This window comes from Punica granatum, chromosome 1, assembly GCF_007655135.1.
Source record: "Punica granatum isolate Tunisia-2019 chromosome 1, ASM765513v2, whole genome shotgun sequence".
Classification (NCBI taxonomy): Eukaryota; Viridiplantae; Streptophyta; class Magnoliopsida; order Myrtales; family Lythraceae; genus Punica; species Punica granatum.
The window spans coordinates 13,575,533-13,715,887 of NC_045127.1; the positions used below are offsets into that span (position 1 = coordinate 13,575,533).

General features: G+C 38.1%; 15 protein-coding genes, 1 long non-coding RNA gene, 1 other non-coding gene and 1 pseudogene across 22 annotated transcripts; 11 read left to right on the forward strand and 7 right to left on the reverse strand.

Annotated features, from left to right (window-relative positions):
* The first annotated feature begins 15,840 nt into the window (after positions 1-15,840).
* Positions 15,841-17,384, forward strand: LOC116192763 (enoyl-CoA delta isomerase 2, peroxisomal-like). The gene is made up of 2 exons (XM_031521398.1): positions 15,841-16,260; positions 16,595-17,384. Exons 1-2 carry the CDS (start codon positions 15,946-15,948, stop codon positions 16,994-16,996), a joined length of 717 nt encoding a protein of 238 aa, XP_031377258.1. The 5' UTR covers positions 15,841-15,945; the 3' UTR covers positions 16,997-17,384.
* Positions 17,385-21,822: 4,438 nt separating this feature from the next.
* On the reverse strand, positions 21,823-21,950 carry LOC116193335. Its single transcript, XR_004154247.1, has one exon. It is a non-coding gene; the product is annotated as a U11 spliceosomal RNA (small nuclear RNA).
* Positions 21,951-22,637: 687 nt separating this feature from the next.
* Positions 22,638-25,160, reverse strand: LOC116192803 (annotated as a pseudogene).
* Positions 25,161-27,577: 2,417 nt separating this feature from the next.
* Positions 27,578-29,900, reverse strand: LOC116194984. Its single transcript, XM_031523931.1, has 5 exons — positions 29,710-29,900; positions 28,468-28,582; positions 28,231-28,320; positions 28,044-28,142; positions 27,578-27,937 (listed from the first exon to the last, which is right to left on the reverse strand). Exons 1-5 carry the CDS (start codon positions 29,775-29,777, stop codon positions 27,836-27,838), a joined length of 474 nt encoding a protein of 157 aa, XP_031379791.1. The 5' UTR covers positions 29,778-29,900; the 3' UTR covers positions 27,578-27,835.
* A 6,859-nt stretch (positions 29,901-36,759) lies between these two features.
* LOC116192945 (1-aminocyclopropane-1-carboxylate oxidase homolog 1-like) lies at positions 36,760-39,017 on the forward strand. 3 transcript variants are annotated; one of them, XM_031521656.1, is made up of 3 exons: positions 36,760-37,405; positions 37,649-38,008; positions 38,520-39,017. In XM_031521656.1, exons 1-3 carry the CDS (start codon positions 36,867-36,869, stop codon positions 38,737-38,739), a joined length of 1,119 nt encoding a protein of 372 aa, XP_031377516.1. In that variant the 5' UTR covers positions 36,760-36,866; the 3' UTR covers positions 38,740-39,017. The 3 variants fall into 3 exon arrangements, with proteins under 3 accessions (XP_031377516.1, XP_031377517.1, XP_031377515.1); XM_031521657.1 differs by having other exon boundaries at positions 36,763-37,405; positions 38,201-38,579; XM_031521655.1 differs by having other exon boundaries at positions 36,764-37,405; positions 37,649-37,970; positions 38,482-39,017.
* Positions 39,018-54,488: 15,471 nt separating this feature from the next.
* Positions 54,489-57,043, forward strand: LOC116195323 (1-aminocyclopropane-1-carboxylate oxidase homolog 1-like). Its single transcript, XM_031524439.1, has 3 exons — positions 54,489-55,221; positions 55,814-56,135; positions 56,507-57,043. The coding sequence occupies exons 1-3, from the start codon at positions 54,692-54,694 to the stop codon at positions 56,762-56,764; spliced, it is 1,110 nt and encodes a 369-aa protein (XP_031380299.1). The 5' UTR covers positions 54,489-54,691; the 3' UTR covers positions 56,765-57,043.
* LOC116195340 lies at positions 56,776-58,334 on the reverse strand. The gene is made up of 3 exons (XR_004154627.1): positions 58,153-58,334; positions 57,144-57,316; positions 56,776-56,897 (listed from the first exon to the last, which is right to left on the reverse strand). It is a non-coding gene; the product is annotated as an uncharacterized LOC116195340 (long non-coding RNA).
* LOC116195331 (1-aminocyclopropane-1-carboxylate oxidase homolog) lies at positions 58,334-66,256 on the forward strand. Its single transcript, XM_031524452.1, has 2 exons — positions 58,334-58,759; positions 66,073-66,256. Exons 1-2 carry the CDS (start codon positions 58,341-58,343, stop codon positions 66,194-66,196), a joined length of 543 nt encoding a protein of 180 aa, XP_031380312.1. The 5' UTR covers positions 58,334-58,340; the 3' UTR covers positions 66,197-66,256.
* A 9,361-nt stretch (positions 66,257-75,617) lies between these two features.
* On the forward strand, positions 75,618-76,885 carry LOC116203521 (deacetoxyvindoline 4-hydroxylase-like). Its single transcript, XM_031535274.1, has 2 exons — positions 75,618-75,968; positions 76,303-76,885. Exons 1-2 carry the CDS (start codon positions 75,618-75,620, stop codon positions 76,594-76,596), a joined length of 645 nt encoding a protein of 214 aa, XP_031391134.1. The 3' UTR covers positions 76,597-76,885.
* Positions 76,886-78,001: 1,116 nt separating this feature from the next.
* Positions 78,002-78,719, forward strand: LOC116203528 (1-aminocyclopropane-1-carboxylate oxidase homolog 1-like). Its single transcript, XM_031535288.1, has 2 exons — positions 78,002-78,484; positions 78,657-78,719. Exons 1-2 carry the CDS (start codon positions 78,002-78,004, stop codon positions 78,717-78,719), a joined length of 546 nt encoding a protein of 181 aa, XP_031391148.1.
* Positions 78,720-79,347: 628 nt separating this feature from the next.
* Positions 79,348-82,035, forward strand: LOC116188126 (1-aminocyclopropane-1-carboxylate oxidase homolog 1-like). Of its 2 annotated transcripts, none has more exons than XM_031517289.1 (3): positions 79,348-80,213; positions 80,806-81,127; positions 81,499-82,035. In XM_031517289.1, exons 1-3 carry the CDS (start codon positions 79,684-79,686, stop codon positions 81,754-81,756), a joined length of 1,110 nt encoding a protein of 369 aa, XP_031373149.1. In that variant the 5' UTR covers positions 79,348-79,683; the 3' UTR covers positions 81,757-82,035. The 2 variants fall into 2 exon arrangements, with proteins under 2 accessions (XP_031373149.1, XP_031373157.1); XM_031517297.1 differs by having other exon boundaries at positions 79,353-80,213; positions 80,806-81,168; positions 81,499-81,750.
* A 1,128-nt stretch (positions 82,036-83,163) lies between these two features.
* LOC116188140 (1-aminocyclopropane-1-carboxylate oxidase homolog 1-like) lies at positions 83,164-86,444 on the forward strand. Of its 2 annotated transcripts, XM_031517305.1 has the most exons (3): positions 83,164-83,882; positions 85,897-86,049; positions 86,184-86,444. In XM_031517305.1, exons 1-3 carry the CDS (start codon positions 83,344-83,346, stop codon positions 86,341-86,343), a joined length of 852 nt encoding a protein of 283 aa, XP_031373165.1. In that variant the 5' UTR covers positions 83,164-83,343; the 3' UTR covers positions 86,344-86,444. The 2 variants fall into 2 exon arrangements, with proteins under 2 accessions (XP_031373165.1, XP_031373170.1); XM_031517310.1 differs by lacking the exon at positions 85,897-86,049 and having other exon boundaries at positions 83,169-83,882.
* Positions 86,445-93,085: 6,641 nt separating this feature from the next.
* On the forward strand, positions 93,086-94,333 carry LOC116203537 (deacetoxyvindoline 4-hydroxylase-like). Its single transcript, XM_031535298.1, has 2 exons — positions 93,086-93,436; positions 93,807-94,333. The coding sequence occupies exons 1-2, from the start codon at positions 93,086-93,088 to the stop codon at positions 94,062-94,064; spliced, it is 609 nt and encodes a 202-aa protein (XP_031391158.1). The 3' UTR covers positions 94,065-94,333.
* Positions 94,334-95,396: 1,063 nt separating this feature from the next.
* LOC116188112 (1-aminocyclopropane-1-carboxylate oxidase homolog 1-like) lies at positions 95,397-97,198 on the forward strand. Of its 2 annotated transcripts, none has more exons than XM_031517269.1 (3): positions 95,397-96,028; positions 96,149-96,473; positions 96,752-97,198. In XM_031517269.1, exons 1-3 carry the CDS (start codon positions 95,472-95,474, stop codon positions 97,007-97,009), a joined length of 1,140 nt encoding a protein of 379 aa, XP_031373129.1. In that variant the 5' UTR covers positions 95,397-95,471; the 3' UTR covers positions 97,010-97,198. The 2 variants fall into 2 exon arrangements, with proteins under 2 accessions (XP_031373129.1, XP_031373137.1); XM_031517277.1 differs by having other exon boundaries at positions 95,400-96,025.
* A 537-nt stretch (positions 97,199-97,735) lies between these two features.
* LOC116192745 (1-aminocyclopropane-1-carboxylate oxidase homolog 11-like) lies at positions 97,736-99,745 on the forward strand. Its single transcript, XM_031521378.1, has 2 exons — positions 97,736-98,977; positions 99,330-99,745. The coding sequence occupies exons 1-2, from the start codon at positions 98,759-98,761 to the stop codon at positions 99,438-99,440; spliced, it is 330 nt and encodes a 109-aa protein (XP_031377238.1). The 5' UTR covers positions 97,736-98,758; the 3' UTR covers positions 99,441-99,745.
* Positions 99,746-99,798: 53 nt separating this feature from the next.
* Positions 99,799-102,720, reverse strand: LOC116192744 (transcription factor bHLH104-like). The gene is made up of 5 exons (XM_031521377.1): positions 102,417-102,720; positions 102,136-102,219; positions 101,542-101,619; positions 101,051-101,213; positions 99,799-100,335 (listed from the first exon to the last, which is right to left on the reverse strand). The coding sequence occupies exons 1-5, from the start codon at positions 102,524-102,526 to the stop codon at positions 100,084-100,086; spliced, it is 687 nt and encodes a 228-aa protein (XP_031377237.1). The 5' UTR covers positions 102,527-102,720; the 3' UTR covers positions 99,799-100,083.
* A 2,223-nt stretch (positions 102,721-104,943) lies between these two features.
* LOC116200208 (electron transfer flavoprotein subunit beta, mitochondrial) lies at positions 104,944-107,214 on the reverse strand. The gene is made up of 5 exons (XM_031531032.1): positions 107,022-107,214; positions 106,559-106,843; positions 105,805-105,885; positions 105,600-105,694; positions 104,944-105,355 (listed from the first exon to the last, which is right to left on the reverse strand). The coding sequence occupies exons 1-5, from the start codon at positions 107,088-107,090 to the stop codon at positions 105,130-105,132; spliced, it is 756 nt and encodes a 251-aa protein (XP_031386892.1). The 5' UTR covers positions 107,091-107,214; the 3' UTR covers positions 104,944-105,129.
* Positions 107,215-118,713: 11,499 nt separating this feature from the next.
* On the reverse strand, positions 118,714-119,895 carry LOC116203545 (proline-rich extensin-like protein EPR1). The gene has a single exon (XM_031535310.1). It carries the CDS (start codon positions 119,893-119,895, stop codon positions 118,714-118,716), a length of 1,182 nt encoding a protein of 393 aa, XP_031391170.1.
* Between the last annotated feature and the right edge of the window lie 20,460 nt (positions 119,896-140,355).

The window sequence follows — 140,355 nt, forward strand, 5'->3', positions numbered from 1 at the left end:
GCAAAATTTGCTCGATTTTTTGTTCTAATTTGTTCCTTGAATTGCAATTTGGCCTTAAAAGCTAAGTTGCAAGCTTCAGATAAAGTCGAAATCACCTTGTACCCCATTCTTTCTCGTATGTCGGGATTTAGGCCTTTAAGATAGCGATTGATTTTGATATCTTCACTTTCCACTAGTAAAATACATTCAGCCAAGTGAAAGAATTCCATGGTATACTCTTCAACCGTCCGACTTCGTTGAGAACATTGCTGGTATAATTGAAACAAGTACTCTTCATACTCCAAGGATAGAAATCTCGCTTTTAGAAATCTCTTCATACGTCTCCATGTAAAAACTGGATCTTTGCCATCTCGAACGAGATCTTGTTGCAATCTTTCCCACCAAGTAGAAGCTTTACCTCTTAAGCGATAAACCACCTGATCTACTCGGCTTCCGTTATCAGGGATATCATAGTAATCAAAGAAACAATCCACATCGGAAATCCACTCTAAAAAATCCTCGTCACTTACTCTTCCATCAAAAATAGGAATTCTTTTGGGATGGTTATCTCCAGGATCCCATTGAAATCTTCCGTTGTCGCAATAATTCACAACTTGATCGTATCCTCCATCTTGATATGGTCCAGCATCGACTTGGAGTGTACGATTGGTCGAAACGTGTCAAACAACAAGCTCTTCACGAGGAACAACTCGATATGCCCGACGTCCGTCTTTCGCGTTTTGACCAGCACGCAAGCCTAGAGCACCAAGCATGACACGTAGCTCCTCAAACCTCTGGTCTAGCCTCCGCTCCAACCTCTGTTCGAGTGTCTGTTCCATCCTTTCAATCCTCTGCTCTCGTGCTTGAATCGCTTCCACCTCCTGCTCTTCGGCATTAGGGTGGTTGTGAATCGCCTCGTCCGCCATTATCAGATTTAGGCAACTCCTACTCTGATACCAACTGACGCAGCGCAAATCATGATTTCTCGCGCCTAAATCTGAATTTAGACTCGAAGGGAATAGAATACAGTTAAACCCTAACAATATGCTGAAAACAAAGAGTTATGACAAACTCAAAGTATCATTCATCAATAGGTGTTTTTTTAAGGTATGTAGTTCTCTTACAATGAGGTGAATAACATATATATAGAGGGAATACACCTCCATTGACTCTAGAATATGAAACTGACATTTATACTCATCTAGATTACCGTCTTACAATGGAACAAAGAAATAATCTGAAATAGGAAATTTCAGACTCCTGACTAAAACTAAAATTGCAAGTAATATCTAATTCTAAATATATTTTTATCTAAATTAAATATACTACCTAATTAAGATAATAAAATTCCCAATCTATGGATCAAGACATATCATCTTCCCCTTCCACATCACGAGAATATTTCCTTGATATATCCAAGATATGCTTCTTTGGGCTTGGGCTTATTGATACAGATATGGGCTGAAAATCTTTCGCGTCACATAATAACTAATAAAAGTATTATGAAAGGATCACCAAACATGTATGCAACGAGTTGTCCTCCTCGATCGTGTATGATCAAAGTAGGATCTAAAAGCAAATAATAAGGAGATCGAGAGATGCCAAGACTTACAATGTGGAAACCTCAGCGTGGAGAAAAAATCACGGAACCAACTCCTAATTTGTCGAGAATCATCACCACAAACTCCTCCACATAATCTTTATTATTGACTGTACATGTACCTTCTATATTACCCATTTATTACTTTCATTTTTCTTTCTTTTCTACCAATGTATATACCGACCCCTGTACACATGACATGGTGAGAATGAGAATACAGATTCAGCCTCCAAAGTTGACTACCAGCAATATCAACCCTTGAGAAGCTTTCGTAGAAGTTGTTGTGCGAGAGGTTGAGGACCTCGAGGTTCTGGCAAGACAAGGAAGAAGAGAGGTATTCCCCGTTGAACTTGTTACCGAATAGTTGAGGAAGTTCAGGTTTTGGCATGCCGTGAGATTTGGATCGGATATTTGATTTCAAAAGAGGTCGAGTAGGAGTAGAGTGGATCTTCTGCTTCTTTGATTTGCAGAAGATTTTTTTTTTTTAAGGCCTGAGACTGAAATAGTTAGGGAAGAGGGCGGTGGGACTAGCTGGTGCCCAACACTACTTCAGCGCTGGAGCCGTGGTATCGGTAGGTCACTACCCCTCTATGATCTATCTTATTGCCGGTTTGCTTGCCATTGCTTTGATTTTTTTTAAAACAATTGTTTATTAGAAACTATTAGTTTTGGATGGAAAAGGTAAACGGTAGGACCAAAGGGAAGAAAAACCATAACGTTGGGACAAAATCGAACGAAAAAAAAAGGTCTAGGACTAAAATGAAAAAGTAACCAAAGGTTGAGGATCAAAAATAGCATTTTCCCTTGTTAAAATAGTTAGGAAAAAAGTAGACGTGAAAAATTATAATTAAATAAGAGAAAAAGGTTAAAAAAAGTATATATATATATATATGAATGTAAAAGCATATGAAAAATTTATTATTAAAAAATTAATTGCAATAGTAATTAAAAAAAAGTATGAGCGAAAGTTTTTATTCAATGGGAGGAAAAGATAAAAAAGCAATTATTATATTATTAAATTGAGAGAAAGTAGAGTGGAGCTGAGTGGAGTCGAATGTTGATTTCAAAACCAAACGCTACGATAAGTGTTTGGCAAATTCTACAATGGAAGGCCAAATTATGTTCCTTGGTGGAATGATAGTTTTTCTAGTCCCTTTTAATATTAAAGATAACATTTTGACCCATAGATCTTTTAATAGCATCATAAATTCATCCGGCCACATGTAAATAAAAATTAGATGGTCGCTTATATGTCGATGACGTGTCCATAAATTAAACCCGCTTACATGTTGACGACGTGTTGCTAACATGTCCGGCTTGTATTAGACCGATTTTCTTTAAAAATTGATTTTTATAGTCTGGTTCGGTGACATGACGATGATGGATGACTTGGCGGAATGTGATTGGTACATGTGGTAGAAAGATTCCAGGCAATCTGATAGTATTGTAGGAAAAAATTGTGAAATGAAAATATGAAGGACTAGAAATACTAAGGCAAAATATGTAAATAATGGACATAATAGATTAAAAGTTTGTGGAATCTAATTGCTGAAATTAATGTTCCATCATAGAGCTCAAATTGAAATTTCATTGTAGAATCTACCATTTCTCAACATTTTTTTAATGGTTAAAGGTCCATTAATGGGTAAAAAATGGTTCCCAAAAATCTGTTAATTTATCGGGAAAGATTCGAGAATTTTTGTCGAATTAACAGGTTTGGAAAGGTTTGAATGACCTTTCCAATAAAATCTGGATTTAAGAAGGGTCCAATTATATATTCCAAACTTGTCCTATCGTCATTCCTAGAGGGGGCCACTGTATGTTATCAAAAACTCGATTCTAACCTTTAAATCTTATGATTTTGCGGCTTTACTTTCTCTAATGAGCCAACTCGTGATAAAAATTTAATTTTGATAATTCCTATAGGAATGCGATCTTATTCGATAAAAAAAAATAGAAACTCGATTCCGCTAGTCAAGAATTCAACTAATGCGTAACTATTTTGTAATCTAATCTTGGAGTAACACACTTGTTCTTAAGATCGATTCAAAATTATAGGGCGCAAAATTTAATAAAGTATGTAAATCAATTTATAATTTTCTCAACCTTTGTTTTTTAATGCAAAACTGCCGCATAAACTATATGAAAAGAAGAAAACATTTATTTTACTATTATCTTATATAAATAGTAGGGTAAATAACGCTACATGTCATTATTATTATTATTATTATTATTACTTTTCACCCCACGTCACAAAATCAAATATTTTCACTAGATGTTATAGAAATTTCTTTCACAACGCATCATATCCGATCAACATTTTGTAAAAAATTAGACAGAATATTGACGTGACTTTATTTTTGAGTCAACTGAGACGCATGTGTTACTCTAGCGGGCCTAGTCCTTTCTCCCTCCTCCGATGTCCTTCCCTCCCTCCTCTGATGTGAAGTCGATGGAGATGGATGGCAATGACAGTGGGTGGTGGTACTAGTAGGTAATAAAGATGAAGGCAATGAGGATGGATGGTAATGGGATGGTGATGGAAAGGAAATTGAAGAGGAGATGGTTGTGATGAGGTGTTGTTGCTTTGGCCGAGAGAGAGATCAAGGCTGGGCCCACTATCAGAGGGAGGTTGTCGGAACTTCGAACAAGCTAAGAAAGAAACACAGTCATGACAGAGAATGATCGAGATTTAGGGGTAGAGATGTAGAGACCTAAAGACCGAGATGAGGGGGAAAGCAAGTGTACTTATCTGTTGGGTAGTCGAGCCTCCTCTATTGGATGTCGATGCTACTCCCATTCAGTGGGTGGCCGCCCTAGAAGCTAAGAACATCGGAGCAACGCGATGGCAAGAGCTGAGAGCCGAAGCCTCATTTGAAATTGTGAAGGTATGGTCGAGCATGGGTCGGTCCCAGAATGGGTTCTCTGCTAGGAGCCAAGGAATTCTGTTCTTTATCTCCTTCACCATCCGTAACTCTCTCCATCACTCTCTCAGCTGATCTTTCTTTCTCTATGTCATCAATTACACCATCACCAGCTCCACCATCTCTCTCTTTTCTCTTCCTCACCAGTTTCCATCATCCTCTCTCTTCTCATCCGCCTCTTCCTTGGACCATCACCATCACCACAGCTCATCCATGACCAGCAACTGCATCATCTCATTTTCCCTTTCTATTATCCTTTTTCTATCGACTGTATGCGGACCTAAATTTCGTCTCGTCGGGACCCTCATGCGTGCGACCGATTGCGTGGTTTGGGAGAGTCCACATTCCCGGGAGACACGTGATGGACACGCATAAGAAGGAGTCGCCACTACATGTTCACGACCCTAGGGTCGAAGACCGATGAGTTGTCTAGGTCTGGAGGTATGGAATACGTGTAGTTTGCTAAGGCATCAGTCTTGCAGAACTAGGAAGTCCGAATTCGAGGGTTCTGTTACGTATGTGCCTATATCCCGCACGCCCTATTAGTACTCTAGTTTGTCTAAGGTTTACTATTTTAATTCATTTACCGCTTGATTAGGTTTTGCTCATCTTACTCGTTTTGACACCGTAAATTCATAGAGGCGATCGATTCGGTTTAAGAGGCCGAAAGAAAAGCAAATCCTCAGGTCAGGAGATTGATCCACTGTCTTTGCAGCCCGACTAACCAGTCTGTGATGGCCGATTTACCATGTGGACTGGACCCATGATCCATGTGGTCTCGCTCATCTTGAGGACCCGTAAACCGACGAGATTGATTTTCACTCTCAAAGTCCACGCTTGCCGACTTGGATCGTTACATAAATAAAGTGTACAAATAAATATGTCACAATGTACTCTCGAATAAATAAATACAAATTACAACATATGGATCCCATTTGACTCACGTTCAGCCAATATTCCGCTGATGTTCACCGTATGATTTGAACGACAGAAACCGAAACTAAAGCGACAAGAGCTCGTGAGAGACGGAGATCGGGTCCGACCGACCTGACAGATTTCAAGAGGACAAAGTGGTCCTCGAGATACCCGTGGGATCGGTTGATCTCTTGAGTGATTGTCTAACCTCGTTTCACGTGTTCTAACCTGAGTCATCCTCCGCATGGATACTAAACGGGTCGAGACAGTGACCTAAGGCAAGACCCTATATCGCACTCGAGTCGCGTGCGCTCAGTGTATGGGAGCGTTGGACCCCATGTGCATCGTATCCTATGGGCATGGGCTCGAACCGCATGAAAACAAACAAAACAGATGAAAATGCAAATCAAGACAGAAGAAAACAAACAAATTGTGTATTATCACCGGATTTACGTGATTAACAAATTATGAACCAGAGTTACTTGGTAGACAAGTTCTCACCCTAAATAGACAAACAGGATGATGTATTCAATATGAAGCGGTCATGGACCACCCTGGGGGTATGTCTCATTCGGCAATATTTAAAGGGATATGACAGCCTTGGCACCTGTAGTCAAATCTCAAAAGTGTGGGTTGCTTTTAAATTGTTATTTATTACGACAATGCAGCTTTCATAGATTATGACAGATGTATGTTTTCACCTGAAACCCGAAACCTAAGCCTTTGCTTGAGTATTGCCTGTGTTTGATTAAGTCGAGTTTAAGATTAATCTGTCTTTTTGCACTTTGACCCGTTTGAAGCACAAACTTTGGGAAACGGGGGCATGAAATACCATAAGGGTGCCAAGATCTCTGCACATGTCAATTGAGGGATTGGACAACCTTTCACGGGTCGTCCCCGTTTGTGCTTCTAATCCAATTCCCTAAGTGCCTGAATCTATGCTAGGGTGACAAAAACATACATACAGGAAAGAGAGGGTAAACGAGTGATAATCGCATATTCGCAGGTGCCCGCCCCTTCCTTATTTAGTATATTTAGGTCATCCTAACACCTAGAGTATCGGCAGGACAAGAACTTGTGGTCATGCCCTTAGATCGAAAAAATGCGAAATTATGTAGGCAAATCGAGATTACGCGACACGAACTATCGAAAGTCAGTAGCCGATGTCGACCGATCCCTTGGACCCACCAGGGTCGTGAGGATCCCAACAGAGCCAAGAAACCGAGATGGTGATGGAGAGGAAATTGAAGAGGAGATGGTTGTGATGAGGTGTTATTGCTTTGGCCGAGAGAGAGATCAAGGCTGGGCCACTATGAGAGGGAGGTTGTCGGAACTCCGAACAAGCTAAGAAAGAAACACAATCATGACAGAGAATGATCGAGATTTAAGGGTAGAGATGTAGAGACCCAAAGACCGAGATGAGGGGGAAAGCAAGTGTACTTATCTGTTGGGTAGTTGAGCCTCCTCTATTGGATGTCGATGCTATTTCCATTCAGTGGGTGGCCGCCCTAGAAGCTAAGAACATCGGAGCAACGCAATGGCAAGTGCTGAGAGCCGAAGCCTCATTTGAAATTGTGAAGGTATGGTCGAGCATGGGTCGGTCCCGGAATGGGTTCTCTGCTAGGAGCCAAGGAATTATGTTCTTTATCTCCTTCACCATCCGCAACTCTCTCCATCACTCTCTCAGCTGATCTTTCTTTCTCTATGTCATCAATTACGCCATCACCAGCTCCACCATCTCTCTCTTTCCTCCTCCTCACCAGTTTCCATCATTCCCTCTCTTCTCCTCCGCCTCTTCCTTGGACCATCACCATCACCACAGCTCATCCATGACCAGCAACTGCATCATCTCATTTTCCCCTTCTATTATCCTTTCTCTCTCGACTGTATGCAGACCTAAATTTCGTCTCGTCGAGACCCTCATGCGTGCGACCGATCATTCGCAATTAGAGTGTTTGTTTTTTTAAAAAATTTCACCTCAACTCAGTTCAACTCCACTTATCTTCAATTCAATAACACAATCATTACTTATTTTTATTTTAAATTTTTTTTAGTAATTCAATTTAATTTTTAATATTAAATTCTCTCAACTATTCATTACTTTTTCACAATTCAACAACACAATCATTACTTAATCATTACTTTTTCTCAACTATTCATTACTTTTTTTTATAATTCAACAATACAATTATTACAAACCAATTAAAATCAAAACTCAACTCAACTCTAAATCCAAACGCACTCTAAGATTTTAACTCTAACTTTAACTTTACTCACTGCACAACAAAAATCAACTCTTCAAAGTCAAAAAGGTGGGCCCCATACATAAACCCACATACAACTCCATTATACTTAATTCAATTTTTAATACTAAATTCTCTAAATTATTCATTACTTTTTCACACTTTTTCTCATAATTCAATAATATAATCATTATAACCTAACTAATGTTTGTAACTATTAACCAGATTGCGACATGTGTAATGTTTGACATCTTCAGCTTTTGCCATGTTCCCATGTGAATTCCACCGACCGCATGTTGCCATGTGTTCATGGGCCTCCTTAATTACTGTATTAACAATTATTTAATCAAATCTATATATAAGATTAAACGGGAAAATTTATTTTATTAAAATATAATTTCAACCAAATTTAACTTTCGATTGAAATTATTGCAGTAATTTTAATACGAAAAAATACACGTGACAAAATTATATAAGATTAAGCGAAAAAAATTATTTCAAGAAAAAATATTTTCAATCAAATCTAACATTCGAATCAATAGATAATATATAATGTATGAAACAGTTAACTAGGTTGTGACATGTGTAATGTTTGGCCACTCCAGCTTTCACCATGTGTCACCATGTGAGCATGTTCCCATGTGGGCTCCGCCAACCGCATATTGTCATGTGTTCATGGGTTTCATCAATCCACGTTGATGAAAGCCTTTTCAATTTATCACCAATTTAGGTAGTCTCTTTTTATTTATGACGTTATAAATGTCCTTATTTTTTCGGGGAGATGCAAGACTAGTTCTTCCTTGGGTATGATTTTTGATGTAACGACGAGATGCTTTTATCGAATATCGAACCCTAATATAAGTAAAGTTCATACACTTAAAATTGGGCAACTTTAGGCCTACTATGTTATGGCTATAGTTTTCAAATTAAAATTATTTAAAATTCAAATTAAAATTAGCAGGGAGAAATGTTAGTTTTTATACCATATGAAATATTAATTAGCACATTGAAAATTTTGGATCATTACTAGCAATTGATAATTGATAATTTTTACATATAGGTGATTTTGTCATTAATTTCATATACTCTATATTGGTTATTACATAAACTATTATGATACATTAAAAATTTGATTGAAATTTTTTTGACCTGAGGGAGCGTACAACATGGACACGCTATTTAAGCTCAATTAGCAAAGTCTTATGAGTGTCTTTATTAAAGGAAATTGGGCATGTTTTTCAGTTGGATCAAGTTCAATGAATCGTCTATGATTAGTCCAATATCGGTACATATTAATTTGTTATTAAGATATTTTAGAAAAAGAAATGAAGTTACTCCATCATCGTAAAAGGTATCCCAACAGATGAACTTCTTTAATATAATTCAATTGTCTAACACTGAAAATCCTATTCAGATAATTATCATTCAAAAAAGCTGAAACAAATATTTCTTTTATATATGCTATTTGATGGAATATGATTTATTATCTTAAAATTAATTTATATTTAATTAAATTATTTTTTACTTTATATATGTTAAATTAAATACAAAGCTATAATTGCGTTGCACAGGATTTTAATATGAGTTGCCATTTAAAATGGAAAAGATCATTTTTAAATTTTGCATATTTAGATTGTATATTCATTTGTACTTATAAAAAAACTATTTTTACAATTATTTTAATAACTCAACATGCTTATTCATTCTTTCATTATTGCATAATTTTATACTTTAAGTATGAAATGAAACATATACTTTTTTTTCATATTTAATAAAAATATATCGATATATTTGAAATTCTTTAATATGACCGGCAAAACATGTGTATTCAAACCGGTAGTATATGGTGCTTAGTTACTTATATTTGAAAGTCAAGTTAATGATTCGCATAAAATATTAATAGTTCATATTTGATTAGGTTCTCTTTTTGATAACTTTTGCTCACGTTCTCTCTATTTCTTTCACCTTTTACATTATGTCCAAGTTAATATTTAACGATTTACTTAACAGTTGATGAAATATAACATGAATGAAAATATTGGGTTTTTATATTCAGATTTAAGTGATTTAGGTATTTGAATTTTTATGTTGCGTTTATTTGTAAGTAACATTTTAAAATCAGATTTTGATTTTGAAAAAGAATGGTATAAATGGTTATGTATGGGGCCTACTCTTTTACTTTGCATGAGTTATGTGATTTTGATTTTGAAAAAGAGTGGTATAAATGGGGCTCACCCTTTGACTTTGTATGAGTTATTTTGTTTTGTTGTGGTTAGAATTTTTTTTGTTGTTGGTAGAATTAAGTTAAAGTAAAATTTTAAAATTCAACTCTGAATCCAAACGGAGCATTAGTTATTTGGGCAACTATATTTTACTTTTTAATTAATTAATTAAATGATAAAAAATTGTACCTTCGAGTAATCGAATTTAAATTTTTTTCATTTATTAAGTGTAAACGTTCAAATTCTTCATCAAATATATACATATATATATATATTACATGTATTTTATTATTTTTATTTAGGTAACAGTAAACTATAAACTAATTAATACTTAATTTAATATACCAATTCTCCTTTGTTATATTTATCATAGATTATAGAATATAGATTAAATAGAATACAAAATTAATCTTATTAGAGTAACTTTTTATTGTGTTATTTTTTGGATAAATAATAGTAGCTTGATAATTATGAATCTTTCAAAAAGTTATTTGTAAAAGAAATTCTCTTGAATGATTCACTTTCTAATAAATTGCGACAATATATTTATGTATTCTATTTCATCTTTTAACAAAAAAATTTACATATTAAAAATAATATTGTAAATATATCTAGATAATAAATAATATGATTTTTAATCATATTAAAAGATTAAACTTTTATATTCAGGTTCGAGTCATTTGGGTATTTTGATTTTCAGTTATCTAAGCAATCACATTTTACTTTCTTATTAATTAAATGATCAAAATTGTACCTTTGATAATTGTGCTTTAAAATTTTAATTTTTATAATTTATCGAGTGTAATCATTAAAAATTCTCAATGAAATACAGATGCAGCATGCATTTTTATTTTTATTTATGCATGATAATAAATTGAAAATTAATTAAGGTACCAATTCTCATTTACTATATGTATAATTAGATTTATATTATTAATTTAAGTATTATATTTTATTGAGTTGATATATTTCCTTTAAAGTTAAACAACTCAATTGTAATTTTAAGAGGTAAACATAATATATTATTTATGTAGTGTTAATCTTATCAAATATTCTTACAATGATTGGACTTTATATTCACGCCAAATTTCATGTGCAAGCACGGGTTATCGCCTAATTACCTTAAATTGCCACCAATGATCCCGTCAAGGTCGCTTCTGAAAAAAAATTATAGAGCGCCTGTAACATATCTATCATATGCATTCTTTCTTTTCTATCGGTAGGCATGCATATTGTCCTGAAGATTTCGGACGACAGATTCCACCTCAATTTTTCCGGGGACAAATTGCGAAACTAATTACATGCCATATGAAATTCTGATTTCAATTATCTGAAGAGAGCATATTAAACTAGGCAAGAAATGTATAAACTTTGGAACTGCCTTTTTATCAGTTTCTTCAGAATCTCCACCAGATTTCCTTTTCTTTTTCTTTTGGGTAATTATGATTTTCTTAGACACTATAAATAAATTGGCCATGGCTTAAGTTAATCTCCACGGCCTTAACCATTCCCCAGCTTTGAGAATTTCAGCATAATATTCAGAATCTGACATTGAAGATATGGCAAAGCCTGGCTCTTTCGTTGCTTGTTTCTTCTTCGCCCTCATTGTCTCAGCTAGTTTAATTTAATTTTCAGTAGGAAATCATTTTTTATATGTAAATGTTGTATCTTTGAATTAAGTGCAAGTGATTTTTCTTTTCCCTTTATTTTGTGGTGTGCAGCGGCGACATTGACGCCGCAGGTGGAAGCGAGGAGAAAGTGCACGGAAATGTTGGAAGGCACGAGCTGCCAAGTAAGGCCGTGCAAGCAGAAGTGCCACGGGGCGCATGGACCCGAGGCCGTCGGCTCCTGTGTCCATGATGAAGGCGGACCCGGGGTCAGCTGCCAATGCGTCTGGTTCTGCTAATATATATATAATTAGATTAAATTATGCAATAAAACAGTAGAGACGCATGTTATAATTAGGGAAATTTAGTTAAATAAAGTGCTTGATTAAGTGGGGAATTCCTCCTCACCCTATAGAGAGTCGAAATGAATTCGTTGTTATGGATGCGATATCATCATCACTACTACTACTACTAATTACATTGCCTGCGTTCTCTTATTATCCTTTTTATAATTTCAGAAATATATTTACATAAATATTTATTATAGCAATCAACCGATGCATATTCAAATTGATTATACGTACATACATTACCATCAAAATTGACTTGGAAGATCTAATCAGAAAAAGCTTTGAAAGACTCACCATGCGTTTTGAAAGACAGAAAATCAAAATTAAAGCGACGCAGGCTCATGAAAGTTGGAGGTCGGGTGTGACCAAACCGAAGGGTTCTAGGAGGACCGAATAGTCCTCAAGACGTCTGCGAGATCGGTCGAGCTCCCAGGTGATTGTCTAGCCTCATTTCACGTATCCCGACCCGAGTCATCATCCGCTTGAATACTACTCGAGTCAAAAGGGTGACTCGAGGTTAGGCCTTATTCCACACTCAAGTCGCGCGCACTCCGGTGTGTGGGATCGTTGAGCCCTGTGATCGATGGTTAGGGGCGTTGGACTCTATGTGAATCATATCCTACGGGCTCGGGCTTGAACCGTTGTAAAACAGACAAAGATAGATAAAAACATATAAACACGGACAAGAACAGATGAAAACGGATAAAAGCATATGAACACCGACAAGTTGTGTGTGGATTGCCATATTTACGTGATTATCAAATTATGAACCGAGATTGAGTGACAAATAAGTTTCTACCCTAAACAGAAAAAACAAGGCTCGTGTGTACGATGTGAATCGGCCTTTGGGCCTCCCTAGGAGGGTATGTAGCATTCAGCAATGCCTAAGAAGAACTCGACAGACATGAGCTTTGTAGTCAAGCCTTGAATGCGTGGGTTCGTTTTAAGTTATTATGTATTATGACACTGCGGCTTTAACAGATTATGACAAAAGTATGTTTTTTTGCTTGAAACCTAATTTCTAAGGTTCTACCTAACTGTTTCCTAATGTTCAATTATGTCGGGTGCGTGATTAGTTAGGTACTGTGTTTTATGACAGACATACCTAGCCTAATTACCCAAACTATGCTAGAATGATAGAAACACCCGAATCGGGTAAAGAAGGCTATGCAAATAAGACATTTTGCCCCATCTTTACTCGTAACTCAGAGTGTTTCGACAACTCTAATCCTAGGGTTGTCGGTAAGTCATAAACAAATAACCTTACCCTTGAAATGTAAAAATTTGTTTTACGGAAAGCGAAACTGCGCTATGCGGGCCACCTCGGCCTTTAGCCGGTGTCAACCAATTCTCTGGATTCTCTAGGGTTGTATGAAAAATCCTGAGGAAGCAAGAGGACCGGTCAATTTGCCCGAAAATGATCTAAGAAGAACTCCCGTGTTCGTCTTGGGTCACTTGAAATCAGACAAAACCCCAAGTCAAGACATGTGAATCCTTCCTCGACGTCCATGCTACATCGAACCGTGTGTCTCAATGATTTGTAAAAGAATTTGAGTCTTGAAAAGGACACGATTACCGTTTCATGACCTATTGACTCGATTACTAGTTATTATCCAATTTATGCAAGTTATTAAAAGGCCAAGTAGATTAATTAGCCAAGTGAGACGTCTTGATTACCTCGTGTGTGGAATTTTTTTAATTTGAGTGAATTCGCAGAATGCTTTTGTTTGTGGGTTTCGGAGCCGTTGAGCCGGCCATTCGTGGATTGTCCAATAAGAATTCTAATTCTCGACCGTGTTGGTATTAAATCCGATTTTTAACCAACTTTACATGATTAATCCGGTTTGTGTGGGGTTTTAATTAAAAAAATGCGTTCAAACATTCAACCACATGAGCATGGGCACAACGATCACAACAAGATTTAATTTATCGGTTTTATATCCAAGAGATCAATCTAACCGATTTTGATGTATTAAATTAATTTTATCCCTTAAAACCGAGTGTACACGGAGTCTGGTTCGTGTGGGATTCATTCTTGTTTTGTGCAACCAATTTTAATCTCAACTTTCATTAAATCAATTTCATGCTCAAATTGATTTTTATCGTATGATTTGATTTTAAGAAAAAGTCCGAGTTTAATCATGTGACCGGTTCATGCTTTTTTTATTAAGACATGCATCTCATATTTGTCATCCATGCGATCATCAAATCGACCGAAGATGGAGTCCTAACATGCCACTAAGTGCGGATATTATACCTTTCCCACACTAGGTAAAGAAGAACTCTAGAAAACTTTGGAACTTCTTCAACCCCAGGCCGAAACGGACTGTCTTGGATCACCACAATGGCGAGGAGAGGGATGACGGGCAGCGCAACGAGTCGGGAGCTACCGGAAACCCAAGAGGCAGCTGCTGAACCGACAGATAACCTGCAAGAAAGAAGGAAAAAACCAACGAGGTAGAACAGGATTTCAGCTCGAGCTTGAAAAGAGGCAGCAGTCAACTGGGGGGGGGGGGAACGGGCAGCAACTTCAATCAGCAAATGACGTCGAGGGGCAGTGACAACAGCAAGCTGAGCTCGGGAGCTTGGAGGAGGACTCGAGGGAAGGATACCAGCCACAACACAACTGGACTGAACGCAAGTGAGGGAGTTGAATAGGGATGACCCTAGCTAGGGGCTGTTCAGCAGAGGGAGAAAAGGGAGCAAAAGCTTCTCATCATGTGTCCAACGAGAGAGACACAGCGGGAGTGAGGAAGAGAGAGGCTGGTAATGATGTTGGCTGAGGAGTATTTTGTCCCCTAAAAAAGATATTTATGTCCTATTTATATCAAATAATATTTTTGCCCCTCCCAGATGAAAATCCTGGTTCTGCTCCTGATTTAATGGATTAAACTTATGTTTAATTTTACATGTAGCGAGGGTCACGCTTTTTTATATATATTAAAGAATGGTTAAAACGTTAATCAAATCTCAAGGGTAATTGAACAGTTTCTACCATTGGATACACTAAGTCTCGCATGGATCGGACGGGTCAACACTATTGTTTTCCCTTGATATTTTCCCCCCCTTAAATATATGTATAAGCTTTCAAATGGGACCCTGGACGGACAAACCCATCACCCTATCATCCGTTTTGTTTGACAAACAAGACGGCACACACTTCAAGGCAGCATCTCCACTCGGCCCCGACCATCATGTGTAAGTTTATCTGTTTTTTAAAATTTAAAATCCTTGTAAATGATAGGATAAAAATCCTCCTAATTTAAATTTTTATTCACATCTATTGATAGTTTTTGGATATTGTGTAAACCATAGTTCATGTCTTTGTAAGTTAGATTTTGAATTGAGAGAATTTTTAAGTTGATTATTAGGATGATACATTAATACTTATCATTTTAATTCTCCTCCAATTAAAAATAATAATAATAAATGTGTTCTAAGGGCATTTTAGGAACATAAAAGTGAGACGAGAAACATCAATCCGTAACGAGGGGATAGGACTGACAAACTCACCGGCACGCACATCAAGGCTTCCTCCCTATGCGAACGGCTGGCAATCGTGTGTAAGTTTACGTTTTTAACCCTTATGTAGTAGTTATAACGGATATTTTAAGAATATAAAAATGAGACGAAAATGATGCTCTCTTTATATATTAACATAAATAGATATATATAAATTTTGTGGATATCTATTTTGTGGTAAAACTCCCTCCATAACCAAGTAGAATTTCATCGTGAATTTTGGATTATTTCCCTCATTTTAATTTTTTTTTGGAGTCCATCATGAAATGCAGCTAGAAGATCATAATTGAATCTAACGACTTCAAGATGACAAATGAAAATTGTATTTGTTTTTTATAAAATGATTATTTCACTTATTTTTCGCCATTTATTTCCATTCTTATAATATCTAATTGAGCATTTTCCCCCTTATATTCGCTTTTACAATGGATGAAATCTATTTTACCTTTTTAGATAGCTATATAACCTTTCAAATGGGACGTTAGACGGACGGATAGATCACTCAGTAATAAGGGAATAGGACTCTGGCAAAACTCACCGGCACGCAACCGACGCTTCTTCCCCGCTAGGTCGGCTCGCCACCATGTGTACGCTTGAGAAGCGCGGCGACCTCTTCTTCCTCACCCTGACAGGCGACGGTGAGCACCGCCTTGGCCCCGCCGTCATCGACTCCATCCTCTCCGCCCTCTCCGAGGCCGCCGCCCAGTCAACCCCCGGCTCCGTCCTCATCACCACCTCCCAAGGCAAGTTCTTCTCCAACGGCTTCGATCTCGCTTGGGCCCAGACCGCCGGATCCCCCGCCGAGGCCCGGGAGCGCCTCCACGGCATGGTCGCATCCTTCCGCCCCGTCGTCGCTGCCCTCCTCTCCCTCCCCATGCCCACCATCGCCGCCGTCCAGGTGACGTATTTAGCTCACCATATTCCACCAGAAATCCTCCGATCACTCATATTGATTCGATTCGATTCGATTCGATTCGATTCTTATTCCCCAATTCAGTCTGCACCCTGTTTGGCTTTTCTTCCTATTTTGCACCCTGAAGTTTGGGCAAAGCCCTAAGATTGATTTGACTTTTACAAGCCTCAAGTAAACATCCTTATCGATTCTTCTAAGAGTCGACAATGGTCGGATGATGGATCTCCATTAATCAAGCCGACGCGCGGGATATCCTTATCCGCGTATGCGGTTCCTCGGCTATGTTGTGATAGTGTTTAATTTTCCTTATGTTCACTAGGGCCACGCTGCGGCGTCCGGGTTGCTGCTTGCGCTGAGCCACGACTACATACTTCTCCGGTCCGACCGAGGTCTACTCTACATGCCCGAGTTGGACATCGGGCTTCCCATGCCTGATTACTTCTCGGCAATGGGCCGGGCCAAGATCGCGTCGTCCTCAGCCATGAGGGATATCTTCCTGCAGAGCGCGAAGCTCAAAGGCGAGGAGGCCGTCAGGATGGGAGTGGCATACTCGGCGCATGATGGCGAGGAGGCCCTGTCGGAGGCCAGCATCCGCCTCGGGGAGCAGCTGGCGAAGAGGAAGTGGCAGGGCAAGGTTTATGCGGAGATCCGAAAGAGCCTCTACCCTGACGTCTGCTCTATGCTGGGACTGCCTCACAAGGTTGCAACTCCGAAGCTATAGATTTTTCCGTGGTATCATGGTTTGGAGCCACTCTATCCATTGTTCGGGTTACGATCATATTCGCAAATGCTGGAAATTTCGGGGACAAATTTCTATGTTATATCACTTGTGAAATGCCATGTTAAGTGTATGTCATTGACACTCTCCGTGTAGTTTTGGAAGCAAAAATAAAATAAGGAAGCAGCCTTCCTGTAGTGACACAAAATGCCAACTTAGGACTAAGGAGATGTGGGTTCAATCCTTTCCGGGAGAAGTTATGTCCTCCTTTATTCGTAGTAGCTTTTATTTTTGTAATAGGTTTGTGGACCTCCTTAAGATCAAAAATAAAATAAAACAAATAAAATAAGGAGGGTGGTTAATTATAAAGTTCGAATTTTGCAAGTTAAAATTCGAACTTTCCATCTTATAATTCGAACTTTCCATCTTATAATACATGCTTATTTGTGAAGTTAATTATCATTAAAGTTAAATGCAATTTGTTTCTCAAACTGTGAGGTGAGTTAGTCCTCTGAACTTAGATTTTCGTAAAATATCCATGACTTTATCGGAAAATAAGTAAGGCGACTCCTCAATTAAATTCAGAACAAAATTCGGGCTAAAAAAGGCACATGTCACTCATATGCTATATTGAAAAGGGCAATAGTATAACTCCATGAATTTATACATAAAAGCAAAAAAAAAAAACAAACATTGAATTTGGAAAATTCAATACTTGAAATATATAACACAGCTAAATATATAAACCGGCCCAAAACATTCAATTTTCTACCGAAGAAATTCCAGACACCAGCCAGCTTCTTCTTACCGTTGGGCCATCCGATCCAACTTGTTTCCACGTTATAATTATTAGCTATCCGGAGATGAGCTTCCAGTGGGAGCCTGAATTTTTCATATGGCAAATCCAACCAATCGAGCAACAATAATTCAAGCCTTTTGACACAAAACATTAATTTCTTTCAACCAACTCACGTTCGAGCAATTGTAGACCCTCTCATCATGTTTGTTAAGACAACCAACGCGGCTGCAGGTGCAACCATTCTCCATGAACCCTTCCTGCATCCTTCTCTTCGACCAAAGAAGCCCACCGCTGCCACCTTCTCGTCGACGATCAAACAACCCTACCGCCGCAACCTTCTTGCCGGTCACCAAACGACCCCATCGATGCAACTAGAATTCAGTCATAATTTTACTAAAATTCAATGTTTGTTCTTATTAAGATCTCAGTTTTCGGACGTTGATCACGGGCAAGTCATGATCGAGCTTGCACAAATGACCTACAATAAAGGGAAAAAAAGAGAGGGAATCCTGATTTTCCTTTCTGATACTTAAATGAGAGTGTGCTTGGAAAGTAAAAAGAATTGAAGCTAGGGTTTAGGGGTATTTATATAGATTGTAGAAAATCTCTATTAAGATATCTTAATTTGTATAAGATATGACAAGCATATGCACTTGCCAAGTATATCGTTAGAGATTGAACAATATCTCAAAAGATAATGCCAGAATATTCAGAGATATTAGCAGATATAGATAGAGAAATATCCTCAGTAGGATTTAGTTACCCAAATTGGAGTATCAATGTGGGTCCAGGACGGTAAGCTAGGCTGAATAAGTTGGGTCAATTTTCTAGTACCTAACATAAGCCCCCTACTCCCATGAACTCGAGCTTCGAGAGGTCGTAGGAGTCAATCATGGTCCTAAGACATGTAATAAAGAAACCTGCAAAAAGAATAAACCTTCGCAAGGGTGCTCCTATAGGCAAGGAGGCTAAAAAGATAGACTTTCGTTGTCAAATAAGCGGAGGGTGCTCTTATAGATAGGAAGGCTCAATAGACTGACCTCCGCGAAGGGTGCTGCTATAGACAAGGAGGCTTATAGATCGATATGCACTGTTCAATAAGCAAAGAGTACTCCTATAGGCAATGAGGCTTAACAGATAGACCTTCGCTATTAAATAAGTAGATGGTGCTCATGTTAAACAAGGAGGCTTGAAGAACTGATGTGATAAGGAATAATCGACAAATGACAAGTTCAAATGTAATTCACGATAAGCATAGAGTTCATTATTCCCAAACTGGAACCCCAATGAAAAGTAACCCACTGCAAATAAACAAGCATTCATGTTAGCGAATTACTCCTTGCGAGGTATCCTCGTGACCATTGCCTATACCACCACTTTGGTGAGGTGTAACACTTCTTTCTTGGTTGTTGTGGTGACCGCATTGAATCAGCTTCTCTATATCCTTTTTCAAGATTCGACAGTGCTCGGTGTCCTGTCCCTAAACTTTATGGTATTTGCAGTATTGATTAGAGCATTTCCTTGCATCCCCTGCTTTATTCGCTCGCAGAGGCTTCACTAGGCCAAGCCTCTCGACTCCTAGAGGACAATAGATCTTAGCACAATGAGGGGCCTGAACTTCTTATACTGTGGAGCTGGACGTCACTCCACCTTTTTGTTACTTCCAGGATGGTCCTTTCACTTCTCACCCACATGTTCAGTCTGGCTTGAGAGAGACTCTTCTAATTTTATGAACATTTCGAGCACAAGCTACGAGGTCAGCAAAGCCCTGAGGAGGTGTAATGATGAGACTCGTCTTGAGTCCTTTTTCATTAGGCCTTTCTGTAAGGCAGACATCACTTCGCGAGGGGTCAAGCTCTCTATCTCAGTGGCAACCTTGAAGAAATGCTCATATCATTTTCGAAGCTTCTCTCCCTCGTTTTGCTCCATGGTGAATAGTCATTGAGATCATGTTTCACTAGCCGGGTTGCTGCAAATTTCTAGATGAACAACTCCTGTAATTGCTTGAAACTGGTAATAGAGCTAGGAGCTAGCGAGTGAAACCAGTCGAAGGCAATCCCAATGAGGGTCACAGGAAATAGCAAGCATTGAAAGTTCTCGAAAGCGCCTCTTCCAAGAAGCGATGTGATGTCAGCGCACATGGTTGATTGGATCTATTTTTCCATCAAAAGGGATTGTTTTAAGAAAAATAAATTTATGAGATACCTTGGTATTGAGGATATCCAGCAATAGAGGGGATTCAAGGTTCTCGTTAGGAGATGGAAGACTTAACTGCTTCCACTCAGTAGCCTGAATGGCTTTTGCAGCCTTCTCCTCAGTGAGGCGTTGAACTTCTTCTAGAGAAAGAGTCGCAACTGATCCAGGAGGGATTTTAATCAGCATGGGCATGTTGCTGGGTAGGTTCTCAAATGTCCCTTCATGACAGGATTTGGGTCGATGCTTGGAGGAGGCAACATCATCTTCTACTTGGTTCTGCCTTTGGTTCGACGTTGCACGTCATTCCGGGTTAACTTGAGGGTCTTGAGAGGCTATGATGACTGCCTACACCGCTGCTCGAATATCAAGGTCTAGTTGATCCAGTCGAACCACTTTCAAGCCATGCTGTGGCCGTGATGGATCTTGACGGGCCGACTACATCGGATTGTTTCTTGTAGCTTGCTGCAAAGGGTTTGGGACCTCTTGAGACCTGTCGTACTCGGTTTGAGAATTGAACTGGCTTTTGGTGAGAACCATTCTTTCTTCTTGGTGTGGTGGAAAACAACCAATGTGGATGGCTTTTCGTGTCATTTCCCAAAGACGGTGTCAATGTTAGGATCTCGATTTTCGGAAATTGACCATGTAAGTCACAAGCCTTGAACTTCTATAAATGACCTGGAAAAAAAAATGACGAAATCCCGATTTTCCTTTTCGATGCTTAAATGAGCGTGTACTCAAAAAGTAAAAAGAATTGAACTTAGGGTTTATATGTACTTGGAGAGGTATTTTTATAGATTGTGGTAATATGTTTAAGATATGACAAGCAAATACTCTTACCAAATATATTGTTAGGGATAAAATAATATCTCAAAAGATATTGATAGAATATTCAGAGATATTATGAGATATAGTAGAGAAATATCTTCAATAGGATTTAATTATCCAACTTGGAGTATCAATGTGGATCCAAGACAATAAGCTGGGCCGAACGGATCAGACCAATTTTCTGGTTTTGCTTATGTAGGTATAAATTTATGGAATGACACTATTACCCTTTACTTTATGGCATGTGAGTTGCATGTGCTATCTTTTGGTTGGAATCTTAGTCGGAATTTGATTAAGAGGTCACTTTGTTTATTTTTGGGTAAAGTGGAGGTACTCTACAAAAATATAAAAGTTAGCGGCAAACTCAAACTCGAGGATTAAACTGCTATTAACTCTTATTATTTAATCAAACTTTCGAATCAAAGCGTTAGGATTATGATTCGTAAAGACTTTCCATCTATCACGAATTAACTTTACGATTATGATCAATAAAGATATATATATATATATATATCTAATACGTAAAATTTTCATATTTTTGAAATTTATATCTTATCTTATCTCTACAAAAAAATATTATATATTATTACATTTCCAATGACTCAGATTAAATTTGAATTAATTAAGTTTCGGGATAAATTTAAATTATTTTATAAGTAATCGCAATCCGAATAATCTTATAATTAACCAAAACTCCCATAAAAAGGTAAATTTCGACGAATAAATAATTTGTTGTTTTGGTTTTGGAAGGATCGGCCAAGACGGGCCAACCCTATGGGGTTCCACAAATTATGTCCGCCACATGTTTTATCTCATCTTATCTCTACAAAAAATAAATATTATATATTATTACATTTCCAATGATTTAGATTAAATTTAAATTAATTAAGCTTCGGAATAAACTTAAATTATTTTTGTAAGTAATCGCAATCCAAATAATCTTATAATTAACCAAAACTCCCATAAAAAAGGTAAAGTATCGACAATTAAATAGTTGTGTTTTGGTTTTGGAAGGGTCGGCCAAGGCGGGCCAACCCTATAGGGTCCCACAAATTATGTCGGCCATATGTCTGGATAGCCATACAGCACCCACCATCAGAGGGCGGGCGTGGCATATTTAGCCAACCGACCCTTTTAAATTGTAACCTAACAGCCCATCCCATACTTATAGTCACGTCTCCCCCTTCCCTTTGAGCTGCTCCTTCGGTGTGGGACAAACACAATCGTGGTTGAGCTTCGGCAGCAGCACAGCCCTCACTCTATTTCTTTCTACCCAAAAGATGTTGCATCGTATTCTCATTCTTTCGTATCAAACGTTATCCCTCGTTTCGCATCAAACACGTTCTCACGTTTCGTATCAAACACATTCTCTCACTGCTTAGTTACCGAACTATCATCATCATCTGCTCGTCTGACGGAAGGATTATTTTGATACATCACCGAACTCGTAGGACTTATCCTTCCGTGAGAATAACCAAATCGGCATCCTTTGTGCCAAAGGCTGAAACTGAACACATACTTGTTGGCCTCCGTCAACCTCCCCCGCGCAGGAAGTGTTCGGGAGGGAGCATAACAAAACTCTGGGGCCTTTTCTTTTTATTTCTTTATTTTTAGTATTTTAATTGATTATCGCTAAATTAACGACGGGTGGATACAAGGACTAAATTGATAGACAAAGTATAACATCTAGAGCATGCTTGATGACAATGAAAGGTTGAGGATGAAATCAATGGCCACTTCAAACATCAATGACCAGATTGAAAGTTTACCCTATAAATTTTCTTTCACGAATTCCCTGTGAGCATCTAACTGAAAATAGGGAAAAAAAATGCAATAGAACAAATTAGAAAGTTGGAAACGAAAATTCCCGATCTCTCCTACTTAATTTAAAAAATGAAGTTCAAAACAACAAAGTGCCACCCAACAAAATGAAAAAAAAGTATCACCAACGCCACAATTCCTAAGAGGGAAACCTACTGAATACGGTGTCAAAATAAGTTTCCTCGAAGAATGTTTACCGAAAACGTGATATCCGGTGGTGCTACAACCAAACGATTTTTCAAGTTCCTCGAATTGACACCTGAAACATCAACAAAACGCCTTCTCAAACAATCTACCTCGTATGATCATATCTAGGTTGTCTTGGTCTTCGGGGCCTTCTTCTTGAGGTGCCTTCTCGGCATTGAATTCTTCATCCCAATGAAGAAGAGCAGAGCGCCGAAAAATGCCATGCTCTGTGAATTGGGGAAAGGAAAAGGAAAACAGATTAGATGTCCAGTGAAACTAGAGGAAGACAAGAATCAACATCCCCAGAGAATCTGCACTTACCTGTGCAAAGTCGTTCAGGAGAATCTCGAACTTGGGCTTGGCAGGGTCATAGTTGTAGAAGTCGTAGAGGATCGGAGTTGTTATTGCCAATTGGAGAAGCTAAAACACACAACAAAAATCAGTCAGTTTTAATGTACCTCTCATAAATAACCTGTGAATAAGAAAGCTAAGAGGCTCACCAAGAGATAAGCTCCAAAAGAGCTACCAAATACGAACAAGAGACCCCCAAGACTTTCAGTGCGGTGATAGTCGCAATCACATGCCTAATCTGCATCCCGCAATTTACCCAAATCAGAAAATTAACAAGGCCATCTAATCATATAAGGCAAGAACAAAGAGCTGTAAAGAATTAAGAAGATTCAATAATCTTACATCAAGATCAGGGATCTCTATCCCGAGCTTGGAAGAAAGATGCAGCAGAGCGACTTTCAACTTAGGCTGCAGCTCCTTCGCGGCTGGACCACCATCAACACCAAATTCATTGTACCTGAGAGGATAATGTAAATGCTAAAGACTGAGAAGCTGTTTGATAATATCACCACTATGACCGGATTTCATAATCCATAAGGTTTCATTTGAAGAATCAAGAGCAATGTAAAGGATAATTTTCTTTCTGGGATAAGTGAAGGACCAGTTAAAAAGAGAAGTAGAGAACAAAGATGAGCAAAAGTTACAGAGGCAGGGCACAACATTAAGCAGCAAAGCTATCACCACGAAATGGGAAAGCAGTAAGAACTAACAGATGAGATATAAATTTCCCAAAGCTAAAAACCGAAGATGGTCCCTCTAAGTGACAAGATCATTCAAAACAATGGAAAAGACACGAAAGATTATCTCAATCAAGTATTAACTGTCTTTCCCTCGCATTAATTTTATTCTACATGAACAGTCACACATGTTTAAACGAACACAGATAGAAAACTTTTCCCAAAAAAATCTTCCAAAATTAGAGGGCGTCCGGGCAGTTCATCCTGAAATTAGGCCCACCGAAGTCACTTCGAACAATCCAGATTTTAAATCATAAAAGCTCCCCAAGTTGCCCTTTTCAAATACTCAATAATATCAACTTCCAATGCACTTGCCAATGCATTCACAATCTGGATATGAATCATCAACCACAAAAACATTGTCCGTATCAGGAGTTTCATCTACAAGCAGTACCAGTGGTATCGATCGATCTACAGATGAAGTGTTCCCAAAAGATCGCCATTGATGATTAACCAATCATTTCTCACATCATGCTCACATGGGCAGAAGAGATCTGGTAATAATTTGTCTCTTTTACATTCTTTTTTCTTTCCGAGATATGCAATAAAAGAAGCTCCATTAATGACTGAACTAGGAACAGGATCCGGAGCACAATGAACAAGAACAATTAACTGCAGCCATGACAAACGATCTAAAATGTAACGCATTTTCTTCCACAAACAGATCAATCTGACTAAACAGTAAACCTAAGTAGCATCACATTACAAGCTCCGAAACAAAACAGACGCCAACCCAAGAATTCCAAATCAGGCCCATCGAACAACATTAGATCTAGAGCTGACAACTCAGGTCATACTGGGGACATGAACAAAAACCACCTCAAGTTCAAACTGGGCAACCCTAGCTAGATCTGCTAAATTCAAGCGGCCATAGAAGAAGCTACGAGCAAGGCTTATTGAGCTAACATCGAGCAGAAAAAAATGGAAGAGAGAAGTTAAAAGGGTCGGATCTACGCGAAGAGGGAGAGAGAGAATTACGTCTGCCAAGCGGAGAGGAGGAAGAAAGAGGCGAAGAGAACCCTCCCGAGGAACGAGAAGAAGCCCATCTCTGTCTCCCTCGTCTTCACCGGTTTCTCGCAGAACAGACGACCAGACAGAGAGCGAGCGAGCGAGCGAGAGACTTGCAGAGGATCTCGAGACTTGCAGAGGATCTCGGTCTCCAGTCGTCTCTCTTCGGTCGTCTTCTTCAAGCGAACTGGAGAGAGAGAGAGAGAGAGAGAGAGAGAGAAAGAGACAGAGAGGGTTTCTTTGTTCAATGACTGTTCAAATATATATTATTTATTTTAAAAAAGAAAAGGTAAAAGAAAATAAATAAATCCATGGAGTGAAAGTACAGAATAAAATTTAAAATTTGTACCATAAGAGACCCCATGCCAAATTTGAACATTTTAGGTCTAACGAGGATCACAACAATGGTAGGTGCCATTGTTGCCTACATTTCATCTCTGCGTGCAACTAGGATCTAAAAATTTCGGGTCTCGGTGGATCCGATGCAGAAGTTCCGGTAAGTTTTAGTACAACTTATATTACCTTTAAAGCATGAGCATGTGTTCTAGCACAAGATCTTGATATTTCGTAATCGTATTTCAATATGCGCCTCAGGTGACATGTGTTTTACACATAACATCTGCACTGTGCTACCGATTAGATCGATTTGATAGAGTCTGTCTCAATTAACTTTCACAAGGTTACTATTATGGAGCGAGAAAATCTTACAATGTTAGGTACAAGGGGATCTGATTTTAAATTCTTTGAACCCATCAAATTATCATGTTGTCTAAAATAGAACATTTTATCAAAAAAGATTACTGATAATTTGAATGTCCAAATAATTCATTTTTTTACTGAACTCGTAATATACTTTCTAAGTGGGAGGTGACTATCTAAATTACCAACAAAATTACCAATAACATAACATTATCGGTCCATACCAAATATGATAATGTACATTACAATAATTTTAAATATGAGAATTCATTTTAATGGAATCTAAATTATCAGTAATTTCAAATGATAAAATAATGCACCAAACGTCACCTAAAGTGCCTTACTCTATAATGATTTGGCAATAAAAAAACTAATGAAATTACTATGAAAGATAATATTTATGAAAATTGATCATGTGATTAGCACCCATTTACTTATTTATTTTAATCTAGTTAGTGTTTTTTCACATCAAGTCACGTGAAAACTATATAAGATTGTCAAAAAATCTCTATTTATAGAGGGAGTTAGAAAAATTTAGATGTGATTATTGAGAGAAGGATCATTAAAAAGGATTTGGATGGACATCATCTAATCATCTAACTTGGAATAATAATGGCCGTTCGACAGAAAAGCTTTCATCAAGAAAAAGAAAAAGACAGAAAAGCTAATTTACAGGGGGCTCAGGTGGTGGTTTTGGACTTCAAAATCACATTAATAAGATATTATAATGAGTTGATTCAAGCGTTTTGAAACTTATTTTTCTTTTAAATAAGATTTTGGATTCGAGTTTTGTGAATAAAAAAAATTATTGATTTGAGTTTTACTCTTTAGTGGGCAAATTCTCCTTGATTGGATTACTTAGCTTCCGTTGGACTTTCGGATTACTAAGGTTGACACCATAAAAAATATTAAGAATTTTGACAATCAGTAAAATAATGACCATCCCCAATAAACATACCATAAAAGTATTTCAATTTTCATCTATACCAATTATATATAACAATCAATTAATTCGCATGTTTAAGCAACATCGGCCACATAATCTGAATTACAAATAATTCTTTTCCTTACCTGCGGATATATATAAATAAAAAATAGTAGTGGCAAATATAATTTTGCTAAAAAAAGAAAAGGGAAATAGAATTAAAAAAATAGTATATAATACGAAAATTAATACGAAGTAATTCAATTCCTAACGATTTAGGCACTTTATTATTAGGTGATTTTGTTGAGGCAATCATGCCCCATTTATTTGTTCTTTAATTTCTTGGGTGTTAGCCCCGTTTCTTTACCAAAAAGTTATAACTAAGTAAAACGATTTCCTCCTTAACAACAACGGATGCAGACGAGTATTTTTAAAGTAAAGATTGTTGATTGTCGAGATCTGCTACCAAACAATTTGAATAATTAAGTGGAGAATAAACTTCAAACCTGGGGGCTTTACATCTTTTCTTCAATTTTATATTGCTCTTATTTTTTTAATTATTAAAAATTGAGGAAAAAATAAGGGAAAATGTGGGGAAAAAAGACTCATAATGTTCCGTTTTGCCAGCCATGGTTGAATAACGAGGTTTCAAATGGGAACATGCACTCACTGCCAAACTATTGCTACCTTTTTCCTTCTTCTTTTTCTTTTTAAATATTCAATTGACTTGAATTTTGAAAACTGTGAGTACAAGTAAATCCTTAAAAAAAAATGATTTCGTAAATACTTAAAAAGAAAAACAACTTTTCTTTAATATGCACTACCTGACATTCGAAAATTTAATATGCCCTCATTAACTTGAAATTGAGCTGAGCGACTTATTAAGAGATAAATTTCCCCCGGATGAATTTTCTTTATTCATGAGATTCGTATCGAAGGGCTTATTTTAAAGGGAACAAGCAAATGACAACTTTTTAACCATGGAAGAACTTGTCAACATTTTATGAAAAAAATTGAGGTGGGAAGAAAGTGAAATGTGAAACGGAGTAGAATCCAAACAAATGGCAATTAATTCCAAGAACAAAAAGTCATCCATGACATGACAAAATCGAAACCTATGAAAATTATACCCTCTAATCCTACCGAAAGATGAATATGACAGAGAATTCTTGAATCATTAGCTCTCGACAATGTTCACGGTATAATTTGATCGATGGGCCTGACAATTCCAAGAAAAAGCCGAATCAATAATCCAAATTTCTCAACAGGCTTCCATCGGTATTATTCTGCAGTATCTAAACTGTTTTCGATTTGGGGGCCTTCTTCTTGACTTGCCTCTTTGGAAGTGCACCCTTCATTCCGATGAAGAAGAGCAGTGCACCGAAAAGTGCCATGTTCTGCGGCAAAGGAATGCTTGTTATTGCTGATTAACGCAACAACGCAACGGAATGGGGCTGAAGTAACATGAAGGAATCAAGGGTGAGAACCGGTGTTCGAGCAAACCTGGGCAAACTCATTCAGGAGAATCTCGAATTTGGGCCTGCTGGGATCGTAGTTGTAGAAGTCGTAGAGGATCGGGGTTGTGAATGCCAATTGGAGAAGCTAAAACACAGACCAAACAGATTAGTCTTGCTGTCAAACTTCTTATAAGGCAACAACAGAACAGAAAGAATTTTGAGGAAAGCCTCACCAGGAGATAAGCCCCAAATGAGCTACCGAGGATGAATAGAAAGCCTCCAATTCCTTTCATGAAAGTGATCCCAGTAACGACTTGCTTAACCTGTGACAAATGACCGAGTCACGAGCCAGATTATATATACCTACTCTGCAATCAAACGTGAAACAATATGGAAAAATAAAAGGAGAAAACAACCGTAAGTGCAGCAGTTTCAAAAACAGAAACAAACTGAAAGGCTAAAGAGATTACATCAACATCAGGGATCTTTTTGCCAAGAAGATCAGACAGGTGTTTCGAGACAACGACCAACTTAGGACGTAACTCCTTAGCCGCGTGACCCCCATCAGCTGAAAGTTCATTGAACCTAATAACCGAGATTACCAATAAAGCAATGATCACTCAAATTGGCCATGCGAGACATAAATATAAAGGTTAACAAAGGGTGAAAAGGCAAAGAAAGCAAGGGTTGGTATCTTACTATAACTAATAGGAAAGTCGTTTCTGGGCAATGAATAAATGATTCTAGTGAAACGATATCTGATGACCGATCTACATAAGGAGATCTATCATGATCATGCAACATGAGACATGCAATTGGCTTGAAATGAGCTTTCTCACCATGCCCCATCACAAATATTGAAAAATGAAAAGGAATCTGTTATTAATAAATTCTAAACCATATTCCATCATCTAACAAGCTTAAACAAGCTGAGCTTTCCTGTAACACAACTCAGTATGCCAGAACTCCGGGACAATTAATTGTCCTCCATTGACAATGGTGAGTACCGAATCGCCAATGCCACCTCATATTTTGTTATTTTATCGATCTAAACAGACAATCCATTCAATTGGGTTATAATGGCAATGAAATGGTCGATTAAATGTCTTGTATAAGCAGAAGACTAAATTCGTTAAGATCAGTCTCTCCTGCATTCCCTCTTTCAAACTTGAAAATCAGGATCCCAAAGCAATGAGCAATCTCATGTCATATTAGGAACTCGGAAACACTTGACAACCCTCAAAAGATACGTATCTACACTTCTCCATTATAACGCTGAATGAGATAACCTTAATGAAACACAAGAATTTCTAAACTCTGTCAACAAGAACACTAACAAAGACTCCCCAGGCACCAAATGCCAATGATAATTCGAACATTAAGGAGCGTAATATTCCAAACCGTTGTTGCATAACGGTATGATAAATTCTTCAACCTAAGATACTAAAAAAGTCCAAGTCTTTGGCTTTGCCCATAGCTATAAACTACCAGAGAACTGAGGAAAGCTGTAAATTATATCTCGAAAACGAGAAGCCAATGAGAACCCGTGAGAGCATAGTCGAGAAAGATTCGATTTTTATCGTGCCCACGATGTCAAGACATCCAAACATGAGCAAAAATATGGATCACTGATCCAAGGAAGCCACTTTGAAGAAGCCCAGAATCAAGTGACGTGGGATCTGGGGAGAGAGAGCGAGAGAGAGAGAACTTACATCTGCCAGGCGGAGAGGATGAAGAAGGAGGCTAAGAGGAGTCTTCCAAAGAAGGAAAAGAAACCCATAATTCTTGTTTCCCCGCTTTCTCCGAGAGAGAGAGAGAGAGAGAGAAGCAGCGAAGGTAGAGAGGAGGAGAGGAGAAAGGGAAGAGAAGGGGAGAGAGCAGAACAGAGGAGACCGTCTGGTCTGTTTCCATTTACTAATAAAGTCAGCGGTGTAGTATTTGTCAACTACAGGTGGAACTTTTTTATTTTGTTTCAATTTTTTGCTTATTTGACCATATAATAGCCATTAAAAAGGCTTTTGGCATGAGATAATCTGCGCTGATTTTAAAAAATCTCTAATCCCATTACATTACTATATTTAGCTGAAGCAAATTATTGGTAATTCCACTCAGCTAATTATATCCAATAGAGGTGACTACTTAGATTACCAGCACAGTTACCATAATTTAACACAATATCAATCCATACCAAACATGATAATAGATACTTTTGTTTTGGGTGGGGTTTGGAGGAATATGAAAAAGGGCGGTGAAAAGACTCGAGCCCATTTGGGTCAACTCGGGCCAGATTAGATCCGACTCTAGAGTCTAGGACCTGTGCTCGACTTGGCTCGCTTCAAGCCCGATGGTTGTCGTGGCGAGTCAAGTCAGGCAGTTGGACACTCATGGACAATACAACCACACAAGCTCCGGTTCCCACAGGATGAATGTATGGTGTATTAAATAGTTCAACCTTTCACCTGCTTGGATTAGCTGATCTGTAACTAATTATCTTTGTGTTTTTATACTTCGGATCTTATGAACTTGGAAATTTCGTAAATTGGCGAGATATTAGAACTCACAAACTCCTCTTTTGCCCCTACAAATCGGATCAAACATTTAAAGATGGGGCTGGCGGAGTCAAGTTTTTACGTCTTCCGTGTTTTCTATCTAATAAGAAGAATACAACATTGCTCAACGAATCTCACCATATTCAGTAATTGTTGGTCTATATTAGTTTTCACAATTTTTTTGGTCTATATTAGTTATCACAATTTGTTCACTCTAGGTTGCTATTGCCATATCATAATTTCCTAGTTAAGGAATGTAAATCTTGGTTTGGAAAGTAGTCACCTCACCTAATGTTGGTAGCGCCATTGGCAATTTGCAACGGTGAAATTGACAGCACGAGGTATAGAACATATATTATTATAAACCGAAAAATTGGTGGGTCAGATGTTTTCAATTTCAACCCATTTTATTTGTTTATTTAAATAACAACAGCAGCAACAACAACAATAATAACAACAACAATAATAATAGTAAATCTACCAAATTAAGCCTATGAAAGGACAATATATTATTGGATTGCCACATTATTGGATGCTATCTCGGGGGGAGATTAATTTGGCTCATGACGTATGTCTAAAGGTAAAGTATGTTAAAACTCATAAATAGTAAATTCGAAAAAGTTAACCTATGTACAATTCTCGCAAAAATAAAAATAAAAAAGTTTCTGATCCCGAATAAATACAGGTTAAAAGCAATCTTAAAAATAAGAAAAAAAAATATCCACATTGAAAATGGCGCAACAAACCAAATCAGGGACGAGAAGTCATGGTCGAAGTACAAGAAAAAAATTGGTTCGGGAAATGATACTCTTAAAGAATAGATTATGTGATCTACCACAATGGTTTGGAAAAAGCACATAGTGAGACATTAGCGAAAACTTTTCTTAATAGTGCACAACACAATTTACCACTGCTAACTGTAATAGATGGCAAAATGAGACTGTGATATAGTTCAGTATACTAGTATCTATAATACGAAATTTATCCAGTCCCGGATTGGACGGGTCCGGGACTGGATTTCCATCATTAAGACGAGCGGAGCTCATCTTGGCTCATTTGAGCAGTCAATTAAGGCAGCCGGTGTAACCAGTTGCCTACCTTTTTTATTATTGAAAAGCGAAAATCACAAAAAAAAAAAAGACGATGAACAGTGAACTTGAGAGGGGAGGTGGGAGCCCGATGCCGTCACCGGCATCCACCCCCAAGGCGAGATCACTAGTGACCTCAGACGTCGCCGACAGAGAGAGAGTGGGGGGAGATCCCGAGCTCTCTCGGCCCGGCGCCGGCCGCGCCTCGCATACGTCGTTGGTGACCTCGCTTGGGAGGTGTGGCCAGCGTCGGATCGAAAGAGCTCGGGATCTCCCCCCACTCTCTCTTTGTCGGCGATGTTTGAGGTCACCAGTGATCTCGCCTTGGGGGTGGATGTCGGCAATGGCGTCGGGCTCCTGGGATGGGAGAACCCTGTCTCCTCCCCTTCGCATTTTTAGATATCTCGATCTGTTCTTTTTATTTTTGATTTTTTATATTTTATCAATAATATAAAATAGAGATGGCAAAAAGTTAATATAAAATATATAATTAATACACAATTAAAATATTTATTAAAATAATTACAAGTTACTTAATAAATAATTATTTAAAACTATTCAACACATAAATAAGTGATTTTTAAAGAACATATTTATTTAATTATTTGGGTGAATAATATAGAATAAATAGGATATTAATATTATAACTAAAATATTTTAAAAATAATTTTATAAAATACTAATACTAATATTTCAATATTAAATAAAAATAAATAAATAAATAAATATTATTATTCTATTTTTAAATTGATTTGAAAATAATTTAATTTGTGTTTTAACAATTACAAAAAATAAATAACAAAATAATATGACTAGTTGAACTTAATCATCATTATTTGTAATATTTTTACTTATTTCATAATAACTAATTATTATATGTAGTGATAACTTTAGATTATCTTGTGGTAACTGTTCAAATTATAACTAGATATACTGAAATTACCACAAATTATACTTAAGTTGTCACACGTAGTGATAAGTTGCAACTCAGTATGATAACTTTAATATAATTAGTTGTAACCCCACTATATTTAGTGATAATTTAAGATGTTATAGCGAATTCTCCATTAGTTATCATAATTTGTGAAAATTTCTATAAATTTTGTGATAGCCTCCAAGTTATCACTAAATATACTGAGGTTATCACAAATTACAATGAGATTATCACACGTAGTGATGAGTTACAACTGGGTATGATAATCTCAATATAACTTGTGATAACCTCAATTTATTTTTAAAGATGACTTGTGAAGTTATCATAAATTTTTCCTTAGTTATCATAAATTTTGATAAGCTCAATACATTTTATGATAACTTTTAAGTTATCACTAAATATACTAAGGTCATCACAAATTATACTGATGTTATCACATGCGGTGATAAGTTATCCCTCCACGTGATAACCTCAGTATAATTTATGATGATCTCTGTATACTTAGTGATAACATGTGAAGTTACCACAAATTCTTCTTCGTATATCATAAATTGTGATAACCTTAATACATTTTATGATAACCCCTAAGTTATCACTATATATACTGAGGTTATCAGATATTATACTGAAGTTGTCATAAGTAATGATAACTTGCCACTACGTGTGACAACTTTCAGTACAATTTGTGATAACCTTAGTATATTTAGTGATATCTTGTGAAGTTATCACAAATTCTTCCATAGTTATCATAAATATTGAAAACCCTGATTTATTTTATGATATCTTCCAAGTTACCACTAAATAGACTGAGATTATCATAAATTATATTGAGGTTATCACACGGAATAATAAGTTATCACTTCATGTGATAAACTTAATATAATTTGTGATAACCAATGTATATTTAGTGATAACTTGTAATGTATCGAAAATTGACCATCAGTTATCATAAATTGTGATAATCTTGATACATTTTGTGATAACTTGATGATAATATTGGAATATTTACATATTTTAATAATGAACCCCTCTTTTATAATTTTTGTAATTTTATTTATTGAATATATGAACATATTTTTTCTAATATGTCCATATATTTTTTTTACAATTTATTATTAATATAAGAAAGAAAAAGGTCAAAAAGAAGAAGAAGAAGAAAATGGGGGATTTTATCTGTTGGAATTGGCAAAACTGGCCCCCCTAATTCTCTCTCCTCCCAGGACCTGTCCAAGGACTGGACAGAATAAGCTCCCTTATAATACATAATATAAGTAGTAGAATTGGTATATTAAATGTGAATTGAGTATATTAATATAAATTATTAGTTTTATTTTTATGAAGTTAACCAATTCTTTTTTTTTTCTCCAGGAAAAGTTTCATCATTGAAAAATCTTGATTTTTTTATAAACGAGTAAATATAATTATTGTTATAGTAGTTCGCACTCTAAAACATTTTAAGGAGATCTACCAAAACAAAATATTTTATAGAGATGTTTTGTATTGGTTTTTTGCCCTTCTTAATATTATGACAGTTTAATTATATATATAGTTTTTAAATCGATAATGTAATAATGAATAAGTTTGTATGGATTATAATTTATTTGATTTCATAGTTTATTGCTGAAAATTTAAAATATTAATAATTTTTTCTTATCTAATTTACATATGAAAAATTATTTGAACATCCACTAAAATTTTCATTATAATATCTATCTATCTATCTATCTATCTATCTATCTATATATTTATCATGGTACTTATTTGAAATTAAGATTTGAGATTATGAGCCAGTATCAGAGGAATTTTGATAATGCAGACAAATCAAGGAATTTCTCTGTGTTTGCGACTTCTTGAGTATAGTCACCAACATTGAAAGCACTAGTCGGGTCATCAATAAGGGCATGATCCATTGAAGTTGATAATATCAATGGTATTTCCTCATTGAGAACATCATTCACCATGGATTAATCTTTGTGGTACGACAATCACTACGACTGCAAGCACTTGGAACGAATTCTCTCAGATGTTCCAGGAAATTCATATCACATATCAGGAAAATTGCTAGAAGTTGGTTCGAAAAGTTGCCAATTTACTTCATACTAAGGAGAAATAAAAAAATTCCAATCACAAATTCCAAAGGCGGTCCATATCTTCTGTGGGCAGATTGTCAATTTCATAATTCATTGCTTGATTTCGTGTTTTGTACTTTAGGCAGGGAATCCGATGTTCCAGTCGCCACCCTGTCCTCCCCACCAGAAGGAGAAAAGGAAAGAAAATTGATACTTAGAAAATTTACATACGATTTTTCATGAATTACTTGGGTTGCAAACTCATTCATCTCAACCTATGAAACTTACTTCTATTCACCCTTCTAATCATACATTCCCCTCGATCCAAGTTCTCAATCCATCCTTACAAGTTACGTTACGGGGAATTTTACATGAGTATCACAAAAAAACGCAGCCGACACAATTCTATGAAACTCCGAATAAATACCAGCCACATGGAAAGTGAGCCATAGGCAGAACTGCTCTTCATGGACCGGTTCCGCCCCGGGATTGGATAAATTTCCTTCATGGAGATGGGATCACTTTTTCCGTTGCTTTCTCAGTCTCCTCTCATAAATCCCCACCTTCATAGTTCAAGAAAAGAAATATTTGTGTAGCTGTAATTAATATATGGTTGATAACATTTTAGATTATCATAACAAAGTAATCTCATTAGTATAATGGGGGAAACGGAAAAATGGATTGGTATAGACTTTTCCGCAGTAATTAAGGACCTCTCACTAGTTCATATTCAGATATTTATGTTTTGAATATTCAAGATGGTAACAAAATAAAAGTTCATGGTGACCTCATCTGTATCTTAGTTTTTACCTACTATTATATACATAATATTTAAAAACTAACACCCTAATTTTATCTCTAAAACTCTTTCCTCCTAAATCCTAAATAACTCCTCTTCCATCCCGTCCTCCAAATTAAATCCCAACTTATATGATATAGTTGTTGAACATGGAAATCATTTCATTTTACTCTTTTTATTACTTTTAATAATGTGAAACTTGAATATCACGATCTGTTGATGTTCTTGGACTTGAATGGCGTTTAAATTATGTTGGTGAACTCGTTAATGAACAGAATATTTACAATACATGATCTAGTTTGCGATAAGTTCTACCTATCTTTTTTGCATTTGGAGATTGGTCATTTCAAAAACGGGGACCAAAAAACATCCGAAAAACCGTAACCATTAATAGATAGTTTTCTCTTACCCTAGATAGTTTCTTGGTGGTTTTTAAGCTAGAAAAAAGTCACCTAAAAAAAGTTTTATCTCAAAAATTCGATCCACCCACCCATTTATACCCCTAACCGGGTGGGGGAAAGATAGAGGAGAGAGAATGAACAATAATATAGACAATTTTATCATTATAATTTCTACACTTTTATTTAACTTTATTTGTGAGGTAAAAGTCGGGCAAATTAGACTTTTTACCAACATTATAACTGCAAATGGATCAAATCCTCTCTCTAGATACTATAGATATTAAAATATAATTTTATACAAGCTGCAATTCAACCATTATTCTTTCTTATCAAAATTTTATCAAATACTAGTATACGTTTCCAACTAATCTACTACCCGTGCGATGCATGGGCTTTTGGTCTATTTATACAATTCAAATTTATATTAAAATCACTTTAAAAGTTGAATATTATAATTGAAATGTTTGTTTTTTTATAAGTTCATACTCCAATTGAAAAATATGTGTAACAACTGAAGATCATGAAATTAACATATAGAAAATATGATGATGGAAAAATTACTTTTATTCCTTTATGAAGTGATTTTCTTATAAACACATAGTATTTTCAAGTGAAGATCATATAAGTTGTATAATTAAATCATTTATTATATAAATCATCGAGAGAGAAGATTTGAGATGAGATTTGTTCAGTGTCGTTTTGCCTGTCCCACCATTCATTGTCCCTCACATAGTCCATGGGCCACACTTAACAATAAGTATCCTAATGACCATAGAACAACAAACAAACAAAATGGTAACAGCATGTATACATGAAAGGTTACTTTCTGCCTCGAAAAATAAGGGACATCCTTCTGCACTGGGGGATAAGAACGAGGCAGTTTGGCTCATTTCCAAGTATTTCGACACGTATCACATGTCCAAACATGTGGCCGATCCACCAGTATGCTATCCTAAATGAAATCGCTCTATGAAATGCGGCCTTTGAACTCTGAAGAGAGAGAGAGAGTTGATAAGGAGAAATCAGAAAATGGTAGAGAATGAGAAGAAAGCTGAAGAGACCGAGAAGGGATATGACCGGAAAAGAGAGTTGACAACCTTTGATGAGTCGAAAGCCGGTGTGAAGGGACTAGTAGATGCCGGGGTAGAGAAAATCCCACACATCTTCAACTGTGAAAAATTCAGTTTCAACAAGAACCCGGGAACCGGCCAATCTCGGTTCTGCATTCCGGTGATAGACTTCGAGGGTGTCCACTCAAGGCCCACCCAGCGATCCGAGATTGTTCAGGCAATCCTTGATGCATCCAAGAGATGGGGTTTCTTTCAGGTTATCAATCACGGGATCCCGACAAGTCTGTTGGATGGGATGATCCAGGGGATTCGCAGCTTCCATGAGCAAGACTCAGAGGTGAAGAGAGACTTTTACACGCGGGATATCAATCAGAGAAAGGTCATTTATCTTTCCAACTTCGACCTGTACCAGGCACCAGTAACTAATTGGAGAGACACTTTGGGTTTCGCGATGGAGCCTGATCCACCCAGTCGGGAAGAACTGCCCAATGTTTGCAGGTGACTAAACAGATTCCTTGTTTGTTGTTCAATTATTGCCCCCAGGCTAATAAATGGAACTAAAAGATTTATGTCGATTCTACAGTAGAATAAGATGCTTTGCTTTGCTTTCTCTATTACATGTGAGTCGTCGCATACTAAGTAATGTTTCTTCATTTAGCCAATCTGTCATTTCGGAGCTATTCCTAAGTCTGCCTATGTCAGGATGCTAAAATGCTAAAACCAATACGGGCCCATTTTCAGGGATGTGCTAATAGAATACTCGAAGCAAGTGAAGCAACTTGGGATCACCATTTTCGAGTTGATAGCGGAGGCTTTAGGATTAAAACCAAACTACTTCAAGGAAATGGATTATGCAAAGCACCTGCTGATCTTGGGACACTACTACCCTACCTGCCCCGAACCGGAATTGGCAATTGGCACAACAAGCCACTCAGATAATGACTTCTTGACCATACTCTTGCAAGATAACATCGGAGGACTGCAGGTCCTCCATGAAAATCAGTGGGTTGATGTTATTCCATTGCATGGAGCTCTCATCGTCAACATAGGAGAACTTCTTCAGGTGCCCCCTCTTTTTCTTATCTGCAGAAATTCCCCCAGGTTTGTCATAATTATTGCAATTTTTTTCCGGATCTTCTCGGTAGCTTACGATAATGTTCTCACCGGATTTTTATCTTGGGATATCCGATGAAGTAAACTACTCTGTTATACAATTCGCCAACTGTGACATAAGTAATTCTATTAGATTTGTGTCATTAAGGAGGGAAGCTGTTCAATTTTTTCTTTTCTCAGAGTGAACCATGATACCCAGAAACCCAGTTGAATCCCAACTAATCCAGTCGAGTCGGGTCAGCCCATTTAAGGGGTAAAACTCTCTCAGCATGAATTTTCTGCGTTCACAAGGATTCGAATCTGAGACCTTGCTTAAGCGGAACAAGCGCTGAGTCGCTTGAACCAATCCACGTTGGTGGGAAGTTGTTCATTTTTAAGAAACAAATTCCAAGCATACATAAAGCTGTTGGGGATTTGTGAAATTTTTTAATGCTCTAAATGGTCATCTTCGATTGTTATAGCTAGTATCAAACGACGCGCTTATCAGCGTAAACCATAGGGTACTATCCAAAAAGGAAGGCCCGAGGATTTCGGTGGCATGTTTCTTCAGGGCACAGGATGTGATGGGCAATGCATCAAGAACTTACGGGCCCATCCTTGAGCTGATATCGGAGGAAAATCCCCCGGTCTACAGGAACATCAATCTCAAAGACTACATGGAATATTTCTATAGTAAAGGGCTCGACACAACCTCTGCTTTGACGCCTTTCAAGCTTTGATGTCCCTTCTCCATCCAGACCTTATTACGAATCTTAGAGGGAGAGAGAAAGAGAAGATACTGTTGGAGTTTGGATCGGTACTGCATGATGATTTGTATAAGACTGTGTGTTTGTTTCTATTTGTTAAAGTTAATGTTTTATAGGGTAGGCGTGTGTTTGTATTCTTAGGTAGTTTGCAGGTTTTGTAATGGCAGTTACATGCTACCTTTCTGTTTTGTGTTCTCAGTGCAAGTGTAAGACAGTTACTTATGTTGTTGAATGAAGAAGTTTTTGCAATTTTTCTCTCTTCACTTTCCCTCTCTGCTTCTTACTCGATAATACTGAATTCAAATTTGCACTTAACAGTGGTATCTGAGCCTCTGTTGATCTTGAGGGATTTGTGAGTGTGAAAAATTCCTGTGTGTTTTGAGAGACTTGTGAGTTAATTCGAGAGTGCTTCTTGACTGCATCCATAGCAGTTAAAGGTAAGATGGAGGCAGGTTCGAGTGGTTTTTTTGCCATGGCACCACCCATGTTTGATGGGGAGAACTACCAGGCTTGGGTTGTAAAAATGGCACCCTACATGGAGGGTAATGACTTGTGGGAAGCAGTGGAGCAAGATTATCAGGTAACTCCTCTTCCCGACAACCCAACCATGAACCAAATTAAGTATCACAAGGAGAGAACCACTAGGAAGGCTAAGGCAAAGTCATATATGTATGTTGCAGTGTCCCAAACTATTTTCACCAGAATTATGAAATGTGACTCGGTTAAGGATATCTGGGATTTTCTGAAAGTAGAATATGAGGGAGATGAGAAAGTTAGAGGGATGAAGGCGCTGAATCTCATGAAAGAATTTGAGAGACAACAAATGGAGGAGTTAGAAATTGTTAAGGAGTATTCAAACAGGCTATTGGAGATAGCTAATAAGGTTAAGATACTCGGATTTGAATTGAATGATGAAAGAATAGTGTAGAAGTTGCTGGTTTCATTGCTCGAGAAGTTTTAGGCAACTATAGTCTCACTGGAAACCACCAAAGATCTATTAGATATAAAGTTAGCAAAGTTGCTAAGTGCTTTACAAGCACAGGAACAGAGAAGAATGATGAGGCAAAAGGGAACTGTGGAAGGAGCCTTGCAAGCTAAGTTGAAGCTTAATGCTAGTGGAAAAGGGAAGAAATGGAACAACCAGAAAGGAAATGCAGAAGACTCTAAGGCACAAGAGAAAGTAGTATGAGTGGAACTGATTCTCATCAAAAGAATAAGGGGAAGCAGAACATTAATGTTTCTCCCTGTCATCACTGTGGGAAGAAGGGTCATCCTCCTTTTAAATGCTGTAGAAAACCAAATATGAGGTGTAGAAGGTGTCATAAACTGGGGCATATCGAGAAAATATATAGGGAGAGTTATGAGCAGCAAGGAGGAAAAGCACAAGTTACAGACAATCCGGAAGTTGAGCAGTTTTTCGTTGCTTCATGCTTTACTATAACTGGAGTAAGAGGTGGTTGGCTGATTGATAGTGGCTGCGCAAACCACATGTCAAGTGATAAGAGCTTGTTTCAGGAGTTAGATCACACTATAAACTCTCAAGTGAGGATTGGCAATGGTGAGTCTATCTCAGTGGAAGGGACATGAGATATTGTCATTGAGAGTGACTTAGGTGCTAGAGTTATATTTGATGTTCTCTATGTTCCTGAGATTGATCAAAATCTCCTGAGTGTGAGCTAGCTATTACATAGGGGATTTAAGGTTGTATTTGAAGGAAAGCAGTGCTTGATTACAGACTCAAGGGGTCAGAAGTTATTTAAAATTCTAATGAGGGGTAAGTGTTTCTCCCTCGATCCATTAGAGAAGGAATATGTGGCTTTGAAAAGTGAAGAAGTTGATGCAGAGTTGTGCGCACCCGAATTTCGTCTCGTCAAGGCACGCATGCGCGCGCCTAAATGCAACGCGGCTTGGGAGTGTCCACCTTCCCGTGGACGCGCGACGGACGCACATGAGAAGGAGTCGCCACTACCTGTTTACGACCCGAAGGTCGAGGGCCGGTGAGTCGCCCGGGTCTAGGGGTATGGATACACCTAGTATGCTAAGGCAATGGTCTTGTACGGAACTGGAAATTTCGAATTCGGGAGTTCTATTACGTGTGGGCCTATATCCCACACGCCCTTTCGATACTCTAGTTTGATAAGCTTGCCATTTTATTTATTTACCGCATGATTTAGGGTTGCACTCGACTCGCCCGTTTTGACACCATAAATTCGAAGAGACACTTGAACCGTCCACTCTCCGACCGAGATTATTACATGAATAAATATACATCATAAACCCTTACATTGTTCTCTCAAATAAATAAAAGACAAGCTACAATAACTAAATCCCGGTCGGTTCGCATTCGGCCATTATTTCACTCATGCTCACCGTATGGTTTTGGAAAAGACCGAAAATTAAATTAAATGCGCACTCGGTGTATAGGGGCATTGGACCCCGTGATCAACGGTGGTTATGGGCGTTGGACCTAGTGTGAATTGAGTCATAAAGGATCGGGCTCGATCCGCATAACAAACAAGTGCAAAAATGTAACAAACAAACTCAAATAAACAAACAATGAGGTTTCTTATTATCGCCGAATTTACGTGAATTAACTGATTATTAACCGGGGTATCTTGGCATACAAATTCTACCTTAAAACAAACAAAAGGGATGATGGATAGGGTATGTAGCATTCGACATTATTTTAACGGACCCGACAGACATGATGTTTGTAGTCAAGTCCTAAATGCGTGAGTTATTTTTAAATTATTTTGTATCATGACAATATGGCTTTTACAGATTAAAAGTATTTTCACCTAAAACCCGAAACCTAACCCTCTACTTGACTATTTGCCCATGTTTGATTATGCCGAGTTTTTGATTAATTTGTTTTCTCATGTTTTGACCAATTCTATGCACAAACCTACGCTAGGGTTACGGCAGGACAAGAACCAGTAGTTATGCCCTGGAATCGGTAAATATGTGTGTGCATGAAAATCAAGATTACGTTGCACGTATCTCGGTACTTTTGAAATTGTGAATTTGAAAAGGGCATGGCTAACGGTTCTTGAATTGTCAGCGTGATTACAGATTGTTAATCGGTTCGTACAATTTATTTAAAGAAGTCAAGTGATTTAATTTAGCCAAGTTTAACGTTCCGATTATCCCGTATGCAGAATTTTAGGTTAATTAGAAATTTGCCGAATGCTTTAGTCTACGGATTTCGAGTCGTCGGAATAGCCATTAATTGACCGCCCGATAAACTCTAATTTCCAACCGTCTTGAAATTAAAAATTTTGATTTTAGGCCGAGTTTACATGATTAAACTGATTCGTGTAAGGTTTCGAATTAAACAAGGAAATAAAGCATTTTAACACAAATCAAGAGCACATCATCACGTCGGGCACGATAAACATACATATTTTACACAATCGGTGCCGCCATGATCACGATAAAAACATGCAAACATACACACACATAATATTAGCATAATCGATAAAACGACACCGACTCATGGAAGCGAAAATTCATAAAATAACACACATTGTCATGTTATATTCATATAATTACTGAAATAAAAATTAAGCGAGGCACACATGTTGTCGGTCGGGAATCAAGTAGGAAAGGGTTGGGTATCTTTAGAAAATGTCCAGGGTTTGAATTGAACAATTTTAAAAGAATAGGGACTGATTTGACAATTCGGATAAAGTTTTGGGGACTGGATTGAAAATTTCGAAAAAATTGGGGACTGTGTAAAAAATTGCTGAAAAAGGTCCCAAGACTTGTTTGAAACGAATTTGAACATTCGGGCTGATCTGAAAAAGCGAAAAATGGCCCCAGGACTAAACTGAAACAACTTGAAAAGTTGTTGGGATGTTTGAAAAATTCTGGAAAATTCAGGGACTGATTGGAAAATGATAAAAAGGACTGGGACTTGACCGAAAAGAATTTTAAAACTTGGGGTAGATCTGAAAAGGGCGAAAAATGGTCCCGAGACTAAACTGAAACAACTCGAAAAGTTCCTTGGGATGTTTGAAAAATTCTGGAAAATTCAAGGACTGATTGAAAGATGATAAGAATGACCGGGACTTGGTTGAAAAGAATTTTAAAATTCGGGGTAGATCTAAAAAATAAAAAATGCGTTGTCTGGACTGAAATATGACAAACAGAAAGTTCGTAAAATCGAGTTCGGGACAAATCCGATCACCCACGCAACCCAAGAACACCCATTTCATATCATATCCATCAAGCAAACATTAATATTCAGAAATGGAGTCCCTAAACATGCCACTAAGTCGGGGATTTACCTAGTTCAAGAAGTTGAGGGGTGATTCTGTAAATAACAAAAAAATATAATAAAATCGCCAGGTGGATTGGGCTGCTGGGCCGAGCTGGCTATCGGGCCGGACTAGGCTATCGGGCCTAACTGGGCTGCTGTTGGGCCGTCGCTGGGAGTGGATGTTGTGCCGCGGAGATCTGGGCCGGGTCGCGTCGGGCTGTTGGGCAGCGGGAATCTAAACCGGGCCGCGCCGGGCTGTTGGGCTGCGGGAATCTGGACCGGGCTGCGCTGGGCTTCTGGGCCGGGCCTGTTTGTTCAACGGAGAACTGGACCTGATTAGAAGAAAAATGAAAAAAAAACGGAGAGGAGGAGAGGGTGGTCGAGCCGTGGGCGGGGCAGACTCGAGTTGCGGGTTCGACGAGGGAGCTGGAGATTTTTTTTTTCGGCCGTGGGCGAGCTGCGGGTCTCGGGCGTGAGGTCGAGTTGTGGGTCTCGGCGAAAAGTTGAGTCGGGAGTTTCTCGGCCGTGGGCGAACTGTCGGTCTCGGCGAAAAGTCGAGCTGGAGGTTTCTCGAATCAGCTGAGGGAGAATCGTGAGCTGTAGGGGTTTTCGGATCCGAGACCACTCGAGAGAGAGAGAGAGAGAGCCCGGTTTCTTTTTTTTTTTTTTCCCCCAGTCCCCTATCCCCCCGCAGCTAGGGTTTTTGTGAGTAAGAAGAAGAAGGAAAGGGAATGAAGATGAGGCGAAATTTTCGCCGGAAATTTCGAAATAAGGGAAGAAAAAAAATCGGCCGATTAGATCCTGAGAAGAAAGGAAAGAAAAAAAGAAAAAGGAAAGAAGAAGAACAGGAATGGAAGAATTGGGCGGAAAGGATGGTAGGGAAAGTCAAAGTTTGACTTTTCCTTTTTTTTAAAAAAATTATTTGAAATTAGTCGATCAGACCGGCCCTGAGCGGTTCTGACCAATTCTGACGTTCTGACTTTTTTTTTCTTTTTTTTTTGAAATTCCAAAAAATTTAACGCGCGTAGAAATCAAAATTCTTGTCTTTGCAATTGGATGACCAAAAAACTGATCTGAGACCAGCATTGTGTTTAGAATAATTTACGGATCAATGTTATGCAATAAAATATTTTCCGGCCTTGAGTTTTCTTCTCAGATTTGAAAATTGACGTCGACGCGCGCGAAATGACACCCCGTAAAATTTTTTTTATAAAATTGATGTTAAATTTGAAAAATGTCGTCTTTTCAAAGGCCATGAATGCTCGAGCAATTTGCTAGAAATACTTCCCTCATACGGGGTGACAAAGTGACGATTTTGTCCCTTTGGAGTCGGTGGAGCGAAATGGGGTGCGGACAAGAGTTATGGCATAGAAGATTAGGCCATTACAACTACAAGGGTATGATCTTTATGCAAAGATAAGAAATGCCAAAAGGGCAATCAGCTATGAAGGAGAAAGATTCAACTAGTAAAGCTTGTCTCCTAGGCGAGCAAAGTAGATTACCATTCAAAGGATCTAATTGGAGAGCAACCGAGAAGCTAGCACTGGTTCACACAGATGTTTGTGGACCAATGTCTGAAGCATCTTTGAGTGGTAGCAAGTACTTCCTTATCTTTATGGATGACATGACTAGAATGAGTTGGATTAATTTTCTAAAAACAAAAGCTGAGGTAGCTGATATGTTTGAGAAGTTTAAAAGTTATGTAGAGACTCAATGCAGCAAGAAAATTCTGAGCTTGAGGTCTAATAATGGCATAGAATATACTTCTAGCAGATTTAGAAATTTATGTGTAGTTGCAGGGATTGAGCATCAATTTACAGCTCCTTACTCTCATCAACAAAATGGGGTGAGTGAAAGAAAGAATAGAAGTATTATGGAGATGGCTAGATGTCTAATGCACAAGAAAGAGTTGCCCAATAAGTTTTGGGTAGAAGCAACAAACATTGTTGCCTTCCTGCTCAATAAACTACCAACGGGAGCTGTGGATGGAAAAACACCTTATGAGGCTTGGTATGGGACAAAGCCAAATTTGAAAAACCTCAGAGTATTTGGATGTTTGTGCTACTCTCATATTCCATTGGTAAAAAGGAGTAAGATGGATGAGAAGTCTGAGTTAGGAATATTCATTGGTTATTGCATGCAGTCTAAAGGCTATCGAATTTATCAGCCTCAAACTGACAGAGTGGTAGTAAGTAGAGATGTTGTGTTCATGGAAGAAGAGAAGTGGAGTTGGGAAAGCAAAGGTCAAGTGCAAACACAAGCTAGTCCTCAAATGTAGCAACAAACTCAGATTTATGCAGATAACTAGAATGATGAGATGATTGATGGTGAGCCAGTGAAGGGAACAAGACCTCTTGCAGAGATTTATCAAAGAAGTAATGTTGCTGTCTTTGAGCCTGCTAATTTTGAAGAAGCAAAAGGAGAGCAAAAGTGGATTGAGGCAATTAGAGAAGAGATGGCAATGATTGAGAAGAATGGCACTTGGCAGCTGGTGGAAAGACCTTGAGACAGAAAAGTCATAAGGGTGAAAATGAGTTTACAGGACCAAGTTGAATCTTGATGGTTCTGTGAATAAGCATAAAGCTAGATTGGTTGTGAAGGGTTATGTACAAGTTTGGGGAGTTGACTACTTTGAAACGTTTGCTCCAATAGCAAGGCTGGACACAATTAGATTACTGCTTGCCATTGCAGCAGAGAAGGGATGGAAAAATTTTCAACTTGATGTGAAGTCAGCATTCTTGAATGGGATGCTTGAAGAAGAAATTCACGTGGAGCAACCTGAAGGGTTTGCTATTAAGGGTGCAGAAGACAAAGTTTACAGAATGAAGAAGGCCTTGTATGGCTTGAAACAAGCACCAAGAGCATGGTATAATAAGATTGATGAATATTTGTAGAATTTGAGATTTTAGAGAAGCTTGAGTGAGTTTACTCTTTATGTCAAGAAGGAAAGGGAAAGTGTGGTGATATTGTCACTTTATGTAGATGATCTACTTGTGACTGGAAATAACAAGAATCAAGTCAAGAAGTTGAGATTGATCTGGTGAGGAATGGCATTCTTTCTTGGCATGAAGATTTAGTAGGGGACACATAGAGTGTTTGTTTGTCAAAAGAAGTATTTGAAGGAAATACTGAAGAGATTTGGCATGAAAGAAGGTAAAAGTGTAAGCACTCCAATAAATCTGAAAGAGAAATTGCAGAAAGATGATGGGGGTAGAAGCCACTGATGCAACTGTCTATAGAAGTCTGATCAGATGTCTCATGTTTTTAACTGCAACAAAACCGAATATTATGTTTGTAGTAGGTGTCCTTTCGAGGTTCTTGAGTTGTGCAAGTGAGTTGCATATGATTGCAGCAAAAAGAGTAGTCAGATATCTTAAGGGTACTGCCACTTTTGGAGTCAAGTTCACCAAAGGAAATCAGTTCAAACTCTGTGGATTTGCTGATAGTGATTGGGCTGGTTGTGTGGAAGATATAAGGAGCACATCTGGCTACTGTTTCACAATTGGTTCAGGGTGCTTTTCATGGAGCTCGAAGAAGCAGGAGTTTTTAGCACAATCCACTGCAGAAGCTGAGTTTATGGCTGCTAGTGCAGCTGCTAATCAAGCCATCTGGCTAAGGAAGCTATTGGTGGACTTGGGATTTCTGCAAGAAGATGAAACAGAGATCTTTGTGGATAATCAGACCATTTGGCTAAGGAAGCTATTGGTAGACATCGGATTTCTGCAAGAAGGTGAAATCGAGATCTTTGTGGATAATCAGGCCACTTTGGCAATCTCACAAAGTCCGATTTTTCATGGCAAGACTAAGCATGTTAAGGTAAAATATTTTTATTTGAGAGAAGTGCAGCAAGTTGGAGACATTAAGTTGGTGTATTGCAAGACAGAAGACCAATTAGCTAACATCTTCACTAAGCCATTTTTAGTAAGCAAATTTGAGTGGCTTAGGGAAAGGGTTGGAGTTTGCAGCAGTCTCTGATCCAAGGAGGAGATTGTTGGAGTTGGATTAGTACTGCATGATGATTTGTATAATACTGTGTGTTTGTTTCTGTTTGTTAAGGATAATGTTTTATAGGGTAGACGTGTGTTTGTATTCTTAGGTAGCTTGCAAGTTATGTAATGGCAGTTACATGCTATCTTTCTGTTTTATATTCTCAGTGCAAGTGTAAGACAGTTACTTATATTGTTGAATGAAGAAGTTTCTGCAGTTTTTCTCTCTTCACTCTTCGTTTCTGCTTCTTACTCAATAATACTGCACTCAAATTTGCACATAACAGATACACTGGGCTTATGGAACGTATAGAAGTATAAAGGAAAGATGTGATAATCTTATAAAACCTCTTCTCATGTCGTTTGACATCTCGCATATCTACTATGGTGCGACCATTGTACTTTGATATCGTAGATGATATGATTGAAGCATGATATTTCAACTGGAGGGGCACCTGGAGAACTATTCTTATTGTTGCATATGTTGACAGCCTGAAAGGCGGGTGTAATACTATAACCGATACTTGTGGAATGCTCAACTGAAACTTTTCTTTTTTGATGATCACATTCAGATGTAAAGTGTCCATGTTTGATTTTATCTATCAAGGTTCGAATCTTTAGCCAATTACATGGATCCGGATTATTGAGGTATAATTGGATTGCCCATAATAGTTGGTTGAGGCAAAACCAACATAGGGTGAAAAAGGCAGTTCAATTTAGTTACACAAACTAGTACCAAGCTGAAAACCCGAAAACTAGTGAAGTCATCGCTTGAAAAATCAACCTAACTAATTAGGTTTTACAGTTTGGGTTCGTGGTTCCGGCTCCGTTTTAAGGGACCTAACCATTGGTATTCGGTTGGGAGAGCTCCGTGGAAAACAATTTTTCAAAATGCAGATATGGAGATCAACTTTACTACTTTATCACAGTTTTCTTCTCCTCTCCAAAAAACACTGCACATTAGGAAAAGAAGAGAATCTAATCCCTCTTCCTCATTTCCTGGATATGGAGAAGAACTTGGATACTGTGTTGTGGGTGCATTTCCAACTGCCGGGCATTAGCCTGAAATGAGTCGGATTACCATTCGAAGCTCTCAGAAGGTAAAGAACTTTCCTTTCCAAATCCTGCAAGTTTCACCCTTGAAGTTAAGAATCGAGTAGATTGTATTTTTCAGCAATTTCTTGTTGAAGTTTGGGTTTAGAGTTGGGAAGAAAATGGTTCTTTCTTCGACAGGGAAAGAAAGCTCAGAGCTTTCCCTAAGTCAAAAGCCGATGTGAAGGGGCATGCACATTTTGGCGTGGGAAGAGTCCCGCTAATCTTCAACTGAACTTGGCTTGGCTTCACAAATCGGGTTAAAGAACCAAAATCCGATGAATCCTTTGCCAGCATGTTGATCTTAGGGATAACTGTCCTCCTGAGATTTCAAAAATTAATTAAATGTACGTATGAATTGTTCCACTTAAAAGTTTGCTTTAAATTTTGGGTCTCTATATGAAAATAAAGTCTCAAGTTGAATTATCACGTCATCACATCATCAAAAATATAAAACGAAACTCTCTTACAATGCCACATCATCATTTATATAGTATGAAAAATTTTATATTCTTTTGTAATATAAAATTAGTTATATATTGATAATATATTTTTATCAGTTTAATTATGTAAATTTTCTATTTGCTTATACCCATGGACCCATATATAATGCAATTCCATAAAGAAAATTTATAAATATATTTCCTTTCTATCAATAAAGATGCCACTAATAAGTATATATTGTTTGGAGAATAAGTCACGTGGCTACATTTACGATTCTCTTTCATTTTATATTAATATTATATTCTCAATTATGATTTCCTTACTTAAAATACACAAAAAATATATTTTAAGCCGTCATGTCCTTGTCGCAATAATTATATATAAGACCCTATATATATCGTAATGAAAAGGGCTTCTCCTCATTTTTCTTAGATTTTTTTTTCTTCTGACCAATTGTTATGACTTTTTCGCAAAGGATTACATGTGAGAGAGTTTTTGCATTTTCTACTCCAATTGTTTTTAACTTCACTTTTGTTGAATAAGTTTTTTCTCTTTTGTATATTTGAAACTAATCCTATAAAATTAATTTTAATTGTTTCAACATGACCTTTAATCCGATTCCAAATTGGCTTCTCCATTGTAACACTCTTTTGGTTTATTTTCCCTTAATATTTCTTTTTCATTCTTTTATGTTGAAGATTTTTCTATAAACTTCGACTTCAGCAGTTATAAATTACGATGATTATTCTTATTATTTCATAGTTTGAGATTTTTCTTTTATTTCATGAATTTTACTTTTTATTCTTATATGTATGTGGCGCTTTAGAAGCATGATGTTTATTTCTAGATGCACGGGTGACTAATTAGATTTTTTTCGGATTTTCTTATTTATTTAGGCTTCAATTCTAGAATGGCTTCTTAATTTTTATACTTTTTCGTTTTATTTTCCCGTAATATTTCTTTTCATTCTTTTCCATTGAAGCTTTTTTCCATAAGCTTTGAGTTGAATAGTTATACTTTAATATATATATATATGCATATATTGATTCCTTTTATATATAACAATATATTCCCGTTTGTATTATATATATGCATATATATATATATATATCGATTTCGTTATTTAAACCTTATGATCTTTATCTATATATATATATATATGTATATATTGATTCCTTTTGCACATGTAATAGAATATATTCCATTTGTATTATATATAACCACATCATTATTTTAATTATGTAAATGATATATTCAGTAAAATTTGATATATTTCTTATTTGGAATTAATTATAGGAAAATTTTATACTTGATATATTTTTTAAATATTTTAAATCGCATATAAATGTTAAAAGAATAAAAAATATAAACTGAATATAAATGATAAAATTTACAATAAAATATATGATAGTGTATGCATATATTTTTATTCCAATTATGTATATATTATTATAGAATTTTAAATATTTTATTTCTTTTGATTGAATTTAGATATCTCTTCAGTTGACTATAAGTATGTCTTTTCAACAAGCAATAATCCATTAATTCTTGAATTACGACAATTTCTTTTATTTCTTCACAAATTGTTCGGAGCTCCCCAAATCCTACTCAATTCAAGTGGCAGAAGATTTGATCGACTCCGTAGTCGCAAAATGAGATAACTTCTTATACAAGAAATGATCCCGTTCTTTTTCTTATATATTTCGTTAGAAATTTTGAGACATTTTAAATTTTTGTTGGTGGTTTAATTAGAATACCGATAGCCATATTTTATATAGAGTCATTGCTTTTATGTATAATAGTTGTATTATTATCTATAAAAATATTCCGCGCAACGCACATGTTTTCATCTAGTTAATTCATATACATAAAAGCTAATACAATGAGTTTGGATGCGCCACATAGGACGAAATAAGATTTTCGTTGCATGCACGGGCGACCCTTGGTTAAGCCATTCAAGCAGTGCCTTGACGCCCCCCAAACGCTCTAAGATTAATTAGGCCCCATATTATATAATTACATATATTTTTGCATGATAAATTAAGGCCTCAAATTTTGATTTTTCCAATTAGGTTACTCAATTAGATTCTATAATTAGTTCGCCAAAACCCCTATATTTTATCAATGAGAAAATATTAAATGATCCTTATTGTGGATGGCATAGTGAGGAAAAACTAATAAGTCTTTAGGATCAAATAAAAACCCAAAACTCACAAACTTAATATACAAAGGCCAACTCTATAAATATTATAACTCTCGTTAATATTGGTTTCCAACTTTATATTTTACAACAATATATATGAACGACAATTCGATTGCTACAATGTAAAAATTTCTTGAATAGTAGCTAACGACAAAAATTTCATTAATGTTTGTATATTTTTTCTCTTGTGTATATTTTGTTGGATTATATGCAAATTATATATATTTTACTGCGTAATTAATGATAAATTTTTTTTCATACATAAGTGATGATATGTAAAGCGAGATAGCTCTATTTCTTATTTTTTATGATGAGACGAAGTGACAATCATTTCTTCTTCTTTCTTTACTCCTTTTTAGCTCTCGAAAGCTGCAAATTTCAGTTGAAGACTTAATATATCAAATCCATCTATGATCGGAACTTTGAATTTTCTTATTTCTCCATTGGGGTGAAGATAGTTAATTTGGCAACTTCCGCAACTTTCCTGAGATGCCTAACCCTTTCATAGTTATATGTTATTCACTCAGTTCCATTGACCTTGATAATTTCAATGGATCAAGCTCTGGTTGCATGACCTGACTAGTGCCCTGACTTTGGTCACTCGATACTCAAGAAGCCGCAACACATGAAAAATTCCTTGATGGTCTGCATTCTCAGGAGTTCTCTGTCTCGGGCTCATAATTTCAAATTCTAATAATGGGGTGGAAGATTTTTTAGGTTCAATTCTCATGAGAATCGTCTATGCATGTCCCATCATTTTTGCCCGTAATTCACATAGTCCATGGACCCACTTGTAACAAAAAGAGTCCTAATGATCGTGGCGGAGAAAAACAAAAACAAATTCTTGGTAACAACCAGAAAATTCTTTCCTGCGCTAAAATGCTAACTGCAAATATACATCAAACTTTTTGGACTCTGCCCCAAAAGATAATGGACCCTTTCTGCACTGTAGATGAGAAGGAAGCAGTTTGGCTCATTTCCAAGTCTTTCGACACATATCAAATGTCCTAAGATGGATGAGATGATTCGGGTAACTAATCACAGGATCCCGACGAATCTGCTGGATGGGATGATCCAGGGATTCACCGCTTCCACGTGCAGGATTCATAGGTGAAGAGAGAGTTTTAAGCACGCGTTCACAGAAAAAAGAAGGCACCTGAAACTAATTGGAATAGCATAATTAAAATAGAAAATATTTTTAAAGATTATAAAAATAAACATATGACAATTAAAATATTAATGTGAAGCTTGTGAGCCTATTCAACTCGGTCGATGCTAACTATTAAAAGGAGGACGGTAACTTGAGAGGGGGAGAGGCAACAGTAAGGGACGTCGCTGGGGACCACCGACCTAGGGGAGGCCACCTTACGCTTATGCCAGTAGATCTGTCAACGTCTCTCTTTGTATTATAGCCACTAATGCTCTTTGAGACATTGTTCTTTCTGTCAAGGGTCATCACATCCTTATTTAGTGTATCATGGCCAACCTCACAAGCGTGATTGGTGGTTATTGAGGCAAAATCGTTTCTATTTTTCCTATATTTTTCCATTTCTCTGCTCACAAATGCGAGTATCGATGCTCTCAATGCGGACCGCCACTACCCTGATCAAGATTGCCTATGGTCTAAACGCTCACTCCCGCTCATTTTCTCAAGTAAGTTCACGATCTTCATTTTATTATTTTAATTTTTTTGTTTTATTTTTGAAATTAAAATAATTGATTTCAAAAATGCATTGTGGGTTATGAAAAATCGAGGGTAGAATTATAAGGAACAATTGAAAAAAAAAATTAGGATGAAAAAATAGCCATATTAGGTTGAGGATCAAAATTAAAATTTTTTCTAATATAAAATTTAATGAAAAGGATGAAAAGAAGAAAGTATTTAAAGGTATTCGATAAAAACATACAAAAAAAAAATGAAACTGACTGCAGCGGAAAAGTATTAAAAATTATAGGATATAAACAATAAAAAAAAATTAGAAAAAGAATTAAAATAGAAAAACAACTAAATCTCGAGGATGAGACTTGAGACCCCAAAACTTTTTACTTTTCAATTTTAACCCAGCAATTTAATCCTTTCAGAAAATTTTAAAATAAAATTTCCCGTGACTCATCTTCGGCTATTGCAGCCCAAGGTGACATCGCCAATAGCCTCTGTGATCACTGGCAACCTCGCTGGCCTGTGGTCGCTGGACTGTGAGCCACTGTAGCCCCTCTCCGTCATTGTTGTCCTCCGATCGCAGCTTCCCTCCCTCTCTTCTCTCTTGTCCCTTTCGTGCATATGGGACTTGTTTGTAACTATTACAACAATGAGAGACACCTCTGCAAATAAGCAAAAAGCAATTCTTAGCTTAGGGAATAAGCTGGAAAATAAGGAGGTTTGCAATTGCTGGATCATTAAGTATTTTTGTACCTTTTTTAACTTAATAAGTTAAATCAAAGTATTTTGTGCTTATCGAACAAGTTTAATTCAATTAAGTGCTATAAAATTACTTTAAACCTTTATTTTTCAGATAATCAAAGACCACCTCAGAGTGAGAGAGGAAGAGTAGATATGTTATGGGTTATGGAACGATAGCAGAACCACTATGATAAAATTAGTCAATGTCTTGCTCGCTTACAATGTTGGGACCATTGTGCTTTAGTATGACAGGAAGCATAATATATGAACATGAACAGGGAACTGCACCTGAAGAGCTATTCGGCTTGTCGAAAACAAACTTGCAAGAAGACTTTTTTGTTTGATTGTTTTGAATGTTAGAAGCGTGGGTGCGATATTATAATATTGGACATATTTGGACTGCCTCGATTCGAAACTTTTCACTTTTGATAGGATTGAGATGTTGAGTGCCTAGGTAGCTATTTGAGGTTCGGTCGTTAGCCAATTCTGCTTATTATCTGCGGCATTGATTGTAACTTGCATCAATGCTATCTCATTTTGCCAACAGGGTGCGATAAGCTACTTCAGTTTGTTTAACAACACAGGTCCCCAGCAAAAAAAATCAAAAATGTGAAGTCGCCTGAAAAATTGAACTAACAAATTGGTTCAACAGTTTGGGTTCTGCATTATGACTCTGTTTTAGGGACCTGATCACTGGTTTTCAGTTGAGGGAACTCTCTGGAAAATGATTACAGATATGAAATAGTGCATGTGCTGGTGAAAGGAAACGCTAGAGTGAATTGACTGGCGAAAACATTGTGCTTTCGGTCGCATTGGAATCCATAAAATACAAAAAATCAATTCAGTTGGCAAGAAATCAATCCAATTCTACTGTACGGAATCAAAATGATACTTAAATCACTTTAGAAAATACAAGATTTGTGTTAGATTTGAAATTAGACAAAAAAGCAACAAAGAGTTTACCAGAATTCAATTCAAGTGTATACGAATTAGTAGGTTTAGAAGCTGACCTACTGGGTTCGATTTGTTGCTGTTAAGTGATGATGTAAGCGTCACCACGCCCCCTCTTTGCATTGCTTAGCCCCGTATCTTTAAATATATATATATATATATATATATATATATATATAAATACACACACATATTCCTCTTTTTTTTTTATAAGTACAGTTTTCCTCTCTGGTTTTCCCTTCTTTTTTTTTTGGGTCAGTCAGTTTTCTTCTCCTCTCGGGAAAACACTGCACAATAGGACAAAAAGAGAATCTAATCCCTCTTCCTCATTTTCCGGAAATGGACAAGACTCTGTTGTGGTGGGTGCATTTCCCACTGCCGGGCATTAGTCTGAATCGAGGTCACCATTCGAAGCTTTCCTTAATTTACCCAAAAGTGCAAAAAGGGCAAAAAAAAAAAAGAAGAAGAAAAGGAAAAGAGCTTTGCTTACGATTCCTGCAAGTTTGACCCTTGAGATTGAGAATCGAGTAGATTGTACTTTCCAGCATTTTCTTGTTGAAGTTTGGGTTTTAGAGGTGGGGAAGAAAATGGTTCTTTCCTTCGAAAATGGGGGTGACTTCGACAGGGCAAGAGAGCTGAGAGCTTTTGATGAGTCGAAAGCTGGAGTGAAGGGGCTTGTAGACACCGGTGTGGAAAGGGTCCCGCTCATCTTCAACCGAACTTGGATTGGCTTCACAGATCGGGATATGGAACCGACAACCGATGAATCTCCTCACAGCATACCGGTCATAGACTTGCAGGGCATCCACATGGACCCCGCTAGGCGATCCGAGATTGTTCGCGATGTTCAGGACGCGTCCAGGAGATGGGGTTTCTTCCAGGTCGTCAATCACGGGATCCCGGAAAGTCTATTGGATGAGATGCTTGAAGGGGTTCGCCGGTTTCACGAGCAAGACACTGAGCTGAAGAAAGCATTTTACACTCGGGATCGAACCAAGAAGGTTCTTTACATGTCGAACTTCGATTTGTTCAGTGCACCCACAGCTAATTGGAGGGACACTTTGTATGTCACAGCTTCGGACCCATCTGACCGGGAAGAATTGCCTGAAGTATGCAGGTACACTGTTCCAGACCCAGTTATTCGTTCCATTCATAGATGAATCTTGCAACAGAACCAAAATATTGCGTTGATCTATAAGATGCTGTAACTTAGATACAGAGGCTGAAGCATGGCTAAGATTCGAGCACAAGTAACGTGAATGTCGTTTAAGTGTGGAAAATTAAACTGCTAATTCACATTTGAGCTGCTTAGATGTTCGGCCTAATGGATGTTGAAGAAAACAATATCAGAGAATGGAGAGATCTCGCAGGTTTGAGTGGACACTACTAAGCTAAGTCGAGTGAATTTGAACCGCCAAGCTGTCTGAGTTCTGGTCCAGCGGAGAATCTTAAATAAAATGAATGTAAGAGTGACTGCTATATCAGGAGAAGTGAGAGAGTTGATTGGTACCAGTTCCATCGAAATTAATGTTATATCGATGGCAATAAACTTCTTTTGTTCAACTTCTTAACCCCATTTGGGCAAAAGCTTCTTCATGTTTACATTTAGGCATTGGTTATTAGGTTGGCAAAGTTTTGCATCGGGGGATCATTATTCGGGAGAGATTTACCATTTTGTTCCTGACTCCTCACAAATGCCTATTTTTCAGGGACATACTCATAGGGTACTCAGCACGAGTGAGGCAACTCGCGTACACTCTGCTCGAGTTGATATCGGAGGCTCTGGGGTTGAAACCAAGTTACCTGAAGGAAATGGAATGTGCTGAGAAGATGCTGATACTGGGACACTATTACCCTTCTTGCCGGGAACCGGAATTAACAATGGGCACGACAATCCACGCAGACAATGACTTCTTGACCATACTCCTGCAGGATCACATCGGGGGCCTCGAGGTTCTATATGAAAATCAGTGGGTTGAGGTTGTTCCTTTGCAGGGAGCTCTCATTGTCAACATTGGCGATCTTCTTCAGGTACGGTTCTTGATGTTGTAGAACCTTTCCGAACTAGAAAAGTAAGATTGATATCAGAGACATACTCAAGATTTGCATGTTTGGTTCTGACTCTGTGAATTGTTATCATAAAATATCTATATTCGCACCGTAAGGTGGATTTATGAGTTTGCAAATAATTTAACGGTTTACATCATATTTATGGGAACATTTTTAATGATAATCTTTTTAGAAAATGAAAAATAGAGAAAAGAATTGGACTATCTCTAGATTGCTCGAAGAACTGGCCGGTTCACTGAGTTCAATCCGCAAAATGGCCATTCATCTCGGAAAGGACATTGCTGACTGATATGACGGCTAAGCTGAAAATGATGGGTAATCTGCATATGCAGGTATTATCAAACGACAAGTTTATCAGTGTCAACCACAGGGTACTGTCCAAAAGTGAAGGCCCAAGGATTTCGGTTGCAAGCTTCTTCAAAGCACAAGATATGATGGGCAATGCATCAAGATTTTATGGTCCCATCCCTGAATTGATATCGGAGGAAAATCCACCAGTCTACAGGAATATCGATCTCAAAGAATACATGGACTACTACATCGGTAAAGGGCTCAACGGAACCTCTGCCTTGACACCTTTCAGGATTTGATGCCAATTGTCCCTGGCTGTAGATGTCTGAATATTGTTCTCCGGAGTGATGAGAAATTCCAGAAAATTGTCGAGAAAAGTTGAAAAAGAAAATGCTTGTTTGCTCGCCCTGTTTTCGGTGCTGCGACACTGAACTGTTGAAGAGAGAGTTTACAGGAATTTCTTTAGCAGTAACAAAATCAATCTAGTTGATTAAAATCATCAACTTGCAGAATGCTAAGCCGATTTCAGAAGACAGTAATGGTGTTAATCGGTAATTTATAGATGACATTTTTCAGCTTGGCCTTTGGTTGTTCCCATTTTTCTTATTCGGTGAAAGGATGTTCCATTTTTAAGTACCATTCTAACTGTAAAGTTACATGTAATTTCAACAGCATTACCAGAAAGAATCTTCCGATTGGTCGTGGTTGCGCTAACTGTTCTGCTGAATGACAAGATACTATACTTACTACCCAAACAACTTGCACGGACCAGGCTCGATCTGTTGCATGATCTGAGAACTGCCCTCTATGCAATCCATGGAAAGGTGCAAACATTGAAATTCCGTGACAGTCTGCATTACCACCATTAAAAGTTTGTGAGTTTCATGAAAAATTTCAATGTCTCTAAAATTCAATAAAGCGCCCAAAACGACTATTGAAACAAAGAAAAGAGACACTGTGCCCAAAAGGAAAATATATTCTGATAAGGAGAGGAACAATTTGGCCATTTCTGATCAGAATGGTGTCGACAATGGGCACAACGAGCCACTCAGACTGCGATTTCTTGATTGCACCATTTCAAGATCGCTTAGGGAAACCATGAGAAGCGGTGGATTAATGATGTTCTTCCATTGATTTTAATATTTACTTGTGATCGAATTTTCTTTTATTATTTTAAAAAGTATTTAATGTATATTTTGAGAATCGATAAGTATGTTTCATTTTTCAACAGTGTAATTAATTACAATCATTAGGCCAAATAGTGGAACAAACACTTAACCACGAGCTAAAGATATAAAAAAAAAGACTTATTCGACGTTTTCATATTGTGCTTGCCAGCTTTAATAAATTATAATTGATCGATGCAATGGTTTATCACATTACAATTTCATTTTAGTTTCTCTAGCAGCTTCTAATACCCACCACCCAAAAAGTATTAGGAAGTCCTCTCTCGTTGGGATTTGTCTGCATTCTCAAAATTCTTCTGTCACGGGCTCATAATCTCAAATCCTAATCATCGAGAGAGAAGATTTGAGATAAGATTTGTTCAGTAGCGGTTTTGCCTGTCCCTCCATTCATTGTCCCTCACATGGTCCATGGGCCACACTGGTAACGATAAGTATCCCGATGATCATAGAAGAACAAACAAAATGGTAACAGCATATATACATGAAAAGTTACTTTCTACCTCGAAAAATAAGGGACTGCACTGGGGATAAAAACAAGGCAGTTAGGCTCATTTCCAAGTATTTCGACACGTATCACATGTCCAAACATGTGGCCGATCCACCAGTATGCTATCCTAATGAAATCGCTCTACAAAATGCGGCCATTGAACTCTGAAGAGTGAGAGAGTTGATAAGGAGAAATCAGAAAATGGTAGAGAATGAGAAGAAAGCTGAAGAGATTGAGAGAGGATATGACCGGAAAAGAGAGTTGACAACCTTTTATGAGTCGAAAGCCGGTGTGAAGGGACTAGTAGATGCTGGGGTAGAGAAAATCCCACACATCTTCAACTGCAAAAAATTCAGTTTCAACAAGAACCTGGGAACCGGCCTATCTCAGTTCTGCATTCCGGTGATAGACTTCGAGGGTGTCCACTCAAGGCCCATCCGGCGATCTGAGATTGTTCAGGCAATCCTTGATGCATCCAAGAGATGGGGTTTCTTTCAGGTTATCAATCATGGGATCCCGACAAGTCTGTTGGATGGGATGATCCAGGGGATTCGCCGCTTCCACAAGCAGGACTTGGAGGTGAAGATAGAGTTTTACACGCGGGATATCAAGCAGAGAAAGTAACAATTTTGGAGAAAAGAGAATTTTGTATTCTCATTCACACACTATCACAGTACAACCCTTTCCTATATAAATTATCTTGAGGCTAAGTTGGAAATATAATATACGGCTAGCTACTTGCAATAAATGAGAAAAGATACAAGCAAAGTACAAGAGAATAAAGACACAATATTGATTGCCAATATATCCGGGATTGACTTCCTTAATACTTTCCCCTCAAGTTGGAGCGTGAAGATCATGAACGCCCAACTTGGCAAGAAGAAACCGGAAAGGTTCTTTCCCAAGTGCCTTGGCGAAGATATCAGCTAGTTGTAAGCGAGTCGACACATGAGAGGCAAGAATGGTTTTTGACCTTATATGCTCCCGGATAAAATGACAGTCGATTTCAATATGTTTTGTTCTCTCGTGGAAAACCGGGTTTGCAGCAATGTGGAGAGTAGCCTGACTATCACAGAATAATTGAACTGGCTCGGGATGATCAATCTTAAAGGACCGAAGCAAGCTTTTCAACCATAATATCTCACTTGTTGCACTTGCCATGGAACGATATTCTGATCTGGAAACTGTGGTTTGTTTCTTGGTTTTCCATGAAATTGGACAGCCCCCGAGAGTGATAAAGTACCCGGTTAGAGAACGACGAGTCATCGGGCAGCTAGCCCAATCCGAGTCGCAGTAGGCTTGTAATTGAAGAGATGAAGGCTGTAGAAGTATTCCTTGACCCGGCGTTCCTTTGAGATACCGAAGTAACCGCATAGCCGCATCCCAATGGGGTTGTCTCGGATCTTGCATAAATTGAGATAAAACATGGACCGGATAACTCAACTCCGGTCGTGTGATATTTAAATATATAAGACGTCCTATGAGGCATCGATATTGTCCATGATTTGAAATTCGCGATCCCACGTCAGAAGATAAACGAAGTTGTTGTTCCATGGGAAGCAGAGCAGGTTTTGCTCCAAGCATGCCGGTTTGAGTCAAGATATCCAATGTATATTTGCGCTGGCAAGGAAACATCGCTCCTCCTTTACGTGCTATCTCAATGCTGAGAAAGAACTTGAGATAGCCGAGGTCCTTGATGCGAAAATGACAATTAAGATAGTCCTTGAGCGCTGTACAACGAGTCGGGTTGTTGCTTGTCAAAATAAGATCATCGACATAGACAAGAATAACAAGAAAGTCGTTGCCTTTAGACCATGTAAATAATGAATGGTCTGCTGTAGATTGCTCAAATCTGAACTCAAGCAAAGCTGAAGTGAACTTTGAAAACCAATTTCGTGAGGCTTGTTTCAAACCATAGAGAGACTTCCAAAGACGGCACACCTTGCTCTAATCATTTGAAGTAAAACCAGGGGGCATCTTCATGTAAACTTCTTCTTGGAGATCCCCGTGGAGGAATGCATTGTTGACATCAAGCTGATGAAGATCCCAGCCTCGAAATAAGGCTATCGTTAGTAGGCATCGAACTGTAACGAGCTTTGCTACAGGGGCAAATGTCTCATTGTAATCGATGCCCTCAACTTGCGTAAACCCTTTAGTAACAAGTCTGGCTTTGAATCGCTCCACGCTTCCATCAGCTTTACGCTTAACCTTAAACACCCATTTACACCCTATCGGTTGTTTCCCTACTGGCAATGTCTCCACAGTCCACGTATTATTATTCTCTAATGCACGTATTTCTTCAAGCACGGCTGCCTTCCATCGTGGATCATGTATAGCCTGCTTATATGTGCTAGGCTCAACCTCAGAGTCCAATAATGCCACAAATGCTTTATGTGAATTTGAAAAACGATCATACGAAAGATGATGCTTGATATTAAAGGCCATACCAGAGTGAGGAGAAGGATCAACTTCCTGGGGGGTGGTGGTGTGTGGCACTCGAGCATGGCATATATAGTCTTTTAGGTGAGATGGAAGATGTGTAGCCCTTCCAGATCGCCTCAGTATTTGTCCTCCAATGTTGCTTTCTGGTGAACCTTCTTCCACTACCTGCTGTACACCAATTTCATTGTGAGACCGGTCGTTACCAAATACACATATATAGGCAGACACATATACATATCCATATGCACATGCATGGTTACATAACATACATGTATATAATATACCATAATTTGTTGCTGGATCTTTAAATGTATGTAATATACCACAATTTGTGGCTGGATCTTTATCTATATGAAAAAAAAACGAAAAAGTGAAAATCAGAGAGAGATAAGTGTAGAATGGGCCAAGTGGCCTCATCTTCAGCAGCCCATTTTCTTCCCACCGCCTTTGACCATCTTTGACCACCTTTTTTTTTCTCCTTTTCTTCCTTATTTAAGCCATACCCTCCCTTGCTCTATCCCTTAGCTAAGGGAAAACGAAAATGAACCGGAAGAGAGAGAGAGAGAGAGAGAGAGAGAGAGAGATAAGTGAGCTGAGTTGAGAAATTCCGGGAGAAGAAGGAGAGGGAGGAGGCTAAGTCTGAAATATTGATTGTAAGTTGATTGTTTATGATTGAAACATTTATATTCACTAGGTTCGGCATAGGTTAGGGTTCTCCTTGCATCCATTTCAGCTTGTTTAGGTTTGAGAAATTTAGTTGTTGTAATTTAGTTAGTTTTCCTAGCCGATGTAAATTGAGTTGAATATATTTGGAGTTAATCTTATGTTGTGTTGGGATGAGTTTGGTCACGCATATGATCTAAATAATTCGGCTGTGAGGCAGATGGCAAATTTCTTGATATAATTAGAAGGTTTCTAATACATATAGCTATGCCCTTTCTGAAAATCTATAAATATATATATATAGATGTAGGCAAGTGTGTGTACATATGTATATATATGCATATATTTTGCTCTTTGAACTAACTATGGATTAGAGAAGGGAAATTAGCGGACTCTAGGCTTGAGGTAATTCAGCCTTTGTTGTTTATGATTCCTCTATCGTTAGCCATACTTAAGACTGGCGTGAGCTTGAATCCGGTTAGTCATTGATGTGTTGAGCGTTTATACGGATAGGCATATAAGAGCTACTAATTGGTGTTAGGTGATTGTTAATTTCCCTTGGGGTGATAATTGAGCTCGACATGCTAGGAGTTGTGTATAAAGATCATAGGGAGATAGGATGCTGTTTTGATATAAATTGCAACGTATCCTAAGCTGATATAATTTGAGGAATACATGTGCATATCATTTTGCATCGTTCCCTATTTAAAGAGTTAGGTAGAAATCAAAAGAACTATATCGATGAACGTCTTACATTATAGCTATATCGATGAAGTAACACGGTGATTTAACTGATGCATATTTTCACTCTTATTTAGTATATTATCTAATCTTTGTGCTTGAACTGAATAGGGGCTGGGGAGACTGAGGTTATACCTCCGGAAGGCTCGACTCATTAAGTTGTCATTTCAGGGGTCTTCGTGAGTACTTTCTTCCATCGTAAAATGATAATATATATATATATATATGTATGGTTATAGAGGTGATCGTGGCTGAATGATTGCGGAACATAGTTGATGTGCATGCTGAGTATGATTGTGATTGTTGGACTATAGCCATAGGACCCCTAGACCCGGCGGATTATAAAAGGGGCCTGATCGGCCGCCGAACTCGGCGGAATATAAATAGGGACTTGATCGGTCGCTGGACCCGACGGAATACAAATAGGGGCCGATCGGCCGCTGGACCCGGCGGAATATAAGTAGGGGCATGATCGGCCGCTGGACTGGTGGAATATAAATGAAGGTCAACTCTTACCGCCAGAGGTTAATGGGCGGCCCCCGCTGATGAGATATGATATGTGAATGAACAGATAATTTCTTTGAGGTATGCGGGGTCACGGTACCGTCAGAACTTGTCGCAAGGCAATGCGACCCCATGGCTATATCATTAATGTTTGGATTTGGTTGCCATATGAGTTGTGTGAAAGTATGATCTTGGTATTAGATTCTATATCTGGTGGAATATAAATAGATATATGATTGATTGTGGTGAATTGTGATGTTAACATATTAGTTCATTTTACGTTGGAATATAGTACTCACTGAGATGCAACTCACCCCCTGCATACATTTTTCTAGATGAGCTAGAAGCTAGACTAGCCGCACAGGAGGACTTTTGGATAACGGGGATCAGCGCGAAGGATTTTTGGCAAGTAGACCCACCCATAGAATAGGTAGTAAGTTCTTGTAAAATGTTATACTTATGTTACGACCTGAAACTTTCGTTTAGTTGTGTTGCAAGATGGTTGCGACTGAGTACTCTCTTGAGAGTTTTATGCATATATCAGAATTTGTTAGGTGGTTATATGTTTATATAGAGCTTGTTGGGTTGGTTTAATGTGTTGGGAGTTAGGGAAACAGATTATACATATATGAGTTGTGCATATGACAATGGATATTAAGGAATAGAGGGGAAACTCTGCTATAAGTTTCGGGTCGTGACATTCATCATCACTGGACTGCGTGTGGTCTCCCGGACTGCTTCCTATTGGACTAGAAGCTGTGCTTGTACTGCTATCACTCCCCCTTTCGTTGGATGCCGCTTGCTGTTCTTCATTATAACTATCATGAGGTCCAGTTGTAGCTCGAAAGTGAACATACTCCCCTTGATCTGCGGTTATAGGGGCTGATCCTTCTGCATTTTCCACTCTTTCCGTGACTTTTTTATCAAAAGGAAAGACATCCTCATAGAAAACTACATCTCGGGAAACACTTTTTTTGTGGAGAGATCATAGACCTTCCAGCCCTTCTTCCCATAAGGATATCCAAGAAACATGCACTTTCTCGATCGATCCGCAAACTTATCCTTACTTTTGGGTTTATACAATGCATAGCATAAACATCCAAAAACACACAAATGTCCGCTACCAGGATGCTGGCCAAAAAACATCTCATAAGGACTTCTTCCTCTCAACATCGGTGTGGGTGTATAGTTAATTAAGTAACTTGCAGTTAGCACGCATTCTCCCCAGAATTCAATAGGGAGTTGAGCTTGAAATCGCAATGCTCTTGCGACATTAAGTACATGTCGATGTTTTCGCTCTACCCTGCCATTCTGTTGTGGTGTTTCAACACATGTGGTCTGATGAAAGATACCATTATCTGCATAAAAGGTTCGCATAGCTCCAGAAAGAAACTCAGACCCATTATCGTTCTTATTGCCTTAATTGATCTGTTAAATTGCATTCCTACCATTCGATGGAATTCAAATAACTTTCGCTGTGTTTCAGTCTTTTCTCTCATAAAAAACACCCATGTAGCTCTACTATAATCATCAACAATCGTTAAGAAAAAGTGTGCTCCCGATAGTGAAGGGGTATGATACGGTCCCCATATATTGCAATGAATCAGATCAAAGGCTTGCATAGCTTTATTTGAACTAGAAGGAAACACAGCTCGAGTTTGCTTGGCTCTGAAACAAATATCACAGGCCTTATTAGCATTACTAGGTAGCCTTATTTCAAGGATAAAGACATTGCCTTCCGTGACGGGTGTCCCAAACGCTTGTGCCATTTCTCGAAATTTTGCTCTTCAAAAGATGCCAGAGCTGAGTGAGTCGCCACACACCCGAAACAGTAGAGTCCCCCAAGTTGCTTAGCCACTCCAATCACCTTCCTCGTGGTTTGGTCCTGCACCATACAAACGTTAGAGCAAAATGTGACTATACAGTTCATGTCCTTAACCAAACGTCCAACAGAGATAAGATTGCAAGTGAACTCAGGTATATAGAGCACATCCTTCAACAGAAAACTAGGTCCCAATTGGACTGTTCCAATTCTTCTAGCATGAACAGACCTCCCATTAGCTACCCATATCGGGTGAGGCTTTTCAATCGGTAATGAATCAATCATATAACTCATATTTCTAGTGATATGTTGTGTTGCACCTGTATCAAGTATCCAGTTCGAGCCTTCTACAGCCAAGTTAAAAGACATACCAGAAACCTGTTCAAGTTGGTTCTTGTTTTGTCCTAACATGGCCAACAGTTGCTGGACTTGTTGGACTTGTTCCTCACTAAGTGTGGCAGCTGCTCCCCCTTTCCACGTACTTACATGAGGATTGTCATTGGCCAAGTAACCTGCAGATCGAGTTCCCTCTCTTTGTTGTCCTTCTGTCTTTGTCAGCTTCCAGTCTTCCTGTCTTCTTCCTTGATAATTTGTGTCTTTCCTACCAACATTGTTCCTCCTTTCTCCCTTATCAGCAGCATAACCATTTAGTCGATAGCAATCTGCTCTCTTATGTCCATTCTTCTTACAGTAACTGCAGAACATTAATCGATAGCACTCAGCTCGCTCATGGCCACTTTTCCCACAATGGCTGCAACTCTTCTTTCCTGGTTGATCACTGCTCATTGCTGCAAGGGCAGTACCTTCCAGGTTAATATCTCGACTCCTTGTGGCCATCTTTTGGCTCTCTTCTAAAATTAACATATTGTAAACCTTTCCCATGGAAGGTAAAGGATCATACGTCAGGATTTGAGATCGTACTGTCCCAAACCCTTCTGCATTCAGTCCCATTAGGAACTGGTGGATCTTTTCTTCTTCTTTTTGCTTCACAAATTCAGTTACTGCATTGCACGTGCACTTTGGGATTGGCAAGTAATCGTCTAATTCATCCCATAAGCCTTTCAAAGTCGTGTAGTATTTCCCAACTGTGAGTCCATCTTGCCTCAATATACTCAACTCAGCCTTAATCTGCTGAATTCTTGTTGCATTCCCTTGTGAAAAACGTTGCTTTAGATCATCCCAGAGTGCCTTAGCCTCACTTGCATAAGCAACACTGGCGCGTAGACTCATATCTAATGAGTTAAAAATCCATGCAACTATTGTGGCATTGCAGATCTTCCATGCTCCAAAATCCTCTGCTGTCTCTGCTGGTTTCTGTAGAGTTCCATCAATAAAACCAAGTTTGTTCTTAGCTTGTAAGGCGTTCAACATGGCCCTTGACTAGGTTGAATAATTTGTGCCCGTGAGTTTGCAGGTCACGAGCACAGCTCCAGTGCCATTTGCTGTGCTAAGGAAAAAGGGCGAGGTGATGTCAACCATCTTCCCTTTGCTGCTGCTCATTCTTACGCTCTCTCTTACAGGTCTCAGAAATCCTTTTGCTCTGATACAATAACAATTTTGGAGAAAAGAGAATTTTGTATTCTCATTCACACACTATCACAGTACAGCCCTTTCCTATATAAATTATCTTGAGGTTAAGTTGGAAATATAATATACGGCTAGCTAATTGCAATAAATGAGAAAAGATACAAGGAAAGTACAAGAGAATAAAGACACAATATTGATTGCCAATATATCCGGGATTGACTTCCTTAATAGAAAGGTCATTTATCTCTCCAACTTCGACCTGTACCAGGCACATGTAACTAATTGGAGGGACGCTTTGGGTTTCGTGATGGAGTCTGATCCACCCAGTCCGGAAGAACTGCCCAATGTTTGCAGGTGACTAAACAGATTCCTTGTTTGTTGGTCAATTATTGCCCCAGGCTTTAACCAATGGAATTAAAAGATTTATGCCGGCTTTACAGTAGAATAAGATTCTTTGATTTCCTTTCTATATTACATGAGTCGTTATATAGTAAGTAATGTTCTCCATTTAGCCAATCTGTCTTTTCCGAGCTATTCGTTAGTGTGCCTATATCAGGATGCTCAAATGATAAAGCCAATGCGAGCCCATTTTCAGGGATGTGCTAATAGAATACTCAAGGCAAGTGAAGCAACTTGGGATCACCATTTTTGAGCTGATAGCGGAGGCTTTAGGATGAAAACCAAGCTCCTTCTAGGAAATGGAATATGCAAAGCACCTGTTGATTTTAGGACACTACTACCCTACCTGCCCCGAACTAGAAAGGGCAATCGGCACAACAAGCCACTCAGATAGTGACTTCTTAACCATACTCTTGCAAGATAACATCGGAGGACTCCAGGTCCTCCATGAAAATCAGTGGGTTGATGTTATTCCATTGCATGGAGCTCTCACCGTCGACCTAGGAGATCTTCTTCAGGTGCCCCCTCTTTTTCTTATCTGCAGAAATTCCCCCAAGTTTGTCATAATTATTGCAATTTTTTTTCCGGTTCTTCTCGATAGCTTACGATAATGTTCTCACTGGACTCTTATCTTGGGATATCCGATGAAGCAAACTACCATTTTATACAATTCGCCAATTGTGACATAGGCGGGAAGCTGTTCAATTTTTTTTTATTTTTTTGGAGTGAGACTTGATATCCAGAAATGCCCCAACTAATCTAATTGAGCCAGGTCGGCCCGCTAAGTGGTAAAGCTATTCCAGTATGGATTTTCTATATTCACAAGGACTCGAACCCGAGATTTTACTTGAGCGGAATAAGTGCGGAACCACTTGAACCAATCCAAGTTGGTGGGAATCTGTTCATTTTTAAGAAACAAATTCCAAGTATACATAAAGCTGTTGGGGATATGTGAAGTTTATTATGCTCTAAATGGTCATCATCGATTGTTACAGCTAGTATCAAACGATGCACTTATCATCATAAACCATAGGGTACTATCCAAAAGAAAAGGCCTGAGGATTTCGGTGGCATGTTTCTTCAGGGCACAAGATATGATGGGCAATGCATCAAGAACTTATGGGCCATCCCTGAGCTGATATCGAAGAAAAACCCCCCGGTCTATAGGAACATCAATCTCAAAGACTACATGGAATATTACTATAGTAAAGGGCTCGACGAAACCTCTGCTTTGACCCCTTTCTAGCTTTGATGTCCCTTCTCCATCCAGACCTTATTATGAATCTTAGAGGGAGAGAGAAGGAGAAGATACGCTCTGCTTATGGAACTTATAGAAGTATAAAGAAAAGATGTGATAATCTCGTAAAACCTTTTTCCATGTCTTAGTTTGACATCTCACTTATCTATTACGGTGCGACCATCGTACTTTGATATCATAGATTATATGATTGAAGCATGATATTTCAACTGGAGGGGCACCTGGAGAACTATTCTAATTGTTGCATATGTTGACGGCATGAAAGGCGGGTGTAATACTATAACTGATACTTGTGAACCGTCTCAACTGAAACTTTACTTTTTTGATGATCCGACTCAGATGTAAAGTGTTCATGTTTGATTTTATCTATCAAGGTTCGAATCTTTAGCCAATTCCAAGGATCCGGATTATTGAGGTATATTTGGATTGCCCAGAATAGTTGGTTGATGCTAAACCAACAGAGGGTGAAAAAGCCAGTTCAATTTAGTTACACAAACTAGTCCCAAGCCCAAACACCAAAAATGGTGAAGTCATTGCCTGAAAAAGTTGACCTAACTAATTGGGTTTTGTGGTTTGGGTTCCTGGTTCCGACTCGGTTATAAGAGACTTGGGATGTGTTTGTTTTTTGAAAATTTTTTAACTCAACTCAACTCAACTCCATTTTTCTTCAATTCAACATCACAATCATTACTTTTTTTTCATTTTTAAAATTTTTTTAACCATTCAATTCAATTTTTAATATTAAATTATCTCAACTATTCATTACTTTTTGAGAATTCAACAACACAATCATTAATTAATCATTACTTTCTCTTAATTATTTATTACTTTTTCACACTTTTTCTCATAATTCAACAATACAATCATTACAAACAAATTAAAATCAAAACTCAACTCAACTCAACTCAACTCTAAATCCAAATGCACTCTTGATCATTGGTTTTCAGTTGGGGGAGCTCTCTGGAAAACGATAATTGAAAATGCAGACGTGGAGATCAACTTTACTACTCTATCAAACAATTTTCTTCTCCACTCCAGAAAACACTGCACAATAGGACAAGAAGAGAATCTAATCCCTCTTCCTCATTTCCCAGATATGGAGAAGAATCTGGATACTGTGTTGTGGGTGCCTTTCCAACTGCCGGGCATTAGTCTGAATTGAGTCGGATCACCATTCGAAGCTCTCAGGAGGTAAAGAGCTTTAGGTGGTGTTTGGTTTCATAGTAGGATTTTAAAATCAGATTTTGATTTTGAGTGGTATAAATGGGGTCCACCCTTTGACTTTGTATGAGTTATGTTGTTTTGTTGTGGGAAAAAGTGATAAAAATGGGACCCACTCTTTGACTTGTATGAGTTATTTTGTTTTGTAGTGGGTATAATTAAATTAGAATTGTGATTCTAAAATACAATTGCGAAACCAAACAGGCCCTTAACTTTCCAAATCCTGCAAGTTTCGCCCTTGAGATTAAGAATCGAGTAAATTATATTTTCCAGCAATTTCTTGTTGAAGTTTGGGTTTAGAGTGGGGGAAGAAAATGGTTCTTTTTTCGACAGGAAAAGAGATCTCAAAGCCTTCCATGAGTCAAAAGCCGATGTGAAGGGGCATGCACATTCTAGCGTGGGAAGGGTCCCGCTGATCTTCAATTGAACTTGGCTTGGCTTCACAGATTGGGTTAAAGAACCAAAACTCGATGAATCTTTTGCCGACATGTTGATCTCAGGGATAATTATCCTCCTGAGATTTCAAATATTAATTAAATGTACGTATGAATTGTTCCACTTAAATATTTTTAATTAACTTTAACTTTTCGCACCTCATTTAATCTCTATATGAAAATAAAGTCACGAGTTGAATTATCACGTCGTCACATCATCAAAAATATAAAATGACGCTCCCTTGCAATACTACGTCATCATTTATGTAGTAAGAAAAAAATTATATTCTTTTGTAATACAAAATTAGTTATATATTCATAATATATTTTTATTAGTTTGATTATGTAAATTTTCTATTTGCATATATATCGATGGACCCATATATAATGCAATCCCAAAAAGAAAATTTATTAATAGATTTTCTTTCTATCAATAAAGATGCCACTATTAAGTATATATTGTTTGGAGAATAAATCATGTGGTTTACATTTACGATTCTCTTTCATTTTATATTAATAGTATATTCTCAATTATGATTTCCTTACTTAAAATACACAAAAAAAATTATTTTAAGTCGTCATGTCCTTATTGCAATAATCATATATAAGACCCTATATATATCGTAATGATAAAAGCTTCTCCTCATTTTTCTTACATTTTTTTTCTTTCTGACAAATTGTTATGACTTTTTCACAAAAAATTACATGTGAGAGAATTTTTGCATTTTATTTTTTTTTAAGTTCACTTTTGTTGAATAAGTTTTTTTTTTGTATATTTCAAACTGATCCTATAAAATTAATATTAATTGTTTCAATAGGACCTTTAATCCGATTCCAAATTCGCTTCTCCATTGTAACACTCTTTTGGTTTATTTGCCCTCAATATTTATTTTTCATTCTTTTATGTTGAAGATTTTTCCATAAACTTTTAGCTCAGTAGTTATACATTATGATGATTATTCTTATTATTTCATACTTTGAGATTTTTATTTTTATTTCATGAATTGTACTTTTCATTCTCATATGTATGTGGCGCTTTAGAAGCATCATGTTTATTTCTAGATGCATGGATGACTAACTAGAATTTTTTTTGGATTTTCTTATTTATTCAGGCTTCAATTCTATAATGGCTTCTTAATTGTTATACTTTTTTGTTTTATTTTCCCGTAATATTTCTTTTCATTCTTTTCCATTGATGTTTTTTTCCATAACCTTTGAGTTGAATAGTTACACGTTAATATAGATATATGTATATATTGATTCCTTTTGCATATATAACAATATATTCCCGTTTGTATTATATATATATATATATATATCGATTTCATTATTTAAACCTTATGATCTTTATCTATCTATATATATATATATATGCATATATTGATTCCTTTTGCACACGCAATAGAATATATTAATTTGTATTATATATAACCACATCATTATTTTAATTATGTAAATGATATATTCCGTAAAATATATCAAATTTTTTATTTGGACTTAATTATAGGAAAATTTTATACTTAATGTATCTTTTAAATATTTTAAATCGCATATAAATGATAAAAGAATTCCAATAAAAAATATAAACAGCAAATAAATGATAAAATTTACAATAAAATATATGATAGTGTATGCATGTATTTCTATTCTAATTATGTATATATTATTTTAGAATTTTAAATATTTTATTTCCTTTTATTGACTTTAGATACCTCTTCAATTGACTACAAGTATGTCTTTACAACAAGCAATAATCCATTAATTCTCGAATTACGATAATTTCTTTTATTTCTTAATTATTTGTTCGGAGCTCCCCAAATCGTTCTCAATTCAAGTGGCAGAAGATCTGATCGACTCCGTAGCCGCAAAATAAGATGACTTCTTGTACAAGATATGATCCCATTCTTTTTCTTATATATTTCGTTAGAAATATTGAGACACTTTAAATTTTTGTTGGGAGTTTAATTAGAATACCGATAGTCATATTTTATACAGAGTAATTGCTTTTATGTATAATAATTGTATTATTATCTATAAAAATTTTCCGCACAACGCACATATTTTCATCTAGTTAATCCATATACATAAAAGCTATATAATGAGTTTGGATGCGCCATAGGACGAAACAAGATTTTCGTTACATGCAGGGGTGACCCTTGGTCGAGGCCACTCAAGCAATGGCTTGAGGCCCCCCAAACGTTCTAAGATTAATTAGACCCCATATTATATAATTACATATATTTTTGCATGATAAATCAAGGCCTCAAATTTTGATTTTTCCACTTAGGTTACTCAATTAGATTCTATAACTAGTTGGCCAAAACCCCTATATTTTATCAATGAGAAAATATTAAATGATCTTTATTGTGGATGGCATATCGAGGAAAAACTAATAAGTCTTTAGGATCAAATAAAAACCCAAAACTCACAAACTTAATATGCAAATGGCAACTCTATAAATATTATAAACCCTAGTTAATATTGGTTTCGAACTCTATATTTTACTACAATATATATTAACGACAATTTGATTGCTACAATATAAAAAATTTCTTGAATAGTAGCTAATGTATATTGTATTTTTTTCTCTTGTATATATTTTGTTGGACTATATGCAAATAATTTATATTTTATTGCATAATTAATGACAAAAAGTTTTCTTAATACATAAGTGATGACGCGATAAAGCGAAAGAGCTCTGTCTCTTATTTCTTATGATGTGGCGGCCTGAGAATTCGGTTCGTGCTTTATTTTCATATATATATATATATATATATATATATATTAGTGATTAGTGATTAGTCGCCGGTCACTCCCAAAAATTTTGTTCTGAAATTGGGGCGTGACACATAATAAGACAAGCATAATTGTTATCTTCAAACTGGCGATTTCCAATCATTTCTTCTTCTTTCTTTACTCCTTTTTAACTCTCGAAAGCTGCAAATTTCAGTTGAAGACTTAATATATCAAATCCATCTATAAATTCCCCTGCCCTCCTGTGGACCGTATGATTGGAACTTTGAATTTTCTTATTTCTCCATTGGGGTGAAGATAGTTAATTTGGCAACTTCCGGCAACTTTCCTGTAACCCTTTCATAGTTATATGTCATTCACTCAGTTCCAATGATCTTGATAATTTCAATGGATCAAGCTCTGGTTGCATGACCTGACTAGTGCCCTGACTTTGGTCACTCGATACTCAAGAAGCCGCAACACGTGAAAAATTCCTTGATGGTCGGCATTCTCATGAGTTCTCTGTCTGAGGCTCATAATTTCAAATTCTGATAATGGGGCAGAAGATTTTTTAAGTTCAATTCTCATGAGAATCGTTTATGCATGCCCCATCATTTTTGCCCTTAATTAACATAGTCCATGGACTCACTTGTAACAAAAAGAGTCCTAATGATCGAGGTGGACAAAAACAAAAATAAATTCTTCGCAACAACCAGAAAATTCTTTCCTGTTCCAAAATGCTAACTACAAATATACATGAAACTTTTTGGACTCTGCCCCAAGAGATAATGGACCCCTTCTGCATTGTAGATAAGAAGGAAGCAGTTTGGCTTAAGCCGCAACACGTGAAAAATTCCTTGATGGTCTACATTCTCGCGAGTTCTTTGTCTCAGGCTCATAATTTCAAATTCTGATAATGGGGCAGAAGATTTTTTAAGTTCAATTCTCATGAGAATCGTTTATGCACGTCCCATCATTTTTTCCCTTAATTAACATAGTCCATGGACTCACTCGTAACAAAAAGAGTCCTAATGATCGAGGTGGACAAAAACAAAAACAAATTCTTCGCAACAACCAGAAAATTCTTTCCCGTTCCAAAATGCTAACTACAAATATACATGAAACTTTTTGGACTCTGCCCCAAAAGATAATGGACCCCCTCTGCATTGTAGATAAGAAAGAAGCAGTTTGGCTTATTTCCAAGTCTTTCGACACATATCAAATGTCTTAAAATGGATGAGATGATTCAGGTAACTAATCACGGGATCCCAACGAATCTGCTAGATGGGATGATCTAGGGATTCACTGCTTCCGCGAGCAAGATTCACAAGTGAAGAGAGAGTTTTAGGCATGCCTTCCACAGAAAAAAGAAGGCACCTATAATCAATTGGAAAAAACATATCTTAAAATAAAAAAATATTTGTAAAGATTATAAAAATAAACATATAACAATTAAAATTTTAACATGAAGCTTGTGAGCCTATTCAACTCGAATGATGCTAACTTGAGAGGGGAAGAGGCAACAGTAAGGGACGTCGCCGAGGATCACTGACTTAGGGGAGGCCACCTTGCGCTTATGCCTGTAGATCTGTCAACATCTCTCTTTGTAGTACAACCACTATTGCACTTTGAGACATTGTTCTTTGTGTCAAAGGGTCACCACGTCCTTATTTAGTGTGTCAAGGCCAACCTCACAAGCGTGATTGGTGGTTATCGAGGCAAAATCGCCTCTATTTTTCCTATATTTTTTCATTTCTCTGCTCACAAATGCGAGTACCAATGCTCCCAACGCAGACTGCTCCTACCCTTGTCAAGATTGCCTATGGTCTAAATGCTCACCCTCGCTCATTTTCTCAAGTAGGTTCACGATCTTCCTTTTATTATTTTAATTATTTTGTTTTATTTTTGAAATTAAAAAAATTGATTTCAAAAATGCATTGTGGGTTATAAAAAATTGAGGGTAGAATTATAAGGAAATATTTTTAAAAAAAGAATTAGGATGAAAAAATAGATAAATAAGGTTGAGGATCAAAATTAAATTTTTTTCTAATATAAAATTTAATTAAAAGGATGAAAAGAAGAAAGTATTCAAAGGTATTAGATCAAAACAAACCAAGAAAATGAAACTGACTGCTGCAAAAAAGATTTCAAAATTATAGGATATAAACAATACAATATTAGAAAAAGGATTAAAATAGAAAAAGTAACCAAATTTAGAGGATAAAACGTGTATTTTTCTCTTTTAAGTAGGGCAAATTACATAAAAAAAATTTAAATTTTGTAAAATGTCTCAGTTTTGTCATAAATTTTGTTTTATAATAAAAAATTTCACATGTTTTGAGAATCGTCTCAGATTTGACCTTCCGTTACCATTCTGTTAAGTTTTCCATCTACTTGCCTACGTGGACTTCATGGGACCCACAAAGTTTACACATCATATTATCATCTTCTTTTTTCCTTAAAAAAAATCTAAGTTTTCAGAAAAATTTCAGTTTTGTTCCAAATTTTGATTTGTAATTTTTTAAAAATACATATTTTAAAAATTTCTCAGAAATGGTCCATGAGAGGAGATGCTAGTCGAGGCCGACTTTAGGAGCACTACAAGGAGACCAAGATGAGGAGAGAGGTTATTTTAAAGACAATTTATAAAACATATGGTTTTTTTCATTACATACCAAATTTATGATAAAATTGAGACTTTTTTTATTACATAACAGTCAACGTATGCAAAATTAACGGAATTTGTAACGGATGTCATTTTTGAGATAATTTAGAAAACTTATGATTTTTTTTGTTACAAAATAAAACTTATGACAAAACTGAGACATTTTACAAAATTTAGGTTTTTTTTTTATGTAATTTGCCATTTTAAGTATGTTAAAGTTTTTTATGTTATCTTGACTTGAGACCCCAAAACTTTTTATTTTTCAACTTTAACCCAGCAATTTAATCCTTTCAGAAATTTTTTTAAAAAAAATTGTGGGCTGGAGTGACTCATCTTTGGTTATTGCAGCCCAAGGTGACATTGCCAACAGCTTTTGTGATCTCCAACAACCTCGCTAGCCTGTGGTCGCTGGACTGTGAGCCACTGTAGCCCCTCTCCTTCGTTGTCCTCTAATTGCAGCTTCTCTCCCTCTCTTCTCTCTTGTCCCTTTCGTGCGTATGGGACTTGTTTGTAACTATTACAACAATGAGAGATACCTGTGCAAATAAGCAAAAAGCAATTCTTAGCTAAGGGAATAAGCTGGAAAACAAGCAGGTTTGCAATTGCTAGATCATTAACTCTGTTTGGTTTCAAAGTTAAAATCACAAAAATTTTAACTTTAACTTTAACTCAACACATTATACAGCCAAAATACACATTTTTCAAGTAAAAATTTTTAACTTTAACTTTAACTCAACACACTACACAATAAAAACATACGTTTCCCAAGTCAAATTTATAATCTCATCTCATTTGTCATTTTCCACAATCAAAATCAAAGTTATTTTAATTCCAAAACCAAACGCACCAGTATTTTCGTACCTTTTTAAGTTAATAGGTTAAATCAAATTATTTTGTGCTTATCAAACAAGTTTAATTCAATTAAGTGCTGAAAAATTACTTTAACCACTTATTTTTTAGATAATCAAAGACCACCTCAGAGTGAGAGAGGAAGAGTAGATATGTCATGGGTTATGGAACGATAACAGAACTACTATGATAAAATTTGTCAATATCTTGCTCGCTTACAATGTTGGGACCATTGTGCCTATTTTTCAGGGACATACTCATAGGGTACTCAGCACAAGTGAGGCAACTCGCGTACACTCTGCTCGAGTTGATATCGGAGGCTCTGGGGTTGAAACCAAGTTACCTGAAGGAAATGGAATGTGCTGAGAAGATGCTGATACTGGGACACTATTACCCTTCTTGCCCGGAACCGGAATTAACAATGGGCATGACAACCCACGCAGACAATTACATCTTGACCATACTCCTGCAGGATCACATCGGGGGTCTCGAGGTTCTATATGAAAATCAGTGGGTTGAGGTTGTTCCATTGCAGGGAGCTCTCATTGTCAACATTGGCAATCTTCTTCAGGTACGGTTCTTGATGTTGTAGAACCTTTCCGAACTAGAAAAGTAAGATCGATATCAGAGACATACTGAAGATTTGCATGTTTGGTTCTGACTCTGTGAATTGTTATCATAAAATATCTATATTCGCACAGTAAGGTGGATTTATGAGTTTGCAAATAATTTAACGGGTTACATCATATTTATGGGAACAGTTTTAATGTAATCTTTTTCGAAAATGAAAAATAGAGAAAAGAATTGGACTATCTCTAGATTGCTCGAAGAACTGGCCGGTTCAATGAGTTCAATCTGCAAAATGGCCATTCATCTCTGAAAGGACATTGCTGACTGATTTGAAGGGTAAGCTGAAAATGATGGGCAATCCGCATATGCTGGTATTATCGAACGACAAGTTTATCAGTGTCAACCACAGGGTACTGTCCAAAAAAGAAGGCCCAAGGATTTCGGTTGCAACCTTCTTCAGGGCACAAGATATGATGGGCAATGCATCAAGATTTTATGGTCCCATCCCCGAATTGATATCGGGGGAAAATCCCCCGGTCTACAGGAATATCGATATCAAAGAATACATGGACTACTTCATCAGTAAAGGGCTCAATGGAAGCTCTGCCTTGACACCTTTCAGGATTTGATGCCAATTGTCCCTGGCTGTAGGTGTCTGAATATAGCTCTCCGGAGTGATGAGAAATTCCTGAAAATTGACGGGAAAAGTTGAAAAAGAAAATGCTTGTTTGCTCGCCCTGTTTTCGGTGCTGCGACACTGAACTGTTGAAGAGAGTTTACGGGAGTTTCTTTAGCAGTAACGAAATCAATCTAGTTGATTAAAATCATCAACTTGCAGAATGCTAAACCGATCTCAGAAGACAGTAATGGTGTTAATCGGTAGTTTATAGATGACATTTTTCGGCTTGGCCTTTGGTTGTTCCCATTTTTCTTATTCGATGAAAGGATGTCCCATTTTTAAGTACCATTCTAACTGTGAAGTTACTAGTTATATGTAATTTCAACAGCATTACCAGAAAGAATCTTCCGATTGATTGTCGTTGCGGTAACTGTTCTGCTGAATGACAAGATACTATACTTACTAGCCAAACAACTTGCACGGACCAGGCTCGATCTGTTGCATGATCTGAGAACTGCCCTCTATGCAATCCATGGAAAGGTGCAAACATTGAAATTCCATGACAGTCTGCATTACCACCATTAAAAGTTTGTAAGTTCCATGAAAAATTTCAATGAGTCTAAAATTCAATAAAGCGCCCAAAAAGACTATTGAAACAAAGAAAAAAGACACACTGTCCAAAAGGAAAAGATATTCTGATAAGGATAGGAACAATTTGGCCATTTCTAATCAGAATGGTGTCGACAACGGGCCCAACGAGCCACTCAGACAGCGATTTCTTGATTGCACCATTTCAAGATCACATAAGGGGACCATGAGAAGCGGTGGATTAATGATGTTCTACCATTGCTTTTAAGATTTACTTGCGATCGAATTTTCTTTTATTATTTTAAAAAGCATTTAATGTATATTTTGAGAATCGATAAGTATGTTTCATTTTTCAACAGTGTAATTAATTACAATCATTAGGCCAAATAGTGGAACAGACATTCAAGCACGAGTTAAAGATATAAAAAAAAAAAAGACTTATTCGACGCTTTCATGTTGTTCTTGCCAGCTTTAATATATTATAATTGATCGATGCAATGATTTATCACATTATGATTTCATTTTAGTTTCTCTAGCATCTTCTCATACCCACCACCCAAAAAGTATTAGGAAGTCCTCTCTCGTTGGGCCGCATAAGAAGAATTTCCACCTTGTGTTTGAAATTTCCATTTAGATAAGATCTGTTATTTTCCACCAGGGACCCTCGTGAAGTTTGTGAATTAATTTCATGACAGAACAGTTCTTGTAGTTGTCTTGGTCTTGTTTTATATGTTCGTTCATTTATTTTTTAATTCCATTATGTCTATTCATCTATTTATGGGCTCCTTACTCTGTTCAACTTTTAAGATGATAGAAGAAACAAAATCATGGCTGTTTCCGACCAAAACGAGAGCATTCCTGCAGAAAACGAGAGCAAATATGACCGAAGAAACAGAGAACTCAGAGCATTTGATGAAACAAAAGCCGGTGTTAAGGGACTAGTAGATGCTGGTATCGAAAAAGTCTCATCCATCTTCAACTGCACGGAATTCGGCTTCAATGCTGACCCGAATGCAACACCAGACGGACCAGGATTCAGCATTCCCATCGTAGACCTTGATGGCATCCATACAGACCCTGCTCGGCGCTCCGAGATAGTTCGCCAAGTCCAGGATGCATCTGAGGGATGGGGATTCTTCAAGGTCATCAATCATGGGATCCCCTCAAGTGTTCTGGAGGAGACCATCGATGGGATCCGCCGGTTCCATGAGCAGGATACAGAGGTGAAGAAGCGGTTCAACACAAGGGACCTGAGAAGTAAGGTTATTTACATGTCAAACTTCGATCTGTATGAGGCACTGGCTTTGATTGTAACTTGCATCAATGCTATCTCATTTTGCCAACAGGGTGCGATAAGCTACTTCAGTTTGTTTTAACAACACAGGTCCCGAGCATAAAAAGTCGAAAGTGTGAAGTTGCCTGAAAAATCGAACTAACAAATTGGTTCAACGGTTTGGGTTCTGCATTATGACTCTGTTTCAGGGACCTGATCACTGGTTTTCAGTTGAGGGAGCTCTCTGGAAAACGATTACAGATATGAAATAGTGCATGTGCTGGTGGAAGGAAACGCTCGAGTGAATTGACTGGCGAAAACATTGTGCTTTCGGTCCCATTGGAATCCATACAATACAAAAAATCAATTCAGTTGGCAAGAAATCAATCGAATTCTACTGTACGGAATCAAAATGCTACTAAAATCACTTTAGAAAATACAAGATTTGCGTTAGATTTGAAATTAGACAAAAAAGCAACAAAGATTTGACCAGAATTCAATTCAATTGGAAGGAGCAACCTTATTAAAATAATTTATTTCTATTCTGCTGTGTTCAAAACATGATTATTCAATTTATTTCGGTTAAATCCGTTGATATTCCAAACAGAAAAAATTCAATTAAAATTGAATTGAGCTGAATTGAAGTCAATTAAATACAAATCATTTCTCGTAAGAATTGACTCCAGACTAGTGTCTACGAATTAGTAGGTTTAGAAGCTGCCCTACTGGGTTCGATTTGTTGCTGTTCGGTGATGATGTAAGCGTCACCACGCCCCCTCTTTGCATTGCTTAGCCCCGTATCTTTAAATATATATATATATATATATATATATATAAATACACACACATATTCCTTTTTTTTTATAAGTACAATTTTCCTCTCTGGTTTTCCCTTTTTTTTTTTTTGGGTCAGTCAGTTTTCTTCTCCTCTCGGGAAAACACTGCACAATAGGACAAAAAGAGAATCTAATCCCTCCTCCTCATTTTCCGGAAATGGACAAGACTCTGTAGTGGTGGGTGCATTTTCCACTGCCGGGCATTAGTCTGAATCGAGTCAGGTCACCATTCGAAGCTTTCCTTAATTTACCCAAAAGGGTAAAAAAAAAGAAAAAAAAGAAAAGGAAAAGAGCTTTGCTTACGATTCCTGCAAGTTTGACCCTTGAGATTGAGAATCGAGTAGATTGTACTTTCCAGCATTTTGTTGTTGAAGTTTGGGTTTTAGAGGTGGAGAAGAAAATGGTTCTTTCCTTCGAAAATGGGGGTGACTTCGACAGGGCAAGAGAGCTGAGAGCTTTTGATGAGTCGAAAGCTGGAGTGAAGGGGCTCGTAGACTCCGGTGTGGAAAGGGTCCCGCTCATCTTCAACCGAACTTGGATTGGCTTCACAGATCAGGATACGGATCCGACAACCGATGAATCTCCTCACAGCATACCAGTCATAGACTTGCGGTGCATCCACATGGACCCCGCTTGGCGATCCGAGATTGTTCGCGATGTTCAGGACGCGTCCAGGAGATGGGGTTTCTTCCAGGTCGTCAATCACGGGATCCCGGAAAGTCTATTGGATGAGATGCTTGAAGGGGTTCGCCGGTTTCACGAGCAAGACACTCAGCTGAAGAAAGCATTTTACACTCGGGATCGAAGCAAGAAGGTTCTTTACATGTCGAACTTCGATTTGTTCAGTGCACCCACAGCTAATTGGAGGGACACTTTGTATGTCACAGCTTCAGACCCATCTGACCGGGAAGAATTGCCTGAAGTATGCAGGTATACAGTTCCAGACCCAGTTATTCGTTCCATTCATAGATGAATCTTGCAACAGAACCAAAATATTGCGTTGATCTATAAGATGCTGTAGCTTAGATACAGAGGCTGAAGCATGGCTAAGATTCGAGCACAAGTAATGTGAATGTTGTTTAAGTGTGGAAGATTAAACTGCTAATTCACATTTGAACTGCTTAGATGTTCGGCCTAATGGATGTTGAAGAAAACAATATCAGAGAATGGAGAGATCTCGCAGGTTTGAGCGGACACTACCAATCTAAGTCGAGTGAATTTGAACCGCCAAGCTGTCTGAGTTCTGGTCCAGCGGAGAATCTTAAATAAAATGAATGTAAGAGTGACTGCTATATCAGGAGAAATGAGAGAGTTGATTGGTACCAGTTCCATTGAAATTAATGTTATATCGATGGGAGTAAACTTCTTTCGTTCAACTTCTTAACCCCATTTGGGCAAAAGCTTCTTCATGTTTACATTTAGGCATTGGTTATTAGGTTGGCAAAGTTTTGCATCGGGGGATCATTATTCGGGAGAGATTTACCATTTTTTCCCTGACTCCTCACAAATGCCTATTTTTCAGGGACATACTCATAGGGTACTCAGCACGAGTGAGGCAACTAGCGTACACTCTGCTCGAGTTGATATCGGAGGCTCTGGGGTTGAAACCAAGTTACCTGAAGGAAATGGAATGTGCTGAGAAGATGCTGATACTGGGACACTATTACCCTTCTTGCCGGGAACCGGAATTAACAATGGGCACGACAATCCATGCAGACAATGACTTCTTGACCATACTCCTGCAGGATCACATCGGGGGCCTCGAGGTTCTATATGAAAATCAGTGGGTTGAGGTTGTTCCATTGCAGGGAGCTCTCATTGTCAACATTGGCGATCTTCTTCACGTACGGTTCTTGATGTTGGAGAACCTTTCCGAACTAGAAAAGTAAGATTGATATCAGAGACATACTCAAGATTTGCATGTTTGGTTCTGACTCTGTGAATTGTTGTCATAAAATATCTATATTCGCCCCGTAAGGTGGATTTATGAGTTTGCAAATAATTTAACGGTTTACATCATATTTATGGGAACATTTTTAATGATAATCTTTTTAGAAAATGAAAAATAGAGAAAAGAATTGGACTATCTCTAGATTGCTCGAAGAACTGGCCGGTTCACTGAGTTCAATCCGCAAAATGGCCATTCATCTCGGAAAGGACATTGCTGACTGATATGACGGCTAAGCTGAAAATGATGGGTAATCTGCATATGCAGGTATTATCAAACGACAAGTTTATCAGTGTCAACCACAGGGTACTGTCCAAAAGTGAAGGCCCAAGGATTTCGGTTGCAAGCTTCTTCAGGGCACAAGATATGATGGGCAATGCATCAAGATTTTATGGTCCCATCCCTGAATTGATATCGGAGGAAAATCCACCAGTCTACAGGAATATCGATCTCAAAGAATACATGGACTACTACATCGGTAAAGGGCTCAACGGAACCTCTGCCTTGACACCTTTCAGGATTTGATGCCAATTGTCCCTGGCTGTAGATGTCTGAATATTGTTCTCCGGAGTGAAGAGAAATTCCAGAAAATTGTCGAGAAAAGTTGAAAAAGAAAATGCTTGTTTGCTCGCCCTGTTTTCGGTGCTGCGACACTGAACTGTTGAAGAGAGAGTTTACAGGAATTTCTTTAGCAGTAACAAAATCAATCTAGTTGATTAAAATCATCAACTTGCAGAATGCTAAGCCGATTTCAGAAGACAGTAATGGTGTTAATCGGTAATTTATAGATGACATTTTTCAGCTTGGCCTTTGGTTGTTCCCATTTTTCTTATTCGGTGAAAGGATGTTCCATTTTTAAGTACCATTCTAACTGTAAAGTTACATGTAATTTCAACAGCATTACCAGAAAGAATCTTCCGATTGGTCGTGGTTGCGCTAACTGTTCTGCTGAATGACAAGATACTATACTTACTACCCAAACAACTTGCACGGACCAGGCTCGATCTGTTGCATGATCTGAGAACTGCCCTCTATGCAGTCCATGGAAAGGTGCAAACATTGAAATTCCATGACAGTCTGCATTACCACCATTAAAAGTTTGTCAGTTTCATGAAAAATTTCAATGTCTCTAAAATTCAATAAAGCGCCCAAAACGACTATTGAAACAAAGAAAAGAGACACTGTGCCCAAAAGGAAAATATATTCTGATAAGGAGAGGAACAATTTGGCCATTTCTGATCAGAATGGTGTCGACAATGGGCACAACGAGCCACTCAGACTGCGATTTCTTGATTGCACCATTTCAAGATCGCTTAGGGAAACCATGAGAAGCGGTGGATTAATGATGTTCTTCCATTGATTTTAATATTTACTTGTGATCGAATTTTCTTTTATTATTTTAAAAAGTATTTAATGTATATTTTGAGAATCGATAAGTATGTTTCATTTTTCAACAGTGTAATTAATTACAATCATTAGGCCAAATAGTGGAACAAACACTCAATCACGAGCTAAAGATATAAACAAAAGACTTATTCGACGTTTTCATGTTGTGCTTGCCAGCTTTAATATATTATAATTGATCGATGCAATGATTTATCACATTACAATTTCATTTTAGTTTCTCTAGCAGCTTCTAATACCCACCACCCAAAAAGTATTAGGAAGTCCTCTCTCGTTGGGATTTGTTTGCATTCTCAAAATTCTTCTGTCACGGGCTCATAATCTCAAACCCTAATCATCGAGAGAGAAGATTTGAGATAAGATTTGAGATAAGATTTGTTCAGTCGCGGTGTTGCCTGTCCCTCCATTCATTGTCCCTCACATGGTCCATGGGCCACACTGGTAACGATAAGTATCCCGATGATCATAGAAGAACAGACAAAATGGTAACAGCATATATACATGAAAAGTTACTTTCTACCTCGAAAAATAAGGGACTGCACTGGGGATAAAAACAAGGCAGTTAGGCTCATTTCCAAGTATTTCGACACGTATCACATGTCCAAACATGTGGCCGATCCACCAGTATGCTATCCTAATGAAATCGCTCTACAAAATGCGGCCATTGAACTTTGAAGAGTGAGAGAGTTGATAAGGAGAAATCAGAAAATGGTAGAGAATGAGACGAAAGCTGAAGAGACTGAGAGAGGATATGACCGGAAAAGAGAGTTGACAACCTTTTATGAGTGGAAAGCCGGTGTCAAGGGACTAGTAGATGCTGGGGTAGAGAAAATCCCACACATCTTCAACTGCAAAAAATTCAGTTTCAACAAGAACCTGGGAACCGGCCTATCTCAGTTCTGCATTCCGGTGATAGACTTCGAGGGTGTCCACTCAAGGTCCATCCGGCGATCTGAGATTGTCCAGGCAATCCTTGATGCATCCAAGAGATGGGGTTTCTTTCAGGTTATCAATCATGGGATCCCGACAAGTCTGTTGGATGGGATGATCCAGGGGATTCGCCGCTTCCAGAAACAGGACTTGGAGGTGAAGATAGAGTTTTACACGCGGGATATCAAGCAGAGAAAGGTCATTTATCTCTCCAACTTCGACCTGTACCAGGCACCTGTAACTAATTGGAGGGACGCTTTGGGTTTAGTGATGGAGTCTGATCCACCCAGTCCGGAAGAACTGCCCAATGTTTGCAGGTGACTAAACAGATTCCTTGTTTGTTGGTCAATTATTGCCCCAGGCTATAACCAATGGAATTAAAAGATTTATGCCGGCTTTACAGTAGAATGAGATTCTTTGATTTCCTTTCTATATTACATGAGTCGTTATATAGTAAGTAATGTTCTCCATTTAGCCAATCTGTCTTTTCCGAGCTATTCGTTAGTGTGCCTATGTCAGGATGCTCAAATGATAAAGCCAATGCGAGCCCATTTTCATGGATGTGCTAATAGAATACTCAAGGCAAGTGAAGCAACTTGGGATCACCAATTTTGAGCTGATAGCGGAGGCTTTAGGATGAAAACCAAGCTCCTTCAAGGAAATGGAATATGCAAAGCACCTGTTGATTTTAGGACACTACTACCCCACCTGCCCCGAACTAGAAAGGGCAATCGGCACAACAAGCCGCTCAGATAATGACTTCTTAACCATACTCTTGCAAGATAACATCGGAGGACTCCAGGTCCTCCATGAAAATCAGTGGGTTGATGTTATTCCATTGCATGGAGCTCTCACCGTCGACCTAGGAGATCTTCTTCAGGAGCCCCCTCTTTTTCTTATCTGCAGAAATTCCCCCAAGTTTGTCATAATTATTGCAATTTTTTTTTCCGGATCTTCTCGATAGCTTACGATAATGTTCTCACCGGACTCTTATCTTGGGATATCCGATGAAGCAAACTACCATTTTATACAATTCGCCAATCGTGACATAGGCGAGAAGCTGTTCAATTTTTTTTTTTTGGAGTGAGACTTGATATCCAGAAATGCCCCAACTAATCTAGTCGAGCCAGGTCGGCCCGCTAAGGGGTAAAGCTATTCCAGTATGGATTTTTTATATTCACAAGGACTCGAACCCGAGATTTTATTTAAGCGGAATAGGTGCGGAACCGCTTGAACCAATCCAAGTTGGTGGGAAGCTGTTCATTTTTAAGAAACAAATTCCAAGTATACATAAAGCTGTTGGGGATTTGTGAAGTTTATTATTCTCTAAATGGTCATCATCGATTGTTACAGCTAGTATCAAACGACGCGCTTATCATCATAAACCATAGGGTGCTATCCAAAAGAAAAGGCATGAGGATTTCGGTGGCATGTTTCTTTAGGGCACAAGATATGATGGGCAATGCATCAAGAACTTATGGGCCATCTCTGAGCTGATATCGAAGAAAAACCCCTCAGTCTACAGGAACATCAATCTCAAAGACTACATGGAATATTACAATAGTAAAGGGCTCAACGAAACCTCTACTTTGACCCCTTTGTAGCTTTGATGTCCCTTCTCCATCCAGACCTTATTAGGAATCTTAGAGGGAGAGAGAAGGAGAAGATACGCTCTGCTTATGGAACGTATAGAAGTATGAAGAAAAAATGTGATAATCTCGTAAAACCTTTTTCCATGTCTTAGTTTGACATCTCACTTATCTATTACGGTGCGACCATTGTACTTTGATATCGTAGATTATATGATTAAAGCATGATATTTCAACTGGAGGGGCACCTGGAGAACTATTTTGATTGTTGCATATGTTGACGGCATGAAAGGCGGGTGTAATACTATAACTGATACTTGTGGACCGTCTCAACTGAAACTTTACTTTTTTGATGATCCGACTCAGATGTAAAGTGTCCATGTTTTATTTTATCTATCAAGGTTCGAATCTTTAGCCAATTCCATGGATCTGGATTATTGAGGTATATTTGGATTGCCCAGAATAGTTGGTTGATGCTAAACCAACAGAGGGTGAAAAAGCCAGTTCAATTTAGTTACACAAACTAGTCCCAAGCCCATAAACCAAAAATCGTGAAGTCATCGCCTGAAAAATCGACCTAACTAATTGGGTTTTGTGGTTTGGGTTCCTGGTTTCGACTCGGTTATAAGAGACCTAATCATTGGTTTTCAGTTGGGGGTGCTCTCTGGAAAACGATAATTGAAAATGCAGATGTGGAGATCAACTTTACTACTCTATCAAATAGTTTTCTTCTCCACTCCAGAAAACACTGCACAATAGGACAAGAAGAGAATCTAATCCCTCTTCCTCATTTCCCGGATATGGAGAAGAATCTGGATACTGTGTTGTGGGTGCCTTTCCAACTGCCGGGCATTAGTCTGAATTGGGTCGGATCACCATTCGAAGCTCTCAGGAGGTAAAGAGCTTTAACTTTCCAAATCCTGCAAGTTTCGCCCTTGAGATTAAGAATCGAGTAAATTATATTTTTCAGCAATTTCTTGTTGAAGTTTGGGTTTAGAGTCGGGAAGAAAATGATTCTTTTTTCGACAGGGAAAGAGAGCTCAAAGCCTTCCATGAGTCAAAAGCCGATGTGAAGGGGCATGCACATTTTGGCGTGGGAAGGGTCCCGCTGATCTTCATTGAACTTGGCTTGGCTTCACAGATTGGGTTAAAGAACCAAAACTCGATGAATCTTTTGCCGGCATGTTGATCTCAGGGATAATTATCTTCCTTAGATTTCAAATATTAATTAAATGTACGTATGAATTGTTCCACTTAAATATTTTTAATTAACTTTAACTTTTCGCACCTCATTTAATCTCTATATGAAAATAAAGTCACGAGTTGAATTATCACGTCGTTACATCATCAAAAATATAAAATGGCTCTCTTGCAATGCTACGTCATCATTTATGTAGTAAGAAAAAAATTATATTCTTTTGTAATACAAAATTAGTTATATATTCATAATATATTTTTATTAGTTTGATTATGTAAATTTTCTATTTGCATATATATCGATGGACCCATATATAATGCAATCCCAAAAAGAAAATTTATTAATAGATTTTCTTTCTATCAATAAAGATGCCACTATTAAGTATATATTGTTTGGAGAATAAATCATGTGGTTTACATTTACAATTCTCTTTCATTTTATATTAATAGTATATTCTCAATTATGATTTCCTTACTTAAAATACAAAAAAAAAATTATTTTAAGTTGTCATGTCCTTATTGCAATAATCATATATAAGACCCTATATATATCGTAATGATAAAAGCTTCTCCTCATTTTTCTTACATTTTTTTTTCTTTCTGACAAATTGTTATGATTTTTTCACAAAGAATTACATGTGAGAGAATTTTTGCATTTTCTACTCCAATTTTTTTTTAAGTTCACTTTTGTTGAATAAGTTTTTTTTTTGTATATTTGAAACCGATCCTATAAAATTAATATTAATTGTTTCAATAGGACCTTTAATCCGATTCCAAATTCACTTCTCCATTGTAACACTCTTTTGGTTTATTTGCCCTCAATATTTCTTTTTCATTCTTTTATGTTGAAGATTTTTCCATAAACTTTGAGCTCAGTAGTTATACATTACAATGATTATTCTTATTATATCATAGTTTGAGATTTTTATTTTTATTTCATGAATTTTGCTTTTCATTCTCATATGTATGTGGCGCTTTAGAAGCATCATGTTTATTTCTAGATGCATGGATGACTAATTAGATTTTTTTCCGGATTTTCTTATTTATTCAGGCTTCAATTCTAGAATGGCTTCTTAATTATTATACTTTTTTGTTTTATTTTCCCGTAATATTTCTTTTCATTCTTTTCCATTGAAGTTTTTTTCCATAAGCTTTGAGTTGAATAGTTACACGTTAATATAGATATATGCATATATTGATTCCTTTTGCATATATAACAATATATTCCCGTTTGTATTATATATATATGCATATATATATCGATTTCATTATTTAAACCTTATGATCTTTATCTATCTATATATATGCATATATTGATTCCTTTTGCACACGTAATAGAATATATTAATTTGTATTATATATAACCACATCATTATTTTAATTATATAAATGATATATTCTGTAAAATATATCAAATTTTTTATTTGGGCTTAATTATAGGAAAATTTTATACTTAATGTATCTTTTGAATATTTTAATTCACATATAAATGATAAAAGAATTCCAATAAAAAATATAAACCGCAAATAAATGATAAAATTTACAATAAAATATATGATAGTGTATGCATGTATTTCTATTCTAATTATGTATATATTATTATAGAATTTTAAATATTTTATTTCCTTTTATTGACTTTAGATACCTCTTCAATTGACTACAAGTATGTCTTTTCAACAAGCAATAATCCATTAATTCTCGAATTACGATAATTTCTTTTATTTCTTCATTATTTGTTCGGAGCTCCCCAAATCGTTCTCAATTCAAGTGGCAGAAGATCTGATCGACTCCGTAGCTGCAAAATAAGATAACTTCTTGTACAAGAGATGATCCCATTCTTTTTCTTATATATTTCGTTAGAAATTTTGAGATACTTTAAATTTTTGTTGGGGTTTAATTAGAATACCGATAGTCATATTTTATACAGAGTAATTGCTTTTCTGTATAATAGTTGTATTATTATCTATAAAAATTTTCTACACGACGCACATGTTTTCATCTAGTTAATCCATATACATAAAAGCTATATAATGAGTTTGGATGCGCCATAGGACGAAACAAGATTTTCGTTGCATGCAGGGGCGACCCTTGGTCGAGGCCACTCAAGCAATGGCTTGAGGCCCCCCAAACGCTCTAAGATTAATTAGACCCCATATTATATAATTACATATATTTTTGCATGATAAATCAAGAGCCTCAAATTTTGATTTTTCCACTTAGGTTACTCAATTAGATTCTATAACTAGTTGGCCAAAACCCCTATATTTTATCAATGAGATAATATTAAATGATCTTTATTGTGGATGGCATATCGAGGAAAAACTAATAAGTCTTTAGGATCAAATAAAAACCCAAAACTCACAAACTTAATATGCAAATGGCAACTCTATAAATATTATAAACCCTAGTTAATATTGGTTTCGAACTCTATATTTTACTACAATATATATTAACGACAATTTGATTGCTACAATATAAAAAATTTCTTGAATAGTAGCTAATGTATATTGTATATTTTTTTCTCTTGTATATATTTTGTTGGGCTATATGTAAATAATTTATATTTTGTTGCATAACTAATGACAAAAAGTTTTCTTAATACATAAGTGATGACGCGATAAAGCAAAAAAGCTCCGTCTCTTATTTCTTATGATGTGGCGGCCTGAGAATTCGGTTGGTGCTTTATATATATATAGATTAGGGATTAGGGATTAGTCGCCGGTCACTCCCAAAAATTTTGTTCTGAAATTGGGGCGTGACATAAAATAAGACAAGCATAATTGTTATCTTCAAACTGGCGATTTCCAATAATTTCTTCTTCTTTCTTTACTCCTTTTTAACTCTCGAAAGCTGCAAATTTCAGTTGAAGACTTAATATATCAAATCCATCTATAAATTCCCCTGCCCTCCTGTGGACCTTATGATTGGAACTTTGAATTTTCTTATTTCTCCATTGGGGTGAAGATAGTTAATTTGGCAACTTCCGGCAACTTTCCTGTAACCCTTTCATAGTTATATGTCATTCACTCAGTTCCAATGACCTTGATAATTTCAATGGATCAAGCTCTGGTTGCATGACCTGACTAGTGCCCTGACTTTGGTCACTCGATACTCAAGAAGCTGCAACACGTGAAAAATTCCTTGATAGTCTGCATTCTCATGAGTTCTCTGTCTGAGGCTCATAATTTCAAATTCTGATAATGGGGCAGAAGATTTTTTAAGTTCAATTCTCATGAGAATCGTTTATGCATGTCCCATCATTTTTGCCCTTAATTAACATAGTCCATGGACTCACTTGTAACAAAAAGAGTCCTAATGATCGAGGTCGACAAAAACAAAAACAAATTCTTCGCAACAACCAGAAAATTCTTTCCTGTTCCAAAATACTAACTGCAAATATACATGAAACTTTTTGGACTTTGCCCCAAGAGATAATGGACCCCTTCTGCATTGTAGATAAGAAAGAAGCAGTTTGGCTTAAGCCGCAACACGTGAAAAATTCCTTGATGGTCTGCATTCTCACGAGTTCTTTGTCTCAGGCTCATAATTTCAAATTCTGATAATGGGGCAGAAGATTTTTTAAGTTCAATTCTCATGAGAATCGTTTATGCATGCCCCATCATTTTTGCCCTTAATTAACATAGTCCATGGACTCACTTGTAACAAAAAGAGTCCTAATGATCGAGGTCGACAAAAACAAAAACAAATTCTTCGCAACAACCAGAAAATTCTTTCCTGTTCGAAAATGCTAACTGCAAATATACATGAAACTTTTTGGACTTTGCCCCAAGAGATAATGGACCCCTTCTGCATTGTAGATAAGAAGGAAGCAGTTTGGCTTAAGCCGCAACACGTGAAAAATTCCTTGATGGTCTGCATTCTCACGAGTTCTTTGTCTCAGGCTCATAATTTCAAATTCTGATAATGGGGCAGAAGATTTTTTAAGTTCAATTCTCATGAGAATCGTTTATGCATGCCCCATCATTTTTGCCCTTAATTAACATAGTCCATGGACTCACTTGTAACAAAAAGAGTCCTAATGATCGAGGTGGACAAAAACAAAAACAAATTCTTCGCAACAACCAGAAAATTCTTTCCTGTTCGAAAATGCTAACTGCAAATATACATGAAACTTTTTGGACTCTGCCCCAAAAGATAATGGACCCCCTCTACATTGTAGATAAGAAGGAAGCAGTTTGGCTTATTTCCAAGTCTTTCGACACATATCAAATGTCTTAATATGGATGAGATGATTCAGGTAACTAATCACGGGATCCCAACAAATCTGCTGGATGGGATGATCCAGGGATTCACCGCTTCCGCAAGCAGGATTCACAAGTGAAGAGAGAGTTTTAGGCATGCCTTCCACAGAAAAAAGAAGGCACCTATAATCAATTGGAAAGACATATCTTAAAATAAAAATATTTTTAAAGATTATAAAAATAAACATAACAATTAAAATTTTAACGTGAAGCTTGTGAGCCTATTCAACTCAGATGATGCTAACTTGAGAGGGGGAGAGGCAATAGTAAGGAACGTCGCCGGGGACCACTGACTTAGGGGAGGCCACCTTGCACTTATGCCTGTAGATCTGTCAACATCTCTCTTTGTAGTACAACCACTATTGCACTTTGAGACATTGTTCTTTGTGTCAAAGGGTCACCACGTCCTTATTTAGTGTGTCAAGGCCAACCTCACAAGCGTGATTGGTGGTTATCGAGGCAAAATCGCCTCTATTTTTCCTATATTTTTTCATTTCTCTGCTCACAAATGCGAGTACCAATGCTCCCAACGCAGACTGCTCCTACCCTTGTCAAGATTGCCTATGGTCTAAATGCTCACCCTCGCTCATTTTCTCAAGTAGGTTCACGATCTTCCTTTTATTATTTTAATTATTTTGTTTTATTTTTGAAATTAAAAAATTGATTTCAAAAATGCATTGTGGGTTATAAAAAATTGAGGGTAGAATTATAAGGAAATATTTTTAAAAAAAGAATTAGGATGAAAAAATAGATAAATAAGGTTGAGGATCAAAATTAAATTTTTTTCTAATATAAAATTTAATGAAAAGGATGAAAAGAAGAAAGTATTCAAAGGTATTAGATCAAAACAAACCAAGAAAATGAAACTGACTGCTGCAGAAAAGATTTCAAAATTATAGGATATAAACAATACAATATTAGAAAAAGGATTAAAATAGAAAAAGCAACCAAATTTAGAGGATAAAACGTGTATTTTTCTCTTTTAAGTAGGGCAAATTACATAAAAAAATCTAAATTTTGTAAAACGTCTCAGTTTTGTCATAAATTTTGTTTTGTAACAAAAAAATTCACATGTTTTGAGAATCGTCTCAAATTTGATCTCCCGTTACCATTCTGTTAAGTTTTTCATCTACTTGCCTACGTGGACTTCACGGGACCCACAAAATTTACACATCATATGATCATCTTCTTTTTTCCTTAAAAAAATAACCTAAGTTTTCAGAAAAATTTCAGTTTTGTTCTAAATTTTGATTTGTAATTTAAAAAAAAATACATATTTTAAAAATTTCTCAGAAATGGTCCATGAGAGGAGATGCTAGTCGAGGCCGACTTTAGGAGCACTACAAGGAGACCCAGATGAGGAGAGAGGTTATTTTAAAGACAATTTATAAAACATATGGTTTTTTTCATTACATACCAAATTTATTATAAAATTGAGACTTTTTTCATTACATAACAGTCAACGTATGCAAAATTAACGGAATTTGTAACGGATGTCATTTTTGAGATAATTTAGAAAACTTATGATTTTTTTGTTACAAAACAAAATTTAGGACAAAACTGAGACATTTTACAAAACTTAGGTTTTTTTATGTAATTTGTCATTTTAAGTATGTTAAAGTTTTTTATGTTATCTTGACTTGAGACCCCAAAACTTTTTATTTTTCAACTTTAACCCAGCAATTTAATCCTTTCAGAAATTTTTTTAAAAAAAATTGTGGGCTGGAGTGACTCATCTTTGGTTATTGCAGCCCAAGGTGACATTGCCAACAGCTTTTGTGATCTCCAGCAACCTCGCTGGCCTGTGGTCGCTGGACTGTGAGCCACTGTAGCCCCTCTCCTTCGTTGTCCTCTAATTGCAGCTTCTCTCCCTCTCTTCTCTCTTGTCCCTTTCGTGCATATGGGACTTGTTTGTAACTATTACAACAATGAGAGACACCTGTGCAAATAAGCAAAAAGCAATTCTTAGCTAAGGGAATAAGCTGGAAAACAAGCAGGTTTGCAATTGCTAGATCATTAACTCTGTTTGGTTTCAAAGTTAAAATCACAAAAATTTTAACTTTAACTTTAACTCAACACATTATACAGCAAAAATACACATTTTTCAAGTAAAAATTTTTAACTTTAACTTTAACTCAACACACTACACAATAAAAACATACGTTTCCCAAGTCAAATTTATAATCTCATCTCATTTGTCATTTTCCACGATCAAAATCAAAGTTATTTTAATTACAAAACCAAACGCACCAGTATTTTCGTACCTTTTTAAGTTAATAGGTTAAATCAAATTATTTTGTGCTTATCAAACAAGTTTAATTCAATTAAGTGCTGAAAAATTACTTTAACCACTTATTTTTTAGATAATCAAAGACCACCTCAGAGTGAGAGAGGAAGAGTAGATATGTTATGGGTTATGGAACGATAACAGAACTACTATGATAAAATTTGTCAATATCTTGCTCGCTTACAATGTTGGGACCATTGTGCCTATTTTTCAGGGACATACTCATAGGGTACTCAGCACAAGTGAGGCAACTCGCGTACACTCTGCTCAAGTTGATATCGGAGGCTCTGGGGTTGAAACCAAGTTACCTGAAGGAAATGGAATGTGCTGAGAAGATGCTGATACTGGGACACTATTACCCTTCTTGCGCGGAACCGGAATTAACAATGGGCATGACAACCCACGCAGACAATTACATCTTGACCATACTCCTGCAGGATCACATCGGGGGTCTCGAGGTTCTATATGAAAATCAGTGGGTTGAGGTTGTTCCATTGCAGGGAGCTCTCATTGTCAACATTGGCAATCTTCTTCAGGTACGGTTCTTGATGTTGTAGAACCTTTCCGAACTAGAAAAGTAAGATCGATATCAGAGACATACTCAAGATTTGCATATTTGGTTCTGACTCTGTGAATTGTTATCATAAAATATCTATATTCGCACAGTAAGGTGGATTTATGAGTTTGCAAATAATTTAACGGGTTACATCATATTTATGGGAACAGTTTTAATGTAATCTTTTTCGAAAATGAAAAATAGAGAAAAGAATTGGACTATCTCTAGATTGCTCAAAGAACTGGCCGGTTCAATGAGTTCAATCCGCAAAATGGCCATTCATCTCAGAAAGGACATTGCTGACTGATATGAAGGCTAAGCTGAAAATGATGGGTAATCTGCATATGCAGGTATTATCGAACGACAAGTTTATCAGTGTCAACCACAGGGTACTGTCCAAAAAAAAAGGCCCAAGGATTTCAGTTGCAACCTTCTTCGGGGCACAAGATATGATGGGCAATGGATCAAGATTTTATGGTCCCATCCCCGAATTGATATCGGGGGAAAATCCCCCGGTCTACAGGAATATTGATCTCAAAGAATACATGGACTACTACATCGGTAAAGGGCTCAATGGAAGCTCTGCCTTGACACCTTTCAGGATTTGATGCCAATTGTCCCTGGCTGTAGGTGTCTGAATATAGCTCTCCGGAGTGATGAGAAATTCCTGAAAATTGACGGGAAAAGTTGAAAAAGAAAATGCTTGTTTGCTCACCCAGTTTTCGGTGCTGCGACACTGAACTGTTGAAGAGAGAGTTTACAGGAGTTTCTTTAGCTGTAACAAAATCAATCTAGTTGATTAAAATCATCAACTTGCAGAATGCTAAGCCGATTTCAGAAGACAGTAATGGTGTTAATCGGTAATTTATAGATGAAAGTTTTCAGCTTGGCCTTTAGTTGTTCCCATTTTTATTATTCGGTGAAAGGATGTTCCATTTTTAAGTACCATTCTAACTGTAAAGTTACAAGTCACATGTAATTTCGACAGCTTTACCAGAAAGAATCTTCCGATTGATTGTCGTTGCGCTAACTGTTCTGCTGAATGACAAGTTACTATACTTACTAGCCAAACAACTTGCATGGACCAGGCTCGATCTGTTGCATGATCTGAGAACTGTCTATGCAATTCATGGAAAGGTGCAAACATTGAAATTCCATGACAGTCTGCATTACCACCATTAAAAGTTTGTGAGTTTCATGAAAAATTTCATTGAGTCTAAAATTCAATAAAGCGCCCAAAAAGACTATTGAAACAAAGAAAAAAGTCACTCTGCCCAAAAGGAAAAGATATTCTGATAAGGATAGGATCAATTTGGCCATTTCTGATCAGAATGGCGTCGACAATGGGCACAACGAGCCCCTCAGACAGCGGTTTCTTGATTGCAACATTTCGAGATCACATAGGGGGACCATGAGAAGCGGTGGATTAATGATGTTCTTCCATTGCTTTTAAGATTTATTTGAGATCGAATTTTCTTTTTATTATTTTAAAAAGCATTTAACGTATATTTTGAGAATTGATAAGTATGTTTCATTTTTCAATAGTGTAATTAATTACAATCATTAGGCCAAATAATGGAACAAACACTCAACCACAATCTAAAGATAAAAAAAAAAAAAAAAACTTATTCAACGCTTTCATGTTGTGCTTGCTAGCTTTAATATATTATAATTGACCGATACAATGGTTTATCACATTATGATTTCATTTTAGTGTCTCTAGCATCTTCTCATACCCACCACCCAAAAAGTATTAGGAAGCCCTCTCTCGTTGGGCCCGCATAAGAAGAATTTCCACCTTGTGTTTGAAATGTCCATTTATATGAGATCTGTTATTTTCCACCAGGGACCCACATGAAGTTTGTGAATTAATTTCATGACAGAGCAGTTCTTGGAGTTGTCTAGGTCTTGTTTTATATGTTCGTTCATTTATTTTTTAATTCCATTTTGTCTATTCCTCTATTTATAGACTCCTTGCTTCGTTCAACTTTTAAGATGATAGAAGATACAAAATCATGGCAGTCTCCAATCAAAACAAGAGCATTCCTGCAGAAGATGAGAGCAAATATGACCGAAGAAACAGAGAACTCAGAGCCTTCGATGAAACAAATGCCGGTGTTAAGGGACTAGTAGATGCTGGTATCGATAAAGTCCCATCCATCTTCAACTGCACAGAGTTCGGCTTCAATGGTTACCTGAATGCAACACCAGACGGACCCGGATTCGACATTCCCATCATAGACCTTGATGGCATCCAAACAGACCCTGCTCGGCGATCCGAGATAATTCGCCAAGTCCAAGATGCATCTGAGGGATGGGGATTCTTCCAGGTCATCAATCATGGGATACCCTCAAGTGTTCTGGAGGAGACCATAGATGGGATCCGCCAGTTCCACGAGCAGGACACAGGGGTGAAGAAACGGTTCTACACAAGGGACCTGAGAAGTAAGGTTATTTACATGTCAAACTTCGATCTGTATGAGGCACCGGCTGCTAACTGGAGGGACACTTTCGTTTGTGGTGTGGTGCCTAATCCACCAGATCCCGAAGAATTGCCTGGAGTTTGCAGGTGGCAGTTGGGATCCTTGTTTATCCGGAATTCTGATGTTGATGGTTCAATTAAGTTCCAAAGAACTTTCTTTCATTTCCTGGTGTAATGGCTAACTGTGAGATGAAATGCTGATGCTGACAGGGATATTATCAGAGAATACTCGATGCAAATGAAATCACTTGGGATCACGCTCTTTGAGTTAATATCAGAAGCTCTAGGCCTGAAACGGGGTTACCTGAAAGAATTGGTCGAAGATGAAGAGAGGATTCTTCTTGTAGGGCACTACTACCCACCGTGCCCCGAACCCGAGCTTACTCTGGGCTCTACAAGCCACCAGGATGATGACTTTCTCACCATACTCTTACAGGACCAAATCGGTGGGCTTCAGGTTCTTCATCAGAACCACTGGGTTGATGTTGTTCCAGATCGTGGCGGCCTCATCGTCAATGTCGGTGATCTTCTCCAGGTAAGATATGTTCTCAGGCCGTTCGATCACTTCAATGGATACAAGGAGAAAAAACTTACGGTGAAACATCTTTACAGAATTTGCTAACAAGGTAACAGGGTATTCAAAGCGTTGGCGTGAGATCAAATTACAAATACAACAAATATTTTCTACAAGCCCTAAATACATCACGACCGGTTCCAACTGTAAAAAACACGAATAAAGTCACATGGAGAAATTACAATTTACGAGTTCTTCCAGTACTGCTGATCAAGTCTGAAGCAAGTGTTTTTGTGCAGCTCATATCCAACGACAAGTTTATAAGTGTCCAGCACAGGGTGCTAGCCAAGAGGGAAGGCCCGAGGATCTCAGTGGCATGTTTCTTTAAGTTGCAATATCCGAAGGGAGATGCACCAAGACACCTAGGACCAATCCAGGAGTTAATATCGGAAGGAAATCCACCGGTCTACCGGCACATCAATGTGAAAGAGTACTTTGATCACTTCTACGGTAAAGGGCTCGATGGCAACCCTGCTTTGACTCCTTTCAGGTTGTGATGTTTCTCAAGAAATATCTGCCCCAGAAATTGCAGCCTCCAGGGACATTCCAGTTAACATATAGTCGAATTGAGATGTTGTATGATTGTAAGATTATGTATAGACCCGCTTTTTCCTCTCATATAGCTATAAGGACGGATTGTTTATCACGACCGGTCGATTGAATAGCATAACAGTTTCCTTTATTTTCTGTCGTTTCAGTACGAGGAATAATCAACTCTAAACCTTGTGATTATGATTACTTCCTAACATAACTTACAAAACGTCTACAGATAAACACATGGTTGGACCAATAGAATTGAAAATTCGCCTCAGTCGACGTTATCAGTCTTTCCGATCTATTTAGCTTGATAAGCAGTAATTAATCTTCTTGGACAAGTAATTTGGGGCAATCTTTGAAAACATGTTTCTATCCGCGAGTCTATGTATATTTGTTCCTGTTGGGGATTGGATTTTGGGTACCCGACCCGGTAAGGCCCATAAGGCCTAATAGGCCCAGCGAAGCCCAGCATGCTAGTGAGGGATGCGGGCTGAGGTCTTCTGAACTACACAAGCCCAGCGGAGACCGCCCACGAGGGTATTGATGGCAACTCCGATAATTATGAAGTATACATTCTAATATATCTATGAGATCACACGATATATCGAGTGTCTATTCATAGTGGTAACATAATCTATCTCTAAATTCCCAATAAATACATGCTTTTTGCATACTTTTAGGGTTAATCGACTATTTGCACTCATATTTCCCTATCACATAACACTCACTATGATTTGAGCGTCGGAGAGGAAAATCAGGACACCACCCCCAAGTCCCCTTGCTGCAGGTTTTCGAGGCTTGTGGTTGGATCAACACTCGTGGACTCTTCATCAACAATTTGCACGTGGATTGTTCGTGACATCAACCCGATTTTCGTGGTCCCATCACTTCCGATTATGCAAATTATCACAACCAAATTGCTCCAGAGCAAACCTATGGATGCTGCAAATTAAAGACCAAGAGGCCTTGGCATCTCATCAATCAGATCATTATGAACGAGAGAAAGAGGTGAAGGATTTCAATGATGCCAGGGCTGGTGTCAAGGGGTTGATCGACTCTGGAATATTGAAAGTCCCAACGATTTTCATCTGACCACTCGAAGAGCTCGAGGAAGACCGGAATTTCCATGACACGACCCAGCTCCAGCTTCCAGTGGTAGACCTAAGCAGCATCCATGCGAGCATACCGGGTCGCAAAAAGATTGTCGATGAAATGAGAAATGCGTCGGCTGAGTAGGGCTTCTTTCAAGTGGTGAACCACGGGATTCCCTCCATCCTGATGGAGGAAATGCTGGAAAAAAATAAGAAAGTTCCATGAGGAAGATCCTGAAATCAAGAAACCGTACTACTCGCGGGACCGTTCCAAGAAAGTGATCTTCAACTCGAATTTCAATCTGTACAAGGAAGCAGCTGCTTCCTGGAGGGACACGCTGACTATATCTTTGCGGGGTCCGACCCGAGTGAGCTTCCAGACGCTTGCAAGTTTATAGTACTTACTTACACAGGCATGCTGAGGAGATAACCCTCCGATTTTTCAATCCGTCTGAAACAGAGAAAAACGAGATTTCATGAAGTATTCGGTTCTTGGTTAATAATCGGCAGGAACACACGACTGTGGAGTACATAAAGCATATCAGGCATTTAGGTGACTTACTATTCGAGTTGTTGTCGGAGGGTCTGGGGCTCAGATCACAGCACGTGAGGGAAGAGATGGAATGTGCCCAAGGATGCACCTTCGTGTGCCATTACTACCCACCATGTCCTGAGCCGGAGCTGACCTTAGGAGCTTGGTCGCACTCTGACCCTTGGTTTCTGACACTCCTCCACCAGGACCAAGGAGGTGGCCTCCAGGTCCTCCACAACAGGCAGTGGGTCCCTGTACGACCCATCCCGGGGAGCCTCATCGTCAATGTTGGTGATTTCCTCCAGGTATGATCGAGCAGTTTGGTACCAGTTTGCATTAACTCGATCAATGCCTTATATACCCGGGGCTCGGTTTGAACGTGGCCTCAATGGCATGGTGAAACTCGCTTTGAACTGCATCATTCTAGCTTATTTCGAACGTATCTAATTTGGCCTACTTCCATCTTGGATCCAGTTTGGCTTGAATAGACTCATTACATCGAATAATCCCATATTCACATTGCAAGTTCATTCAAGCTGTTGTCGTTCCATCGCATTAAACATAGCACAAGAAATTTATATGGTTCTCACTCTCTCCTGTCTGGTACATTGCGAATGCAAGTCTCCTGTGTTAACAAGAGACTCATTCTCTCTGCAGATCATATCGAACCGCAGATTCATCAGTGACGAGCATCGAGTCGCAGCCGACAGTATTGGGCCCAGAATCTCCACCGCCTACTTCTTCAAGGGGAGTCAAGAGTGTGCCTGAGAGGCCGTACGGGCCCATCAAAGAGTTGATATCCAAAGAGAATCCCCCATTGTATAGAGACTTCAGGCCGAGTGAAATACACTTCAACCTATCTTCAGGAGAAGCTTTACAGGAAGTCTGCGCTCGAACAAGCAATGAAGAATACCAGATCGGATGACTAGCAGTTCGACACTGCTGAACAACATATTTATTGCATTAGGAGTCTGTTATAGGACTTTTTGCACTTTTCTTCTTTTGTTTTAATTTTATTATCTGTAGAATTCGGAATGACAAGGATCTCATTCCAGTGATTTCATAAGTTCTGCAAAATTTTGAGCAAAACCTTCACAGAGATCAACCAATAATAACAAAACAGACATTGAGACAGGGAATTCATTCAGTAGACACGATCCTGTTTATACAAGATATAAAGGACTAAAACGACAATCGAGAGAAGTTACTCTCATCGGTTCACCATAAGTTAAAAAGTATAGCAGGCAAATCACAATGACAGTGATCAATATATATACACCTTGATGGACGAGAAGATTGCCAAATTACTGCACAGCAAATTTAAGCACCGCTTCTCTTTTTCCCTTATGGGAGAACTAAAGACAACCCAAAAAGAAGAATTGAAATTATCCGCAAATAAGAAAAGATTTCATTAAGCAGCAGGTGGCCTCAGTTCATGGTCAGAAGATGTATCACGGGCAGATGGAGGCATGTACTGCCACATCGGGATTAAGCCATAGCTTGGATATACAGCCATCTTGTTTACTACTGGATGATGATAAGCTGCAGGATGAGTAGGCACGAACCCAGTAGGTGGGATGCTCATAGTCTTCAACTGCTGTTCCATTCTTTCTTTGTCAGCCTTCAGCGTCAGTTTCTCTTCTCGAAGCTCATTCTTCTCCACCTGTTACAAGTGAAAGGTTCAAAGTGTTAAAACTCTGAGCAATTATCATAATTCAGTTATTTCTAGCACTTGAAATGGCAAACCAACTGCAAGCTTATGCCTCTGAAGCCCGAAGAAACTGTTGTTGGTTCAGTCTCCGTCCCTCCCTCCTCTCTTACTCACACACACATTAATTGGGATCCGAAGGGCAATCTATTCTTAGATACCGCAACAGGATGGCCACGTGTTTGATGAGAAGAGAAGTAAACAAACTATATAATGCCAGATGCCTCACGTTGAACAGTACTCTGCAATTAGATTATTATAAAACCATTGGGCTGCAAAATGAAATATTTGACAGGCCACCATTGCATCCACACAATTTCATCCTTACAATGCCTATATCAATCAGAATGCAGCTCACACTCTCTTTTTAGAACCAGACCTCTCCGTCAAGTTAGTATGTCACCCACCCTGTAGTCGGTGCTCGTGATTTTACAGCAGTTTTCAGATCCTACCCACATAATCAATCACTTTTTAATTTTATGGCTTTTGACAGCCTCTCTAATGCTCTTCAGAAATGAAAGTAAGAAAATCAATTACATTGACAGGCAAATGAAAGTACAAGAAAATATGAGAGATGCCATAAAGAAAAAAGGGATAATCATTAGTACGGGTACACCATGCTGTCATTATCAGCCAAATCATAATATCTTCAAATGACTTAAAAACTTACCTTCAGGCATTTTATTTCTTCGAGCAGCTTCTCATTTGTTTCCTTGAGCTCTTGAGACTCAGATTTGAGTTGGGTCAACACCCTGATGGCATCATCAAGTATGGCAGGTTTTTCGGTTTTGCAAGATCGTCCAGGTTCTAAAACAGCACTCAAGTCTAGAAACCTGCATTATATATATATAGAACATTTTACATTTCAAAAAGCATCAAATACCAAAACCAAAAGGGTACAAAGTAGGAGAGTAAGATGGGATTCTGCAAAAAAAGTAATGATCTGGCAATACAAACCCAATACTTATTGGCTTTTCAAGATACCAAATTTTCTCTTCCTACTCACTTGATACATCTTATACAATGAACGCAACAATCAATTAATGGAAAGAGAGGAATATGTACTCGTCAATAAGTGTTAAAATAAATTCAATAATCCATGGGCTTAATTCACATAATAAATCGCGTTGGTAGCCCTTGAATTTAAGCAAGACAACTAACCTGTCATTCAATCTCTCTCTCCGCAATTTCTCGCGGCAAGCTTTGGTACCAGGGCGGCTGCATGCTTCACCGCGCGCCCTGCAAGTCACAATCAGATCAGAATGCAGCCTAAAAAAATATCCCGCTGGACATGACTCACAATCAGCATGAAGAAGATAAAAAGAGACGACAACTTCTATTGTAGTCTGAGGCAGAATCAGGAAACTTGGGGATTTGCATTGTTTACATGGTATTCTGTACATTCTTTCTTGGTCATGAAGCAAAACCTGCTTGGAGATTTTATTCCCTCGTTTTGCATAATGGATGGGTCCCAACCCCTCTCGCTTCTTTCAAAATGAAGCCACTATTAGCTACTACAAGAAAGAACTAAACAACTCGAAAAGAGCTGCAATCCCAATCGAGGCTTGCATATTGACAGGTAAAGGACCAATCTCTTTGATAAATCCAGCTCAAAACACCATCAGCAAAGTTGTTAGCGGTTTACAATCAACTCTACTTCCTCATTTCCGGTCCAAATTCCCAGCATCTAAAACCATAACCATTCACCAAGTCCACAACAGCTATACAAGCAAACACAGATAATAAAGCACCCACCTCTTACGGGTACACTGCCTTCCGCTGCATTCGCTCTCAGGCGGTACGACTCCGCTGCTCGACAAATCAGCACTCACACCAGCGCTGCAGCAGTCAAAACACACGAAACCGAATCAGTCTCCGCCTGTCATCTATTCCCCAGTAAATCAACCCAAGCCCGAAGAATCACAAATTTCTCCACGATACCGCGCAGACTCAAGTCGGGAAATCACATCGAGCTCCCTCAACGGCAGAACCAGAGACCCTAGACAAGAGATTGGCCTGGATGAGTATTCCATTACCTGCGGGAATTGGGCCAAAGGGAAGGAGGGACGGGGGAGGAGCCGTCGTCGAAGAAGGAGCAGTCGAGGAAATCCCAACAGCTGTCGTCCTCGAGCTCCATCGGATCCATCTCGATCGTTCTTCTTCCTCGCTGATGGGAGAAATTAGGGCAAAATACGCCTTCCCTTTTTCTATCCCATTTGATTTGAATTATTTATTTATTTATTCGATCACTATGGATCGGAAAAGAGAGACGACGAAGGAGAAGATGATGATTCCGAATTCCAATGGCATTGAGACTTTCTGTTTTCGTATTTTCTTTTTGTCTTTTTTTTTTAAATTTAAAATTTGTGAGAGAAGAGAGGAGAATAATTGAAATGAATGACTTTTGGGAGGGCACATGGCTGGAAGGAAGGCCATTGACAAAGCGCCACGTGTGGTCGTATATCTGGATCGTAGGTTCCCCCAGCCGCCGCATACTCTGTTAGGGGATGCCTCGTTACACGTGGAATCCGATGTTCGATGTTATCAGTCAACGACGTGGACAGAGATACTTCCAGTGGGGTAAAATTTCAATTTGGCCCCTGTAGTTCCAGGCAGTTCTCAAAATAGCCCCTCAGTCGCCGTTTAATACAAGTTTCATGTGTCGAAAATTGCTTCCCCGAGTTTTGTTGAACCGTCTCTGATAAGGCAATTTGTTATGGGTTCGGATCGGTCCCATGCCTCCACTGAGCCCAAAAAGCATCCAAAAAAGCCTTCGGATCCAACGCTCAGAACAACAGGCCTAGTGGAGGGCTATAAGTGCACGACTATCGCCTGAGGAGTCAATGAACCCTCATGCAATGGGATCGGCTTGAAGAGACCCTACCCAAACTATAGGCTCGACGATCCCATCTTTCTCCCCGCTCCCAAAAGAAGGACTTCACAGGCTCCTCCCTTGGCCAACGGCTCCTCTTTAATAAAGGAAAAATGCAGCTTCATTTTGGGCTAACAATGGGCCCACATTCGCCACATGTTAGTCCCTCCTTCGTTGGAGGCAAAATAGTACCGGTCTCTTTTTTAAATGGGAAAAAGACAAAAGCTCCTCTTGTGGTTTGAGATTAGGGCAAATCGCACCATGTTCTATTATTTGGGACAATTAGCCCACTATAGTTTGCTCCGTCAGACATAGGGGTTACGACGTTAATTTTTTTTTCATTTTCAGTTCTCAATTTTTAACATTTTAATCATTTTGATTATAAATATTTTTCTTTTATCATTCATATCCTAAACTTTTTATTTTGTTTCATTTTAGTCCAACAAAGAAAATCGAAAGGGAATCGGGGCCGTCGGTGCCCACAGAGGACGCCGACGACCTCATTGGAGGGGTCAGGGTCGCCGGCGTCCTCTGTGGGCACCAGCGACCCCAGTGGAGGGGTCAGGGTCGCCGATTAGCGGTCTCGATCCCGATTCCTTTTCGATTTCCTTTGTTGGACTAAAATGAAACAAAATAAAAAGTTTAGGATATGAATGATAAAAGAAAAAGATTTATAATCAAAATGATTAAAATGTTAAAGATTAAGAACTGAAAATGAAAAAAAATTAACGTTGCAACCCTCTATGTCTGACGGAGCAAACCATAAGGGGCTAATTGTCCCAAATAAAATAACATTGTGCGATTTGTCCAAATCTCAAACCACAAGGGAGATTTTTGTCTTTTTCCCTTTTAAAATTACTCTCTAATGGAGTTGGCACCGTCCCAACTAGCGGGGCTTACCCGTAATGGGATCGTGATCCCCATTGAACAAGCTCTATTAAAGATTAATCTCTATTATATTTAGAACTCGAATTTAACTTTAAAATGTTAGAGAACTAGGTGGCTATACATAATACATATAAAATTGGGGTGGGCGTAGTTCGATTTTGCATACCTAGTCCCAACGTATAAGGAGCACGAATATATTATGAGTTTTTTTTTTAATAAGTGAATATAATACGAGTTTGCATAAGTATTTATTGGACTATTTTTAAGACAGTAGTGGGCTTTGGTAAAATATTTCAAAAACATAATTTTGGTTAATTTTAATAGTTGCAAACGTCATTTTCTCCAACAAGTCAATTAGTGTTTATGGAAATCGATTTTGCTTAATTTCTAATTTAAATATTAATTTTAATTTTAGCATTTTAAAATTGATATTTTTAAACACTTTAATATATTCTAAAATTAATATTTATTTTTTAGTAATTATATTTTAATTTTAAACACTTTAATATATTCTGAAATCAATATTTATTTTTCAATAATTATATTTCAATGTTATCACGGCACTCCCAAAATTAAGCCTAAATCAGGACCTGACACAACAAAGAGTGCCTGGGGTTGCTTTAGTAGCAGACTAAAAGTAAATTGGAAGGAGGTGACACGGCTCGAAGGGCACCTATCAAAGGAATTAAACGCTGCTTGAGCACCTTGGATAAGCGTAGACCTTGATGTTCATACCTTTTGGCTTGAGTTAATTAATATTCATCCTTATCTTATAAAAAAAAGTATAAAAAGGACATTTCGTCTCATGATGACATGTCTCGACAATGGATAAGATCAGGTGATCGGCTGGATCATCAACCCACCGGTAAATTTGAATAGGGATATGTACAAATATTTTGGTTCATACATAAGGCACTTAACTTTTGATGTTAACTGTGAAGAAGAGAGAATCATCTGCAATTTTTCAGTCAAACAACTGTCAACTAAAATCAGATAACGCGAGCTTCATTCTTGAGCTTGTCGATCAGCTCATCGACTGAGGATAACACGACCCCTACTTTCCGTTTAGGAGGTTCCGTCACTTGGACCACCTCGAGATCTGCCTTGATCTCTACATTCAAATCTTGGGGTGTGTACTTCTTTACGACCTTCGATTTCGCCTTCATGATGTTCGGGAGGGTCGCATACCTTGGTTGGTTCAGTCTCAGATCAGTGCTGCATGTAACCGAGATACAAGCTGTTATCATTATTACTATTGTTTTGGTCATAAAAGATATGCTTTTTTTCTGCAGTAAAGCTTAAGGATGCTCATGGTAGAAAATAAGGATCTAGCCCAGAATTCCAGTAAATACATGACAGGAGGAACGAAAAGTTAAATGCTCAAATGGGACAAATGACTAACAAATTGAAAGAGAATCATTAAGCACACTTTCGGTGCAGGGGCATTTGCAACACTCACGTAATTACAGCAGGCAAGTCCAAAGACAAAGTCTCAATGCCACCATCGACTTCTCGATCCACCGTCGCAGCCTGCTTTTCCTTGTCCATGATGACCTACTAAACAGCAGGACGTAAGCTTCCCCGGCCATATGGAATCCAGGGGGAATGGAAAGAAACTTGCCGCTCTTTCATGCATCTAGAAGAACAAGACATTATGAATCTACCTTAGAAGCAAATGTCCCCTGCGGCCACCTGAGCAGCCCAGCAAGCATTTGACCCGTTTGGTTGCAGTCATCATCAATTGCCTGAAGACATTCAATTGAATAGCAAGTCAAATTCATAATCTAAGAGCTTATCAAAGTTACTGCAAGCAAGCACATTGCCAAAGGACATGTTTCATGCGTGTCATATTCGTATTTCTCAAACAGAAACAGAAGAGGGAGTTGGCATGCTATTTTATCTCCGCCTTTCTGTAGAAAACCAATTGAAATCCACGGACACCAGGGAAGATACCCAAAACCCAAATGATATTTCTTAATCAATTTGCCAAGAAATCTTCATGTGTCCATAGATAGCTTCTAAAACTTGATTCTTGCAAGCTCAAACAACTATAATATCCTGAAGAAAGTAATCTGCATAAGAACCGACACATTGCACATTAAAACCAAATTACCCCAGTACCTAACCATTTATCCCTCTTTACATCCATCAAATTCAATTGCTCACTACTCTCATGTCCTGAGAATTCTCACGCGTATTCAAATCCCCGGAGCCACCCTCATCTTTCGACCAACTCAGTTCATACAAACCACATAATTCCACAAAATCTTTTAAACTCAAACTCGGTCCTACTCCATCCCTATCTTTGGACTTTAATGCAATGAGCACCAATGACCAGTCCAACATGAAAACATACCATGAACTCTTGCCGATAAACATGTTTGGCACCAAATTCATTGAGAAAACCCGGTAACGCACCTGCTTGCCGAGAATGAGAAGCCCGGGCTTCTCGACCTCCACGAGGGCCTTCAATAGCTTCGCAACAGAGAGCGGGTACAGGGCGTCCGGGTACTCGACATGGATTCCCCGATCCGCCCCCATAGCAAGCCCCGTCCTAATCGTGTCCACGCACTGCGGCGGACCCATGCTCACGGCCACAACCTCCGACGCCAGACCCGACTCCTTGATCCTCAGGGCCTCCTCCAACGCTATCTCGCAGAACGGGTTCATCGACATCTTCACGTTTTGCGTCTCCACGCCGCTCTAATCGTAGCACAACAGCCAAACAAATCACCCAAAGAACGAACCCAAAATCAGAACTCCACAAGAAAATCGACATGGTCAAATTGTGCTCCTATGGAATTTGATTCAGAACCCACAACGAAAAAAAGTGATCTTCCTTCAGGAGACAGCTGAGATGGGACTCGGGATACTGAATTACCTTGTCGGGTTTGACTCGGATTTTGACAGCATAATCCACCACCCGTTTAATCGCCACCATTATCTTCATGTTTCCAGTTCGAGGAAATCGATGAGGGAGAGGGAGAGGGAGAAGGAAAAGGGGGAGAGATTTCAAAAGAAGTCGATGAGAAACGATGAGAACAGTGACTCAGAGCAGACTGCAGAGGGCTGCAATGGAAAATGGATATATAGATAAATAAATGAGTAAATAGACAATTTCGTAAAACCCTTTACGTCAATTTAGTTCATCTGGTTTTGATTACATCAATAATGTCATCTAATTTTAAACTATTACATCAATTTGATCATGGTTACATCAATTTGCCCTCACTGGTGCATGAACATCAGGTGATGTAATGTCATCTAAATTTAAACTATTACATCAATTTGATCATGGTTACATCAATTTGCCCTCACTGGTACATGAACATCAGGTAGTGCGACGGTTGCATTAATTAAGTGATTATGTGATATAGGTGCATCGATCAAGTCCCAATGAATCATTAGTTTGGTTCCCTGCCACATCAATGAGGTCCTTAGGCATCTGCCGTTAAGTATGAATACCGACGGTGTTAAATGTTGAAAATTATTACATTAACTCAGTTTTCTTGCTACATCAATTTAGTTCATATACTATTTTTTAACAAATTGAACTCTCGTCCTCCTTCCTCCTACCCCTACTAAAACAAAGCCATCTTGGACTACTGGAGGATAAATCTGTTGCATATGGATTGAAGCATGAAATTAACTGAATAAAATACTTACCAAAATAAAATGGAATTACCAAAATGACTATATTAATAAATAGATAAATGTTTACAAGAGAGTGTACATGTTCTTTTTGTTACATAAATTTAATAAATGTGCTATTTTATTTTATTAATGAGACTAGGGCTTGCAAGACCTCTCGTTCAGTCTCGTTCTCCATCTTCCTCTCGCGCTCAATATGCTAAAACTCGGAGAAAATAAATTGCGCACAATCCAATCCAATCCAAGGCAGAATCCTAGCTTCCGCGAAAGAAATTGCGCTCAATCTGTTGAAGAGGAGGAGAAGCTGGAACCCTAGCTTCCACGGTGGAAAAGAAATTCCTTTCCTCAAACCGAAGGGCAGAAGGAGGAAAGGAAAGACGAAACCTTAACTTCCAGACACAAATCAGAGTAGAGCAGCAGAGGAGTAGAGAAGAAGAAGCAGAGCATCTAAGGAGTGGGTTTCGATGTTTCAGGTAAGTCTGCCATTTCAATTTCTCGAAGCACAGCAGCGGAGATTTCACTAAATCCGTGATTTCAAACACTAAACACGATTGGACTAGGTTATATCAATTTGTCCAGCCATTACATCAGTTCAGTCCCTCATCAACTTAACAGGGTTTTAACATGGTTTGCCCCTTTGCCACAAAGGACACATCTACTATTTGAGGGATCAGATTGATGTCACTGAGATCACTCTGATGTCACACAAAAATACAAGGACTTGTGGTCGACCAATGAGGGACTAAATTGATGTAACGAGAACCAAATTGATGTAGCAGTTCAAAACTCGATGACATTATTGATGTAATCAAAATGTAAGGGACTAAATTAATATAAACCTCAAAAGTTCAGGGATGAAATTGCCATTTACTCGTAAATAAATTGACGAAAAAAGTTAATTTTATTTTTAATGCACCCCTTATATTAAAATACTTCCTAGATTGACTCAAAATACTTCCTAGACTAGGAACAAACCCACGATTCGCAACGGAGAAATAAATCAATGTTATAAATATGATTATCGTTTTATATTTTTCATATATAATTTTATCTTTTGCATGACCATTGATTTTATTATACTGTTGGCTTTGATTAAACTGGTTTATATATGTCTTATTATTTATTAGTTTCATTACTCATTAGCTTGTACAATGCACATATTTTGGTGGCATAGACATGATGAAAAATTGGTTGGTTCTCACTATATATGTATAATATAGCCAAATTTATTCATTTATAACTCAAACTCAAATTTTAGCATAATTATAGAACTTCCGATTCAATTATCCATGAGTCAATTTTTTGAATACCCACATGATACTGGAAGTGTTTCTAACTATTACAAGAGAAAAATTAAAATTTGTTTCTTTCTGCACTCTTTGATTAGCCGGCAATAATATTACAAGTACATTTATTAATTTATACAAATCCAATTTTCTAATTAAGGTTTTTACGCTATATATCTCATTATTTTACCATTTTCTCAAATTCATATTTTAAAAATTACCCAAAAAGGACTATGGTTCACATGTTATTTCAAATCTATCACGGCATCAATTTGACTATCAATGAAACGTAAGTGGACCCCTAACCTATCCCATGGCTTTAATTTTTTTTTCAAATCTATCCAATGGTTTTAATTTTTTTCTAAAATCTATCATGGGCAAAGAGCCATAGTGACAAGGATGGGTCCACTTACGTTTCACGTCAGCAACACCATTAAAAATTGACGGACAAATTGGCGTTGGATGGATCTGGAATAACATGTCAACCATGGGCCTTTTGGATAATTTTTAAACCATGAAATATATTTAAGAAAAAATGTCAAATCATGGGATATATGGCCTTAAAACACCTTCTAGTTATGATAATATTTGTGGAACTTATGAATTCTCAATTTACAATAATTTTTTAGATTTTATATAAAATATCAGAAGATATTTGTCACACCCTGAGTCCTACATCGATTGTGCAAATGTAAGATCTTGGATTTATATGTAAGAGCCAATGACCTTTATTATTGTTGTTGTTGTTATTGTTGTGGTTGTTATTGTTATTATTATTATTACTACTAATTATATAATAATTAATTTATCGAATAATGCTAATTAATGCTTGCAGCATAGATAAGTAAAAGAAAAAAAATACAAAGAAAAGAAATGAAAAGAAGTTCGAAAAAATAAAGAGTTGATATGTGGCAATATATGCAAGGAAGAAATTGGATTCTCGAACGATAAGTGCTTACTTTTTAGGATACCCAGAGAAATCCAAAGGGTACAGGTTTTATTGCCCTAACCATAGTCCGAGATTGTAGAAACCAAAAATGTAAGATTAATTGAAGATTGTGACGTCAGTGGGAGTTCTAAAAGCCAAAATGTGGACATTAATGAGATAAGGGTAAACATTCCCATATCTATAAATGCTCCTCCATCCAAATACGCTCCGAATATAGTTCCAATTGTTGAACCACAATTTGACAATTCCGAGCAGTATTTGAGTAATGAGACACCCAATGAAGAAACTAATTCACTAGCATCTGAAGTGAATGAACCACAAGGAATACCATTAAGAAGATCACAAAGAGAAAGAAAAACTGCAATTCCGGATGATTATGTGGTTTATTTACAACAATCAGATTTTGATCTTGGAATTAATAAAGATCCGGTTTCATTTTCACAAGCCATGAAATTTCTCGAGTTTAATAAATGGATTGATGCTATGAAAGATGAATTAAAATCCATGGAACAAAACAAAGTCCGGGATCTCGTTCGGTTACTGAAGGATTGTAAACGAGTCGGGTGTAAATGGGTCTTTAAGACCAAGCGCGATTCAAGGGGTAATATCAAACGATATAAAGCTAGACTTGTTGCAAGGGGTTTTACTCAAAAAGATGGCATTGATTATAAGGAAACCTTTTCACCGGTTTCAAAGAAAGACTCATTAATGGCTCAATATGATTTAGAGTTACACCATATCGCTGTGAAAACAGCCTTTCTTAAAGGTGATATTGAGGAGGAAATTTATATGGACCAACCATAAGGTTTCTCAATGGAAGGAAATGGTCACATGGCGTGTAAACTTAAAAAGTCTTAAGTTCAATGATACAAACTTGTACGAGGCCGGATATTAGCTTTGCTGTTGGTATGTTAGGCCAATATCAAAGCAACCATGGCATTGATCACTTGAAAGCTGCAAAGAAAGTTCTAAGGTAACCGCAAGGAACGAAGGATTACGTGCTCATGTATAAGAAGGCCAATCAATTAGAAGCGATTGAATACTCGGATTCAGATTTTGCTGGATGTCTCGATAGTCGGAAGTGCACATTCGGCTACTTATTTCTACTACGTGAAGTAGCAGTTTCGTGGAAAAGTGCCAAACAGACTGTTATTGCTTCATCCACTATGGAAGCAGAGTTTGTGGCATGTTTTGAAGCCACAATTCTAGCATTATGGTTCTAAAACTTTATTTCAGGATTGACGTTGTTTATCAGCCAAGTGGGAGAATGTTAGAATATTCCAGTATGTGGCCTGATATGGTAGATATTCTGCGTATAATTTTGAATTATGCAATTGCCTAATTTATGAAATTACCATAATTATCTTAATAGCTAATTAAATCTCATCCATTCATTCGGTTACTTAATGGACGTACCGGATTAAAGATCAATAGATGTAAATTGGTCTCTCCCTACCCATTACGTTACACTGAAATTACAGTATTACACCATCAAAAAGTCTTTGTAAAGTGAGAACAAGGGTTAAGGGAGAGGGGCCGATTTATTCCTGCGGAGAAAGGTTTGTTCAGCGAATCTCGAGATGGCCACATTTTCCGCATAGGGTACTTCTTATCGTGAGAATTATCTGGTCCAAGATCCTAATTTACTAAAGCCTTACGAATAATTACGATTACATAAATTACACTTGTGGTACAAACTCTATTACAAATATAACACTTTAGTACAAACTTTAAAAAGCGAAGCAATCAAGTATAAAATTATTTTAAATTGTGATAATAAGCAACATTCCATCAATTTTGGGCTAACAACGTCAACTTTTGCTGAGGTAGTAGTTGACATGTAGTGCTTAGAAGACATGGGTCTTACATGGCGAACAAATGTGATATTTCTAAATTATAAATAAATATAAATAGAAATAGAAATATTTATTAAATTCAAATAAAATAAAAGATTAGAATTAAAATTAAAATAATTATAAAATACTGTTTCTGAAAAATTATAATTAAGAAAATATAACATAACTATTTTAAAAATAAAAATAAATTTAAAAACTTAAAGAGAGAGAAAGAGATCGATTGAGATCTCTCCCGATCGAGGATGGGGGCGCCATTGCTTGCCAGCTCACTCCAGACCATGGCCACCAGTGGTGTCTGAACAAGGTCTGGGACAGTTAGCGGCGCCCCTACCTCTATGATTCAATCGAAATTTAAGGGGGGAAAAAACTAAGAGGATGGAGAAGGAGGATGAGAAGAGGTTGAAGAGCAAATCTCAAGGCAGACCCAGAAAGCAAAATCACTTACCATTTCCAGTCACTGTCACTTGCTTCATTGTCGACTGTGAAGCTCGCTTCCTTCTGCTTCAATTTCCCCTCTCTCTCCCATCTCCCTCTTCTCTCCCTTTTTTTTTTTTCCCGATTGAATCAGAGGGTAGGGGCACCCCTGCCGACCACCTCACCCCCAAATGTGGTCGCAAGAGGGCTTCGACAATGTTGGCGACCATGGTTGGGAGTGAGGTGGCTAGCGGGGGCGCCCCTACCCCTGATTCGAAGATCTCAGTCGAGTCTCCTTTTTTAAAAATATATATATATCTTTTAATTTTTTAATTTAATCTAATTTACCTTTGATTTTCAAAATAATCTATGTTATTTTTTCTAAAGTATAATTTTTGAAATTATTTTGAAATTTTTTATTATCATTATTCTATTTTATTTTATTTCAAATATAATCTTTTTTATTTTATTTGAATTTTATAATATTTTTATTTTATTTTTGAATTAAAAATGTCACATCTTTCCGCCATATAAGATCCATATCTTTCAAACATTACATGTCAGCGACCACCTCATCAAAAATGGATTTTGTTAGTCCAAAATTGACGGAATGTAGCTAATTGTCACAATTTGAAACAATTTTGTACTTAATTGTTGCACTTTTTAAAGTTTGTACTAAAGTGCTATATTTGCAATAAAATTTGTACCGCCACTGTGATCAATATTTTTACTTTATCTTTTTTATTTTAATTACATTTTCTAATTTTGAAAAACTAAGAATAACTTTTATTTATTAAAAGTCATGGAACTTTACTAAACACGAGTCCTCCGAAATCAACATGAACGTTATATATATATAGTATAATCTTTGGATTAAATTAGTTTGTTGCTCCAATTTTTGTTTGTCATATGTCAAAATTTATCAAAAGAGCAGACATGAAATTCGTCCAATGCAATGACTTCGTGGATCAACTTAAAGGGATGCAATCCTTAAAAAGATTTCCCACCTACAGGAAAAAGTTTACAAATTTCTAGTGCTAAATGAATAAAATTTAAAATAATTTGTTTATCTTTATAGAAAGGAAATTCATGAGATTAGTACAATGAAATAAAAAATATAATAATTAATAAAAGGACATGAATAGTCTCATTGATTATCGAACCTACAATATCTTGATTGTTAGGTGATGACGTGCGCCACTGCACAACATCCTCTTTTAATTCTTTTTTTTCTCCCATGACAAGGGAGATTCTTGATCTTGAATAGCACGGGATATGGAAAGGGAAATAAATAAACATGAAAAATTTCACATATTAAAGATATTAATTAAGGAAACAACTTTCAATATATTTTATTTATTTATTATATTTTACATTATCAACTAAAAATAAAAATTAAAACGTATACATTACGCAGATTACGTGATTAGTAAATCAACAAAAATAGAGTTGGTGTTTGAAGCGGATTGAAACAAGTTGACAATTTAGGAAGTATTTTGAGTCAATCTAGGAAGTATTTTAATTACAATGGAGATTCCTGATCTTAACTAGCACGGATACCAACAAAAGTGTTGGCTAAGTGGTAAGCAGCTCCCTCCTGTAAGGAAGAAAACACAAGTTTGAATTTCGGGAAGCGCACTTATTGGAAAAAAAAACCTTTAATGCTTGATCTCTCGACTAGATTAATCAGACCCCATTGAACTTCTGGATACCGGGGTACACACCGAAAAACTAGCACGGGATATGGAATGGCGAAAAGATAAACATGAAAAATTTCACATATTAAAAATATTAATTAATATCAAAGATGGTGTAGCACAATGACACACGCCATCGCCTGTTAACCTAAAGGTCGCAGGTTCGATACCTAGTGGAACTACCCTACCCCTTTATTACTTATTTAAGATTTCTCTTTCATTGTACTTACGGTTTGAGCCTCATTTGTAATAAAAAATATTAATTAATGAAACAACTTTCAATATATTTTATTTTATATATTTTACATTATCAACTAAAAACAAAATGAAGATGTACGGAACACGGGTTACGAACTAAACAGAGTCAGCTGTTTGAAGCATATTGGAACAATATGACAATCTTATCTTATATAACTAAAACTTCATGCGGATTATAAATTGATGCTTCTGCCGGACAACCCCAAACATGCAAGTGTCTTAAACTAGGTTTTCTTCCAGTCCACAACTCAAAAGGAGTTTTCGAAACAGCCTTACTAGGAATCCCATTTAACAATTAAACAGCAGTTTTTAGTGCATACATCCACAATGATTTGGGCAAGGTGGAGTTACTCATCGTGCTTCTAACCATATCCATTAGCATCCGATTTCGCCTTTCTGCAATCCCATTTTGCTGAGGTGTGCTTGGCATAGTATGCCATGCACATATGCCACGTTTCTTAAGGAATTTAGCAAATGGACTAGGACACTGTTCTCTCTCATCATGTTTCTCTATCAGACCCAATGGTTTTCACTTTTCTATCTAATTGCCTTTCAACCTCATGTATGTAAACCTCAAGAGCTTTTACCGCTTAAGATTTTTCATTAAGCAAATAGACATAACCATAACGGGAAAAATCATCAATGAAGTTGATAAAATACCTTTCTCCACCAAAAGATGGAGTGTTAAAAGGACCACATATATCAGCGTGTATAATTTTAAGAAGCTGAGTGCTTCTCGTGGCTCCTTTCTTACTATCTTTGGTTTACTTTCCCTTAATGCAATTCACACATATTCCAAGATCAGTAAAATCCAAATTTGGAATAATTTCATTCTTTACTAATCTTAGTAATCTTTCTTTGGATATATGACCCAAACGTCTATGCCACAAGTATGCAGAATTCTCATTTGACATGCTACGCTTAATACCAACATTATGATAAACAGTAAGTAAGGATTCCGCAAAAGAGTCATTAAATTTCAATTTGTATAATCCATCACAAAGAATACCAGAACCAATTAAAGCAGTATTCTTAAACAAACTGAAACATCCATGTCCGAACTTAACAGTAAACCCTGAAGCATCAAGCTTTGAAAGGGAAATCAGGTTCCTAGAAACTGAAGCTACACAGAGAGTCTGGAACAAGTCTAAGTGATGACCGGTGTCCACGATAAATCGATAAGTCCATTTGCCTTCAATTGGAGCCTTCATACGATTTCCCATGAACAGAAAGTTCTCAGTTGGGCTTGGGGTTTGGATCGTAAGGAATCCCAGGATCATGTTGGATACATGAGTAGTAGCACCAGAATCAAGCCACCAAGTATTATTAGGAACTTCAGTTAAGTGTAATTCGAAACATAAATAAAGATTAGATTTACCTTTCTTTTCGAACCAAGCCTTATGTTTCAGGCAATCTTTCTGATAGTGCCTTTCTTTCTTGCAAAAATGTTTGTTCCTTCTTTTCAGCCCCTAAAGCTTTAGCAGGTGCTTTCTTCTTCTTGAACTTGTTGGCCCTCGCTTTAAGTCCTTTTCCAGCTCCTTGACCCACGAGGTTAACAGAATGACTTTCTTGTATTTTCAGTCTCGATTCCTCCTGAGTGAGCAATCCTTAAGAGTGTTACAGTCGATTTGGTATGGTCTATACTGAGGAGGTAGTGAATTGAGAATGAGTTGCACTAAGAAGGAGTCATCCACATTCATCCCCAAGGTCTTTAACCTTGCCGCAATATTAGTCATCTCGATGATATGGTCTTGCATACTCCTCGACCCAGTATACTTCACGGTCGTGAGCTCAGCCATTAGAGTACCAGCGAGCGACTTGTCAGCAGAACAAAATCTTTCTTCCACAAACTTAAGGTATTCCTTGGCACTTACTGTTTGTGGAATAGGGGTCTTAATGTTGTTGGTAATAGTCATTCTCATAAACATAAGGCACAATCTGTTAGACCATGTCCATGCTTTATGATAAAAACTTTTCATCCTCATTGCTCTCATCTATAATGCAGTAGGCTCATCTTCAAACAGTGCTAAGTCAAGATGCATGTGAATGAAGTGAAACAGCAGGTGTATATATATATATATATATATATATACACCTGCTCATTAGATAAGCAATCACATAATAATCAGATAATCAAATCATCAGAATATATCATAGCACTCCTTTGGGTAGATACTATAATATATTATCCTTAATTAAATGCCATTAACAACTTAATTAGGTAAATTAAATATTTTCAGCCAAACATACATGATATCTTTGGATATGGAAGTATATATGACCAAAAATATTAATATACCCCATTATGCTCACTAACCACATAAAACAATTTACCTTTGGGTAATTCCTGAAGTTCTAATGATAAGTGAATGTATATTTATATCTGTTGATCTTTAATCCCCGTACGTCCATCAAGTAACCGAATGAATGGATGAGATTTAATCAACTATTAAGATAATTGTGGTAGTTTCATAAATTATACAATTGCGTAATCCAGAATTATACGCAGAATATCTACCATATCAGGCCACATACTAGAATATTCTAACATTCCATCCATTTATATATTAATGCTTTCGCTTGTCATCAATTTTTCCTAGTGATCGGTTGCCTTCAAAAACTGCAGTTGAATTGAAAAATCATAAATAAAAAGATTAATATGCGAGCCGACTTTAACTGTTACAAATTTCATTCAATTTAACAAATCTAGCATAACAACTAAACTTTGATATTATATATAACCAATAATCATAAAAGCATATAAAAACTGTTTTATTTGAATAGAAAAATATTGTGTTCATAAACTCTGTGGATCATAAAATGTATTACTTCTCAATGCAAATTGTTCAGAAACTTATCCGCTCACAGTACATGTATAAAGAAAACTAGTTATAAAATATGCATGGACTCCAATTTGCAACTCTAAGTAGTCTGTTTCTTTGATGATGAATTATGGCATTAAAGGCCGTAAATGGGAGAAAAAGAAGCGTATGCCAGATTTGATTTTTTCACCATCTTCATTAGATTGAATCTTTTTGCGAATATATTCCTTTTCTATGGTACTTCTTTTATAGCAACAGACCATCAAGTACTAAACGCAGATATTTTGGTTAGCCTGCATACAAGCTGATGTTGCTGCTCTGTTTAATGATTAGGAGAGGTGTAATCTGGCAGTTTGGAATTTTGATATATTTCAGGCCGTTTTATTCTAATTGTCCCGGCCGGACATGCAGATTGGGCTCGTCTTCAAAAGCTCCACGATGGAATCCACCCAAAAATAAATTAATAAATTAATAAATAAAAAGCACCATGATGGAGATTATCTCAAATCTTTTTTTCCAGGATACAGATTACTCTTGGATTGGACTACTATGGATTCAGGCATGTCCGGATGGTGACAGTTTTTTTTTTTTTTGGGCTCGCATATATGGTTGTGTTTTTATTCTTCGTATTCAGCTCCTTTACATACAACACCGAGTCTTACAAAGATATAATGAAGATCTGTTGAATAGTTCTTACGGGTTCGAGCTATTATATGGCATTCTGTGGACATGATAAGCCTATACATCACTGTGCATCTAACTGAATCAGCCATTGTCATGATGGTGTCTTTCTATCAATAATATGATCGAATTTAACTTCATCTTTTCCAAGCTTATAATATGGGTTGGTAGAATCAAATCACCAATTTGCGATCATAAAAATTTCCGATGAAACATGTTTAATCTTATCACAGTAGATTTCACCATATTCTCAAGAAGAAAATAGTCAAGGATTGGGAATATATACGATATAAGTTTTGCATTAAAATCATCTCCGGTTTCCTCAAAGTTCGAATTTCTACCGCTTCAATCTCAATAGAGTTGGACAAGTAGTTAAAGGGTGTGACTTTCTTGGAAAGTCCCAAGTTTAAGTTAACTCAAAAACCATATAAAAGAGCACAACGTATTGGGCGCCGGCTATTTGCATGGTCTGTGGCAGGAGACCTGTTCCGTGAGCTTGTAGAATCCATTTAGACCGTGAGATTAGTAGGCAAAACCTGAACACCCTCGTTGTCCAAAAAAAAAAATCGAGTTTCTTCAATTTCGTGTTTCAATAATGTCTTGGGTATTCCGAGTTTCGTGCTATCTTAGGTTTCAATTGACTATTCTAAGTTCAATCTCGGGCGTGTCCCTTTGATCTCGGTTTACTAAGTTTGGGGCCTTTTAATCAACCATGTTTGAGTTTAATCTATATTCTGTATAGAATCAAACTCCATGCGCATGCATGCCATGTTCATTCACATAATTAACTCACTCAAACATTATAGCTACGTACATGCATGCGTGCAACCAAAAGGTAGACATTAAGCTGATACATCTGCGCTCTGTCGACTTTAGTTCCTTCAGCTCTTATTCATGCATGGATCGATTACATTACATTAATATACACTAAAACCCCATTTCCCGGTGTACTTAACTCATTAGTTGGAAGTCGGTGGCTTGTGCTTGGGTGGTGGTTTGTAGCCCTTGGGAGGGTGATGGCCATTGAGTGCAGTGACCTCCTCCTCCGCGGTCGGTGGCTTGTGCTTGGGTGGTGGTTTGTAGCCCTTGGGAGGGTGATGGCCATCGAGTTCAGTGGCCTCCTCCTCCGCGGTCGGTGGCTTGTGCTTGGGTGGTGGTTTGTAGCCCTTGGGAGGGTGATGGCCATCGAGTTCAGTGGCCTCCTCCTCCGCGGTCGGTGGCTTGTGCTTGGGTGGTGGTTTGTAGCCCTTGGGAGGGTGATGGCCATCGAGTTCAGTGGCCTCCTCCTCCGCGGTCGGTGGCTTGTGCTTGGGTGGTGGTTTGTAGCCCTTGGGAGGGTGATGGCCATCGAGTTCAGTGGCCTCCTCCTCCGCGGTCGGTGGCTTGTGCTTGGGTGGTGGTTTGTAGCCCTTGGGAGGGTGATGGCCATCGAGTTCAGTGGCCTCCTCCTCCGCGGTCGGTGGCTTGTGCTTGGGTGGTGGTTTGTAGCCCTTGGGAGGGTGATGGCCATCGAGTTCAGTGGCCTCCTCCTCCGCGGTCGGTGGCTTGTGCTTGGGTGGTGGTTTGTAGCCCTTGGGAGGGTGATGGCCATCGAGTTCAGTGGCCTCCTCCTCCGCGGTCGGTGGCTTGTGCTTGGGTGGTGGTTTGTAGCCCTTGGGAGGGTGATGGCCATCGAGTTCAATGGCCTCCTCCTCTGCGGTCGGTGGCTTGTGCTTGGGTGGTGGTTTGTAGCCCTTGGGAGGGTGATGGCCATCGAGTTCAGTGGCCTCCTCCTCCGCGGTCGGTGGCTTGTGCTTGGGTGGTGGTTTGTAGCCCTTGGGAGGGTGATGACCATCGAGTTTAGTGGCCTCCTCCTCCGTGGTCGGTGGCTTGTGCTTGGGTGGTGGTTTGTAGCCCTTGGGAGGGTGATGACCATCGAGTTCAGTGGCCTCCTCCATTGTGGGTGGCTTGTGCTTTGGTGGCGGTTTATAGCCCTTGGGAGGATGGTGATCGAGCTCCTCTTCGAGGGAAGTCTCCTCCGGGGGTGGAGGCCTCCTCGGGGGCCCTCTCCTTGGGGGCAGTCTCTTCGGTGGCAATTGACCAGCCACGGTGGTGTATAACACCACAAAAATGAGCAACACTAGCATGAACTTGGGAGCCATTTTAGGAAGCATGTATTTTGATGTAGTTAAGGATGTTTTCTTCTCACATATTGAATGAGATATGAAAGGAATGATGAGCAATTTATAGTTGGATTTGGGGAGGCTAAGCAGTGACACTTGGCTCATTTGCTTTTGGGAAAAAAGATGTGGAAAATTGGTCCAAAAATGAAGATCTGGGATTTGCCTCTTGAAAATGTCCCACCACTGAGCTGAAATGTTGGACTATTGGGTTAAGTTTGCACCTGGGACAGGTAACTAACATCATATGCTATCTTATATTAAAGTTTGTCAATTATTAAATTGAGAGAACTGCCACTGGGACGTATGGAATAACACTGAACCTACTTGATTTTACTACTGGGAAGTATGGATTAAATTAAATAACAGTTAATACTGAACCTACTGGATTTCACTACTATATAATGAGAAAAATAATTTGTCATTTACGTACCAAATCAATTGGTAATCTTAATATATACCATAAAGTCTTGGTTGAATGATAAACAACTTCAACCCTCATAAGGAGAAAAGTACAAATTCAAGTCCAAGAAATTACACTTATTAGAAGGGGAATAACCTATAATTAATACTCAATTTCTTGAAATTGCGAGGGTAATGTCTCCCATAATTTTCCTACCAAAAAAGTTAGTAAACTTATTTTATATATCTATATACCTATATCAATATACATATATAATATAAAGTCGAGTTGTGGTAAATTCAGTCAAATGACTTGAGAATGCTCAGTTGCTGAATGGATACTCCTCAGATTTTTAAGCTTTATAAAAAATAAATCAATTTTTTAAAATTTTAAAATATATAGAAATAGATTTTTCAATAAAAGTTTTTTATTAGAGAAAACTACTTACTTGACTTGGTGGAGATTTGATTTGGATCTTTTATGTATATTTATATAATATTTTGTACGATACGTGATGCGTTATAAATAGGAGGTGCCACACATAAATTTTGTCGGGTCTCAAAAATATTAAAGCCACTAAACATGAGTTATGTGGCTGTCAAAGAGTACGTCTACTGGAAGACGTAATTAGATGTAAAGTGAGTTCTTCACTTTTTTTTTTTAATCACTTATGCATGCCTAATAGCCTATGAATGTCCAGATCGCTAAATGAATTTTTTTGAAATCTTTGAGTCTCTAATTTTATGCATAAATCACGTTATAATGCTGAACAAAAATTTGCGCCGTGTATGCGATTAACATAAGACACTATGTAACCCCACATGAGTATATCACCCATATGATAAAAGAATTTCACCCTGTCATACTTATAATTTTTCATTCAAATCGCTAAATGAATTTTTGTGAAATCTTTGAGTCTCTAATTTTATGCATAAATCACGTTAAAATGCTGAACAAAAATTTGCGCCATGTATGCGATTAACATAAGACACTATGTAACACCACATGAGTATATCACCAATATGATAAAATAATTTCACCCTGTCATACTTATAATTTTTCATTTTATTCATGGTATAGCTTGTAGGTTTTTGGCTTTTCTTAATTTATAATTTATCCATTAATTTGTATTTCAATTTGATTTTCTTCTTACCTTATCTTTCAAATTAAATTAACATTAGCCATATATATTTCATAATGTATTTTAGTTGATTACAAATTTTTTATCTTCAATTAGTATATACAAATCTAATTATGTTACGTTTTTTCCCGGGTAATGCATGACTCCTCGACTAGTATAATATAAACTGAAGCTGTGGTGGACTTGGCCAGATGGCCTTAGAACGCTCAGTTGCCGAATGGTATTTTCTTGGTTTGCTTTAAAAAAATTAATTTTTTTAAAAACATAGACATAGATTTGTTGGATGGTTCATTATTTTTTCGATTTTTTGAGTTTCTTTTGAAAAAATTAAAAATTAAAATATATAAATACAAATTTGTAGTACATATCATTATTTTTTATTTTTAAGCTTTTTTAGAAAAAAATTTTCAATTTTCAATATTTAAAATTTAAAATTTTTAAAACATATAATATATTTGTAACAGGTCTTCATTTTTTCGGATTTAAAAATAAATAAATTTTTTTTAAGACACATAAATATATTTATGAAACCGATCATTATTTTCTCATTTTTTGAATTTTGCACATTATAAATGTCTTATGAAAAGATCTATGTAATACAAATAACGTAATATTATATTGATTTTTCAAAAAATAAATTAAATCATATTTATATAGATATGATGTGTTATATATTTACTTTTGAAAAAGTAAATCAGATCATATTTTTTTTTATAAATATAGATATGATATGTTATTTATATCATATAATGTATGATATGTTATAAACAGCGAAAGCACCACACATAGATGTGACTATTCCAGCTCTTAAAAATATTGCCACCACAAGTTTTCTTCTACTTTTGGCACACGAATTGGTTTATTTTAATACATCTGTAATTAGACTTCTAAAGATGTATTCTTCAAGTTTTTATTTTTTCTACACATAAACTTGTATAGAGTTTTGGGTTCTACAATTTTATTTATGTGATACCTATCAAAAAATTTTATGTATGTGATCAATATAACACAACGTAATATCATATGAATCTTGACAATATATTGAAGGCAAAAATTCATCCAATCGTAGATAGAATTTATCTTTCTAATTTTTTATGCATAGTATTGCTAATATTTAGTTTTTCAAGACTTAGATTTCTTTTGAATAATTGATAAACCAAAAAATATTTACAAAGGACCTCCAATCCAAATATCCTAATTTACAGTACAAACCAAAACAAATCTTAGTCCTAAAAGATCTGGCATCTCTGCCATACCACTATTGATTTCTCTTCTTTACATTTTTTTTATAATCTTATTCGTAAAATTAAATTACTTTAATCTGATATGTATGTACTAGTATATTATTATTGATTGTAAATTAATTATTTTCAACAAATTATAATACATATTTTATATAATAAAATTAGCTAAAAAAAAGATTACGCTGCATTGCATGGACTCTAAGACTAATTATTAAATATATGTGGTGATTGTGAGGGATCCATACGAATCATCTGTTGTGATTTACTTACTAGGAACGCGGCAACCGATGAAGGCTAGAGTCTCCCCCGCTTGATTCCGTGGCAATAGTGGAGATCAAATCATTAAAATTATCATTATCGTTATCGTTATCTCTAGGGGAAGTTTGAAGCTAAGATATGGGAGCTCTTGCTGCAGAGTTCATCCGACTATGTTTTTCTATATTTTGTTTTTTTCCTTTTGATTTTTTTTCCTGATGAACACCATAATATTCGAAAGTCCAGTGAATCCCAATTAATCCAGCTCAAATCGAGTCAACCCACTAAGAGATAGAACTCTCACAATCATTGAATTTTCTCCTATCACAAATACTCGAATCGGAGACATTATTTAAGCGAAAACAAGTACAAAACCGTTTGAACTAATCCAAATTAATTTCTCTTTTGGTTATTAATGTATGGGGAGAACGGACAAATTGAATTATTACAGTAAAGCTAATTAAGGAATATTGATTTGCTTTTGGACATCTCTTTCTTTTGCTCACAAATTAGGAAGCTTATGGGCCTAATAAATTAAAAAGAGATCATAAAAGGTCCATTTGATGTGAATCGAACCGGATATGTCTCACTGTACCATAATCTTTTTCTCTTCTATACACACTTATTCAAGTGCGTGACATCCTTCCTACCAAAAGAAGAAGCGTGTGATATCCTTATTGATTTGTATATCCATGAGGAATCAGATGAGAGATTAAGATAAAGAGGACCTATCAAGCCTCAGTGGTGAGTAGATAATATTATTAACTATGAATCTAGTCATATATGCGTGTTCATACACAATTGTTTGGTTGAGTCTTGACGATGTTACTGGTCTTAATTATAGTAGTTTATTCCAACACGGAAGCGCCTCCAATATCAATGGCGATCGATTGCAGTAACTATTCTGTCACATGCATGATTTTATCGTGAATATAAAAATCAGTAATAGACATATAATGATAGGTTCAAATCAATAAAAATCCCGATTCGGTTTGTTCCTTAGTGTTCTCTGATGCCAAAATCATGTATGGTTTTCGAAACAATAGCTTACGTTTGATTCATCGAGTTTAGGCGGTGTTGATCTCAAGTTGAGATGGATTGCTCGGGGGCACCCAAGTTCATATTGAGTTTCCTTTAAATTAGTGGAAACACAAGTACGGTTTCTCACCGTGTATGTGCAAAAAAAGAAAAGGAAAAAGAAGAAGAAAACCGTACAGCCAAAACTGAGTTATTTTCGTCAGCGCGAGGCCGGAATTCAGCGTTCGAACTTCAGTTCCTCAGAACTGGTTATCAGCTGCCAATAAGATCAAACGAGGCATATTATTTTTCAGACCACCCTCGGTTCTTCAACTAGCATGTTTTCCAATGCTAAATTCAAGCAAGAAAAAACCAGATTCTTTCGAACAACGTTTAGTTTTGACCCGGAATCAGATTCGCATAATCAAACTGATCCCAAACCACTAGTTCATATCTAATTGTTACCGATGATTCACATTCCATATACGTTGTCCATCAAAGAGGGTTTAGTGCGATGACGCACACCCTCATCCAATGTTTCCGTTCGTACATGTTACAGACAGAAGTTAAGACGTTATTTGAACTGATGTTGCCGATTGTATGATAGAAACGGCACTTTCTGTCTAAAGTTCCATTTATAAACTCTAGAAATGGCTATATCCATCTCAAATTCCGTCTCTAACTTGGTCGTTCAATTTGATCCGTCTATAGTTTTCCATTTGTAATAAACAATTTTCTAGTAGTGATAATCAAGATTTTCTAGGTTTGATACTCATAGTGAGACTATCTGTATCCATTTATTAGCTATTATAATTTCTATTTTACTGTACCAGATCCATAGGCCTCTCTTGTAATAAAAAAAAATAGTTGTCTATAAAATGACACTTGTATTTCTTGAGGTAACACTTTGGATATTCATAGGTATGGCCAGATTTTTCAAAAGGAAAAGCAAATTCAGTTGTCTTCAATTGATTAGGCAAGTGTCGAAATCGAACACCTCTCTGCCGAGTCGCACCATTTTTTTGACGTTTGAGTCCACAGTTGGTGAAATCCGTGAGAATTTCATGGCTGCTGTAATCAAAATTAAGAATCTAACGAGGAATAATATCAACCTTAATACATCCAAAAGCCTTTTTCATCATGTGAGGATTGGAAGAAACCTCATAACTTTTTGAGGAAAAAGAACTACAGTTTTCTCATATGATAAACCGCCATAATGAAGAAGGCAAAGATTTTTTTTTTCCTCTCTCCCAAGATGAACAATAGATTTGCAGGTCCAGCTCGTGCCTCCACTCTGAGATTGAGAGAAGAATATACTAATGGCCCGCGCGATCCTCGGGCTAATTGGAAATAGTGTCTATCTATTTATTGAGAAGTTATTAGGTGATTCTACCTCGCCATGTGACGTGAGGAAGCACCAATCAAAATGCATGAAACTAGGAACTTGATGCTAATCACTCGAATAATTATCAGAATTATTCTTAATTAAAGAATTTTTATTAATTTTTTCTCACTACGTCATTTAAAATAGGATCATCTAAAATTTTCTCCCATTTATCTACCTATCTATAAAAACAACTAAAATTGTTGTTCATCCCACATGTAGGGGAGAGCATGACACCTGCCCCATCTTCCTTTTTCAAGTTGTGCCCTTTTGTTCCCAAACTTTTCACAATTTTCCACAAACTTTGATTTTTTTTAGTTTTCTTTTTCTTTTTTAACAAAAAAAAGCTCATGGTATTAATTAATATAGGAAACAAAAGGTTGAATGAAGAGATACCGAAAGTGCCACTAGCAAGAATTCAACCCTTAACGTCTTGGTTCTAAATGAAAATTGCACTATGTCTTCTTTTTCTTATGTGTCTCTTCTTATATTTTTTTTTCTTACATCCTTTAAAGATCACAAGAAAATTATAATTTTCCGATGTCAAAAATTGCTAGAAAACTGTTAGAAATGTAAAGTTCATTTTATTTTATTTTATTTTCCATTTTTTACTCTTTTAGTTTACAAAGTTCCCTCGATTTTTATTGCAATCTTAATATAACTATATGATATACTAAAAGCATACCCATACTACGATGAAATAATTTCATTAAAAAAGGCACATTACAAATTGTATGTAAATAAATATAATAAAAATCTCATAATCAATGTAATAGTTATACTATTCTTAAATATAATTAAATTAGAAATTTAATGTTTTTAAACTTACAAAAACTGAAATTTCTAAGATCTATATGAACAAATTAAAAAATAAAAGTTTGAGAGAAAATATAAAGGAACAATGGTACAATTGAGTGATTGAGGCAGATATAATATTATAAAGTGACTTCTTATAAGATTTATAATTGAAAACTAAAACAATATTATACCATGGAATGTGAGTTTTTACATTTTGTAACTAAGTTATTATACATATAATAGTACAATCATGCACAAATTTTTCCTAGATAAAACACCATGTGAAATAATGGTCCTACTTAAAATATTATCAGTATTGAGGGACCAGAGATGGAGGACTTCAAATCAAATATAAGTTAGACGTGTGTCTCAAATGAAATATAATATACTTAACACGACGTAAATCTCAAATAAAATATCATAATTTTAAATTGAAAAATTTTATTCAAGTGGAATATTTTGAAGAGACAGAATAGGATTTATGTAATAAAGGACTCTAATAATGATGGAAAAGGAAATGACTTAATTGAGATGATGAGTAAAAGGAATGGATTGAATGCATAAAATATTAGTTTTCTAATTTGGCATCTATTTCGTTTTAATTAGTTGATGTTTTCCAATTCTTTGCCAAAAATTTTAATATATACCAGAATTTTGAACATAACTTCCTTACATGATTAGCAATCATATGTGTGAGATTCGTATTACAATGGATCATGCTTTTAATCAACATTTATTATTAAAAAAATTGCAGTGATTCCATCAACCTACATGTTTTTGGAATGTAAAAATTTTTTAAAGACATCAAAATTATCATTCTTTTTTCTGGGTAAAGTTCGGGGCATGGCCCAAATTACAGAGAAACAAGAATAAGGCGGGCATGGTGGCCCCTATAATGTCGCCTAACGACAGCTGAAACGCCCCATTAGGAATTGAGTGAATAATATGCGTGCAGAGCAGATACTCCACAGCTATATTTGCAAGCTTGTCCACACAAGAGTTGCCCTCCCGATAAGCGTGTTGCATCCGGACCTCCCAATCTCGACTACAAAGGTCAAGAATCCGACCTCGGAGAATCTGTAGCCAAGGAGCAGCAGGGCCGTCCCCTGAAATGATCCGCATGACCGCTAATGAGTCCACTTCAAGAATTAACCTTCAGCATCCCACGTTCCAAGCCATCTCCATCCCCGTGAGTACCCGCAAAGCTCCACCATGGTGACTGTAGCGATGTCAATGTTTTGGGCAAATCCCATGATCCACTTGCCATCTGCATCACGGAGGAGGCCACCAACTCCGGCTGCCCCGGGATTGCCTCTTGAAGGACCTTCCGTGTTAACTTTGAAGAAGTCCTTAGAGGGCCGAATCCAACTGATGTTGACCCAGCGTTTGGGGGGGGGGGGGGGGGGGGGGGGGGGGTACCTATCGCCTTTTCCACCAAAGCCCAGCCTTCACGAAAAGACCAAGCGGTCTATAAGATGGTCCGACATGCCAAGGTGGGATGGCTAAAATCTGACTCGACTAACTCCTTGTTCCTCCACGACCACAGCAGCCAGCAACTTGTAGCAAATGTAGTCGACCAGTGTTGATGATACGGGTAGGACAAATTTTGCCAAAGCCAATCCAATAGGTCCAGAGTGAAGAATTCTGGTTGAGCATCGATCGGAACAAGCCTTGACCAAATTTGCTTCTCCAGAACACAATCTCGCAGGACATGTAAGGTAGATTCAGCCCCATTCTCGCAATGGGGCAGCTAGGGGTGTCGCACAAGATCATTCAGTAACACGCCTCGTTCGTGAGCAAGCTCTCCCAGGTAGTGCACCAGAGGAAGAACCGGATACGCTGTGAACCCCTCCCATCTCCAAATATTCTTCCATAGCTTGGAGTAGTGATCAGTTCCCTGAGCCCACAGTTAATAGCTTTTATGCCGATGCTACCGTGTAGTTCCCAGACGGTGCCAATCACTAAAATGGAACGTCATCTCCGTGGACACCCGGAGCCGGGCCGCCACACTAGCAATGCGCAGCAGCGATGAATTGTTCAGCCGGGGAGCAATCCGCTCTCAATCCTATCTCCCTAATTCGGTGACATAGCTATGAACCGAGGCCTGCACCTCCTCGTCGAACAATGGACTACAGCATAGTCAGTCAAAGGACCGCTTCCCGGCACCCACTGATCATTCCAGAATCGAGCACGATATGCCGATTGAACCTGCCAACCTGAGCCTTGTTTGACTCTATTCCAGGAGGAGGTAATACCTCTCCATAGCCACGAATCTCCCGGCTTTGCCAATAAGGACAAGTCAGGTCCCATTTTGTTTGGATACTTGTGCGTCAACAATTGCACCCAAAGCTCCTAGGGACGAGTGACTACTCCCCACCCGATCTTTCCGAGCAAAGCGCAATTAAACTCGCTCATGCATCGAAGTCCGAGCCCCGCTTCCTCTTTTGGACGAGTGACCGTATCCCACCGGACCATATGAATCCGTCTCTGATTCTCTGAGTGGCCCTAGAGAAAATTTCGACATAGTCTCTCGAGCTCCAAACATATTCTACGGGGCATATTTACAACCTGCATTTGGTACATAGGGATGGATTGTAGAACCGACTGGAGTAAGGTAGCTCGGCCCGCCATCGTAAGAGAAGAAGCTGACCACTCATTAAAACGATTCCTCACTCGGTCCAGCATGTTGTGGAAGAGCGTCATCTACACCGAACCATAGACAATTGGGATCCCTAAATACTTCCCCAAGTCCTCTGTCTGTGTGAGAGAGCTAATATCCAAATTCGATCCTGAATGTTTCCCGGGACATTACCAGAAAAATAGATTATGGATTTAGCCATGCTCACTTTCTATCCTAAACCTTGACAAAAGGTCTCTAGAACACGCATCATCGCCTTAATCTGATCTTCCGAGGCCTCCGCATAAAGAAAGAGATCATCGGCGAACATTATATGGGAAATAGGTGGGCCACGAGCCCCAATACGAATTGGTTTCCACCGTCCTGCCTCGACCGAATCAAAGATTAAGTGAGCGAGTCGTTCAATGCACAGGACGAACAAGTAGGGCGACAAAGGACAGCCTTGTCGGATACCCCTCCTCGAAATGAATGATTCAGTGAGTTCGCCGATCCGCGACACCTGCATAGACGGGGTAGACACACAATCCATAATGATCCGCTTCAGTCGTAATGGAATTGTCAGCACCTAATTTCGGTCCATCGGCTCTGGAGGGGGGCAAAATTATCATTTCCCAATTTATCACCTTTTCTTAAAAAAAAAAAGGTCAAGTCGGTCAGAACCGGTCTGACCGACAAGACGGATGGGCAGGGTCAGTCAGAACTGATCTGACCGACCGCTGCACCACCCCAAAAAAAAAAAGGGTCAAGTCGGTCAGAACCGGTCAGAGCCGGTCTGACCGACAGGACGGATGGGCAGGGTCGGTCAGAACTGATCTGATCGACCGCTGCACCACCCAAAAAAGAAGAAGAAGGGGAAAGTCCTTGTTCTTCTTCCTCCCCTTCCTCTTCCGCACTCCCGTAGATCCCGTCTTCCTCGTATCCTAGAAGGTAACTGCTGATTCTCTGGGGATTTGCCAGATTTCCCTCAACGGCCGGAAAGGAAAAAAAACCCTAGCTCTCTCTCTCTCTCTCTCTCTCTCGGGATTTTTAAAAGGGGGATTCGGCAACTCACAGAAAAGAGAAAAAAAGTCCCAAAGCTCATCAATTCTCTCCAGAAAAAAGAAACCCGGAGCTCGAAGCTTGAACGGCCGGAACTCGAAGAAACCCTCGGCTCCCTCGGCCCAACTCCCAGCTGAGCCCGTAGCTCCTCCACCGCTCGACTCCCCGGCTCTCTCTCTTCCGTCCCTCGCACGCGGCTCGTCCCTGGCACCGACACCATCGCCCGACCCGGATTCTCCCGCGGCTCGGCCACCCCTTTCCTTCTCCATTTTTTTCGTTTTTTTTAATCGGGTCCAAATCCCCTTTGTCCAGATCTCGTGGCCCAACAACCACCCCCAGCGGCGGTCCAGTCCAGCGGTAGCAGCCCGGTCCATCAGCGTCCAGCCCGGCCCAGTCCGCCCCCTTGCGGCCCAGTCCAATAGCCCAGCCCGGTCCTTCAGCAGCCCAGCCCGACTTAGCAGGGATCCAGCCCGGCCCAACCCAGCGACAGCCCTTTAGCGTCAGCCCAGATCGGCCCAGTCCGAAGCCCAGCCCAGTTCGGCCCAATCCAGTCCGGCCCAATCATCCCCCAGCAGCCCAACTGCCCGGCGTTTTTTTAATTTTTTTATTTTTATTTATTTTTTTTATTTACAGAATCATCCCTTAACTTCCCGAACTAGGTAAATCCTCTACTTAGTAGCATGTTTAGGGCTCCATTTCTGAATGTTTATGTTTGCTTGGATGAATATGATGTCAAATGAGTGTTCTTGGGTCGCGTGGGTGATCGGATTTGTCCCGAACTCGATTTTACGAACTTTCTATTTTGTCACATTTCAGTCCAGAGGACGTATTTTATTTTTTTAAGATCTGCCCTGAATTTCAAAATTATTTTCAATCAAGCCCCGGTCATTTTATTATTTTCCAATCAGTCCTTGGATTTTTCAGAATTTTTTCCAAGAATCCCATAGAACTTTTCAAATTGTTTCAATTTAGTCCCGGGACCATTTTCACCCTTTTCAGATCTGCCCCGAACTTCAAAAATTCTTGTCAATCAAGTCCCAGTCATTTTACTATTTTCCAATCAGTCCTGAAATTCCCAGAATTTTTTTCTAGCATCCCTAGGAACTTTTCAAGTTGTTTCAGTTTAGTCCTGGGGCAATTTTTCTTGTTTTCAGATCTGTCCCGATTTTCAAATTCATTTCAAATAAGTTCTAAGACATTTTCAGTAATTTTTTTTACACAGTCCCCATTTTTAGAATTTTCAAATCAGTCCCCAATTTTTTAGAATTTTCAGATCAGCCCCCAATTTTTTAAATTTTCAAATCAGTCCCCAATTTTTTTCATAATTTTCAAATCAGTCCCTGCCATTTTAAAATCGTTCAATTCAGTCCCCTAGACATTTTCTAAAAATATTCGACCCTTTTCTACTTGGATCACCCACCGACAATGTATGTGCCCCATTTAAATATTTCATTTTTTTGTAATTATATACAATGTGACCATGTCGGAAATTAGAGTTTATTGAGCGGTCAACTAATGGCTATCTCGACGGCTCGAAATCCGTAGACTAAAGCATTTGGCAAGTTTTTAATTAACCTAAAATTTTACATACGGGATAATCGGAACGTTAAATTTGGCTAAATTAAATCATTTGATTTTCTTTAAATGGATTGCACGAATTGATTAATAATTTGTAATCGCGTCGACAGTCCAAGAACTGTTAGTCATGCCCTTTTCAAAATTCACAATTTCAAAAACACCGAGATACGTGCAACGTAATCTTGATTTTCATGCATACACATATTTACCGATTCAAGGGCAAGACTACCGGTTCTTGTCATGCCGTAATCTTAGCGTAGGTTTGTGCATAGAATTGGTCAAAACATGAGAAAACAAATTAATCTTAAACTCGGCTTAATCAAACATGGGCAATAGTCAAGCAGAGGGTTAGGTTTTGGTTTTTAGGTGAAAATACTCTTAATCTGTAAAAGCCATATTGTCACGATACAGAATAATCTAAAAATAACCCACATATTTAGGACTTGACTACAGACATCATGTCTGTCGGGTCCGTTAAAATAATGCCGAATGCTACATACCCTATCCATCATCCCTTTTGTTTGTTTTAAAGTAGGATTTGCATGCTAATATACTCCGGTTAATAATCAGTTAATTCACGTAAATTCGGCGATAACAAGAAACCCCATTGTTTGTTTATTTGAGCTTGCTTGTTATATTTTTGCACTTGTTTGTTATGCGGATCGAGCCCGATCCTTTAGGACTCGATTCACACTAGGTCCAACGCCCATAACCGTCGATCACAGGGTCCAATGCCCCCATACACCGAGTGCGCATTTGATTTAATTTTCGGTCTTTCCCAAAACCATACGGTGAGCATGAGTGAAATAATGGCCGAATGCGAACCGACCGAGATTTAGTCATTGTAGTTTGTCTTTTATTTATTTGAGAGAACAATGTAAGGGTTTATGATGTATATTTATTCATGTAATAATCCCGGTCGGAGAGTGGACGGTTCAAGTGTCTCTTCGAATTTACGATGTCAAAACGTGCGAGTCGAGTGCAATCCTAAATCATGCAGTAAATAAATAAAATGGCAAGCCTAGCAAGCTAGGATACCGAAAGGGCGTGTGGGATATAGGCCCACACGTAATAGAACCCCCGAATTCGGAATTTCCGGTTCCGTACAAGACCATTGCCTTAGCATACTAGGTGTATCCATACCCCTAGACCCGGGCGACTCACCCTCCTTCGACCTTCGGGTCGTAAACAGGTAGTGGCGACTCCTTCTCACGTGCGTCCGTCGCGTGTCCCCAGGAATGTGGACACTCCCAAGCCGCGTTACATTTAGGCGCGCGCATGCGTGCCCCGACGAGACGAAATTCGAGTGCGCACAGGAATCCCAGCCAACGATAGTGTACTCGAGAGGAAATCCCAATTCACACTATCATATGCCTTCTCCAAATCGATCTTCATGGCCATGAAACCCTTATGTCGCTTCATCTTCCGCATGGAGTGCATTAATTTATGAGCAATGATTACATTGTCTTGAATGTGTCGTCCCGGGACAAAGCTCGACTGACATGGGGAGATGAGACCCCGCATGTAGGGCTGGAGCCGGTTTGCCACGAGCTTCGTGATTAGCTTGTATGAGACATTGCACAGGCTAATCGGGCGAAACTGGTGGATCGTCTCTGGGAGAGAAACTTTCGAGATAAGGACAAGTAAGGTAGAGTTCATCACAGCCACTGACTTCCCTTCTTCAAAGACTTCCTTAGCATATTCAAACAAAGAGGAATGCATAATCTCCCAATTTTTTAGATAGAAGACGGCTTGGAACCCATCGGGCCTCGGCGCCCGGAACGGAGGTATACTGAAGAGAACCTAATGAATCTTCTCTGTTGTGATAGCTGTGGTGAGCAAGCTGTCTGCCCCACCGAATAGCTCTAGAAAGCAATGATTTGTTTGGAATTCGACTGGTAGGTCTGCAGCAATATACAAGGCCCGAAAGTGATTCATCGCGATCTCGCGTAATTGAGCATCATCATCCACCCACGCCCCATCCTCTCCCCACAGCGCTTCTACCTTCAATCTCTTCCTCCTAATAACCGCTCGAGCGTGGAAGTACTCAGTATTGCAATCGCCGACTGTAATCCATGTGCTCCTCGATTTCTGCTACTACAACAATTCATCATGCACTTGGATTTCCTCTAACTCACTCCCAATCTTCTTCTCCAGCCGATTAAGGAAGGGATTCGGTCCCATTTGCAAAGCCCTTTGAATGCCGCCAACCCCCCCCCCCCCCCCCCCCCAATCTCAATAGGGCCCTGGTCTTACGAAAGTGAATGTTCCCAAAAATATTCTTGTTCCATTCTTGCACGCGAGAAGAAAACTCATTGAGATTTTCATCGAGAGCTACCCAAGGTGACCACACTGCACGCAAGAGGTTTGGAAAGTCCTAGTACGTATGCCATACTGCCATATAGCGAAACAGCCGTCGATGGGGAGACGGAGGCTGGCGACTCTGGTAGTATGTGAGCAAGGGATGGTGGTCCGACTTCGTCAATGGCAAGACTCTCACCAAAACATCCAGGAAGAGCACTTGCCACTGTGCATTGCACACGGCTCGGTCCAAGCGACAAAAGATCCTCTCGCATCCCTGATAGATCGGCCCTTTCCATGTGAACTAAGGTCCCGTACTACCCATATCCAGCAAGCCACACCGATGGAGTGCCTCATTAAATTTAGAGGCCTCATTTGGATTGAAGGGTGCTTCGTCAGACTTTTCATCCTCCGAGGCAATCGCATTGAAATCCCCCATAAGTAGTCATGCATCATTACCTGTTGGGGCTACCGAGCGAAGAAACTCCCATAGATCCTCCCGAATTGTGGCATTGGGGCTACTGTAAACCGCGGTGAAGAGCCATGAGCGGCTCCCCTCCTCCACCAGTACATGGATAGCTTGCTTGTGACGTTGCAGAACAGTGAGCCTGAGACAGTCCAACCTTCTGAACACTTAGACACTACCTGAGAATCCTTCAGTCGCCACCCGGATAACCTTAAACTCCTGAAACTTCTTGCAAACCTTATCAGCTCGCGCATCACTAATACGAGGTTCAACAATGGCAATAATATCCGGACTATGCAGACGTTAGTAATCTCTCAATGATCCTAGAAAGTTAATGCTACCAGCACCACGACAATTCCACGAGAATAACTTCATTGATAAACCAATTAAGCAGAGGGGGAAGAAATATTCTGTTGTCCAGGGACCGAATTTACGGTATCATCAGGAGTCTTGCATTCACATTGCATATCATCACCCCCATTATCTAGTAGGGTCACACTGACCTAAGATGAGGTCTTCATGTTGGGGAGCTCGAAATTATCAGTCTCCTTAACAGGTGAAGTCAGCACTGCTTCAGGTGGCCCTTTATCCTCATGGGTTACACCTCCCGGTATAATGGGCGCCATGGTTTTTAGAATCATGATTCCAATCGTAGAATCTTACGATTCTACGATTCAAAGAGGGCCATGCGATTCCGAGTCAGGGGGTTGAATCGGAAAACGTACAATCGCATGTGAATCGGGTGTTGGATCGCGGAATCGCAAAATCGGGCCGATTCTGTGATTCCGGATTCAGCCCAGATTCACATGAAGCCCAAGCCTGATTCGGACGAAGCCCAAACCTGATTCGGGTGAAGCCCAGGCCTCAGCCCGATAGGCTTCCCCCCCCCCCCCCCTTCGTTTTCCCTTTCTTCTACAGCGCTCAGTTTCTCCCCTATGTTCTGTGCCCTAGCCTCCCCGACGTCCCCGTCTTCGACATTTCTGCAACAATTTCGCCCGATTTTCTTCTTTGTTCCGACGAGCTTGAAGCTACGTGATCGTGGTTCCGTGGTTCCGAGTCCGAATTCCACTTCCACAGTGACCGAGCCTTCCCGTCTTCAACATTTCTGTAGCAATTTCGCTCGATTTTCTTCTTTGTTCCGACGAGCTTGAAGCTTGGTGACCGTGGGTCCGTGGTTCCGAGTCCGAATTCCACTTCCACAGTGACCGACTCTGCTCTGCCTCTGCCCAGTGACCAACTCTGCGTCGACGAGCTTCGACGGTTTGACCGCTGTCACCGACTCATCGCCCAGCGACATCACCTTCGTCCACGGCTCGACCCCCCGACAGTCTACGGCCTCCTCACGCGGTGTGAGTCACAGCAACGAGATTCTCCAGAATCTCCACGATGTGTGAATTTCTTGCTTCTACTTGATTTCTGAATTTGTTCCTTTTAATTGATTTCTGAATCAGATTCAGAATCTTCATGGTTCCAGAGATGATAATAGGCGATTTCTATTTATGGGTAATCTTGAATCTTCATGGCTCCAGTTTTCCAGATGAAATTGTGATTTCTGTTTCTGAATGATGGTTCCAGATGAAATTGCGATTTCTGTTTTTGAATCTTGGTGATTTCAATTGAATCTTGTGCTGATGAATTTGTGCTAATTGTGCTGATTGCTGAAGAAATTGTGCTGATGAAATTTCCCTGTATGTAATAATGATGGAATTGTTGATGTCATTGTACTGAAATTGTGCTAATTTTTTTTCCCGCATTGTGATATAATTTTCTATTGAGTTAGATTTGTTGAGTGAGTGATTAGTTTGGATTGAACAGAGATTGGCTTCTGCAAGTGGATCTGGGAGTGCATCCGCTAGTAATACCAAGGCAGTAGCCAAATCTAGGAAAAATGCAACTGGAGTTAGAGATGATCCGGCATGGACACACTTATGTTGTTAACTTTTTATTTCTGGAGTTTGAGTTATGATTTGGAATTTTGGACCTTGAATTTCGATAATTTGTAACGATATTTTGTGTTTTTATCATTTTATGACTTATTGTTGATTTGTTGGTTTGTGGTATTTATTTGAATGAACAATGAATGATTTTTTTTTACTCAGGAAAGTATGTTGCATATATATATATACTATTTTTTTAATTACAGGTAGAATCTTACGATTCACGATTCGAATCGCGATTCACGATTCTACAACCCTCGACCGATTCTAGGTAGAATCGTGATTTTGAAAACCTTGATGGGCGCCACTTCGACACGTGTCGAGGTCAGGACCTGAGATTATGGGACCTTCTTTCGTTCTCCTGCTAACAAGGTAGGAAATTCGATGGGGGTGACCGATGTCCGAGTACGGGCAGGAACTGACCTCTTCAGGATCGTGATTGACTTAGGCATAGGGGCCTTCTTCGCCTTGGATATGCTTGGGCCTTTGAGAGTCTGGTCCACAGTGGGCTTCTTAGCTGAACAACTATCCATAGCGCGGATTGGTGTGGCCGAAGATTTAGGCTGGGGCTTGGAGCAGGCCCTTGAACTCTCCCCTAATTCCTTATGGGCCTGGGCGTGAAATACCACAGCCGGCCCACCAGCTTGCCCTCCTTCAATGGCTTGAATTCTACCACCCACAGGCATAACTTCCTCCGAGATTTTCTCTCCCTCAATCTCCCCGAGAATTGCAAACGCAGCTCTACTCCTTCCTTTCTGAGCACCCATAACGTCTTTCTTTCCTCCATTATCTACACGAATAGCAGGCTGCAGGCGCAAATTTCGTCGACGGTTACGGACCTGCATCCAAGGACCGAAAGGCTCACCGCTGGTCAGAGCCGACTCCTCCTTGACCGTTCGCCGCCCACCGCTAAGCCGTAACCCTTCGACCTGCTTAACTCCTTCCTCCGAAGGCACCGCCCCCCGTCTAGCCTTCCGCCATCACTGGCTTCTTGACAACATAGCATTCCTCCTTCCGGTGCCCAAATTGGTTGCAATCGAAGCAAATTAGGTGTAGCCCCTCATACTCCACCCGATAGACCCGGCCCTCTAGTTCGAATTCCGGCCTTAGAGGCTTCGTCAAGTAAATTCCAACACAAATTCTCGCGAACGCCCCCTTGTTACGGTCTGTATGTGCTTATCAACTCGCAATGGTCGTCCCAATGCAATGCCAATCCTTCGGAGCGTGGTTCCGCAATGGTACTGCAAGGGAAGCGAGGGGATCCAAACCCAAACCGCTATCCGCTCAACTTTGGATGTCCATGGATTAAAATCCGGTGTCCACTCGCGTATGGTGAGATAGTGGTCTTGTATCACCCAAGGACCTCCAGTAAGGGCCCATTCCCTATCCTTTGCCGAGGAGAATCGGGCGAGATAATGGTCGTTAGGGAGATCCGTAATGGAGTATGATATGCTGGAGCTCCATAACTGGTTAAGTCATTGCTTCAGGATCGTGAAAGACACTCTCTTCCCTAGGAGCTTTAGTACCAAGCATCCCTTCCAATTGAACTCCACCCATAAATTTCTTCCTCTGTTGTGAGGATCTTGGGTCGGATGTCGTTGGAGAAATCAATCATCGCTAAGTCCTCCTCCCATTTACTAGAAAACACATATCCTGATTCCACCGGTGGAGCCGTTGAATTCCCCAACAACGCCTCACTGTATTGTACGATCCGAGGACTTGCCCCTGTCATAGGACTTGCAGTAGTTTCCTCAGGCTTCTCGCCCTGCTCGATCTCCATTTCTACAGAGCTTCCCCACCAAGCAGATCCTTCTCCTTCTCCGTCGTCTCACTAAATCCCGGGAGAGAGCTCTCAGAGGCCATGGAGGACTAGAGAGAGAGAGAGAGAGAGAGAGTTTTAATATTACCTAAATGATCTTTTGCGATTCATGACATTGCCGCGACAGTCTTCTTAGTTATGAAAAAAGCTATGAATATAAATCATTTCTACAAAATGCTAATGATTGAAGATATTGTAACACATTATTGTTGAGGTACCGCAATTATTGGTGCCGTCAATCTCCCGTAATGTTGTTTATGTCATTGATCGCCCAATGTTCTGTGAGCCTTCCTTAATCTCCATATATTGTCCAACTCGTAATTCTAAAATATGAAATCGAATATATAGAAGGAGATGAAAGTGAGTACTAGACACTTTTATACATTTACAGCATGTTCTTTCATATTCCATAATTGATGTGAATGATGATAATATTATTCTAAAGGCGTAACAAAATTAATGGTTAGACCTCTGAATATCCAGATGAGATTCGTAGAGGAGGTTTGCTTTTAGAATGCTATCATTATGTGGTACCAATAACTTCATGTTATTTGTCGCATTCCTATTGAGAGTCATTCAAGAAGTCACCTAAAGGGAGATAGGCTTAGTCATCCTACGAGATACATTCTAAAACATTAATCCCGCTTGCATATAATGTATGTTAATGTTTAATTGAGATTTTTTTTCCTTCCTTTTGGGCCTGTCTGATTTCAAATGTTATTACCCCAAGGATCTCCTTGGATTTTTAGGGTTTTAGGATTTTCTTTTTTTTACATTTTAAATTGGTAACCAATGAAACCACCACTTATCACAAAAAGGAAAATGAAATGAAAGCATTCGGCTTGTAGTGTTGTAATGTTGCTACTGAAGGACGAATCCATATGGGATGTTGGAGTAGACCATTTAATTCGCCAAATTGAATAACTGAAAAGCTCAGGTAAAAAAAGAAAAATAACAAAAGCAGCGTGCTTCGCCAGTTTGTTTTCCCAGTTAAAATCACAAAAAATTTAACTTTAACTTTAACTCAACATACTACACAACAAAAACACACGTTTCGCAAGTCAAATTTATAATCACATCTCATTTGTCATTTTCCACAATCAAAATCAAAGTTACTTTAACTCTGAAACCAAACGCACTGTAAAAGTTTCTCTTGCGATAGATTTGATTTGATCTACTTGAGTCTCCTCCACTCTTACCAAGGGGGAGTGAATTCTTCTAACCAAAGGATGAATTTTAGCACCATAATGCCGATATGTCACATGATCATAGACTACTGCAATTGGCTCCAATGATAATTGATAAGTTCCCCGATTCCGACCCCCCAAAGTTCTGCAACAACCTAGAAGGCAACTCCGACGCTGTGTGTAGTAAACATATGCCGATTATGTGATAATAATAACTATGCCAATAAGTTAGGAGAGCGGGTCTCCCTTCGCAAGTCATTGGGCCTATCTCCGTCTCCAGTCACTGGTCTGATCTCAGAACTCTTTGTTATGTCGCATGTAATGTATGTTATGGTTCTGAATCTCTTTCCTTATCGCCTCTTCTATCTTCTTGTTTAATTATTCAACTCTCTCTTACTTATATGCTTAACAGACTTCCTTTCAAACATTCTAACATCCACCTACTACCGAAGCGTCTTTGGCGAGATTACTTACTCCGTGCGCCACCGAAAATTATGGAGCCCTAGAAATTAGCCAAGCGAAACCCAAACACACCGGTCAGCCAAAAAGACAAAAAAAAAAAACCTCCTTTTACTTGTGCACCGCATCAATAGTCTTTTCAGCTTATAATAAAGCATTTCTGAAAAAATGAAAAAGATACTCTCATTCTGCCGACATGTTTTTTTTATTGTTTGACTTAACGGCAATTTTCATAGAGAAGACAAGTTCCCAGATGGCCCGCCCATGTAGAAAACTGTTGGCTTGATGCACCGTTCCTCCTCTCACAAATGGCATACGAAAGATCTCGGATGCAAACAAAGCAGGTAAATCAAACGTTGTTCGTAATAAAAGAAGTAATGTTTATGGTCCGCCGCCTCTACTAGCATCACCTTTGGCCACCCGACAGGGTCGAGAAGCAGCAAAGCCCGAATGCCAGTTAGCCAACCGAGTTGTGACTGGTATTAAGGCCAAAACTACAGGCTCAGATCGAACGTGCTCCTGTTACTGCAGAAACGGCTGCTACCTACTTTAGGCGGTGGCCTTGGCCCGGGCCGGGAGCAAATCGGTAGAATCAAACCACGCCGTGCAAATGATCTGGACACAAAACTATACAGTCCAAGATGTGATTCTTTCCCAAGAATCATAACATCCTTTGTGTAGTCCTTGTCCCCGACTCCATGCTCCTTTCTGTATGTCCACTGTCAATTGGAAACTCAACTAAAACTCAAAGCTATCAATTGTCTTCCCCACACAACT

What these genes read in the sequence shown, in the direction of transcription:
- LOC116192945 (XM_031521656.1), top strand. Translation starts at nt 36,867, where the DNA reads ATGGTAGAGAATGAGAAGAAAGCTGAAGAGACCGAGAAGGGATATGAC. An exon ending in GAACTGCCCAATGTTTGCAG is followed by an intron (nt 37,406 to 37,648) that starts GTGACTAAACAG and finishes GCCCATTTTCAG; the next exon opens with GGATGTGCTAATAGAATACT. An exon ending in ATCTGCAGAAATTCCCCCAG is followed by an intron (nt 38,009 to 38,519) that starts GTTTGTCATAAT and finishes CGTAAACCATAG; the next exon opens with GGTACTATCCAAAAAGGAAG.
- LOC116203537 (XM_031535298.1), top strand. Translation starts at nt 93,086, where the DNA reads ATGTTGGGACCATTGTGCCTATTTTTCAGGGACATACTCATAGGGTAC. An exon ending in ACATTGGCAATCTTCTTCAG is followed by an intron (nt 93,437 to 93,806) that starts GTACGGTTCTTG and finishes CTGCATATGCAG; the next exon opens with GTATTATCGAACGACAAGTT.
- LOC116188112 (XM_031517269.1), top strand. Translation starts at nt 95,472, where the DNA reads ATGGCAGTCTCCAATCAAAACAAGAGCATTCCTGCAGAAGATGAGAGC. An exon ending in TTGCCTGGAGTTTGCAGGTG is followed by an intron (nt 96,029 to 96,148) that starts GCAGTTGGGATC and finishes TGATGCTGACAG; the next exon opens with GGATATTATCAGAGAATACT. An exon ending in ATGTCGGTGATCTTCTCCAG is followed by an intron (nt 96,474 to 96,751) that starts GTAAGATATGTT and finishes GTTTTTGTGCAG; the next exon opens with CTCATATCCAACGACAAGTT.
- LOC116192763 (XM_031521398.1), top strand. Translation starts at nt 15,946, where the DNA reads ATGTGTACGCTTGAGAAGCGCGGCGACCTCTTCTTCCTCACCCTGACA. An exon ending in CCACCATCGCCGCCGTCCAG is followed by an intron (nt 16,261 to 16,594) that starts GTGACGTATTTA and finishes TATGTTCACTAG; the next exon opens with GGCCACGCTGCGGCGTCCGG.
- LOC116195331 (XM_031524452.1), top strand. Translation starts at nt 58,341, where the DNA reads ATGGTAGAGAATGAGAAGAAAGCTGAAGAGATTGAGAGAGGATATGAC. An exon ending in CGGGATATCAAGCAGAGAAA is followed by an intron (nt 58,760 to 66,072) that starts GTAACAATTTTG and finishes CCTTAATAGAAA; the next exon opens with GGTCATTTATCTCTCCAACT.
- LOC116203545 (XM_031535310.1), bottom strand. Translation starts at nt 119,895, where the DNA reads ATGGCTCCCAAGTTCATGCTAGTGTTGCTCATTTTTGTGGTGTTATAC.
- LOC116188140 (XM_031517305.1), top strand. Translation starts at nt 83,344, where the DNA reads ATGGTAGAGAATGAGACGAAAGCTGAAGAGACTGAGAGAGGATATGAC. An exon ending in GAACTGCCCAATGTTTGCAG is followed by an intron (nt 83,883 to 85,896) that starts GTGACTAAACAG and finishes TCTCCACTCCAG; the next exon opens with AAAACACTGCACAATAGGAC. An exon ending in CCATTCGAAGCTCTCAGGAG is followed by an intron (nt 86,050 to 86,183) that starts GTAAAGAGCTTT and finishes TTTTTTCGACAG; the next exon opens with GGAAAGAGAGCTCAAAGCCT.
- LOC116203528 (XM_031535288.1), top strand. Translation starts at nt 78,002, where the DNA reads ATGGCTGTTTCCGACCAAAACGAGAGCATTCCTGCAGAAAACGAGAGC. An exon ending in ATGAGGCACTGGCTTTGATT is followed by an intron (nt 78,485 to 78,656) that starts GTAACTTGCATC and finishes ACTCTGTTTCAG; the next exon opens with GGACCTGATCACTGGTTTTC.
- LOC116203521 (XM_031535274.1), top strand. Translation starts at nt 75,618, where the DNA reads ATGTTGGGACCATTGTGCCTATTTTTCAGGGACATACTCATAGGGTAC. An exon ending in ACATTGGCAATCTTCTTCAG is followed by an intron (nt 75,969 to 76,302) that starts GTACGGTTCTTG and finishes ACTGATTTGAAG; the next exon opens with GGTAAGCTGAAAATGATGGG.
- LOC116188126 (XM_031517289.1), top strand. Translation starts at nt 79,684, where the DNA reads ATGGTTCTTTCCTTCGAAAATGGGGGTGACTTCGACAGGGCAAGAGAG. An exon ending in GAATTGCCTGAAGTATGCAG is followed by an intron (nt 80,214 to 80,805) that starts GTATACAGTTCC and finishes CCTATTTTTCAG; the next exon opens with GGACATACTCATAGGGTACT. An exon ending in ACATTGGCGATCTTCTTCAC is followed by an intron (nt 81,128 to 81,498) that starts GTACGGTTCTTG and finishes CTGCATATGCAG; the next exon opens with GTATTATCAAACGACAAGTT.
- LOC116192744 (XM_031521377.1), bottom strand. Translation starts at nt 102,526, where the DNA reads ATGGATCCGATGGAGCTCGAGGACGACAGCTGTTGGGATTTCCTCGAC. An exon ending in CTTTGGCCCAATTCCCGCAG is followed by an intron (nt 102,220 to 102,416) that starts GTAATGGAATAC and finishes TGACTGCTGCAG; the next exon opens with CGCTGGTGTGAGTGCTGATT. An exon ending in AAGAAATAAAATGCCTGAAG is followed by an intron (nt 100,336 to 101,050) that starts GTAAGTTTTTAA and finishes CACTTGTAACAG; the next exon opens with GTGGAGAAGAATGAGCTTCG.
- LOC116192745 (XM_031521378.1), top strand. Translation starts at nt 98,759, where the DNA reads ATGGAATGTGCCCAAGGATGCACCTTCGTGTGCCATTACTACCCACCA. An exon ending in ATGTTGGTGATTTCCTCCAG is followed by an intron (nt 98,978 to 99,329) that starts GTATGATCGAGC and finishes TTCTCTCTGCAG; the next exon opens with ATCATATCGAACCGCAGATT.
- LOC116195323 (XM_031524439.1), top strand. Translation starts at nt 54,692, where the DNA reads ATGGTTCTTTCCTTCGAAAATGGGGGTGACTTCGACAGGGCAAGAGAG. An exon ending in GAATTGCCTGAAGTATGCAG is followed by an intron (nt 55,222 to 55,813) that starts GTACACTGTTCC and finishes CCTATTTTTCAG; the next exon opens with GGACATACTCATAGGGTACT. An exon ending in ACATTGGCGATCTTCTTCAG is followed by an intron (nt 56,136 to 56,506) that starts GTACGGTTCTTG and finishes CTGCATATGCAG; the next exon opens with GTATTATCAAACGACAAGTT.
- LOC116194984 (XM_031523931.1), bottom strand. Translation starts at nt 29,777, where the DNA reads ATGGGTTTCTTTTCCTTCTTTGGAAGACTCCTCTTAGCCTCCTTCTTC. An exon ending in ATCCTCTCCGCCTGGCAGAT is followed by an intron (nt 28,583 to 29,709) that starts GTAAGTTCTCTC and finishes CTCGGTTATTAG; the next exon opens with GTTCAATGAACTTTCAGCTG. An exon ending in TCCTGAATGAGTTTGCCCAG is followed by an intron (nt 27,938 to 28,043) that starts GTTTGCTCGAAC and finishes CCTTTGCCGCAG; the next exon opens with AACATGGCACTTTTCGGTGC.
- LOC116200208 (XM_031531032.1), bottom strand. Translation starts at nt 107,090, where the DNA reads ATGAAGATAATGGTGGCGATTAAACGGGTGGTGGATTATGCTGTCAAA. An exon ending in TCCGAGTCAAACCCGACAAG is followed by an intron (nt 106,844 to 107,021) that starts GTAATTCAGTAT and finishes TGCTACGATTAG; the next exon opens with AGCGGCGTGGAGACGCAAAA. An exon ending in GACTTGCCTGCTGTAATTAC is followed by an intron (nt 105,356 to 105,599) that starts GTGAGTGTTGCA and finishes GGTTACATGCAG; the next exon opens with CACTGATCTGAGACTGAACC.